General features: G+C 40.4%; 1 protein-coding gene and 1 long non-coding RNA gene across 2 annotated transcripts in view; one reads left to right on the forward strand and one right to left on the reverse strand.

Moving 5' to 3' along the window:
- The window catches only part of LOC137502969 (uncharacterized), an 11,384-nt gene extending 10,528 nt beyond the window's left edge, over positions 1–856 (forward strand). Inside the window, exon 2 of the long non-coding RNA XR_011018970.1 lies at positions 1–856. This exon is cut by the window's left edge and continues 141 nt beyond it. This is a non-coding gene — a long non-coding RNA (uncharacterized lncRNA).
- Positions 857–35,864: 35,008 nt separating this feature from the next.
- On the reverse strand, positions 35,865–120,323 carry LOC136885612 (trypsin-7). The gene is made up of 6 exons (XM_067158302.2): positions 120,300–120,323; positions 86,679–86,813; positions 77,835–78,016; positions 74,024–74,233; positions 62,024–62,177; positions 35,865–36,070 (listed from the first exon to the last, which is right to left on the reverse strand). The coding sequence occupies exons 2-6, from the start codon at positions 86,707–86,709 to the stop codon at positions 35,904–35,906; spliced, it is 744 nt and encodes a 247-aa protein (XP_067014403.1). The 5' UTR covers positions 86,710–86,813; positions 120,300–120,323; the 3' UTR covers positions 35,865–35,903.
- Between the last annotated feature and the right edge of the window lie 23,856 nt (positions 120,324–144,179).

Here is a 144,179-nt window from a genome sequence, read left to right on the forward strand (position 1 = left end):
AAAAGTAAAACCGGGATCTTTCTCTCATTTAGGAACATTTTTAAATATTACAGATAATCATAGAAAATTGAGCAGGAATGTCTTAATGTCACCCACTAACATCTTGCGGCAGAAACGATCCAAGTGTCTTGTAGGTACCTGGTTGGTAGTGGCAACTGGCTTTCAAGCTGGTTGCTGTTTTCAGGAGCTAGGCTAGTGTTCGGAAGAACCTGCCTAGCTCCATGGAAGCAGTAGTTAGTTCACTTCCAACCACAACAAAATAACGAAGAAACAAACTCCCCTTACCCTCGTCAGTGACCACCAACCAACCAGACATCGAGAATATGAGTACGACCCAAATGTTTTGCCTATCCGACCGCATTTAATGCACCACTGGGATGGGTGTCAAGCAAACATCTCTGGCATACCGATCTCTACGTTACTGTGGATTCTAGATCTTTTCCAGGTAGGCAAATCAATATCTGAATGCATTTACAACCCATGTTTTGCCTGTCCGACAAGAATTGGATGCTACATTGGGATGGGTGTCAAGCAAACATCTCTGGCACTTCAATCTCCATCTCGGCTTCTCAATTAGTGTGGCACCTGAATTCTTATGCGGGCAGGCAAACCAGGGTTACCACTCCCCAGCAATATCATCCAATGCGTGTCTCGGGACCTGTACAGACCCCTGACCAACTAGTTGCAGATGACGGGGCTGGATTGTCACGGAAATTAGGGAGTACTCAGAACCGTCTCCACCCTACAAGAGGCAACGATCAAACTTACTGCCTATCTAATACAGCCAATGCTACAAAACCACTGTTGTTATGTTAATATACAACTTTTTACAATAAATTACTGTTATATAATGAAAGTGATTCAATGATAACCTGCCATATCCTACATGTCCAGAAGCTAGATAGTGTGGGTGCTAATAATTACCAAAGATAATTTGATTTTCAACTCATTCTTCTTCTTCTTCTTCTTCTGTCACCCTTGTGCGGGGATCTCCTAGATTGGTCAACGACCTCCAGTCCACCCTCTCCCTCCACAGTTCCACTTTGACGCTTCCTGTAGGCTATTATAACAGCTGGCTCACCATGCCCAAAGGCATTTCATACCAAACTGCAGGTTTCAGTGAAACGGCCTCTAACCTGGAATTCAATTATGTTTCCTCCACTGTGGGTCCAACACTTTACTAATGGAGTTCATCCACCCAAAGCCATTCGCCCCTGACCTCACAAGATTTAACATTGAGTCGCGAGCGAACGGTCTACTCCAACCCGCAGCAGGTAAGTGTGGACAGACATAGGATTTTCAAGCTGTAATTTCGTAAAGTTCATCAAGTCCTGCTCGAGTGGTTGTACTCGATTATGTATCTATAAGGGAACAGCTGGATGTCTAATTCCTTTGTTTGGAACGCTGTTGGAATTTATGTGAAAATGATTTTTCTGTGTGTCGATACTCTAGAAAACTTCTGGAACTTCAAAAATTTGCTTACATTCTTGTATTGCGTAATACTCTTATCTTGAACTTGTTTACGTTTATCTTGTTGGAATAAATGCACCTGTCCTCCATCCAGTGCTTTCTAGAAATTGTTAATTGAAAAAGTGCTTTACTTTCTAGTCAGGTGAATTCTTTTGGCATGCCAGGACTTTGTAATTTAAAATGCTGATCTTTAATTCATTCTCCTATCGTTTATCCTATCTTCCCTAGTGTTTTTTTATTTCTCGTTGTACAGTTGGTTGGGAAACATCTGTTCTGTTTAATTAATGTAATTCTAAATGTTATTCGGATAAAATCCAAGTAGTCCTATCACCGATCTTTGTAATATTCCCTTCATCATTTTTTGTGGAAAGCGTTCCAATCTTTTGATATTTTGGCGCTCTACTGTTCCTAACTTGTTTCTTGTGTTTCAATACATCTATTTTGTTCATCCGAAGTTGCCAATTCTTGTTCATACCCTAGTACAGGGGCGGTGCGTCATTAAGAGTTAAAGAGATATAGCTCCACCATATTTTCGGACATAAAGAGTTTAGAAATGTTATATTATTTATATTTTAGATAACTAATTTAATGCGACACTGGGGCTAATTCGCTCTAAGTTCTCATAGTGAGTATTGGTGACTGTTTTGAAGGTCAGTGAACCTTTGAGGGAGTGAACATTTCAATGCATTTTAAAATGTCAAGCTAGGGGCTAGCTTTGACATGCCCGCAATAAAAAAGGACAATGTAGACGAAGCAGTAGCGGCGGGCGAAGTTATTGCAAACTCACTTATATTCTTCTAACCTCATGTAACATGTTATGGTGACCATTCACAGAGTGAAGCTTCCGACACGTTTCGAATGTTAGTTTACAGTTCGCTTTTAGCAGTTCTGGAGTGAAGAACATAAGTTCTGGATAGTTTTTGTTTAACAGTGATAAAGTGCTTAACCCCTCAGCGTCGCAGCCGTTTAAAGAGCTTCCTATCCCGCGGCCGGATGAGATTTCAACTACGCGCGACTGAAATACATTGATTCACTTAAAGCGTTACTACTAGTATAAGAGTGGCCCGATATTCACGAAATTTGGAATTCCTTATGGTAGAACTATATACATGAAGATAATTACATAATTGTTTCACATTTCCTTAGTAATTTAGTTCCGTGTGATAGAGTTCGAAGCACTCTTCGAGACAGAGACCCAAGGCACACTCCTGGCAGCAGTACACCGATGTCTTCTTTTCACCATGTTTTGAACACGCGATACAACGTCTCTGAGGTTTGGATTTCTCACCCTTGGGTGCTAATTTCCTGATAAAACGTATTTCCTGCAACCTTGGAACTGTATTATCTGATGCGCGCCGGCCTTGAATATTTCGTTTCCCGCCCGAGAAGCGTATTTTGTACTACGTAAACAAACCTTCCATCAGCTGAAACTGATAAGATAACTGCTCAATGTTTGTCCCTGTGACTTGTCTAAATATTATTGGAGAATCTAGGAATCATAATTCACTGTTGAAAGCTTCCCTTTGACCTGTATGCGTATTTATAGCCTCCTACACGAAATTTCCAAGTACTGGTTCCTCCTCATCGTCACTCTCATCATTTACCACTGCTACATCATCTATTTCATTATCACTACTGCTAATACTGCCACTACTACTTCCGACTAAACTTTCATTTGAATTATACAATATTTCAAGCACGCTACACTCAGCAGGAGCTAGCCATTGAGCGCAGTGCGTCACACAAGCTGATGAAGCTGCAGCGGGACCGAAAGCGGCAGGACGAAACTGAATGAGGGGAATAACATTTATGACGAATCAAAACAACTCGATACATATTTCAGATTAAAAGGTCGATACATCATCTTTCAAACGAGATATATACCATGCACAACTGCTTCTCGTGTCGTATGACAGAAAGCAGCACTAACTGATGCCTACACAGAGCACTCGTGGAGAGTTACGAAAAGACTACAAGCTGAGAAATAAAGACAAATATAATAAATAAACCGCACTCTTAATACAAAATTAGAGCAAAGAACATCACACGAAAAGACAAACTTCTCAGATCATCATTTCTTTATTTTATTCTGTGGAAAAGAATGAAGCAAACGGACTATTAAAAAAGCAGGGATTGGTGCTCAGACATAATTGACATATACTTATCCTTGCAAAAGCAGCTACACTTTAACGATTTTCAATACTTATTTAGAACACTGATAAACCCGAAAATGTCTTCTTGGAAACAAAACAATTTGCATATCCATAACACCAAAACTCTTCGCGCTATAGCCGTAAATGCGAAACCATGTATGGGTCTATACCACGTATAGAGGTCGGCGCTGAGGGGTTAAAATAATGAAGAGTTTGCATGGCAGAAGAACCAACGAGCGCAGTTCCTTTATAAATGAGGTAACTTGTAAAGTATTTTATTATTAGCGTGCATTGGAATCAAGCATGCTTAACTGTGCTAATACTGCCAATAAAAATGTAATGACATGGTTGAATATTATTATTAATAATAGTAACCTATAAGAATGTAATAATAATACCCACATTAGCCCCACCTCCCATTTGAGCTACAAGCCGCTACTGCCTTGTATTTTGCTGACTGCTATTTATATCTTCCCTTTGTACCATCCACAGTATACCTCTCGTTGGCCAGCATTTAAATATGTCGCTTCCACGATCCCTGTTTATCTTTCGTCACATTGGTAGAGGAGGTAATCCGAACACTTCAATTTCCAAGGAGAAATTTAAAAGGAAAAGGACAATTTCCACATCTTCACAAACTGCAGTGTTCAGTTAGATAGGTTCTCTCCCCCATCAATCCCAGTTATTCTCAGGCCCCAACGAGCTCGTTTCTAACTCCCAGCTTTACCAGGAAGGCGGCCATCATCCCCTCATTGAGGGGCCATCTTGACACATCTTCAGTCTTCATGCGCGAAGTGTAAGATAAGAAGAGAGGCAGATAAAAACAGGAAAATGCAAGAAACATAAGATGAAGATGAATGCAGGAGGTAAAAGATGAGAAACACAAGACAAACACAACAGGAGAAAATGATCCCAACAGGATAATAATTATAAATACAGTGGAACCCCGATTATTTGAATTTTCAGTATCTCAAAGTAATTTCAATTTGCCAGCAGTTTGTCCTATTCTTCGCGTGTATTTATTTCTCTATTACTCGAAATTCGGTGACACAAATTTCTCGATTTTTCGAAGCAAACATTTCCTCCCTTGAAGCAAAAAAATCTCTGTAACACGAATTTTGTGCAACATTAACTGTGCAATACGGCATTTGTGATTTGTGAGGAACAGTTAACAAGTAAAGAAAGAGTTACGGAGACCATCTCTACCCATTTTTGGCCTTCCAGCGCCCAGACGGTTCTGCGGTGTTTCAAGATGATAACGCGCCGCCACATTGCTCCCTCGTCGCCCGGAAAGGGTTCCAGGATCATGCAGCGGAGGTCCAACGACTGCCATGGCGACCCAGGAGCCCCGATATGAACCCTATCGAGCATATCTGGAATGTCCTGGAACCCAGGCTCCCTGCCATGGATCCTGCACCCACGAACAGACCAGCATTGGCGGCCGCTCTGCAAATTATTTGGTGTCAGTTGCGTCAAGAGGACTACCAGGGACTTGTCGACTCACTTGCACGGCGTCTCACTGCAGTTCGCAGGGCCAGAGGAGGCCCCACACGCTCCCATGACATTTGCTAAGTCAGTGTATATCAACATTGCATTATTATTATTATTTTATTATTTTTTTGCTACAATGAATCAGTATATTAGCGGTTGTTGAGTTACCTTTCTTATTTTCACACTGAGACATAACACCAACTACAGCCAGCTTGGGGAGAGTTGAACAGTCGACTAGAAAAGCCCTGTTACATAAGTAGGACAGATCGTCCGCACAAAGTAAATCGGGGAATTGAAATGTATTACCAGCAGCTGTCTACAAGCCTTTTCCCAAAAATGTAAGATGCTTCAAGAATTCTGTAAATTTCTGTGATTTTTCATATTTTAATGAAACGCTCAATCCACTGTAAATTGTAGTATTAAGTCATCTGAATTATTTAAGGTATGTGTAAATGTGTATATGATGATACTGGATTTAGAATGTGAAAGTAGTAGTATATCTTGTAATATTTTCTTTATATGGAATTGCTTGTTGTACTCGTTGTTGTTGTTGTTGTTGGGTGATCATTGCCACTGAGATATTTTCCAATTGCAATGTATTTGGTATGTTCCGAGCTGTCAGTGGAGAGATGGCGTGGAATGACATTAGTAGACGAAAAAAGTTTAAGTGGTGTCTTTAAAAGTAGGAAAGATCACAATATGAAGATAAAGTTTGAATTCAAGAGGACAAATTGGTGCAAATATTTGTTTATAGGAAGGGGAGTTAGGGAGTGGAATAACTTACCAAGGGAGATGTTCAATAAATTTCCAATTTCATTGCAATCATTTAAGAAAAGGCTAGGAAAACAGTTAGAGAAGCTGACTCCTGGGCCACTGCCCTAAATGCAGATCAGTAGTGATTGATTGATTGATTGATTGATTGATAATATTCCTATATCACTTTTTAACCCGGTGATTATAGATTTTGGATCCTTGAAACATACAGTATGTCAGCTGAGATGTTTACTTCAAATAAAGTTACCGGTACTACAAGAGTAATCAGAAACCTAGGACACTGAAGATTTAAGAAAGTAGGACAGACATCAGAAGTAAGAAACATGCCTATTTTGTATACAAGAATGCCAAACATTGGATGACACACATGATACAATGATACACATGTCGCATACAGAGATCTGACGCTGTACTTTTGTGACGTGCAACACTTAAAATACAATGACACTTGGATGATGCAATTATTTAAAGGTTAGGTTTGGGTTACACTTAGAGATGTCACGATAATTAGTTAAAATACCAAGAGATATACTCAGTTACAGTTAGGTTGATTACAAGTATACGGTGAAGACCAATTAGAAACTCAGACAGTATCCGTAGCACTCCTACACTAAGGCCGACTATAGACACGCAGTGATGGACGGGTTAGGTCAGTACATAAACTAGAACGAGTTTGGTACAACAATATGAAAACACTTTTGGCACAATAAGGAGCTAGGTCACCAAACATAACACTGGAAGCTCAGAGCGACTCACTAGTTAATAATCCTTGGGTACCAAGGTAACTGGTAAGTCTCGAGACACAGTGACGTAGTAGGCGATAGTCAAGTGACATTTAAAGTTAAGAACTTCATTTTGGTCCGTATTGAATTTAGATTTACACTATAAATTGAGGATAGTTATGTCCACCTTTTCAATACCTTTTTGTATTGAAAAGGTGGACATAACTATCCTCAATTTATAGTGTAAGTCAAGTGACAGTTCAGTGGCAGTAAGTACCCCGGTGCACAGCGATTACCGAAGATAATGCACCCAGAAAGTCCAAGTAATTTATCACACAGAGTCACCACATAGAAACAGTTAAAGCAATAAGCAAATGCAAGTTTTTTTTTTTTAAACCAAAACAACAACTCACCTCGAGGATGGTATGTAGAAGGTGTTTTTGGATCTTTGCAACCGTGACCAATAGTATTACCGTATTATAGTAATTTAGTAATTAGTGCACTTTCATAAACGCGAAAGGTAAGCCGAGGTTTTAAGAATATAGAAATTTAATTTAAACACCAAATGAAATACTACACCAGGTTGAACTAAACGAAGATTAACCAAGAGGTTAGCGAAATTAGAGTTTCAAATGGGTGGAGCTAATAATAATTTACATGAATTCACAATCACAAGGAGAGAAATGAATTCTATCCTTACCACGATGTTAATTAGGAAATATCTGCACAAATTAACAGGACACAGAAAACAGGGAAAGCCCAAAAACGCGAAACATGTGAAACCTCACAAACCAGAGGTACAGCACAGGCACAATACAAATGGGTTAATTCGAGAAATAGCAGAATACAGTTTTAAGAAATAAATTCAATGTGTGACACCACAGGGCCAGTGGAGACCAGAAATGGGGAAACACGGTAATACATTTACCAATACTTCAGGAGTTTATCGGCGTGAGCAGGAATAACCGCTCGAAATAATATTTCGTAGGTTAGATCATATGCCCATAATCAGAAGGGCATCACAAGCGCGGAGGAGTAATTACAATAAAATTCCACACCGACTCAACCAGAGCCTTACAGGAAACGGAGCAGTTACTCCCAAAATCAACACTTCACGTACCAAATCACCATAAAGATCGCACGGATCTCACCATAAGAAATCAGTTACCGGGGAGAAATAAAGAAATCAATAATAATAATAATAATAATAATAATAATAATAATAATAATAATAATAATAATAATAATAATTCCCCAAAATTCCAAGTCAAGTTCACAAGAACCAACAGTAAACGTAGCCGTGTCAGTCTCCAGCAAAAACATCAGTCATCTCATTCCATCGAACAATGTCAATCCATCCCAATGACAATAAATGTCACCAAGACAACCGCGAACAAAAATTATAATTAGACGGTCAACGAGTAACAAAACACCGTTGAACGGATTGGAATTAATTTTTCTCAGCTCCGTTAAGAAATAACAATTTACCACCCAAAATGGTTGGTGTTAAAGGTTTAAACTTACAGATCTGTTAGGCATATTTAGCTTGCCAAGTTTGCAATGGGTATAACCCTATACAGAATTACATTCATTCAATAGAACAACTTTGATACCTTGCACAAAGGGAAGGTTAAATAGGCATAGCTGACCACTGAAAAATAAATGCGAGAACCAGAAGAAAATGAGTTTTTGAAAGGGGTCAGTTATGGACTAGCAAGAATGACTGGTCCGAAGGAGAATCAGAACAGAATAATATAACACAAGTTGAATTTACGTAAACCAAAATAAGAATAGTTAAAAATGGTCAGAACCTACCAAAATTACACTCCAAAAGGGGGAAAAAAACCAGGGAAAACCCTGGATTAATATAAACCCTCACATGGCACGTCCGTCCCGTACAAGGACAGGAAACAAAATGCAAAATGGCTTCCACAACACTAGTCAAGGCCCCGCCGTTATCGCTAGTAATAGGGAGCGAGTGGAGGAGGAAGGAGGAGAATAGCCACAATGAGAGCAGCATGATACAGAGGTACACAGACAAAGATATGTATACCTCTGCTAACAATTTAAGGAGGACATATTTGAAGGAGATTAAACATAAGGTATTAACCTTACAACTCTCCCCCCCCCCCCCCCGCCAGGGGGTAGAAAATGAACCAATAATAATAAAATTAATATAACATGAGTAGCGATCATGGATACACAGGCACCAGTATACGTTTACGAATACTAGCGTTCAAAGGCTTTCGAGATTTCACAACGTGGCCTTCCTTTTTTTTTTTTAAACGTGGATAGCAATATATTTGAAGAATCGAGGGAGATGTAGACCTCCATCAAATCAGGGGTATGATGTACCATGGTCCTGGTTTCTGAATATCACGAACATAGAGCTCCAGACCAGCTCTGAAACAAGAGGGGAAGGCCACAGCACCACCAGAACAACCATAATGCGACTAAAACGCAGTAATATTGAAATGTCATATGCCATAACTGAAGGTATCATGTTACAAAATTTTTGCAAGAGTAATTTAGAAGTGGCAAGTAATAGATTTTCATAATTGTAATATGACCACCGAGGAAAGAAAACTTTATCTTTCAGACTTCAAGCAAGGTTACATCTAGTAGACTTAAATGCTTACATTGAATAAAAACCTCCACCCGAGACTGTGTTATTTAAATGAAATTCTCCAAGGGATGAAAACAAATAATAATTCATATGACACAACCACATCATAACAATAAGCCCTATTAAGTGACACAAGGAATACTAATTCGCATTAACTTCATCTCCTTGGAGCAAACAGTCTCAAAATTAAACGTACAACTATATTCCCCGAGGTTAACATATATAAGGGTTAGTGAATAATCAGTACATTCCCCTTAGAAGGTTGCATTCTATAGTATTATTCACCGAGGGTGACCCTAATATGTAACATTTTAAATGAATTACATAACAACATGGAGTACGTTGGGCTGGCATAAAAACAAGGCCAACAATTGCCCAAAAGTCTTTAATTATTACTCAACAACCAAAATGTCTGTGTCTTCGCAACGTCAAATGCACAACGCAACCAATCTAGGAATACTTTACATGCAAGTGCACACTGTATGGATCTCAGCGAGTCATAAACGGATGAGGCACAACAGACAGCCCACACCCGAATAAGGGAACCGGACCAAGGCGCACACTCCATAAAAATAATGGAATATGCAAGGAGGAAATAAGACACGAAAACATAGGCGATGACAGAAAGAGGCATGCACACATACCAAACGACCAGACATGACAATTTGACCCTCAACAAGGCATGTAATTTTAAGAGAACCACAAAATTTCCACCATTAAAACCAATTTAAAAAAAAAAAAAAAAAACGAGATTCAAATTCACATCATGAACACGACGCTTACCCCCAAGAACCCCAAACAGATCAGAGATGGCAAACCGCACCATCCCACATATAACATACCAAAAGCATATCTAGCCTACATATCTACCATGCCTTACCCCCAAAACCAAAACAATCAGAAGAGACGTTGCACCATTGTTTAAAAGGGCATCGAACCCTCAGCACAATTCCCTTAATACATTCAATATCAACTAGGGTAAGGAAACCACCAAAACTCCAATCACACATAAGAACACACAAGAAAAACCCTAGGTTTGGGGCAATCCTAATAAAGGTTAGGGTAATCATGAAGCAAGTAGTACATCAAGAATTAACACAATGGAAAATTTGAAGAATATCACCAGATAACATATGTTAGGTAACCTCATGTAACCCAGAAATGATCAACAGCAGTAGTTTTCCAAAAATATCAGCTATAACCTTCATTGGAACATGCCAGATCCCAAGGTAGGACCAAAAACCCCAACTACATACCACAAGCAATAATACCAGAATGCCAAAATTTGATCAAATTTTACTGGTATAATATCCAAGAGACAATAACATGCAACCACGAGTTTCACAGAGAGAAATTAGTAGCGCAGGGTAAATGAGACGATTAGATCATGAGATAATTCTTACCTATTGGCATGGTTATCTAGAAACCACATTACCATGGCATATTTTCACAGATAATTGTAACTGGTACGTACAAATGGAGATTAGAAGGTGTGCGAGAAGGAAAAAACATTCAAAACGGTAAATTGTTTGAAGAAATGAGGAAGAAAGCAATCTTAAATCCACAGGTAAGCAATGTGTATCCGATTATGTCCAGGAAGGAAAACAGAAGGAGATTATGTGGGGATATTTGGAATTCCATAGGTGTACAAGAGAGCTCAAAGGTTAATCCACACGAAATCTACAACAACTATCACCAATCCAAGGAATAATGATGAAAAACAACCTATTACCTGAATAAGATACCACAGGCAGGCCAGGGTTAAGGAATACAGTAGCTATTGACCCACAGAGAGACAGGACAAGCAGAACCAGCGAAGGGTATAATACAAGGGTACAGATAGAGAATGAAGGCAATGGGTGGGTTGATGTTCTCCTAACTGAATTGAAAGAACCAAGTGACTACATAAGAAACCAGGTGATCCGATACAAATTAAGAAAGAACATAATGTTCCATACCGAAACACACCAAATTCGAAGTAAGTCAGGGGTCGATGCATACCCAAGAACGACAGATTCCCTAAGAGGGACACAGGGGAAACCTTGAACTAAAAATAAAGTGAATAAACTCACATACGAGACGTCCCATACCGTCCGTAACAACCTTACCTAACACTAGGCATCAAGGTTAAATAAAATGTACCAGCCATGACATGGGTAAACGATGACAAAAGGCAAGACGAGGAAAAATATCAGAGTCGATAATGAAGATCCCATAACCGACAATACTAACATGAACCGAATCCTCCCCACCGCCAAGGTACACACCAGATAAAATTAAACCTGTTCAAGAAACATACCTCGTACCATGGTGTTAAATTAAATAAAAATAACCCAACACGAGGTTGGTTAGATCTCAGGATATGAGGCCAGAACAGAAAACTAGGTAGGTAGTACTCTTAAGGAGCACCAGAACATAAGGAGGATAAAATTTAGGACACCATAAGCAATAGAAATTACTACCCACCAAGACAAGGGCTACAGGAAAAATTTTCAAAGATTGTTATAACACATGACCATGTCCAGGCAAGAACAACACTAAATGGAGTATGATAAGGCTGGGTCTATCACCCATAACATTACCACAAACTACCACTAATAGATAACAATAATAAATGTTTAAAATAAAAATTTAGGATAACAGGCCAAGGGAAAAAACCACAACAAAAAATTGCACACAGGCAGGAGCAAATTTACCACTAGAACCAGACCCAAAATGATGATAATAATTCAGGAAATAGTTTACAAGGATAATTTCAGGTTACTGCAAGATTACACACCAATACATGCAACTAATGTAGCAGGTACTTTACCTACATGACACTAAACCATTCACAGTTAAAAGGAGTAATAATCCTCAATACATTCTCTTAACAGGTTTAAAACCAAGATTAACCAACATATGGATGCTGAAGGTAAGGGTAGGTTCAAATCACAACTTCATAACACAAGGCGTAACTTGTAGGACACTGTAAATGGAGTATTTTACATAAGGTATTATGATTCAAGGACAACATTTACAAGGAGAGAAAAGGAATATAATTTACCAAAACCCAAAATAAGCAGGGATCCAAATGCTGAAATAAATGGCATGATAAATAAATTAAATAGGTAACAGCATCTCGACATAATTTCAGGCAGCTGCTAGGGAAACATAATGTAAGATTAGGACAAGATAAAACACTATGATATACTTCAACAGAGGGATATTTCCAAGAAGTTCACAGGACTGCATAGGTGATATACAGATCAAGCTGGTAAAATAGAGGGATAACATTGGTTAGTCCACATAGTGTTTCAATTAGAAAAATACCTAAACAAGGTTAAGAGAACAAGGAGAACAAAAAAAAAAAAAAAAAAAAAAAAAAAAAACTTTAATACCAATAATAAATTAAAATTTAAGACTACAGACTTACATGGTTGTTGAATTCCCAGTCCAGGAGGGAACAAATTTAATATCAAACCCTTAAAGCAATGTGATGTCCACCAAACCACCTCCATAAGAATTAAATCAATGTTGCTCCAACAAAACATCATTCAACCTCCATGCAATGTGTTAGTGGATGGGAAACCCAAGGCAGAACATGAAAACCAAACAAATAGCATTAATAGAATGCACCAGCCAGGATAACGAATATGTAAAATACATAAGCAAGTAAGGAGTTTAGAATTTACAATATACCCATAAATGATGATAGAAATAAATACAGTTACAACAATTAGATAGATACACCACAGTAAACATTTACAATCATGCATTTTTAATTTGAGAAAGGTGAAATCTGCTAATTCGATTGTTCTCGTCGTCCCTGACCAAAACAGATACAGGAGAGAGAAACTCCAAAATGGTACAGGGTCCTCTGTAACGAGGTGATAGCTTAGCAGAAAAATTATTAGTAGCAGAAATTTGGTAGTATGTTTTAACATAGACTTTATCGCCGACAGAGAGCTTGGTGGCTCTTCGTCCTTTATTATACTATTTTTCAACTTTGTCATATGAAACCTTTAATGCTTTCTTAGCTTGCTTCCACACCTTGCGGTTCTCACCAGCATCAATCTTTTCAGGAAGAAGATCATTGATGGACCACAAATTGGTAAGAGGGGTATTAGGAGGAAAGGTAAACATTAATGAAAAGGGGGTCTTCTTGTGGGATTCATGTATAGCAGAATTGAAAGCAAAGGCCAGCCAATGTAAGGAAGTATCCCATTTAGCTTGGTCAGAATGATGATATGCAATCAAGGCCGCTTTAAGGTTCCGATTGACACGTTCAGAAAATGAAGCATTAGGATAATATGGAATGGTAGTAATGTGAGCAATAGATAAGTCAAAACAGAATTTGTGAAAGAACTGACTTTTGAAACATTGGGCATTGTCAGAAACTAAAAACTTACAGGTTCCAAAGGAAGAAAAAATTTGTTGGAGACAGTTAATTGTAGTTTGGGAGTTAGCAACCCGAGTAGTGAAAATCCAGGTAAAACGGGTAAATCCGTCAACACATACAAGTGCAAATCTGGAACCGCGTGAACTACGGGGGAATTGACCCACATAATCAATAAACAACTTTTCCATAGGTCGTTGAGCTTGAGATGATGACAAGAAGCCAATGTGTTTATTCAGGGAAGGTTTGCTAATGGAACAAATTTTACAATTCTTAATCCTTTCTCTAATTTCACTATCCATTTCTTTCCAAATGAAATGTTTTCTGATCCTTTCTCTAGTTTTAAAAACTCCAGAATGAGCATCAAAAACAGATTCATGGTAGTACTTAAATAATGCAGGTACTAAAATAGCAGGGACTACAATTTTGAACTTGTTATCTACTCTAGCCTTACAACACAAGACCTGATCTTTAAGCACATAAGATTTGATGACTTCACCATTATTAATCCTATCAATGAGGATTTTTAATTCCTGGTCTTCTAGTTGAGTCTTAGCAATGTCCTTAAAAAGGAATGGACAATCAGTTAATATGGCGTTGGTTGAATTATTTAAGGATAATCCTAACTTTAGGCTATCTGTAGGAGGCAGATTGACAGGATTAGTTAGTTTAGTGATATTCTCAGAGGAGGATCCTAGATTATGATTTACATTTTTAGAGGAGAACATTCTGCTAAGACCATCTGCAATTACATTGTCAGTGCCTTTAATATGTCTGGCTTGAAATTTAAATGCTAAAATTCTTACAGCCCATCTAGCAATGCGACCAGTTTTCCTAGGTTTACTTAGTACCCAACTAAGAGCTTGATTGTCAGTTTCCAGAATGAAAGGAACATGTTCAAGGTAAAGCCTAAACTTTTCAAGTCCAAATAAAACAGCAAGTGCCTCAAGTTCATAAACAGAAAATTTACATTCAGTATCAGAAAGAGTTCTTGATGCATAACTAATGGCACGTCTACCAAGTTCACTATCTTGCAGTAGTACAGCAGCAATAGCACTATGAGAAGCATCGGTTTGTAAAATGAATTCTTTATTGAAATCTGGCATCGCTAAAACAGGAGCATTACATAATGCTAGTTTCAGATCATCAAAGGCTTCCTGCCGGGGTACACCCCATTGAAATTTTACATTTTTCTTTCTTAGTGAATTTAATGCGGCGGCTCTCTCTGCAAACTTGGGGACAAATTTCCTGAAAAAGTTTACCATGCCAATGAATCGGGCAACGTCTTTGACATCTTTAGGTGGTGGAAATTGCTGAATAGCAAGAGTCCGACTCTGATCAATAGCGACCCCATTACCAGAAATAATATGACCTAAGAAGGGAATTTCAGAAGATGCAAATTTGACCTTAGAGGGTTTAACAGTTAAACCAGCCTTGCGAAGTCTTGTCAATACTTCCTTGAGGTGTATCAAATGATCCTCAAATGATTCGCTATATATGACAAGATCGTCAAGAAAATGGTAGATGTATTTAAATTTAATGTCACTAAAAATGTTGTCTAACAGCCTTGTCAAAACAGCTGCGCCACTGGAGTCGCCAAAGGGCAGGCGATTGAATTCATAGAGGTTCCAGTCAGTGGCGAAGGCAGTAATCTTCTTAGATTCTTCCTCTAAGGGAACTTGGAAATAGGCTTGATTTAAATCGAACGAGGAATAGACCTTAGCATTAATAAACCATGCGAAGCATGAATGAATGTCAGGGAGAGGGATGGACTGAATGCTTATTTTCTGGTTGACGGCTCTGTAATCAATAACAGCTCGAAATCCCCCTTGAGCTTTGGGAACTAAGAAAATACCGGTAGGTGAAGAATAAGGAGAGGTGGATTTTCTGATAACACCTTCCTCTAGCATTTGGTTAACAATTTCCCTTAATGCTTTCATTTTAGGTGGAGATAGACGGTATGGAGGAAATCTCACTGGAGTTGGGTCAGTTAATTCAATCTTGTATTTAATTACATCAGTAACCCCTAACCTATTTGTAAGGACATCTGGAAACCCGTTACACAAATCTCTGATTTTCTTAGCTTGAAGGTCATTGAGATGTTCAAGATTAAATGGAAGAGGATCAGCCTTTTCATCATCATCAAAATAGTCCTCACAGGGCACCTTATTTTGATCAAAATAAATATTTTCAACTTTATGAAAATCAGAAGTTACATGGTCAGGACTAATCAAATTGTTCTCAAGGGGCATCTGACCCTGATAAGTAAAATTCTTAGTAGAAACTGAAGCAGAAATTACATTTTCATGGTTAACAAGGTTGTTTTCATGAGCCAAGTTATACTTAACATGTTGACAAAAGGGAAAATTAAATGAAGGAGAAAATTTAAAAAAGAAATACTGATCTTGGATGTTTAACACTAAACCAGTATGATACAGAAAATTATGACCTAGTATACCATCACAGGATAAGTGACTAGCAACTAAAAAACTGAACTTCTAAGTATATGTTCCTATTCTAACTTTTACTTCAACTGAACCCAAGATTTCCAGAGCAGTAGAATTTGCAGGCCGAAATGAAAATTCAACCTTCTTAATATCAGAAAACTTGCATAGGGATTTAAATTTTAAATACCAAGAATGGCTTAACACAGAAATACAACTGCCAGAATCAAGTAACATACATACAGGAACATCATTGATGTGTGCACATACATAAGGCAAGGTAGGTGATGGTTTAGGAAAATCTTTCAAACATAAGTCATTAACAGAATAATTTGCAGGATAATTTAGATGAATCTTAGAATTATTCATATGCTTGTTAACCATATTACCTTTTAGTCAGAAATGATTCATACTATATTCATTAGTTCTTCTAGGTTGGTTTTTCCTAGGACAATTCTTCCTTAAATGATTATTAGAGCCACAGTTGAAACATTTACGTTGATTATTGCTGGTAAGTTGGACATGGTGGGAGGTAGGTGGTAAGGATTTTAAGGGAGGTGGGGTATTAAATTGTCTAGAATAATCAGCATACTTTACAATCTCAGCCGTTACAGAAATTTCTTGGAGTTCTTTAATAGAATTAGGTTTATTAACAAAACATAGGTACAACCGATATGCAGGTGAGATTCCTTCAATAATATTGCTTACTAGGTTCCTTTCAGAAATATCCAACTGGAACACTTTGGTATACAGTAGTATGTCCTGGATATAATCAGCAAGATTCTCATTCATTCCTTGAACTCGACAGTGATATTTCTGCACTAAGGAAGACAATGCCCTATATGGGATGTAGTTACTTAATATTTCAGAGTGAAAACTCTCGACAGCTTTATTCTTGGACATAGCATCAAGAATCAGGTTTGATAGAATGCCAGTCGAATAGGGGTAAATAATCTGGAATAATTGTTTAGATGAGAAATTGAACACTTTAGCTACATCCCAAAATTCAGTTAAAAATCTCAGAAAGGAAACGATTTCTTCTAAGGAACTAATAGATAACTTAGAAATATTTTTTAGAAGCATCGAGATTGGGTGAGGTAAATTTCTGAATGTCTGTTGACCAATACACAGGTTTTGAAATCCACCTACTAAATCATAGGGAACAGTTTTAGATTTATCAGCAGTCCCCGACGAAGTTGCGCTATGGTCATTGACCTTAGAAAGAGCTCCAGAAAAATCTGGGTGATCAGAATTTACTTGACTGACAGGATTACAAACCAGAGAATCAGGATTAATGTGCTGACTGATACTTCTAGCACTAACATCAGGGGTAGGGTGGTCAGACTTATCTGTGTCATTAGTTGCTCTGTCTAAAAAGTCATTAATATCACACAACAAGGTAATGAACTTGTTTAGAACATGATTACAGCCATCTTTAAGATGGGAAGGGAGATCAAATGTCAAAAGATCTCTGGTTCGATCGACAAAATGTTTCAGGCGGTTATTAATACGTCTAAATTGAATACCAGAAGATTCACCCTGTTTAAGAAAATTAAAAATTGATTGAATCTCATCAACTCTATTTAAAATTACCAGTTTAATATCACCAGCCACTGTACCAGTAGAAGAGTGATTTCTGATGCAAATTTCATACTCAAGCTCCTCTTTACGAAGGAAACTCAAAATTGGTAATCTCCGTGCACTCATGGTAAGGGGAAGAGAACAACAGGATTAGCAATGCAGAAAGGGGTCACAAATCAGTTAACAGAAATAATTAATTAACAAATTAGGTAAAGATGACAAGGTCACGATTGCAATACTCTGCTACCACTGTGACGTGCAACACTTAAAATACAATGACACTTGGACGATGCAATTATTTAAAGGTTAGGTTTGGGTTACACTTAGAGATGTCACGATAATTAGTTAAAATACCAAGAGATATACTCAGTTACAGTTAGGTTGATTACAAGTATACGGTGAGGACCAATTAGAAACTCAGACAGTATCCGTAGCACTCCTACACTAAGGCTGACTATAGACACGCAGTGATGGACGGGTTAGGTCAGTACATAAACTAGAACGAGTTTGGTACAACAATATGAAAACACTTTTAGCACAATAAGGAGCTAGGTCACCAAACATAACACTGGAAGCTCAGAGCGACTCACTAGTTAATAATCCTTGGGTACCAAGGTAACTGGTAAGTCTCGAGACACAGTGACGTAGCAGGCGATAGTCAAGTGACAGTTCAGTGGCAGTAAGTACCCCGGTGCACAGCGATTACCGAAGATAATGCACCCAGAAGGTCCAAGTAATTTATCACACAGAGTCACCACATAGAAACAGTTAAAGCAATAAGCAAATGCAAGTTTTTTCTTTTTTTTAAACCAAAACAACAACTCACCTCGAGGATGGTATGTAGAAGGTGCTTTTGGATCTTTGCAACCGTGACCAATAGTATTACCGTATCATAGTAATTTAGTAATTAGTGCACTTTCATAAACACGAAAGGTAAGCCGAGGTTTTAGGAATATAGAAATTTAATTTAAACACCAAATGAAATACTACACCAGGTTGAACTAAACGAAGATTAACCAAGAGGTTAGCGAAATTAGAGTTTCAAATGGGTGGAGCTAATAATAATTTACATGAATTCACAATCACAAGGAGAGAAATGAATACTATCCTTACCACGATGTTAATTAGGAAATATCTGCACAAATTAACAGGACACAGAAAACAGGGAAAGCCCAAAAACGCGAAACATGTGAAACCTCACAAACCAGAGGTACAGCACAGGCACAATACAAATGGGTTAACTCGAGAAATAGCAGAATACAGTTTTAAGAAATAAATTCAATGTGTGACACCACAGGGCCAGTGGAGACCAGAAATGGGGAAACACGGTAATACATTTACCAATACTTCAGGAGCTTATCGGCGTGAGCAGGAATAACCGCTCGAAATAATATTTCGTAGGTTAGATCATATGCCCATAATCAGAAGGGCATCACAAGCGCGGAGGAGTTATTACAATAAAATTCCACACCGACTCAACCAGAGCCTTACAGGAAACGGAGAAGTTACTCCCAAATTCAACACTTCACGTACCAAATCACCATAAAGATCGCACGGATCTCACCATAAGAAATCAGTTACCGGGGAGAAATAAAGAAATCAATAATAATAATAATAATAATAATAATAATAATAATCATAATAATAATAATAATAATAATAATTCCCCAAAATTCCAAGTCAAGTTCACAAGAACCAACAGTAAACGTAGCCGTGTCAGTCTCCAGCAAAAACATCAGTCATCTCATTCCATCGAACAATGTCAATCTATCCCAGTGACAATAAATGTCACCAAGACAACCGCGAACAAAAATTAAAATTAGACGGTCAACGAGTAACAAAACACCGTTGAACGGATTGGAATTCATTTTTCTCAGCTCCGTTAAGAAATAACAATTTACCACCCAGGATGGTTGGTGTTAAAGGTTTAAACTTACAGATCTGTTAGGCATATTTAGCTTGCCAAGTTTGCAATGGGTATAACCCTATACAGAATTACATTCATTTGTAGTTATTGATGATGATTATGTACTTGAATAACAGAATAGGGATGGTGTATTAATGTGTTTTATTACCACTCCAACTATGTTCTGTTCTGTTCGTGAAGTTTATTTGGGCTCGTTAACCGCACTCCAACTATAGTGGGGACGAAAGTAAAAGCATGAATAATAATCAGAGAGAATAAAGATAATAATAAGAAGCACAGAACATCAATATACAAAAGTCTTCGAAACCCTAACAAAGTTCAAGGAGTTTATGACACATATATGAGTTTATACACATATATTGATACTAGAGGCCGCCACACACTCCCTCCGCAGTGACAGCGTCCATGTATTTTGGAGGGAAGGTGACCCTTCGACCTGATCTGGTGATCCGTGGTGCGGGTGTATTGGATTGAGTGCTGCCTGTCTTCATCTGAAGGTTGACAGTCTTTGGAATGGAACTCGACGGAATGTCCACAGTGGTTTCTCCAGATGTGTCTTCCTTGTTGTCCGATGATTGGTCTGTCAGAAGGAAGGCAGGTTTCAATCTGTCAATGCTAATAGTTTGTTTCCCTGTTGGCATCTCCACCTCGAAGTGTTTGTCACTACGAGACAGGACTGGATATCGCCCGTCATATGGTGATTGAAGAGGTGTTCTGACCGCATCGTGTCGAACGAAAACGAACTTGCTCGTCATCAGCCGTGGGTGAATGAAGATCTTTTTGCGGTCGTGATGTTCTGTTGGGACTGGTCTTAGCTTCCTCAACTGTTCCTTCAATTTGAAAACGAAGTTTGGGATGTCAGTTACTAGTTTCTGTTCGTTGAGAAATGCTCCTGGTAGCCTAATTGTTGAGCCGTAAGTCATTTCCACTGGCGAGGTGTTGACTTGCGGAATTATGTAGGAACGAAGTCCTAACAAGACCAAGGGAAGCTTCGAAACCCAATCATCAGACATCTGTGCCTTCAAAGCAGATTTTAATTGACGGTGCCAGCGTTCAATTTTTCCATTTGCTGCCGGATGATATGCTGTCGTTTTAATGTGGGCGATGCCCAGTGTGCTTGTAAGGCATTTGAAAAGTTGGCAATCAAACTGCCTTCCGCGGTCAGTAGTTATGATATGAGGCACGCCAAAACGAGATATTCATGTTGAGACTATGGCGAATGAAACTGCTTCTGCTGTGATGTCAGCTAATGGAACTGCTTCTGGCCATCGGGAGAAACGATCAATAATTGTTAGTAAATAGCGATATCCTTGTGATGGAGGTAAGGGTCCAACTATGTCCACGTTAATGTGACTGAATCTTGCTGCCGTTGGAGGATACTGTCCCACTGCACTGTTGGTGTGTCTCCAGACTTTACTTCGTTGGCAAGGAATACATGCTGATGTCCAGGTCTTTACGTCCTTTTTTAGTGATGGCCAAATGAAGTGCTTTTTTACTAAATTAATGGTTGCTTGAACACCAGGGTGAGCTAGATTGTGTAGCGAGTTGAAAATTGCCTGTCGTAGTTGTTGAGGTACATATGGGCGAATCATATCTTCAGTCATGTCGCAAACGAGTTCTTTACCATTGGGCAACATTATTGTTCGAAGTGCAAGTGACGTATTCTTAATGTGTGGAAGTTCTTCGTCACATTGTTGGCTTTCTGCTATTTCTTCCATGGTAACAGTTGGAGGTATAGTGATTGAAGCAATTCGTGAACAAGCATCAGCTGCGATGTTCTCCTTTCCAGTAGTGTAACGTATGTCTGTGGTGAACTGTCCGATGAAACTAATGTGTCGTATCTGACGTGGAGAAGCTTTGTCTGAACGTTGCTTGAACATGAAGGTGAGTGGCTTGTGGTCGGTGTAAATCGGAAAATCACGTCCTTCAAGCATGTACTGAAAGTGCTTCACAGCTGAGTAGGCAGCGAGGAGTTCTCTGTCGTAGGTTGAGTAATTCCTCTCTGCATTTGTCAGTTTCTTGGAGAAGAATGCTAATGGTTGCAGATTATTGTCTTTGATTTGTTGCAATGATGCGCCAATAGCATAATCTGAGGCATCTACCATTAAAATTAAGGGTAAATTTGAAGATGGATGAGCTAGAAGTGCTGAATCGGCCAAGCTATTTTTTAGGTCATTAAAGGCTTGTCGAAGGTTTTCTGTCCAATTAATTTTTCTGTTGTCATTTTTCTTAGTCCCGTGGAGAAGGTTCAAAAGCTCTGCTTGTTTACTGGCTGAATTTGGCAGTGCTCTTCGATAAAAGTTAATGAGGCCAAGAAACCGGCGCAGTTCTTTTACTGTTGTGGGTAGCGGATAGTCAACAATGGTTTGTACTCGCTCTGGTAGTGGTCTGATTCCTTCTGCAGATATCACATATCCCAGGAAAGGTACTTCTGTTGAACTGAAAATGCACTTGTTCAGATTGATTCTGATGTTGAACGTACTGAGTCGTTCGAAAAGCATTTGAAGATGCTTCTTGTGCTCTTCTTCATCTTGTGATGCCACTAGGATGTCATCTATATAACAGTACACGAAATCGAGGTCTCTGAGTATACTGTCGATATATCTTTGAAAAGTTTGAGCCGCATTACGGAGTCCAAATGGGGTGCGCAAAAATTCGAACAAACCAAATGGAGTTATCACTGCTGTCTTAGGTACATCGTCCGGATGTACAGGGATGTGATGATAAGCTCTGATCAGATCTATTTTTGAAAATATTCGTTTTCCATGTAGTTGGCTGTTAAAATCTTGAAGGTTAGGAATAGGATACCTGTCAGGCTTGGTGATGTTGTTGAGAGCACGGTAGTCTCCGCAAGGTCTCCAGGATCCGTCTTTCTTGGGAACTAAGTGGAGGGGACTTGCCCAGGCGCTCTTTGATGGCTGGCAGATTTTCATATCGATCATTTGTTGGAACTCTGCTTTAGCTGCTTTGAGTTTATCTGGTGGTAGTTGTCGTGCCTTTGCTGCTACAGGATGTCCTTCTGTGACAATGGTATGATAAACAGAGGTATCTGGGATGTCGAAATGGACGTTTTCGTGGAGCAAGTTGGGGAATTTCTTTAGAATGTCAGCATGGTTTTGATCTGGTGGCATTACATCAACTGTTTCTATGCCCGAGACTTTAATCAATGTGCCAGGTGTCTCTGCTGATGTTAATGGGTCAATGAGTCGCCTGTTCTTTAGATCTACGATAAGGTTGTAAAGGTGAATGAAGTCGGCTCCAATAATCGGTGATTGCACATCTGCAATTACGAATTTCCATGTGAAATTACGCCGTAAACCCAAACTTAGTACTAGTAGACGCTCTCCGTAAATGTTAATACCAGTGCCGTTTGCTGCATAAAGTTTACGATCTGTCTTTTTTGGGCGATCACTATCCGAAGGCGGAATCACAGAAATATCAGCTCCGGTATCGACCAGGAAACGACTTCCGCTCCTTCTGTCTGTGAGAAATAGGCGGCGTGAAAAATGACTCCGATCACCTGCCGCCGCTAGTGTGGAGCGTTTTAGTTTGACTGCATGTTAGAATTCTGAGCGGAAGGTGGTTGATATGAGCATGGGCTTTGACATTTCTTTGCCCTGCTGCGATATTTAAAGTGATACCAACATAGTGCTCTATTAAGATTAAAAGAATGGACTGATCGGGACCTGTCTCGTGACCTGCTTGGTAAGGAACGAGATGATCGTGAGCTACTTCTTGAAGAACGTGACAACGTTTTCAATTCATTGATTTTCAGTGTTAATTCAGCGATCTGCATTTCTAGTCTTGAGATACGATCGTTACTGACATCATTTATTTTATCGACTGCAATGGTGGATGGTGCCTGCGCGGTTTGAGCACAAACATTTAATCCCGGTTGTGAAATTTCAACAATCTTGTCAGCCATAGTGGCTATGGTGTCCAGATCATCTTTACTCGTAGCTAATATAGAACGTGCGGTAACAGGAAGCCGCTGCATAAATATGGTTTTCAAGAAATCGTCCTTGACTTGCGTACCGGCTAAAGTTCGCATCTCACGCAAGAGTTGAGTTGGCTTCTTATCACCTAATTCTAATTCTGTTAATAATTTCGTCACTTTCCTATTCTCTGACTCTTCAAATTCCTGAATTAGTCGTGCTTTAAGCTCTGTGAACGGAGTGGTAGATAGTGGTCGAGATAAAAAGTCGGAAATTAATTCTACAATATCTGCTTCTAATGACGCAATAACATGATTAAATTTCGTGGTTTCGTTAGTGATACCCAACATAGTAAACTGTGTTTCAACTTGAAGAAACCATACCTTTATGTTTTTCTTCCAGATGGGTGGAATCTTCACTGAAATGCGAGCAATACCCGCTTCGTTCCATACTGTTGTTGGCGGTGGATTTGTTTCGTTGCTGGCATCGGTCATTTTCACACTTGACTAACCACAAAATGTGTTCCGCGCCGTATTTTAATATCACGTCGGGAGTCACCAATGTAGTTATTGATGATGATTATGTACTTGAATAACAGAACAGGGATGGTGTATTAATGTGTTTTATTAACACTCCAACTATAGTGGGGACGAAAGTAAAAGCATGAATAATAATCAGAGAGAATAAAGATAATAATAAGAAGCACAGAACATCAATATATAAAAGTCTTCGAAACCCTAACAAAGTTCAAGGAGTTTATAACACATATATGAGTTTATACACATATATTGATACTAGAGGCCGCCACACATTCAATAGAACAACTTTGATACCTTGCACAAAGGGAAGGTTAAATAGGCATAGCTGACCACTGAAAAATAGATGCGAGAACCAGAAGAAAATGAGTTTTTGAAAGGGGTCAGTTATGGACTAGCGAGAATGACGGATCCGAAGGAGAATCAGAACAGAATAATATAACACAAGTTGAATTTACGTAAACCAAAATAAGAATAGTTAAAAATGGTCAGAACCTACCAAAATTACACCCCAAAAGGGGGAAAAACCAGGGAAAACCCTGGATTAATATAAACCCTCACATGGCACGTCCGTCCCGTACAAGGACAGGAAACAAAATGCAAAATGGCTTCCACAACATTAGTCAAGGCCCCGCCGTTATCGCTAGTAATAGGGAGCGAGTGGAGGAGGAAGGATGAAAATAGCCACAATGAGAGCAGCATGATACAGAGGTACACAGACAAAGATATGTATACCTCTGCTAACAATTTAAGGAGGACATGTTTGAAGGAGATTAAACATAAGGTATTAACCTTACACTTTCCTGATCCACCAGTCATAGCCAGATGTTTGCGGTTTGTCAGAATATGTGTAGAAATCGTTACAACTTATTTCCTGAAAATTATACTGTTTCATTTTCAAGTTTGATGTTACTGGTATATCACTATAAATATAAACTACTTAAATGACTCATTTTTCCTTACTGTTTCACATTTTGTATATAAAATTGATATGAGTGAATACTCCAAGATATAGCAGCGATTGGTGAGCTCATTCTAAAAAAAAACTGTAATAAAAATGAGATTTTATGGGCTTCAATCGCTTAAACGTGCAGGTGACGCACATCGAATTCTATAGAAAGATGTTTGATTCTATTATCTTTTGATTTGAGTTTAATTTCCGATATGAATCGACCAGGAGAATATTTTTGATTTTTGCCAATCATTCATTGCTGACTTTCTCTACATCCTTGATTTAAAGAAAACAATTAGCCCACATTTCTAGAAATAATAAATGTATACAATACTGACACTTCTTGAAAAGGTAATTAAGATTTAACCAGATCCCTCCCACCCTCTAAACTTCCAGGGATACCATGGAAATCAGGGCATGCCTGGTAAAATCCAGAAAATAAATCTTAAACAGTTGACGATCTGTTCTCACTTTTAGTAATGTCACAAAGGGTTTCAGAATGAACCTGCAGTACTTTTTCAGAGAGCCACTGACTGCCGTGATAACGGTACAGTACCAAATTCGTTTTTTTAAAATGGAACTACACTGTTTTCTACATCTTTACATTGAGTGATATTAAGGTACGCTGAAACTTGCAGAACACTTTCCTCACATGTAGAAGAAGAAATTACTTTATAACTTATAAATATTAAAGTTTTGATCCCGTATTGGCATTGATTCAACTGAGATTGAAAGAAGAATCCCACCTTCCAATACCTAATGTCTTTAAGGCTAGTTCATGAAAATACAAACATAATCCAGCTTAAAGTCTAACTACTTAATTAACAGGTTAGTACACTACAAGTAATCTCATATTGGTCCGTACTGACTATATAACTTGAGAAAAATATACAGTTTATAGATTAACCACCTCATCAACACACAATATAATCTAAAAAGATTATTTATCCAACAAATGTGGACATCTCTGGGCTCTTGGAGCGATCATCAGCACACAAACACTTAAATAAGATTGATAGCACATAAATAAAAACATTTTAAAGGGAATCATGAATGTAGTAATGACATTATGTCTGGATGATATTCATGATATCCACATTTGTTAGCTAAATAATCTATTTAAATTAAATTGTGTATTGATGAGAAGAAGGTTAGTAGATGTTTCGTTCCTGAAGTATGGAACATCATCAGCTAAAAAATGAAAATGTGAAAATTAACACTTATAATTAAATATACACAAAATACATACAAAATGTGAAGCATTAGGGAAAATTAAGATATTTAACGAGGTTGGAAATGTTTATATGTTATGCTAAAACACATAAAATATGTTAATGTTCATAAGAAAATCTACGTCCGTAAATAAGACGTGTTTGTACAAAGCGGTCTTCTTTCTTCAAAACGTAAGCTGGCCCGGGGTCTCCTTCACAACGCCTTACCAACAAGTTTGCACAAGACCTAACTTCTTTGGTTTCTCAAGGAAATTCACCTGTCCTAGTAATAAAAATAACATTTTCAACTTTTAAGTCCACCAATGTTAATTTTTTTGTTTCTACAACAGACCTTGAATAAGATCAGGTGTAGATGTGCTGGGTAATATAGCAATCTGTTAAGAAGAACTCCGTCGTCTCATTTGTTGGTCATCATCATCAAGAGCTTTCATTCCTCACCCTGAAGGGGTGGGGCGGGCCACCTAGAGGGTTATGCTCGCTCTCTCTCTCTCTAGCCAAGAGATGCGGGCGTGTTGGGTAGATGTGAAGGAAGAAGGAGTTGGGAAAAGGATGTGAAGAAGTAGGAGATTTCTAGCCTGTTGGCTGAGCATTGCACAGTTTTATTTATTTTGTTAGTTACAATTTGGTCCTTTTTCAATATACAGAGTTATTCACCTAACATTTACACGGAAACAACTTTTAAACGATTAAAGATATCGGCATTCTGTTTTCATATTCGTAAATGGTACCCAGGGTCTTGTAAAATAACGTGAAACTTAGTCTCATGGGGTGATTAATAACCGAGATATTGATATTCACTCCATATTTTTAAAATGGAACGGCACAAAGTCATACAGCTGGCCTAAAAGTTCAACTACGTACACGTTCAAATATGCAAGTACTTTCAAAATCGGACAATTACTTTTTGAAATATAAATAAGAACAACATGCGCGGTTTTGCATGCCGCATCTGACGGCGTGAAGTCGGGCAAGGACGTATTGACGCGCAAGCAGTTTCCTGGGAGTGAGATTTGATACCAGGCATGTAAGCACCTCGTACACATGTGATGGGTTTGCAAAGTGTGTATGACAAGCGAACTCACGACAGGACGGGTAGGGTTGATGTGTTTAAAAGGAATAAAGTAAGTACTTTGCCTTGAAAGGAGCCTAACAGAAGCTATCCTACTGTCGGCAGCCCTGAAGATGGTTTTCCGTGGTTTCACATTTTCACGCCAGACAAATGCTGGGGCTGTACCTTAATTAAGGCCACGGCCGCTTCCTTCCAACTCCTAGGCCTTTCCTATCCCATCGTCGGCATAAGACCTATCTGTGTCGGCGCGACGTAAAGAAACAAGAAACTAGCAAAAAAAAATAGTAGCGATTGCATGACAGCATCCACATTTTCAAACACCAAGTTTACTACAGAACAGTAATGCTTATACGGTCGCACTTCCAGCAACGCATCTTATTATTCGGGTTCCTCTCCAGACGTACGTAATTAAGACACTCGAAGGGGTACAGAGAATAGTTGTTGTTATTTCATTTCCGGAGCTTGTACATTGTGGTCGTGTAGCCCCATGTGCTTGACCATGTGTGTGTGTGTGTACTGTATGTTAGAATGTGTCTAATAACCTGTGTTATTGTGGTGTCTGTAGTACTGTACTGCATTTGTAATTCCGGTGAGGAATTAGGACGGAGGCGGCCGTTGTCGTAAGTAAGCAACCATCCCGACATTTGCCTGGAGTAGCGGTGGGAAACCACGGAAACACTTCCAGAATAGCTGAGATGGGTACCGAACCCACCTCTTCCCCATTTTGCCCCACGAGGCTGAGTGTACCCCGTTCCAGGCCTCCAACCAGAATTAAATTGCTTGTCAGAGCCGGGAATTGAACCCGGACCACGGCGGGGACAGCTACGAATGCTAGCCGCTACACGTGATTTAGAAACTCAACAGGCTGCGGAGAAGAGTGGCTGTTCGTTGTTACTTCATTTCCGGGCTTTGACAGTGTGGTCATGTAGCCCCGCGCGCGCGCGCGCGCGCGCGTGTGTGTGTGTGTGTAGCATAGTACAAAGCGCACCTCGTTTTGTGCTGGGTTATTTCAGGCGAAGGAGCTGGATTATTTGGGTTGGGAGAGGTTAGACATTAGGAGACAAACAGCTCGACTTATTCTGTGGGATGTTCAGAGCTGACCGTGTTGAGATGACAGCAACACTATTATTTATTTATTCTACACGCATTAATCTCCGCGGAGCTCAAGGGCGTCTGTAGTAGCGTGCATTCGGGAGAGCGCAGGTTCGAGTCCTGCCTCGCCCAACCTGAAAGTGATTTTCATGGTATCCCATGTTCAACACCAGGCAAATACCGGACAGGTACCAATGGGATAGGCCACGGCCGACGTCCTTTCCAAATCCTTCCCATGACAAAACAAAACAAAACAAAACAAAACAAAACAAAACAAAACAAAACAAAACAAAACAAAACAAAACAAAACAAAACAAAACAAAACAAAACAAAACAAAACAAAACAAAACAAAACACAACAAAACACAACACAACACAACACAACACAACACAACACAACACAACACAACTCAACTCAACTCAACTTTAATCTCCCTTCCCCATTGTGTGTTCGCCAGTCATACAATAACGTTGCACACCCAGGGTATGTTACAGTACATCACATTATGTTTACAGTGCATGCCTGGTATCCGTTCTGTGGCTGAACTCACTCCCAGGAAACTGCTTGCGCGTTAATATGTCCTTGCCCGACTTCACGCCGTCAGATGCGGCATGCAAAACCGCGCATGCTGTTCTTATTTATATATCAAAAAGTAATTGTCTGATTATGAAAATACATATTTGAACTTGTACGCAGTTGAACTTTTAGGCCAGGTGTATGAATTTGTGCCATTCCATTAAAACATATGGAGTTAGTATCAATATCTCGGGTATTGATCACCCCATGAGACTAAGTAGCACGTTATTTTACGAGATCCTGGATATCATTTAAGAATATGAAAACAGAATGCCGATATCATTAATGGTTTAGAAGTTATTTCCGTGTAACATGTGAGGTACATAAATTGTAGTTTCTTTTTTCTATGTCTACAGTTACATAAATTTGTAAGTAAACTCTGCATTTTTACAGTTGTTGATTCTAGGAGCTGATTTGGTTTGTTTATATGTGCTGACCGTTCGTTGGCGTTATCTTGTGACTACAATCTGTTATTAGTGGATATTAGGGTCATATTTTGTTATATTTTTGTGCTCTTGATTTCTTACAATCAATCCATATATAACACCAATTAGAAGGGCAATTTATTATTTTTTGTCGATCGCACTGCCTTAAGCAATGACTTGCATTATACTACATAGATTGGCTGGACGGGCTCATGCAGCTCTCTTAGCTGAGGAAAGTTGCAACACGTCCCGCCATGTTTCCTGGTGGCTCTCGCCAGCTGTTAGCTGTCAAAAATGAAAGATGCGTAAGTCGTGTTTTTGCAATTAATGCACGAATAGAGAGGATGTAAGAAGAAGTATATCGTTTTAAACTGAGTATTTCTACCTTATTCCGGAAATAATTGCCTTATATTCCATATAAAATGATAACTATGTAAATTAATGCAGCGTACCCATGTCCTAACCGTAACGCAGTTTCCTTTGCGTGGTACTTTGCGCGATGAGGAAATAACAGAAAAGTGGGTAGTTAATATGAAGAGAAAAAATTCGAAATTGTTTAAGTACCGGTAATCAATTGATAATCATGTATCTGGCGGTACTCTCTTCACTCTTTTTTGTTTTCCATTCCTTCCACGTTTTCTCCTTTTCCTTTACTTTATCTTCACTGTATCATTCCACCACGTTGTCTCTTTCTCCCTTAACTTTCCTGATGTTCTGCCACATGTTTTCTCTGTACACCATACAAATGTACTTTTAAAATTATTCCATTCCTGTTGAACATGACTAATATCTGTCCTTAGTATAAGTTTTTCTAATTCTTTCCTAAACTCTTCCTGAATCTCCTTTTCTTCAATCTCCAAAGCCTAATCGTATTATTTCCTCTCCGTATTTATAGCACAATTAGACAAACAAGCAATAACTTGACAAATCAACAGAAAATTACTGCGGCTATCCACTTGACACATTGCGTTGCTGCGCCACCTTCTTCTTTTCTGCCCCTAGGAAACATAGCGGAGCGGCTTTCAAACCTCTTCAAATATGACATGTCATCCGCCATCTTCTTTCTGGCTCGTTGATGTCGTTGGCCCGAAGTGTCGGCCATTTTGCATGCTTGAAAACAACAGCCAAGGAAACTATGATACAGATGGGGAGTCTACTCTTCATGTTCTACGGTGCCTAGGCCGCAGAGTTTATATTGTTTATCTACACCTTATGCACTTAATTAGTCAGCCATATTCAGGGCGGGCAAACTGCGTAGGGACCGAATATCTCCTGGTATAAGAAGATCCCCTATGCCAAGTGCCAACAGTTTCCCCGAGTGGATGAGCAGTTTAGGTTAGGGCACTCTATTGTCCTGGGGGCAAGAAATTGTCCATAAAGGCGGAAGAACAAAATTTTTGGTCAACAGCATTAGAATGCAGAAGGCAACGGGAAACCACTGCATTCAAGATTCCAAGAATATCCCTATAAATTCACATAGTAATGGCACAGTACAGTGGCAAAGGTCAGGGCTGGCTACGTTTATTGCCAACCTCAGTATGGAGACAGCGACTTAAGAAGAAGAATGTTAATTTCAAGTTATGTAAATTTTATATATAGAGCCCTTTTACACTTGGCTCAATATTTGCAAAATATATATTTCCTCACCCTTACGTCGTCTTCTGCCTACTATCATTTTTTTTAGCTATAGTTTATCTTGTCTTGTCCATCTCTCTCCCTCTCTCCATATATATATAATAAGAGTTTTTTTCTGTACATTGCTCAGAATTTAAAACGGATGGAATTTCTGTATCAGTCGTGTCCACAGTAACAAGGAAATGCACTTTTTAATTTTCCGTCGTGTCTGTCTGTCTGGTGGTGGTGGTGGTGTTGGTGATTTTTGTTTTAAGAGAAAATACAACTAGGTAGTCGTCCTCCCTGAAGAAATTAAGTGGCAAAGAAATTTAAAATAAAACAAAGTTATTTATTCAACGAAGGAATTTCGAAGCAAAGTACAAAAAAAAGTTTTGTATTAAGCCGAAAAGTTCACTAACGAATCAAAAGGGAACGTGAGTTCCCTGTGTAACAGAACACTTGCAATTTACATACCCTTGAATAATCCACTGTCGCACGTAAAGTGGATGACGAGATCAGCAGTAGCCGCGTCATCGACTAATATACGTTCGAGTGTTTCCTGCAGGCCGAGGCTGCGTCTTAGGTCAGAGAGATCGGCGCACTCTGTGAGGATGAGGACCAAAAGAAGACACTGTGGGGGGTCTTCACTCTTTCGGAGATAAGAGTGCGTGGATCGTCCAGGACCTATCCTCAGCCTACACAATACTATGGCCTCTCTCCGTGAAGGCGGGAAAGAGGACCGCCACACAGTAGTAGTCTTCTTAATTGCTCTCAGCTTTCTGGGAGTTCGGATAGCTAGCCATACCGATTCCCAGGATGCCATCTGTCTGTCTGTATGTACGTACGGGCATCACGAGAAAATAGCAGAATATAATTTATTGAAAATCGGTATGTCAAGTCGGGGAATGATGTACTACAAGCTAGGCTATAAATTATTTTATTCACGATGAGTGAAATGGTAGTTAAGGGGAAGGCTTAAAATGAAATTCTCAAATATTTATGTTATAAATGGTCCAATCGATAAATACTACATAACCAAAGTTATATATAATTTATTTCCAGTCATTTATGTCCTATAGCGTTTTACCGTATCGGCTATGATAACAGATATATTCATGAATTTAGACTTCTGTTGCTAAGTCCATATCAACGCCAAGGATTGTTAACTTGGACATATTGTTTAATCGTGTCAATTGGTGATGGTTTTTGTCATGTTTGTCTTGGGGTGTAAAACCACGTGGTCATCGGTTCGTAACGACAAGGAAAAATTTCAAGATGATCATAAAAAATGAGAAAAAAATAAAGAAACGATCGCTTGAAGAATAAGACAGAGGAAGCCATGAAAGAAGGAAGGGGGTTCCATTACATTAGATGTTCTAATATCCCAGATTTGGAAGACAACTAAATATGAAGGTCTACAACATCGTCAAACTGATCAACGATAACATTACATTGACCGTTGTTGTTATGTGCTTTGACTCTTCTGCTGCAACTCTTCTCCGATAGATAGGATTACTGATGCGTCCCGAGTAAAACAGCCTACCTGAATATTGGCGGGTAATAGCTAGGGAGTTAGGTTAACTTTGCAAATTCTGTATGATTGTCTCGGCTACTGCAGCTGGTCCACGGTAGTAAATATATGTTTCCCACCACAAATCCAGGGTGTATTTTAAGTTAGATTTATTTTCACTGGAGCGCGGACTGAGCACACCTGGGATCCGCTAACTAGCTTGGGGCAGATTACTGATGTAATATAATAAGGAGACAATATACAGCGTTATTCACCTAGGATGTTACACGGGAATAACGTCTAAACCATTAATGATATCGGCATTCTGCTTTCATATTCGTAAATGATACCCAGGGCTCGTAAAATAATGTGCTACTTATTCCCATGGGATGATTAATAACCGAGATATTGATACTAACTCCATATTTTAATATAGAACGGCACAAATTCATACGGCTGGTTTAAAAGTTCAACTGTATAAAAGTTCAAATATGTAAGTATTTTCAAAATCGGACAGTCACTTTCTGAGATATCAATAAGAACATGCGCGGTTTTGGATGCCACATCAGACGGCGTGCAGTCGGGCAATGACATATTGACGCGCAAGCAGTTTCCTGGCTGTGATTCCAGCCACAGAATGGATATCAGGCATGTAAGCATATCGTACACAAGTGACGGGTTCGCAAAATGTGTATGACAGGCGGAGGAGGGTTCAGGGGCGAATGGTGGTCATGAAAGTCAGGCTTGCTCTTCCATTCGTGAAAGTTGGTGGGGTGGGACATGCAATAGTTCTGAATGAATAAAATTTATAATCCCAAAAATCGCTAAATCACATGAACATTTTAATCATGCATTCAAACTGGTTACGTCACACCTTCAAGAATGGCCAAAAGAATAACAATCAGACACATTTTATAATTATTAACAAATCATGACAAGCCAGTGATTATATAATTTAAAGAAGTAAACGTCAAGCTATGTACACAGAAAAACTGCAACTATTTATTAGATCTTCCTACTTGAAAACAAACTCTACTCTGCGACTTCTCTTTACAAAACCATCAATAACTTCACCATAGAAAGAGGACTGTAATCTAATTTTTGCAAGCAATCCTTTTTCAATCGACAACATAGCTGAGATACAGAGAACGAACGTACATATTCTCTGTTTTTCTCCCTGTGCTGTGTCTTTAAATCTAGCAGCGCCGGACAGGGCCTACCATTCTTAATAATGTCTGTTTTCTCTTGGATAGTCCTCCGAGAAAATAGATTTGATAACAAGCTGTCAATAATGCACGGTTCGGAACCCATTGCAGCACGTCAAATCATTCAGAATAGATGATCAGGAACTTACAGTACACTACTCACTGACACAACACACTAGATCTGTAGCTCTCAGACCAGAGCTTCCAACTACACATTACAAACGTGACAGCATGCAACCGGCCTTGGAGAGAAGAAATCTGCGCGCGCATACATTTCTCGCTTTGTCGACAGCTCCGCCGAAGCTCCTAAGATACGAGAAAGACTCGCAGGACTCGCCAAGATATATGCAACATGCGATTTGTATAATGCAGATCTATTACAGATACGGTACACATTGTAATTTTTTTAACTCGCCTGCTTTAGAAAAATATTGCGCTTGCGCAGCAAGCGTAGCATGCTCGGAGAAATCGTCCCTGGGAGGGTTGATGTTTTTATAAGGAATAATATAAATACTTTGGTACCTTTGAGATAAGCCATGGCCAACGTTTTTTCTAAATCCTCCCCATTCCCACCCGTGGGGAAAAACGCTGAACTGAGCGCAACCTATTACACATGAATTTCAAAACAAAACAAAAACTTTAATCTCCCTTCTCCGCTGTGTGTTCGCCAGTCATACAGGGTATGTTACAATACATCACATTATGTGTACGATAATTTACAGTACATGCCTGGTATCCATTCTGTAGCTGCAATCAATGTCAGGAAACAGCTTGCGTGGCAATACGTCCTTGCCCGACTGCACGCTGTCTGATGGGGCACGCAAAAGCCCAAATGCGGTTTTGATTGATATCTCAAAAAGTAACTGTCCGATTTTGAAAATACTTACATATTTGAACTTGTACGCAGTTGGACTTTTAGGCCAGCTGCATGTATTCGTGCCGTTTCATTTTAAAATATGGAGATAGTATGAATACCTCGGTTATTAATCACACCATGGCAATAAGTAGCACATTATTTTACAAGCCGCTGGGTATCATTTACGAATATGAAAACAGAATGCCGATATCATTAATGGTTTCGACGTTATTTCCGTGTAACGTTCTAGCTGAATAACCCTGTATATAAGGGCCATTCAAAAAGAAACAAGATCGAGGCTATAAAATGAAAACCTGTACCGCTATTTCAAAAGTATTGCCTAGCACTGTTGAGGCACTGCGACAAAAGGCGGCGAATGGCCGTCTCGTAAAATTTTCGGGGCTGCGTTATGAACCAATTCCGAACGTACTGCTTGACGTCGTCGTCCGAGTTTACCTCTCAGAGCTTTCTTTAGCTCGCATTGGATTTTTTATGTGGCGGCGAGCATGTTTCCACTCGGGTTCGAAGTGATGACACCATGTCTTGTCTCCAGCGACCACTCGTGATAGGAACTCATCCCCTTCCCTGGCAGCAGATGTTAAAGAGAGAGGTCCATTCGACATGATTCCTGAATACTGAGAGTCACCCATTGGGCGCACTTCTAGCGAAATGTCCATCTGTCCTTAATGATGGCGCGAACACTTCCGACGCTCAATCCGACCTCTGCGAGAATGGCTGCTACCGTAACTTGCCCGTCTTGCACAGTGAGGGCATGCGCCTGCTGGACAACGGCATCGGTGATGCGATGTGGAGTTCCACACCGTGCATCATTAACCAACGACATCCGTCCTTCCCTGAATAGCTTGTTCCATGTCTTGACCCTTGCAACGGATCTGCAGTGCTCTCCGTACATTTGTGCCATTCTTCAATGAATTTTCGTTCCCTTCACTCCTTCTGCTGTCAGGAAACGCTCTACACCCTTTTGCTCTTCTTTTGAAGCCTAAATTTCACTCTTTTCGGCACGACTGGGTGCGATGGACGATCAATGTGTGAGTGCGCGTGGTCGTTCTGTCGTCACGTGGTCTGCACCCATGTCCCTCCAGCGGCGAGTTCAGGACCTCAGCGCTCATATAAGACCGCACCTTCTTGCGAAGACAATTGCATGACGATCCTTTCAGCGGTTTTAATTTTATAGCCTCAGCCTCATTTGTTTTTGAATGCCCTCATACATTTCATTCACAGTTCACAGATTTACTACCGAAAACAATATATTTGCATGTAAATGTGTTCGTTACAATGATCGTAGTGAGACAAATGAGCACATACTGATATGGTTATATTCCGGTTTTCTCCTTGATCCAGTCTCGAAATGATGCAACCTTGATGTAAACTCCTGGACGATTAGCCCGCGCACAGCCTTCTCCAAAAGCTATCAATCCTACGAGAGTGTGGTCGATGATCATCGGGCCTCCGGAGTCTGCTTGACATGCATCTATTTTCCCTTGGATCAAAAGGAGAAATCATTAATATTACTAAAACACTAGTATTTATTAATTATAAGACTTCAGTTGCCAAGTGTAGGCCATCTAAGCTGTTTGCACGCCAATTTCAACATTCCGTCATACTCTGCGAGACGGTAGAGTGACAGTTTATGAATTATAGTGCTATTAAAGCAATGTGCGTGTTCTGACAGTTCGCAGCACGTGGCGCCGAACAAAGGAGTGGGAGCGCTGTGTTGCCACATGATCCAGCAGGAGTTACTACATCACAGTCAACATCTCTCGTTCTGCGCTAGGCTCTGCGGAAAATAATATCCATTAACGGCGATCATGAAAGAGTTAGAAAAACGTTAAATATCGTTGCTATTATTCCAAGGTGGCTCAGCAGTAATTTTATTAGCTCAAATATCGTAAGACAAACTCCTCATTCCCCTTCCTCATAGGCTTTAATGAGTCGGGTTTTGCCCGGTGTTAATAACCTGTTATGAGATGGTCCAGATACACCCACTCCCTCTCTTTCCCCTTCACCTTCTCCCCAAGGCTCCTTTTCTTTCTTTTCTTTTTCTTTCCCTATTCTAATAGTAGTATAATGGGACAGTTCGGGCGCCTCCTCCTCCTCCCGCGGCGCGGGAAATTTGAATTTTGGCGGGAGATTTGAATTTTGGCGGGAGATTTGAATTTGTAAACAAAGCCACGTGCTTTTGACAGCTGTCATCGACAACAACGCATCGCTAACCTCACTGCTGCCATCTTGACGGGCCTAAACCTCAGTAGTGCCAACTTAACCTAACTAGCATGAGGTAAACAAAGCCACGTGCTTTTTGACAGCCACGTGCTTTTTGACAGACAACAACGCATCGCTAACCTCAGTACTGCCATCTTGACGGGCCTAAACCTCAGTAGTGCCAACTTAACCTAACTAGCGCGAGGTAAACAAAGCCACGTGCTTTTTGACAGCCACGTGCTTTTTTGACAGCTGTCACTTAACCTAACTAGTGCGAGGTAAACAAAGCCACGTGTTTTTCGACAGCCACGTGCTTTTTGACAGACAACAACGCATCGCTAACCTCAGTACTGCCACCTTGACAGGCCTAAACCTTAATGGTACCAACTTAACCTAACTAGCGCGTGGTAAACAAAGCCACGTGCTTTTTGACAGCTGTCATCCGCCATCTTTAAACACTGTGCTGCCCTCTTTAGATGTAAAATTCGTCACCTGTCATCGGCAGTGCTGCCATCTTGACGGGCCTAAACCTTAGTGCTACCAACTTAACCTCACTAGCGTGAGATAAACAAATCCACGTGCAGCTGTCATCCGCCATCTTTAATCACAGTGCTGCCCTCTTTGTGGTGGCGGATAATTTGAAAAATGCTTTTTGATAGCAGCCATCTTTGAGCACCGTGCTGCCCTCTATGTGGTGGCGGTAAATTCCACGTGCTTTACAAACCTATATGCTTTTCTGACAGCTGTCATCCGCCATCTTTAATCACAGTGCTGCCCGGTGGCGGCAAATTCCACGTGCTCTTGTTTGGAAACAAAGCCATGTGCAGCTGTCATCCGCCATCTTTATTCACCGTGCTGCCCTCTTTAGCTACTTACCTTTGACAGCTGTCATCCGCCATCTTTAATCCAGAGAGAACAGTGCTGCCCGGTGGTGGCAAATTCCACGTGCTTTACAAACCTATATGCTTTTCTGACAGCTGTCATCCGCCATCTTTAATCCAGAGAGAACAGTGCTGCAATCTATGTGGCGGCGGTAAATTCCACGTGCTCTTGTTTGGAAACAAATCAACATGCTTTTTTTTGACAGCTGTCAACCGCCATCTTTAATCACCGTGCTGCCCTCTATGTGGTGGTGGTAAATTCTACGTGCTTTACAAACCTATATGCTTTTCTGACAGCTGTCATCCGCCATCTTTAAGCTGTAAATCACCGATTCTCAAGTTGTAAAACAGATTCTTAATCCGAGTTCTTTGACGTCAGGAAGGGCAACCGGTCGAAAACAATAGTGTATGATGTAAGAGGCTAGATACTGCCAGTTTTGCGTCAGGAACGGCAACTCAACAAATTCTTACGATTTAAAATCTTAGTTTTGCCTCAGGAAGGGCATCCGGCTGTAAAACAATAGTTCGTGATACAGTGATTTAAAATCTAAAAAGACCATCTAGCTGTAAATCCCCGATTCTCAAGTTGTAAAACAGATTCTTAATCCGAGTTCTTTGACGCCAGGAAGGGCAACCGGTTGAAAACAATAGTGTATGATGTATGAGGCTAGATACTGCTAGTTTTGCGTTAGGAAGGGCAACTCAACAAATTCTTGCGATTTAAAATCTTAGTCAGGAAGGGCATCCGGCTGTAAAACAATAGTTCGTGATACAGCGATTTAAAATCTAAGAAGTGCATCTAGCTGTAAAACCCCGATTCTCAAGTTGTAAAACAGATTCTTAATCCGAGTTCTATGACGTCAGGAAGGGCAACCGGTCGAAAACAATAGCGTATGATGTAAGAGGCTAGATACTACTAGTTTTGCGTTAGGAAGGGCAACTCAACAAATTCTTCTGATTTAAAATCTTAGTTTTGCGTCAGGAAGGGCATCCGACTGTAAAACAATAGTTCGTGATACAGCGATTTAAAATCTAAGAAGAGCATCTAGCTGTAAATCCCCGATTCTCAAGTTGTAAAACAGATTCTTAATCCGAGTTCTTTGACGTCAGGAAGGGCAACCGGTCGAAAACAATAGTGTATGATGTAAGAGGCTAGATACTCCCAGTTTTGCATCAGGAAGGGCAATCGATCGTAAAACAAAACAGATTCTTAATCCTAGTTCTTTGACGTCAGGAAGGGCAACCGGCCGAAAACCATAGAGTATGATGTAAGAGGCTAGATACTGCTAGTTTTACGTCAGGAAGGGCAACTCAACAAATTCTTGCGATTTAAACTCTGTAAAACATATTTTAACTCCAAGAGAATCGAACCCGAGACTACCGGGTGAGAGGCATGCATACTAAACTAAACTGTAGGCTATGGGTTTGTTCTACAGTCTTTGAAGTTGTATCGACGCAGCCATTCTGAGCGAACCGCGGAATGCATGTGTTAGCTGAAATTGTACACGTATCTTCCGGCTTGTGTAACCTTGAACGAAGACACGGTGTGCTGATAAGCGACTTGTAACTCACGAACGTCTTCTTAGCTGAGTAGCATTCAGCCCATGTAAGCTCCTAACATATTATGATTGTACGGAGAGGTTACAACACAGTACCAATTAAGGTTGTAAAATATTTTGTTCTGTAAAACTGAAATAATCCTCCTCTGTGGTGTAGTAGTTAGTGTGATTAGCTGCTACCCCCGGAGGTCCGAGTTCGATTCCCGGCTCTGCCACGGAATGTGTAGCATTTAGCCTATGTATGACGTCAGGAAGGGCAACCGGTCGAAAACAATACTGTATGATGTAAGAGGCTAGATACTGCCAGTTTTGCGTCAGGAAGGGCAACTAGTCTTAAAACAAATTCTTGCGATTTAAAATCTTAGTTTTGCGTCAGGAAGGGCATCCGGCTGTAAAACAATAGTTCGTGATACAGCGATTTAAAATCTAAGAAGAGCATCTAGCTGTAAACCCCGATTCTCGTGTTAGAAGTTGTCAAACAGATTCTTAATCCGAGTTCTTTGACGTCAGGAAGGGCAACCGGTCGAAAACAATAGTGTATGATATAAGAGCTTAGATACTATCAGTTCTGCGTCAGGAAGGGCAACTCAACAAATTCTTGCGATTTAAAATCTTAGTTTTGCGTCAGGAAGGGCATCCGGCTGTAAAACAATAGTTCGTGATACAGCGAGAAATCGCAGTATACGCGATAAATTTGTTGTAGCGGGTTTTATAACTAGATGTACCGGTACCGGCACATAGCCTACTCCTACCGAAGAAGCCAGCACAAGGCTTATTGCCTCCATCCGACGGATGAATCACCATCAACGTCTTGTACTCAAAATCATTTTTCGAAGGAGTCAGCACAAGGTTTAACACCCCCTATCAACAGCCCTTACTTATTGCTGGCTTTTTGCACACCCCGCCTCTTAGATCATACACCATAGTTTTACGACCGGTTGCCCTTCCTGACTAGGATTTTAAATCGATAACTAGATATCCCGGTACCGGCACATAGCCTACTCCTACCGAAGAAGCCTGCACAAGGCTTATTGCCTCCATCCGACAGATGAATCACCCTCAACGTCTTGTACTCAAAATCATTTTCGAAGGAGTCTGCACAAGGTTTAACGCCCCCATCAACAACCCTTACTTAATGCTGGCTTTTTTTTTGCACACCTCGCCTCTTAGATCATACACCATAGTTTTACGACCGGTTACCCTTCCTGACTAGGATTTTAAATCGATAACTAGATGTCCCGGTACCGGCACATAGCCTTCTCCTACCGAAGAAGCCTGCACATAGCTTAACGCCTCCATCCGACAAATGAATCACACTCAACACTCTTCAATCATTCTCACTACTTCGGATGATAGCGGGTTCGAACTAGAGGCTGTAAAAAATAGCAAATGCTAGGCGAGGAGCCTGCGCGATCGTCATAACGTGATCTAGCTCAATGTAGTTTTAGCTCAATACCTTTAAGTGCCTACAGGTAAGGAATACCGCGGATGTAGCTTAGTACCCTCCCGTTTAAGTCGAGAAGTCGAGGATCGCGCGCTAACTTTCGAAGGCTCGATCCGCTGCAGAACTCTTAAATTCTGACACCTCGACATCAAGAGGAGGTTCGATTCCGGCTTAAATACATCAGCCTGCGGGACTTCAGGAGAGCTCTTGTTGCATAAACACTTCGTTCCGACTGTACTGCAGTTGTCAGCGATTTTCACATCCGCTTGGTAACAAGCAGCATATTTACTCGCTGCAGTCTGCGTGAAGTGCTCACAGTTCTCTGTATGCGTTTATTACGTACACACACATCTCCCGTCTGCTGTGAATATTATTCTTCAGCCTTTATCTTAAGGTAAGGTAGAACTGTTAGTTACTTTTTGCAAAGCAACTTCTACGCTAGACATCTACATTCATATATGTTTGTTCTTTTTAGGTACCGTTCGAAAGTACGCATTTTATTCATCTGAGTAACAGTCTGTAGCACGTGCATTTTTTTAAAGGTATGTTTTCGAACTTTGAGTTGTAAAGATAACTAGGCTAGCTGATACACCCTACACTACATTCATATATGTTTGCTCTTTTCTTTTTAGATTCGACCAGAATATTATCATTCGAGTTTCAGACTTGAACGTACGCATTTTATTTATCCGAGTAACAGTCTGCAGCACATTCATTTTTAAGGTATGTTTTCGAACTTTGAGTTGTAAAGATAACTAGGCTAGCTGATACACCCTACACTACATTCATATATGTTTGTTCTTTTCTTTTAGGTACGACCAGAATATTATCATTCGAGTTTCAGGCTTGAACGCACGCATTTTATTCATCCGAGTAACAGTTTGCAGCGCGAAGATTTTAAGGTATGTCTGACCTCTATTCGTTGAAACTTGGTTTCTTCTAAAACATCGTAACTTTAGTCTATTGATAAATAGTCATTTTCTTTAATCCTCATGCTATAGACGAGGTTAAATTTATAATTTCAAACACGCACATAGCTATGTCTGACCTCAGCAGGCTGAAACTTGGTTTCTTCTAAAACATCGTAACTTTAGTCGTTCTCTTCAATCCTCATGCTATAGAGAGGTTAATTTTATAATTTCAAACACACACATAGCTATGTCTGACCTCAGCAGGCTGAAACTTGGTTTCTTCTAAAACATCGTAACTTTAGTCTATTGACAAATAGTTATTTTTTAATCTGCATGTCATAGAAGAGGTTAATCTTATAATTTCAAACTCACAGCAATGTCCGACCTCAGTAGGTTGAAACTTGGTTTCTTCCGAACATTGCAACTTTAGTCTATTGATAAATAGTTGTTCTCTTCAATCCTTATGCTATAGAAGAGGTTAAATTTATAATTTCAAACACGCACATAGCTATGTCTGACCTCAGCAGGCTGAAACTTGGTTTCTTCTAAAACATCGTAACTTTAGTCGTTCTCTTCAATCCTCATGCTATAGACGAGGTTAATTTTATAATTTCAAACACACACATAGCTATGTCTGACCTCAGCAGGCTGAAACTTGGTTTCTTCTAAAACATCGTAACTTTAGTCTATTGACAATTAGTTATTTTCTTTAATCTGCATGTCATAGAAGAGGTTAATCTTATAATTTCAAACTCACAGCAATGTCTGACCTCTATTCGTTGAAACTTGGTTTCTTCTAAAACATCGTAACTTTGGTCTATTGATAAATAGTCATTTTCTTTAATCCTCATGCTATAGACGAGGTTAAATTTATAATTTCAAACACGCACACATAGCTATGTCTGCCCTCAACAGGTTGAAACTTGGTTTCTTCTAAAACATCGTAACTTTAGTCTATTGATAAATAGTCGTTCTGTTCAATCTTCATGCTATAGACGAGGTTAATTTTATAATTTCAAACACACACATAGCTATGTCTGTCCTCAACAGGCCGAAACTTGGTTTCTTCCGAACATCGTAACTTTAAGCTAATCATAAATAGTTGTTCTCTTCAATCCTCATACTATAGACGAGGTTAATTTTATAATTTCAAACTTACAGCAATGTCTGACCTCAACAGGCTGAAACTTGGTTTCTTCTAAAACATCTTAACTTTAGAGTATTGATAAATAGTCGTTCTCTTCAATCCTGATGCTATAGACGAGGTTAATCTTATAATTTCAAACACGCACACATAGCTATGTCTGTCCTCAACAGGCTGAAACTTGGTTTCTTCCGAACATCGTAACTTTAAGCTAATCATAAATAGTTGTTCTCTTCAATCCTCATGCTATAGACGAAGTTAATCTTATAATTTCAAACACGCACACATAGCTATGTCTGTTCTCAACAGGCTGAAACTTGGTTTCTTCTAAAACATCGCAACTTTAAGCTAATCATAAATAGTTGTTCTCTTCAATCCTCATGCTATAGACGAGGTTAATTTTATAATTTCAAACACGCACACATAGCTATGTCTGCCCTCAACAGGTTGAAACTTGGTTTCTTCCGAACATCGTAACTTTAAGCTAATCATAAATAGTTGTTCTCTTCAATCCTCATGCTATAGACAAGGTTAATTTATTAATTTCAAACACGCACACTTAGCTATGTCTGACTTCATCAGGCTGAAACTTGGTTTCTTCTAAAACATCGTAACTTTAGTCTATTGATAAATAGTTATTTTCTTTAATCTGCATGTCATAGAAGAGGTTAATCTTATAATTTCAAACTCACAGCAATGTCCGACCTCAACAGGCTGAAACTTGGTTTCTTCCGAACATATTAACTTTAAGCTAATCATAAATAGTTGTTCTCTTCAATCCTCATGCTATAGACGAGGTTAATCTTATAATCTCAAACTCACAGCAATGTCCGACCTCTATACATTGAAACTTGGTTTCTTCCGAACATCGTAACTTTAGTCTATTGATAAATAGTCGTTCTCTTCAATCCTCATGCTATAGACGAGGTTAAATTTATAATTTCAAACACGCACATAGCTATGTCTAACCTCAACAGGCTGAAACTTGGTTTCTTCTAAAACATCGTAACTTTAGTCGTTCTCTTCAATCCTCATGCTATAGAAGAGGTTAATCTTATAATTTCAAACTCACAGCCATGTCCAACCTCTATACGTTGAAACTTGGTTTCTTCCGCAACTTTCACCTAATCTCTATCGGTCGTTCTCTTTTCAGATGTTCCCCTGCTGCGAGGAATGTAATGTAACGTTTACAAGGCGTGATAACTTCATGCGCCATATGAAATCAAAACACCCTAGCATAACATCTGCTTTATGTAAAGTTTGTAGTGTGTATTTCGCTAACGTAGAGCGATACGAGGCTCACTTAGCAGAGGTACATCAAATATCTACTTGCCCTCAGGTAGTAGTAGGGAAAAAGCGTGCAGCTACTGATGTAGCTGTAGAAAGTACTAGTAGTAAAAAACCTAGGAAAAATGAACTTCAAACTATTCACTGCGAGCACTGTAACACTGATGTACCATCTTCGCATTTTCAGGGACACTTACGGAGTAATGCGCATAAAAATAATGCGTGTAGAAGTGGTAGTAACGCAAACATCGAGGAAATTAATACAGCATTTAAAAGTAGGATTGCTAGTTACCGAATTCGCACCAGTCAAAAGTTTCAGAGCACTTCAAACTGTTTAAATTGCGTTCAACCGGATGTACAACAGCTTCTTGCTAAATCTTTGTCCAATCATAGTTTATTTAAAGTTAATTTTGAACTTTTCGCCTTGTACATTAAAAGTACGGATGAATCCGAAATAACGGACATTAAATCATTTAATACGAAGAATTTTGTCATAAGTGAGTCGACTAATTTTGGTGATGTACTTAGGGATGTCTCTAACATTATTTCAACTAAGAGCGAGGAATTTCAGGAAAAGGAATCAGGGTGGGCTTTAGTTGAAATAATGTATCTAGAAGTTAACATCAATAAGTACAATCCCATGCGAGGTTCATCGTACATCGAGCTGCCGACATGGATTCAGCGAAAAGAAGCTGTTGTAAACATCCAAAACAATGACGAAGCATGTTTTGCATGGGCGGTGATGTCAGCTTTAAATCCTGTGAAACGGAATGTAGCGAATAGAACATCATCGTATCCACACTATTCAACGCAGCTAAATTTCGATAGTATAGAATTTCCTGTACAGTTAAAAGATATTAAGCGCTTTGAGGAACTAAATAACATTAGCATTAATGTGTATGGTGTAGAGAAAAAGTCTGTAGTAGGTCCTCTGTATTATACATGTCATAAGAAGAGTACTCATGTTAATTTACTCTATATTGACAACAGTATGAAAAGCCACTTTTGCTGGATTAAAAATCTGAGTAGACTTGTTAGCAGTCAGTTGTCAAAACATGATGGTAAGAAGTGGCTATGTGATGGATGCTTGCAGTATTTTAGAACTGAAGATCAGTTAACGGAGCATTCCAAGAATGACTGCAATCATGTACGTACAGAGATACCTACTACAGGCAATAATGTTTTAAAATTTACAAATTTTCACAAGCAGATGTGGGTACCGTTCGTGATTTATGCAGACTTTGAAGCCATCCTCACGCCATGCAACACATGCTCACCTAATCCTGACAACTCTTTCACTAATACTACGCACATGCATGTCCCGTATAGCTTCGCGTATTACATCAAGTGTAGTTACGATAGTACACTTAACAAGTTAGAGCTGTATCGAGGACATGATGCTGCTAAAGTATTTTTAGAAAGACTTGAAAGTGATGCAGTTCGTCTCGGTCGTATTCTGAATAGTAATATTCCTATGAAGCCACTCACCGAAATTCAGTTAAATGATCATGAACGTGCTACAAAGTGTAGCATTTGTGATGGGGAATTTTCCGAAAATGACCCTAAAGTTTTTGATCATGATCATTTAACTGGTTTCTACAGATGTGCCGCTCATTATAGCCGTAATCTTAAGTATAGAGTTCCTAAATTTATCCCTGTAATTTTTCATAACTTATCTGGTTACGACTCTCATTTCATCATTTCACAATTTGGAGCTTCAGATGAAAAAGTAGATATAATCCCTCAGAATAAAGAGCGGTACATTGCGTTTGCAAAGTCTGTAAAAGTAGATGCTGAGCATTCTATAAAACTGAGATTCCTTGACTCGTTTCGCTTTATGGCGAGTAGCCTCGATAAACTTTCTAGTCATTTACAGCCTGAACAATTTACGGAAATTCGACGCGTTTTTCTCGAAGAAGCGCAGTTTAATTTACTTCGGCGTAAGGGTGTTTTTTGTTATGAATATCTCGACTGCTTAGACCGCCTCGAAGAACGTGCCTTACCATCGAAACAATCCTTTTACAGCTCGCTGAATTCAGCAGATATTAGTGATGATGACTATTTACATGCACAACATATCTGGGAGCAGTTCCACATTCAAACGCTGGGTGAATACTCCGATTTATATTTAAAGACAGATGTACTTTTGTTAGCTGATGTTTTTGAAAATTTTCGCTGTGTTTGCAAGAAAACCTACAGCCTTGACCCATGTCAGTATTTTACTGCGCCTGGGTTAAGTTGGGACGCGATGTTAAAACACACGCAGGTGAATTTGGAACTGCTAACTGATATTGATATGGTGCACTTTATAAAATCATCTATTCGAGGTGGTCTAAGTCAATGCAGCGGGCGGTATTCGAAGGCGAATAATAAGTACATGCCGAGTTTCGATTCTAGTCAGGAATCTCGGTATATCGTTTACCTCGATGCTAATAATCAGTATGGGTGGGCGATGAGTCAGCGTCTACCGGTGAGTGGTTTCCGCTGGCTGACGCAGTGCGAAATTGATGCTTTACAGCTACACGCCCTAGGTGATGAAGCTGATAAAGGCTATTTCCTCGAAGTTGACTTACAGTATCCTAAAGAGTTACACACTTCTCATAATGACCTACCGTTCTGCCCTGAAAATATGAAGCCCCCGTACATCGCATCAACGACGAAAATGCTCATTGCTAATTTGTGCGATAAATCTAAGTATATCATTCATTACCGAAATTTAAAACAGTGTTTGCAGCATGGTTTGAAGTTATCCAAAATTCATCGCGTACTAGAATTTAATCAGTCACCGTGGCTAAAGCCATATATCGATCTGAACAATAATTTAAGAACGAATGCGGTTAACGAGTTTGAAAAAGATTTCTACAAGCTCATGAATAACAGTGTGTTTGGTAAGACTATGGAAAATGTTGACAAACGCGTTGATGTAAAACTGATTACAAACTGGGATAATATTAAGAAAAGGTATGGTGCTAACTATTTAATAAGTAAACCAAATTTCCACAGCTGCACCATCATACATGAGAATTTAGTTATTATACAGATGAATCGTGTTAAGGTTAAGTATGACAAACCTACCTACGTCGGCTTTGCAGTACTTGAATTGGCTAAAACATTCATTTATGAATTCCATTACGATTATATGATGAAGAAGTACGCGCATAATGCGCAATTGCTCTACACAGATACCGATTCGTTTATTTATCAAATCAAAACTGATGACTATTACAATGATATAAAGCCGGACTTGGGTAGGTTTGATACAAGTAACTATCCTGCAAATAATCAATATCATCTACCGCTAGTGAACAAAAAGGTTCTAGGTAAAATGAAAGATGAATGTGCTGGGAATATTATCGATTCATTTGTAGGTACTAAATCCAAGTCATATTGCATAAAACTCTTGAATGAATTACAAATAAAGAGATTGAAGGGGGTTAAAAAGAATGTCGTTCAGAATCAGCTAAGTTTTGAAAACTATAACAATTGCATTAAAAGTAATCCATCTGTTTTGCATAAGCAAATGTCTGTCATTAGAAGCAAGAAGCACCAGTTGTACACTCATTTAATTAGTAAGGTAGCCCTTAATAATGTTGATTGTAAACGGTTTGTCATTCCAAATTCTACCAACACGCTAGCCTGGGGGCATAGTAGTATTGATAGGTACTACTTTACATAAAGCAGATGTAAACATTATGCTAGAGGTGTGTACTTACGTTACGCTGTCTTACATCACATTTCACTGTACATATTGTAGGGAGAGGTACGCTGAGAGCGTAGTACGGCAAGTTTAAACTTGTACATTCAAGAATTGCATCGAGAAGTACGCAAACATCACTAGGGTAAAATGATTCGAGATAAAACTTGTACATACAAGATGTAAATAAATAATGTAGAATTAGGATATTCTTTTATTTTAGGTTAGGTATTACCTTCCTCCCGCTCCTTATTTGCAAGATAGAGTTTTTGTTTATTACTCAAAGAAGAAAAGCAAGAAAGAAGGCGATGAGCAGATTCGTAAGTATAGTATCATCTAGTTCGGTAAGTATCTCGAGAGCAGAATTTTTTGTCAAAAAAGCACATAGCTTTGTTTCCAAACAAGAGCACGTGGAATTTACCGCCGCCACATAGATTGCAGCACTGTTCTCTCTGGATTAAAGATGGCGGATGACAGCTGTCAGAAAAGCATATAGGTTTGTAAAGCACGTGGAATTTGCCACCACCGGGCAGCACTGTTCTCTCTGGATTAAAGATGGCGGATGACAGCTGTCAAAGGTAAGTAGCTAAAGAGGGCAGCACGGTGAATAAAGATGGCGGATGACAGCTGCACATGGCTTTGTTTCCAAACAAGAGCACGTGGAATTTGCCGCCACCGGGCAGCACTGTGATTAAAGATGGCGGATGACAGCTGTCAGAAAAGCATATAGGTTTGTAAAGCACGTGGAATTTACCGCCACCACATAGAGGGCAGCACGGTGCTCAAAGATGGCTGCTATCAAAAAGCATTTTTCAAATTATCCGCCACCACAAAGAGGGCAGCACTGTGATTAAAGATGGCGGATGACAGCTGCACGTGGATTTGTTTATCTCACGCTAGTGAGGTTAAGTTGGTAGCACTAAGGTTTAGGCCCGTCAAGATGGCAGCACTGCCGATGACAGGTGACGAATTTTACATCTAAAGAGGGCAGCACAGTGTTTAAAGATGGCGGATGACAGCTGTCAAAAAGCACGTGGCTTTGTTTACCACGCGCTAGTTAGGTTAAGTTGGTACCACTAAGGTTTAGGCCCGTCAAGATGGCAGTACTGAGGTTAGCGATGCGTTGTTGTCTGTCAAAAAGCACGTGGCTGTCGAAAAACACGTGGCTTTGTTTACCTCGCACTAGTTAGGTTAAGTGACAGCTGTCAAAAAAGCACGTGGCTGTCAAAAAGCACGTGGCTTTGTTTACCTCGCGCTAGTTAGGTTAAGTTGGCACTACTGAGGTTTAGGCCCGTCAAGATGGCAGTACTGAGGTTAGCGATGCGTTGTTGTCTGTCAAAAAGCACGTGGCTGTCAAAAAGCACGTGGCTTTGTTTACCTCATGCTAGTTAGGTTAAGTTGGCACTACTGAGGTTTAGGCCCGTCAAGATGGCAGCAGTGAGGTTAGCGATGCGTTGTTGTCGATGACAGCTGTCAAAAAGCACGTGGCTTTGTTTACAAATTCAAATCTCCCGCCAAAATTCAAATCTCCCGCCAAAATTCAAATTTCCCGCGCCGCGGGAGGAGGAGGAGGCGCCCGAACTGTCCCATTATACTACTTCTAATTACTGTAGCTTCAGAAATTTTAAAGTTGCTGCTGTTCTTTCTACAACTTTGTTAACGTCTATCACTGGGCCTCCATTTTTCCCTTCAGCCTCAAAATATTCCCGTAAGGCACATACCATATCGCGAGCTTGACCACAAATAGCGTAAGGCACATACCATATCGCGAGCTTGACCACAAATAGCGAAGCCATGCCTCCCCATTACGCTTGCCTTTTTTCTAGGTGAATGAATTCTAGGTCGCCCTCGTTGTCGTTTAGCGGCGCTCTGAACGGGTTGCAACATTTTGAGTTCAGTAAATGAGACGGTGTTAAAATTACACAATACTATAATTTACACTACACTAGAATGCCAGCCTCGATAACGATACACTTATTAACACGAACACAATAGCACTATAATATTTAGTTGATTTAAAAAACACACTATACAGACAATGATATCACTCAAAGTAGACATTGTTAGCCCAGCCACATGTGCTACGGTATACTATATTGGCAACGTGGAACTCGGACCGACCGCCTCTCGAAGCTTTAAGACAGCGGGGGTAGGAAATGGGAGAGTGCATGCCGAGCTGGGATTGGCTGAAACGGGAGGCGTGTACTGGTTGCCATAGTAACTGCCACCTCCTACTACCACGCTGAGAGCTGTCAGAACACGCACATTGTTTTAATAGCACTATACATTGTGGTGATCCGTATTGACTTAGATTCAACTATTATTTAGAGGTAGTTTTCCCCTTTCAGTACTTTATTATTATTATTCTACAGTTACATGCAATTAACACTTAGCTTAACGTCTATTTTAGGACAGGTTTCACCTCACATGCGAGACATCTTCAGCTAAAAATGGATACAAAAAGACACAGACAATTAAAATGCATTGAAGCAATTTGGGATATGTGAAAGTAATTCAAAAATGCATTGTAAGAACTTTAAAATCCTTTAAAAAGTATATTACACACTGTTAAAATGCTTGATTATATGTTAACTTCTAACTAGGAAGTGTTATTTTCTTTATCACTGCGCGGTAATATGATAAGATGTTCAATTTAATTGGATGATAATAATGTAGAAGTTATTTATTTATTTATTTATTTACTGCGCACTACAGAATTTCTAATCCCAATTACAGTGGCAAATGTTTACACGTGTTTTTTTAATGTTTCAATCAGTCTAATATCATAATATCTAAACTATTCTAATATTATATTTACGTTGAGAAATAAATAATATTACATATCTAATCCTTACAAGAAACAAGTAGATAAAACATAATTTCGTATCCAAACTAGTCTAATAACCCAATACCTAAACTATTCTAATATTATATTTACAATGAGAAAGGAACAGTATTCCACATCTAATCTAATTTAATCTTTACATGAAAGAGGAAAAAAGTCGTAATTTCATATCTAAACTATTCTTTTTTTTCTAGTTCTAACACTTATAATTACATTTATGGGATAAGGCTTAATGTAGAATGTTTATAATACATTTTTTGGTTCAAATAAGCATTGCATAGTTTTCACAGTGATTGTGAATTGTTGTAAAAACAGGCCTAGAGGTACACAGAAGTCTAAAGAATTATTTTGCTGAACTGCACTGTTGTAGACATTGCATAGCCTGTAGAGTGGGGAATTTTTGTGAGCGATTGTTCTGACTTTTTTATTATGAAAATTTACATTTGTCCTCGCATTAAAGCGGGGCATAAAAGTCAGGGTTGTCAATAATAGAGTTTACAGTTTTGTATGGAAACTTCATGTCATCCTTCTGTCTCCTCAGTTCCAAGCTTTCAATTTCAAAATTTAGGAGAAGTTCTTTGTATGCTATGTGTGGATAATTACCGGTTTTATGAAATGTAAGTATTTTAAATATCTCTTTTGGATTTTTTCGATCTGTGTAATATATATTTTGTTTGCTGGATTCCATATAACGCTTGCGTATTCTACTTTGGGCCTGACGAATCTGAGTTCTGATGGAGGAGCTTGGATTCTATTGAGCTGGCGAACTCCTCTATAACTTGGCCTAAGTTTGGTAAAGTGCGTTGTATTAATCTATCGATAAGAAATGTGCGTGTTAGCAGGTAGTTCACGTGTAAAAAGAGCCAACGGGACCAGCAGGAAGACTCCTAATAATACATTTATTATTCTCAGATAATACAAACAACGCACTTTATCACACTTCAACCAAGGTATAGGGGAGTTTCTCCTCCTCAACAGAATCCAACCTGCTTCACTAGAACTCAAAACAATAGCAATAAATTCTACACATAAGCGTCCAATTAAACTGAACATCTTATTATTTTAATGCGCAGTGTTCAAGAAAAAAACACTTCATTCTCCAGAAGAAGAAGAAAACTAAAACGTAACCAAGCATTTTATTAGTGTATAATATACTAGTATATAAGCCTGTCTGCCACTCAAAATTCCTATCAGTAAAGGAATTGGAAATTATACATTCATTATTAATATATCTTATGAATAAAAGCTACACTTTCCAGGTTTATACGGCATTCGAATGGAATCAGAACAGGTATTATACGAGGGGGGATCAAATATAAACGGAATTTAATTTTTTATTTAAATTCACTTAATGAAGAACACAAGGCAATTACAATTTATTTTTCCACCTAGTTTCCTGTTTTTGGAAATGCATTTGTCCCAGCGTGTGGGCAGCTTTTTGATGCCCTCAATGTAAAAAGAACAGGGTCGTGTCACCAGCCAGTTGCGCACGAAGTCTTCCACACTCTGGTCATCCTCAAATCGTTGCCCTCCCAGAGCTTCTTTAAGCGGACCGAACAAATGGAAATCGCAGCGCGATAAGTCCGGGCTGTAAGGAGGATGATCAAGTGTAGTCCAGTGCATTTTCTTTAGCTTGAAGACAGTTAGAACTGCAGTAAGGGAATCGGTTGGTCTCGTCTTTTGAGGCGATATGCAACCCTCGCCTTGTTCAACAGCTCGCAGTAGTAAGCAGCATTGGCTGTGTGTCGCTCATGCAAAAAATTCAATCAGCAATAATGTATTTAACCGCACGAATATTTTCGTCTGTAAAGCTGGTCCGAGGACGGCGATCGTGTTGCTGATTTTCCACACGTTCTCGTCCATCCTTGAATTGTTTATGCCAGGCAAACGCATGCGTCCTTGACGATGTTTGGTCACCGAACTGTGCAGTCAATCTCTGGCAAATTTTCGCCGCTGTAACTCCTTCACGAGCAAGAAATTTTAGAAGTATGCGTTGCGCAGTGGAGGGGTGGACCTCTTGCTCCGACATCGTGAGCGCTACTGACGAAACGGTGGGAAACATCTAACAGCATGCTCTACCCACTCTTAAGGTAATCGCCCACTACACCGCGCCGCGCCGCGCAGCGCAGCCGAGAAGAAATTTCCGTGGTCTGCTTCTTGTGAAATGAAATGGCTTAACGCCCACTGCAGGGAGCCGCGCCGCGCCACGCGGAACAAGCTTGTGGAATTTCCGCACCAGAAGCCCCCAGGTTTCTGGAACGGAACTTTTTCCTTTCGGCGCGCTTGTATGGGCGAGGGTAGAAGGAAGCAATAACGGAAAGAATGTGGTTTCGTGGCGTTTCGGCAGTCTTCGTGAGTCCTCGACTAGTGCCAGCACGCTCGTACCTTCACGCGGTTAGTGGTATTGTGCACTGTACGCCTTTCTCGGCGAAAGGTGATATTATTTTCTCGCTCTACACACGGCTTTTTTATTTGCTAGTTGCTTCACGTCGCACCGACACAGATAGGTCTTATGGCGACGATGGGACAGGAAAGGGCTAGGAGTGGGAAGGAAGCGGCCGTGGCCTTAATTAAGGTACAGCCCCAGCATTTGCCTGGTGTGAAAATGGGAAACCACGGAAAATCATTTTCAGGGCTGCCGACAGTGGGGTTCGAACCTACTATCTGCCGAACACTAGATACTGGCCGCACTTAAGCGACTGCAGCTGTCGAACTCGGTACACACGGCTTAACTAGGTTCAATAGTTCATAGAATTTTTCTTGGGACATACGAAAGCAGTGGGAAAATTTACTTCGGTCCTTTAGTAGATCAGGAAATAAATGGTGAAACTCTCCGTACGTTTCCCTTTTCTCATAAATGTTGTGGACCCAAACTTTTCTTTCGCGTTTTTCTTCTTCCTCATTTGCAAATATCGCAACCGCAAATAATACGTCCTCCTCGGAACTGGAACTCATATTTCTGTGTGAGCTGCACTTCCCCAACTGGAGAGAGGCGGCGCGGTGAGGTGTGCTGTATGGGCGAAGTCTCGGAAAATGGCCCGTGGAATGTTCCACAAGCTTGTTCCGCGCGGCGCGGCGCGGTTCCCTACAGTAGGCGATTACCTTATACAGGTACCGCCTAAGGCTACGGACACACTTGCGTGTTTTCCCGCAGCGGGACTGCGTGTTTTTCACGCAGGTGGACGACCTGCGAGGGGGGGGGGGTGGCCACACTTGCGTGTTTGTACGGCGTGATTATATTAGTGTGTTGTATACTTTCATGCCGGCCCTGTGGTGTAGGAGTAGCGTGCCTGCCTCTTACCTGGAGGCCCCGGGTTCGATTCCCGGCCAGGTCAGGGATTTTTACCTGGACCTGAGGGCTGGTTCGAGGTCCAGTCAGCCTACGTGATTAGAATTGAGGAGCTATCTGACGGTGAGATAGCGGCCCCGGTCTAGAAAGCCAAGAATAACGGCCGAGGGGATTCGTCGTGTTGACCACACGACACCTCGTAATCTGCAGGCCTTCGGGCTGAGCAGCGGTCTCTTGGCAGGCCAAGGCACTTCAAGGGCTGTAGTGCAATGGGGTTTGGTTTTGGTTGTATATTGTGAGCAGCAAAACATCGCCATTGCTCTTCATATGGAAGGCATTCCATTTTTAAATAATAATTCCGTTGTTGTGTTATGTGCTTGGTTGTTCTTCGTCGTCGTCAGCGTCAAAGAAAACATTCGATCCATTCTGTATTAAGTGACAGGTCATCAAATGGACAATTTGTGCTCCTACACAATAAACTAAGACAACCCAGATATATATATTTAGTATTACAGAATGTCCGTGACCTCATTTGAAATGTTTTTCTGTATGTTGAAAAATGCTACCAGCAAAAAAGACACACGGCTGCGGGAATGTATTCCTGAGGAAGAAAAACTCGCATTGACATTACGGTGTCGTAAAGGCATGGGGACTTTTGTACCTCCAAAATTATCAGTTCTCTGTCTAACATTCTCCCAAGTAAACACGAACAAGAGCACAATAAAACCGCAGCGTCTTCTTCCCGCAAGTGTGGCCAGGCACTGCTGAGCGGGAGAGCGGGAAACATGCAAAGAAAATGGACCCCGGCCCATTCTCGAGCGGGCGACCTTGAAGACGCGCCTTGTCCGTTGTCCCGCAGCGTCTTCTTCCCGCAAGTGTGCCCAGTCCCATTAAAGTCAGTGTTGCAGTGGCGGTGGGCTGTCAGGAGCACATGAGCACGTGAACACTCGGTTTTAATACATCTTTACGCATTCATGGATTATTTAAAACTTTCCTTTCGTTCGACCTGATTTCAACAATAGATCGAAAGCATTCGACTTATATCGAAGCTCCGTTACACCGACAGTTGTTCGTTTTGACTGACACTGCAGCGAGCACACTGGATAATGCGCTATTGTGCTGAAGACTATACGCATGCGCAAAGCAGATGACGTCATGCTTTATGCACTGATATTCCCATTAGCGAGGAGCACGGTAAGGTACGTGCCTTGCCGTCTAGAGCCACTCTCAAACCAGTGGCAGTATTATTGACCACAAGGGTTCGCCACCTCCCCTATTACGGTTAGCCACAGCCTCCCAGGACCTACTATTGCATTTACATTACCGGCAGATTTCGCTAGTAATTCTGATTAGGCATTTTCTGGCTCTTTGTGAACAGGTGTTCGTAATCACGGGAAGAAGTTTGCTTTACCTTATGACTGGAAAATCCTTTTAAGTGAAATTAATTTGAGTGTTGTGTTTGGTTCTCTGTTTGTTTGGTTTGTAACCATGGTATTCTTTGTATAAGAAGAAATGAATTCAGTTCAGGTAATTTTAAACAGCGAGATATTAACCTATCAGGACAAGTTAGAAATTAAAACGCTTGGACCGTACAGACCAGATCTGATTATCGAAAAACTTACAAAAACTGACAAACGCGAGTATAGGCGTAAGTTTAAGAGAGAAGTGTACGAAACACGCATGTGGCTCTGTAGATGTAGATCTAGGAATGCGGCTTTTTGTTTGCCCTGCTTATTGTTCAACAAAGAAAGAAGTGTATGGAATTCAGCTGGGTGCAAAGACCTTGCTCATTTGAGTGAAAAATAAATAAACATGAAAATTTTCTTGCACACAAAAACGTGAGTATATTGAATTCTCTATGCTAATGTTGTCTATAATTTCCAAGATGAGAATAATTAACACGTGATACAGTAGATCCCTGATTAACCAAGAAATTATGGAGACTATTGGGGTCAATTCGGAAACAATTTTTAAAAAAATCGACCGGTAAATGCGGTACACATTATTTCTGTTTCTTGTCATACCCAGGTGAACTTCGTGCTATTTAAAAACCAAGAATAGTGCTCCTTCAATGTTCGCAGTGCAGTAAAATTATTATGAATTTTACTTTTGTTCTACACTAACATTGCCGGCCCCGCGGTGTAGGAGTAGCTCGTTTGCCTCTTACCCGCATGCCCCGGGTTCGATTCCCGGCCAGGCCAGGGATTTTTACCTGGATTTGAGGGCTTGTTCGAGGTCCACTCAACCTACGCGATTACAATTGAGGAGCTATCTGACGGTAGATGGTGGCCCCGGTCTAGAAAGCTAATAATAACGGCCGAGAGGATTCGTCGTGCTGACCACACGACACCTCATTATTTTCAGGCCACCGGGCTGACCAGCGGTCGCTTGGTAGGCCATGGGGTTTGGTTTCGTCCTGCACTAACACCCAGGTGAACTTCGTGCTATTTAAAAACCAGGAATAGTGTTCGCATCCTTCAATATTCGCAGTGCAATCAAGTTATTATGAATTTTTTATTTGTGTTCTACACTAAGAGATTAGGCTAGTGTAAAATCTATCCTCGGTTACAGGGGTTCTAGCATATTATTTGTGAAAAAGGAACCATGCAAGGAGCTTTTAGTGAAATGATTTATGTACCTATGTTAATTTTTTTGCTGATTTGAGACATGAACAAAAATGTTGTTGTGAACCCCCTGAATATGATGTCACGAGCCGCCACTGCAGTGTTGTGCATTTTTAGCGCGTGATTTCCCGCAGTCACGCTGCGGGAAAACACGCAAGTGTGGCCGTACACTAAGCATAACAGAAGCGCGGGGCCAGTCCTACCAACTGTTGATATTCAGGAACAAAAATCCCGTTTATATTTGATCGACCTTCGTAGTGTTTCCTTACAAACCATTCCGACTGCAATTGTAGCTCGGAATTGTACTCTGACGTCTATGGATCTGCGTACTCTTGAAAAAACTAAAAAAAAAAAAAACGTCCAAAACGAATCACCAACAGCGACATCCCTCACTCCATATGAGCACTGTGGAGAGGTTTGAAATTTTATCCAGACTTTTGGCACACATTCTAATGATTAGAAATTCTACAAAACCACGCCCCCTAACGTGCCGGCCAACATTCTGATGGTAAAAATTTTTCAACGAATGTTGCCTGACCACATTGTCACCACCGTGGCCACCAGGTACACTGTATATCTTGTGCTTAATTTTATTTTTTTTAATTTTTTTTTATTTTTTTATTTTTTGTAGTATGTGGCCCTCTACTTTGTTTGCTAAGAAATGTTTTCAACATTGAAAACTATTGAAAGGTGAAAACTACCTCTAAGTCAAAACTGACGGTAGAACCGGATCGCTCTTGGACGATCTATAGCCATGTTTTTAAGTAATTTTGTAGGGTAAACACCAAGGTACAGTTTATTCAACTACAGTTAACATTTAAAACAGATAAAAATCGATCTTTTGGTCAGTTTGGTGAATATTTTTAATGACTGTAATTGAAAGGATTGTGTTTCTTTTTTCTTCTCACGAAGTTATTCCGTTGAATTCAAACAATTTATCACAGTAATAATGCTTTGTTTTCCAATTGTAATTTTACATTTAAATCCAATTTTCTCCCATAATATTCTGCCAAATGTAACAAAATTTGTATGGTATATGCATCACAGCTATAACAAGAAACCTCCGTATGACATGTTTGATTGCAGCATTTTTGCAAGTAGTAGGGATTTTTAAGTCCAAAATTTTAGAACGTAAAAAATACACAAACTTTATTACGATATATCTCCTTATATAAATTATATACAGAAAAATCGATACGTAATGCTTTTAAAAGGAGTATTATCAATCTAATTAATTAAACTTCATGAGAAAATGGAATTAAAAATTTCAAAACATATTTTGGAAAAAATTATTAATTTTATATGAAAGAAATGTTCTTGATAATTCTACGTTTATGTAGGTCACATTCCCACAAAGTTTCGTGAAAATCCATGCATTAGGTAAAAATCTTTTTATCTCCGGAGTGTCACCAGTGGGTCAAGTTTTAAAAAATTCATTAGAATGGTGTAATTTATAGATCCTTATAATGAGAATTTTAGACGTTTCCTGCTATTTGTTTAAAAAAAGAAATTGGTGTTAATTTTTGCACAAAACTTCAAACAAGACTTCCTCTGTGGTGTACTGGTTAGTGTGATTAACTGCCACCCTCGGAGGCCCGGGTTCGATTGCCGGCTCTGCCACAAAATTTGAAAAGTAGTACGAGGGCTGGTACGGGGTCCATTCAGCCTTGGGAGGTCAACTGAGTAGAGGTGGGTTTGATTCCCACCTCAGCCATCCTCGAAGTGGCCTTCCGTGGTTTCCCACTTCTCCTCCAGGCAAATGCCGGGATTGTACCTAACATAAGGTCACGGCCGCTTCCTTCCCTCCTCCTTGCCTATCCCAACAAGGCCGCTGTTCAGCATACCAGATGAGGCCCTCCTGGGTGGGGTACTGGTCCTCCTTCCCAGTTGTATCCCCGACCCAAAGTCTCACGCTCCAGGCTGCCCTTGAGGCGGTAGAGGTGGGATCCCTCGCTGAGTCCGAGGAAAAAACCAATCCTGGAGGGTAAACAGGTTAAGAAAGAAAGAAGAAAGAACTTCAAAGAAGATATCTCAGCATCCAAGTAAGTTAGAACCACAGACGTTTCACTGTTTTGAAGTTAAAATAACGTCTAGTGCCTGACATCAATATATTTTGATTTTGCCATTATTTAAGAATTGTTTGCATTGATGTAATATTTATTAATTTTTGTTACATCTTAATAAACAAATTTCAGAATATAATATAGTAATATACTTATCTATCTGTTCTCTATGTTACGCAATCGTCAATGGACATAAGTAGATAAATGAAACCCAAAACAAAAAATGAGATTCGAACACGGGGCGCAAAAGTGTAAAGCCGCTGCACCAGCGCCTCATTTACAACTGTTACACTGTAAAAGGTGGATAAAGCACGGTCGGAAACTTCGGCTGTCATTTTCTTCGAAAAGGTCGAGTGTCTACGGATAAGCCAAACCATATGTTCGCTAATTTTGACCTCCTCTTTCGCTGAGCGAAGTTAACTAGAATTGCCGGGTTCCCCTCGGAGTTTAAATAAAACAAACCAAAACCCCATGGCGCAAGAGCCCCGAAGGGCCTTGGCCTACCAAGCGACCGCTGCTCAGCCTTAAGTTCGGCAGATTATCAGGTGTCGTGTGGTCAGCACGACGAATCCTCTCGCCCGTTTCTCTAGGCTTTCTAGACCGGGAGTTTGAATATCAGGTGTAAGCCACGGCCGACTGGATCCCTCTCTGCGCTCCAGCTAGCTAGAGCGACGCATCAAGTCGGCCGTGTGTAAGCATAGGTTTTTTTTCGCTTTGAGTAAGAGAGGGCGCCAGCGAACACGTAATTTTCATGGGAAATTCATTTTTTGTTTATTCAAAATATTGGCCATCGGCTTCTAAACACTTCGGCCATTTTTCAGGTAAGTTATGAATAGCATGGCAGAAAAACTAATTGTCTTTTGCGGCAAAACATTCGTCGAACCATTTTCCAACTTCCTCGAAATTGCTGAAGTGCTGCTCTGCGAGCGCGTGCCCCATTGATGCCAAGGTGCCAGGTCGGGGAAGTACGGCGGGTGCAAAAGGATGTCCCATCCAATTGATTTCAAGGTGTCTTTCACTGGTTTTGCTGTGTGAGACGGCGCATTGTCGTGTAACATAATCACTTTGCCATGTCTTCTGGCCCATTCCGGTCTTTTTTTTGATCTATGCACGATTTAAATTAATCATTTGTTGGGGATAACGTTGTACATTAATGGTTTCGCCTGCAATTGCTTGTTTTCGCACTTTTGTGGTCTAACCGAGCGCGCACTGTATTTCACAATGAAATCACTAAGTTTAAATAGTCGACAGCATGTCTCACATGTTTTAATCGATGGAGCGTTTTCACCATATGTTTCTACCAGCAAACGATGACTTTCCATAGCCTTTTACTTTTGATTAAATAAGAAAAGCAATGCGTGCCGCAAATGCTTTTTTAGATACAAACGTCGACATGATCATTGAACGATACAACACAAACACTTGTGTTTGGCGGACTCAACTTGTGTGTGTTGGTAGGTTAGGCCTAATGTCAGACGAACAAACTGACGTATGTGTCAAATTCATACGCTGCATACTGTTCGCTGGCGCCATCTCTTAGTGAAACCGGAAAAGACTTATGCATACACCTGGTGAAATGAAATGAAATGGCGTATGGCTTTTAGTGCCAGGAGTGTCCGAAGACAAGTTCGGCTCGCCACGTGCAGTTCTTTTGAATTGACACCGCTAGGCGACCTGCGCGTCGTGATGAGGATGAAATGATGATGAAGACGACACATACACCCAGCCCTATTGCCAGCGAAATTAACCAATATATGGTTTAAAATCCTGACCCCGCCGGGAATCGAACCCGCGACCCCAGTGACCAAAGGCCAGCACGCTAACCATTTAGCTATGGAGCATACACCTGGTATAAGATGAAGTTCTATAATATTATATTTGTACGTGAATTGCTTAATTTCTTTTGTCATTTAACTTTGTATGGATTTTTTTTCACCTTATAAACATAAGGCTCTTTAGTTTTCAGAAAAAATACTCTGATATTTTATATTAATATTGTAGGAGATTAGGTAGGATAAATTGTGGAATATAATTTAGATATAAGTACCACCGTGTTAACTGTAGTTTATATAACGTAGTTATTAATATAAATATTACTATAAAATATCAAAGTAATTTCTGAAAACTAAAGTGCCTTATGTTTAAAAGGTGAAAAAACACATACAAAGTAAAATGACAAAAGAAATTAAGCAATTCACGTATAAACATAATATTATAGAACTTCATCTTATACCAGATGTATGCTCCATACTTGGGACACTAAGTCCCGTAGTCCGCAATAAATTATTAACTAAAAATATAAAAATAAATAAGAATGGACACGAAAAGGATAAATAAAAGAATATTCCACAATTTTCGCAATAAGAGAACCAAGCCGAACTAGTTTAAGGAAACTGAGAAGGACCTACGAGAGTTCCAAATTACAGAAGAGATGCTTGTAGATGGATCCGCGAAGAAAATAACCAAAGAGGTTTCAGGAGAGGGTGAAGCCCAAACGACTGTACAGAATTTCTGAAGAAGAGGGGAAGGCAAGATCTGAAAGGATGGAAAAGTACTGGGAGGATGGGAAAATGCGACTCGCTAACCACTGATTGATCTATCGTACCCCAAAGTGGGTGGAACGGACAAGAAGGAGAAGAAATAAATAAATAATCAGAGATGCTCTTCGTGTTATATAAAGAACGATGGTGTAATTGGATTGGCAGGAGAAAATGTTTACTTTCGAGAAAATAAGGTTACATTGTTACTTCCGGGGGAGGGAGGGGAAGTGCGGTGTATGGTGAAGACAGAGATAATGCTCCGCGCGTATGCACAAGTTTCCTCGTTTGACTTGCACATTCCACTGTGGCAGCACTGAAGATGGTTTTCACACCAGGCAAATGTTGGGGCTGTTCCTTCATTAAGGCCATGGTCGCTTTCTTCCCTTTCCTAGCCTTTTCCTATCCCATTGCCTCCATAAGACCTATTTGTGTCTGTGCGACGTAAATCAAATTTTTAAAAAATAGCCATTGCATCCACAGGGAATCTCTACTAAAATTTCTAAGACACCTCAGACTACACTGCAAATTAATAAATATGATAAAATTGACCCTCACAAACACCAAGTTCAAGGGCGAATTATCGGAACCATTTAAGATCAAAACAGGATTGCACCAGGGTGATGAACTCTTGCCACTATTGTTCAACTGCGCTCTGGAAACGGTAACAAGGGAGTGGTTTAAGAAATGTCCCCCAAAATTTAAAATAGGCAGGAAAATTTAAACAAATTGCTTTACTTTCGCCGACAACTTGGCATTACTAGCAACTAACTTCGACGAAACTAAAACAGATATCAGAACTTTAAAATACTGCAAAAATATTGGCCTTAAAATATAATTCGAAAAGACAGAAATTAAGTTCCAGAAACCAACATCATTAAAAGATATAAGCCTCGGTAACATATTATGCCTTCTTCACTGTGTTCTACTGCTAGGAGTAGACCTACACTTACCTTCAGGATATCCAGCACACAGCATATGGGGCATAATTAGACGTCCATACACATTTCGGCAGGTTGAAATATCCACTATTGGAATCTGTATCTCTTGTAGATCACTCGCCATATCTCCTTTCTCCGCAGTTTTGCCCCAGCCCATTACAGTTGTCTGCAAATAAAGACTAGAATATTAACATCAAGGTTATCGGAGTATTCGTTTACGTTAATAAAATAGACAGCAGGTCGGGTTCTCATTTTTAGATGAAAAAAGTCCGGGTTTCATAGTTTTCCACAAATTCTAAACATGTATAATGTTAAAAATAGAAAAAATAATAAGTAGCCGATGTAAATACCCAGCCACTACATGCCACGGTGGATTGATTACGAGTGCGATCATCAATAAAATGATACTCATAAACAAGGCTCGGAAGTTAAAGACTTACTAATTACCTAGAAAAGACATATAAAAAGAACTAAAAATATCCAAAATGGCAAAATGACGTAAATATGCGATTCAATTTCATTCATAATTTTAGTTTTAATTACAAATTTAACGAAGGAATAGAATGTTTAAAAATGCAAAATTCTGGAGGTATGCAACATACATGCAAAAATATATAAGTGAAATACTACTTATTTCAAAAATTATATATATATCAACATAATTTAAAAAAATAATTTTCTGTTTGTTAAAAATGTACTTGTAGAATTTATAATATTTTTCCCCAGCTAGAATGAATTCAGAGAACCCGCAATGGAGATATTGGAAACATAAATTGAGAGGAGGTGGACGACATTATGGGGGAAACTGACATAAAAATAGGTATTTGCAATATAACTTCAAAACTCTCAGAACATGTAAACTTGTATTTATTCTTAACTGTTAGCATCCTGAAAGTTTTCAGTGTTACTAAAAAATAGTGTTATTCTATATTTTTTAAATATGGTACAATTTAATTTTTAATATGCATCTCAAATTTCAGGTACACTTTTCTACGTAATGGCTGTACTTCAGGAAGTAAAATTTCAAAATCGTGCCTAATAGGCTTGGTGTGTGATAATAAACTTCGGTTATAACAAAAATAGTACTTAGTCTTTATTTTCAGACACTTTACTGATCATGAAAATGAAAACAATACTTTTTTCAAAAATTAGGGCCTGTGGGTCACTAAGGAATAAATTTGTAGTTTTTAAAAATATGTCTTACAGATGACAGTATACATACTGTAAATAGAACTTTTTTAATTTCAGCTCTATATATTTAATGGTTCCGTTGTAAAGTGTACCTGAAATTTGAGATGAATTCTAATAATTATATTGCACTATACTTAAAAAGTATTGAATAACTCAGTTTCCTAGTAATATTAAAAACCTTTATGATGCTATCAGTTACGAAAAAAGTACTAAATAACCTGTTCTGTGAGTTGTTAATTTATATTGCAAAAATGGAGTAAGATATTTGTAGTGATTACTTGGACTTGATTATTTGGACTTGGAAGACGGCGAGGAATTGTATATGTTTGTGTTAATTTGGTATGTAATGTATTTATTATGGCTTCAAGATTGTTTCTTTGTCGTGGGTAAGATCAAAGTAAGATGTATTAGGAAACACCCTGTAGTGTACACGCGCCAGATCGGCAGGGGATATTTCCGGTTTCAGCATATTGCATCAATTTCGTAACTTCTCGATGCTTCTCCGTGTTCTTTATCAGCACTAATTTCTGGGCCCTAATTTGAGAAAATAAACGTAAATGTGATTGGTAGGTGAAGGAAAAAGATCGGACGGTCATTGGTTGTTGTAACGTTTCCTAATTTCCGAAGAGAAGCGTATCACCAGAGCCTTGCTCTTCCAAGGCGTCTTTTCTGTTTGACAAGTGAAGGGAAAGGTTACCTTCTACAAGGTGTCGGGTCTTCTTGGCCCCTCCACCAGGTAAGCACTTACTTGTTTTTCATTTTCTGGTATTTATTTTCAAGTGTAGTGTTTTATTTAATTTCTCTCGCTGCAGCTTACCCGTGTTTTCCTTCAGCTTCCAAATTTTATTAAAATGACTTAGCCTTTTCGGTAAGTCGCGTCACATTTGTAAAGAGACAGTTCCTGTTTTGTTGTTTTCGTAAATTGTGTGTTCAACGCCTTTCGCCGTAATTATAATCCATTAATTTCCCCTTGGGGCTGTCTCTCAGTTCTGCGTAATCCTAGATGTATTCACTTTTAGGACAGGCACCTTCCTCAGAAGTGTTTTTGAGGAGGCTGCCTATTAACGGTGCGCTGCACTAGGATAATTATTTTAAATGTATTTTCCGTATTTTCTATGAATAGTCTTCTATGTAATTTAAACGTTACGCCATGTGTGAAATATTCCGACCTAAAGTTGTAAGAAGTAGAATCACTGCATTGGAACCTTCTGGGTAATCATTGTAATTATTGTTATTTCCGATTTTTAAAAGCTGTACTTTTGTGGATCATTTGAGCTTTCATTTCAATCTAATTTTAAGTAAACTGAATATTAATTTTGAATCATCACTGACTTCGCTTCTTCAGCAATGCCAATACCTTCCACCGCCTGGATATGGTTCCCAGCCACCTTCCACACTATCCTTTCTTAGCCGTCATGTTTGTTAACCTGTTTGTTATGATTTTATTTTCGTGCGACTTATTATCATTCCTCCTTGCGTCAAAATGTATTTCTGTGTAACGATGTGTTCGCACAGTGGTAGCAAATATTATTATTATTATTATTATTATTATTATTATTATTATTATTATTATTATTATTATTATATTATTATTATTATCAACTATTACTTGTAACCTTACTTATTAGGAAATTACAATATTAAAGTTCAAATCTTACCTATTATTATGTCACTTTTCCCTGTAATGTCGCCCGCTCCCTTAAACACACTAGGGTTACTGAAACTGGAATTCGGAAACCCTACTTCAATTGGCTTTGCAGTATATCACAATAATCATCTGCAGGATTTTAGGTGTAAAGGATCGTCCGTTTTCAGACAGAACGTTACAAAAATCCAGAAACTTGTGTCCACATCAAGGGATGTTAAGGGTTCATACTTGAAGCAAGTGAGATCTTCCTCTTCAAACACACATCAACATTTTCTCCTTTCAATATTTCACTTATCTGATACTCCTGGGTTTTTTCAAGCACTGGTTTCAAATTTTAATTTCATTTCATTTTCTTCATATTCTCTCTTTCCAGGTATGGTACAAATATATGTAATTTACCAGACAAAAGATGTTAAAGAGGTAATGGATGAACTGATGATAATTCGAATTGAGAATGAGCAGTAAAAATGTAGCTGAAAAATGTGAAGTTGCAAAAAAACGTTAAGAATTAGGATGTGCTAAAAAAGGCCGAAAAAGGCATAAAAGGACAAATAAAATCCACCATTTTCTGGTCTACAATGGCCCAAAATGAACATATATTATTTTAGATCTCATCTTCGGATATTGGAGAAAAAAGAGGGATTTTCCTCAACTTCCGAGACTTACTCATAAACTATTGATAGTGATTCATCGATGTCATATAAAATAGTCGAAAAATCTCATCACTCATCACAATGCTATTAATCATCCTGAATTATTTAAAATAATCCACTTTATGTTCCTATTCTAACTCATTATGGCAATGTTAAGGGAGCATTTTCTTTAATGCACGCACACAGTGGACCAAAGAAAGAAAGAAAGAAAGAAAGCTTATTTTGCTGACCCTGAAAAAGATATCAGGCGCCGTATTGAGATTTCCAAATCATCTTTCCAAAAGATGAGATCATTCTTTTGTGATGATACCGTAATCTAAACCTCAAACTCAGACAAAAGGTGTTGAGATGTTGCCCCTTCATGGAATAGAGACCTCAACTGGCAAAGCTCCCTCCGTGAATAGATTAGGGGTCTTTGAAATGTGGTAACATTACTTCTACTGGTGTCTGTGACAGACTGATCAGCTACGCTGCAGCTAGCCGCAACACTCAGGGGTCATACAAAGCACATTTTCTATTGGGACACTGCTTCCTGTGACTTTAGACCACTCAGTGTTTTTCACAGCAATAATTGTCGTCGAAAAGTATATGGAAGAAAAAAAGGTTAACAGTAGAAAACAGAAGAAACTAACCGATTTTCCTCAGCTGTTAACGGAGGTATATTTCCGGTTCTTGTTTCACTACTCTACGTATTCTACGTTTGTGGTAGGTTTCAGCGATAGCAGATCAGTACAGCTTGAACTGTTGCGACGTAAAGACGGCCGCACTAATCTCTATTTGCACCACGGAAGAACAGTGTTCCGTAATCTGAGGGTGTAACAGGAGCGGAAATTCATAGAAAACTTTCAGCACAATACGGGGACAATCTTTTGCCACAGCAAAGTGTTCAGCAGTGGATTGATTATTGTTAAAACATTACTTTATGGAGTAGAAAACTGCACTGTCAAAGCTTCCTACATGAATAGATTAGGGGTCTTTGAAATGTGGTTACATAGAAGAATGTTCAAATAGCCTGGACAGATTTTGTAACAAATAGTGAAGTGTTACGCAGAGCCAGAGATGAGCGTAACCTGGTGAACATAATCAAAGTCAGGAAAACAGTTTATTTAGCTCATGTTGTACCCAGTACGAGCTTCTACACTTGATATTACTAGGAAAGATAGAAGACAAGCGAGAAGGTGTTAGACCACCGATGTCATGGCTTCATGGCACGGGAAGACCACGCGTGTTTAATGAACGGACATCACGTCGCCTCCGCAGAATCACACTGGGCGCTCGACGGGCTACTGTTAAGTCAGATCACCGCCCAGTTGAATGTTGGGAGTCAGGAATCCATTTCTACCAGGACTGTAAGGAGGCAACTGCGCGGCATAGGCCAACGTCTGGGGGGTTCGGATATGGCACTTGAAGAAGAAATTCTGTTTGGTTCCTCCTCTATCGTAATCTACCTATCAGAGGTTTGTAAATAGGCTATCTAGCCTATCAAAACCGGGGGGGGGGGGGGTGTATAGGAATCCAGCCTCTAAGCTAAGTGTTTTTGAAGCTTCCTCTTATAGAATTATGAAAGCAGGGCTCTTTAATGCCATCTTGTCTGAATTGCTCCAGCGGTTGGGAGTGCGAATTGGCACGAGCCCAGGAGGCAGGGGCGTGACAAGATGGAGAAAGACAAGATGGCCCTAAAGTGTCCTACTTCTATAGTTCCTTAAGAGAAAGCTTCAAGAACACTTAGCTGATAGGCTGCGTTTGATAGGCTAGAGAACTATTTACAAGCCTCCGATACATGGGCGCCCATATGACAGTTTTTAGTGGAGTGGAGGGGGGAGACCTGGGGGTATGTAGTATTTTTAATATTTTAGAAGATGAATAGCGACTTGTATTCCGCGGTAGAATAACACCCACGGTATCCCCTGCCTGTTGGTGGAGGGCGGTACTACCATTTCTACGTAACACCGATTTTAAATCATTTTCTTGAAAGAAAAAACACCTGACTACATTAGATGTTTTCCTTTCCCTGAGAGCTAGGGGGGAGGGGTATGAGGGCAGTGGCCCCCCTTTGCTCCCGGATATGGGCGCCCATGCTCCGATAAGTAGATGACAATAGAGGAGGAACCAGCTGAAGTCTTACCAACTTCGGCACATTAAAGAAACAATCCTCAGTAAAAGGTTTACCAAAAGACATGAAAGTTCCCAAGCTCAAGGTTAGTATTTAGTCCGTGAGAGTGCACTAATAAATCGATGGTAGAGCCATCTAACAGTAGAAGATGACATTTCGTGTGAGTGTACAATTTCCAGTTCGTTGACATAGATGGCTGTAAAGAAGGCGCGCGGTTTTGAATCACCTTGGGAGCTAAATTTTATTTCAAGTTATCAAAATTTTAGGTATAGAGAAATTCCGTTTTTGAGCAGGTTTAGCACAGTACCTATTGAATCATGTTTATCTACAGGCTGGTACTGAATAGAGTACTTAACAATGATTTATAACAGTATTAAATTATTTTTAGAAACTCAAATTTGACAGCATAACTTTAATTATAACACTTATTACAGTAACTTTTTTGAAGACAGAATACATAGAGTAGTGAAAAAAGAACCGGAATTATACCTCCGTTAACGCCTTAAGAAAATATCGGCCATCTTTAAGTCGCAACAGCGTAAGCTGTACTGATCTGATAACGCTGAAATCTACCACAGACGTAGACAACTGCGCCATCTAGCGTCCGGTGAGCATACAACGCCATAGAGCCAACCTAAAGACAATATTAGAGCAAAATTGCAGGTACTTATTAACTTGCCCTTGTATATGCGATGTGTGTCATATTTTTATTTTGTTTGTCTATATATAAAATAAGAGTTTTGTCTGGACATTGCTCAGAATTTAAAAAAGGATAATATTTCTGTATCAGTCGTGTCCACAGTAACAAGGAAATAGGAAATGCACTTTTTAATTTTCCGTAATTTCTGTCTGTCTGTCTGTCTGTCTGTCTGTCTGTCTGTCTGTACACGCATCACGAGAAAACGGCTGAAGAGAATTTAATGAAAATCGATATGCAAAGTCGAGGAATAAGCCGCTACAACATAGGTCATAAATAATTGTATTCAGGCTGACTAAAATGGTAGTTTAGGGTAAGGCCTAAAATTTATTTTTCAAATATTTATGTTATTGGTGGTCCTATCTTAATGAAAATCCGTATGAAAAGTCGGGGAATAAGTCGCTATAATGTAGGCTATAAATAATTTTATTCACGCTGAGTAAAATGGTTCATGTTTGTGGGTTACTGTAGTCACGTCCTAGTTCGTGAACCATGGGCAACGGCTGAGTGGCCTAGTAAGTGTTCCTGAGAGTCGGGATACCAGTTGCTATGGAATGGGAGTGGCCATCTCGGACATATTCTGAGTCGTGGCCCTCCTTGTGCTCAGGCGGCTAGGACTACACAATTCACCGGTGGTCCATAACCCGTTAGAGGAGAGATCCTCACTTGGACTATGTGCAAGTAGGGCAGCATCCTGCTTCATGAATTTACCGAGCTCAGAACACTTTAAGTAAGCCTCGGACCTATGGGAGTAATGGAGTCCCACTCCCATTTGACAGGCGAGGGACTCCTTGGAAACAACTTGGCGAACGAAATGGAATTCGATGGGGAGCTATCAATATTAATGGGGCTAATGGAAGAAAGAAGGTAGAACTTGCTGAGTCAGCAAAGAGGATGCATCTGGATGTGCTAGGAGTAAGTGATATTCGGGTAAGGGGAGATAAGGAGGAAGAGATAGGAGATTATAAAGTGTACTTGACGGGTGTTAGAAAGGGAAGGGCAGAGTGTGGGGTAGGGCTCTTTATCAGGAATACCATTGCACGCAACATAGTTTCTGTTAGGCACGTAAGTGAGCGAATGATGTGGGTAGATTTGTCAGTGGGAGGAATTAGGACAAGAATTGTGTCCGTGTATTCACCATGTGAGGGTGCAGATGAGGATGAAGTTGACAAGTTTTATGAAGCATTGAGTGACATCGTGGTCAGGGTAACAGCAAGGATAGAATAGTGCTAATGGGCGATTTCAATGCGAGAGTTGGGAATAGAACTGAAGGATACGAAAGGGTGATTGGTAAATGTGGGGAAGATATGGAAGCTAATGGGAATGGGAAGCGTTTGCTGGACTTCTGTGCTAGTATGGGTTTAGCTGTTACGAATACATTCTTCAAGCATAAGGCTATTCACCGCTACACATGGGAGGCTAGGGGTACCAGATCCATAATAGACTATATCTTAACAGACTTTGAATTCAGGAAATCTTTTAGGAATGTACGAGTTTTTCGGGGATTTTTCGATGATACAGACCATTATCTGATCTGTAGTGAACTAAGTATCTCTAGGCCTAGGGTAGAGAAAGTGAAATCTGTCTGCAAACGAATAAGGGTAGAAAATCTCCAGGACGAGGAAATTAGACAGAAGTACATGGATATGATTAGTGAGAAGTTTCGAACAGTAGACAGTAAGCAGGTTCAGGATATAGAAAGTGAATGGGTGGTATACAGGGATGCTGTAGTAGAAACAGCAAGGGAATGCCTAGGAACAACTGTGTGTAAAGATGGGAAAAGGCGAACATCTTGGTGGAATGATGAAGTGAGAGCAGCCTGTAAACGTAAAAAGAAGGCTTATCAGAAATGGCTCCAAACAAGGGCCGAGGCAGACAGGGATTTGTACGTAGGTGAAAGAAACAGAGCGAAACAAATAGTTGTTGAATCCAAAAAGAAGTCATGGGAAGATTTTGGTAATAACCTGGAAAGGCTAGGTCAAGCAGCAGGGAAACCTTTCTGGACAGTAATAAAGAATCTTAGGAAGGGAGGGAAAAAAGAAATGAACAGTGTTTTGAGTAATTCAGCTGAACTCATAATAGATCCCAGGGAATCACTGGAGAGGTGGAGGGAATATTTTGAACATCTTCTCAATGTAAAAGGAAATCATCATGGTGGTGTTGCAAACAGTCAAGCTCATGGGGAGGAGGAAAATGATGTTGGTGAAATTATGCTTGAGGAAGTGGAAAGGATAGTAAATAAACTCCATTGTCATAAGGCAGCAGGAATAGATGAAATTAGACCTGAAATGGTGAAGTATAGTGGGAAGGCAGGGATGAAATGGCTTCATAGAGTAGTCAAATTAGCGTGGAGTGTTGGTAAGGTACCTTCAGATTGGACAAAAGCAGTAATTGCACCTATCTATAAGCAAGGGAACAGGAAGGATTGCAACAACTATCGAGGTATCTCATTGATTAGTATACCAGGCAAAGTATTCACAGGCATCTTGGAAGGGAGGGATCAGTCGTTGAGAGGAAGTTCGATGAAAACCAGTGTGGTTTCAGACCACAGAGAGGCTGTCAGGATCAGATTTTCAGTATGCGCCAGGTAATTGAAAAATGCTACGAGAGGAATAGGCAGTTGTGTTTATGTTTCGTAGATCTAGAGAAAGCATATGACAGGGTACCGAGGGAAAAGATGTTCGCTATACTGGGGGACTATGGAATTAAAGGTAGATTATTAAAATCAATCAAAGGCATTTATGTTGATAATTGGGCTTCAGTGAGAATTGATGGTAGAATGAGTTCTTGGTTCATGGTACTTACAGGAGTTAGACAAGGCTGTAATCTTTCACCTTTGCTGTTTGTAGTTTACATGGATCATATGCTGAAAGGTATAAAATGGCAGGGAGGGATTCAATTAGGTGGAAATGTAGTAAGCAGCCTGGCCTATGCTGACGACTTGGTCTTAATGGCAGACTGTGCCGAAAGCCTGCAGTCTAACATCTTGGAACTTGAAAATAGGTGCAATGAGTATGGTATGAAAATTAGCCTCTCGAAGACTAAATTGATGTCAGTAGGTAAGAAATCCAACAGAATTGAATGTCAGATTGGTGATACAAAGCTAGAACAGGTCGATAATTTCAAGTATTTAGGTTGTGTGTTTTCCCGGGATGGTAATATAGTAAGTGAGATTGAATCAAGGTGTAGTAAAGCTAATGCAGTGAGCTCGCAGTTGCGATCAGCAGTATTCTGTAAGAAGGAAGTCAGCTCCCAGACGAAACTATCTTTACATCGGTCTGTTTTCAGACCAACTTTGCTTTATGGGAGCGAAAGCTGGGTGGACTCAGGATATCTTATTCATAAGTTAGAAGTAACAGACATGAAAGTAGCAAGAATGATTGCTGGTACAAACAGGTGGGAACAATGGCAGGAGGGAACTCGGAATGAGGAGATAAAGGCTAATTTAGGAATGAACTCGATGTATGAAGCTGTACGCATAAACCTGCTTCGGTGGTGGGGTCATGTGAGGCGAATGGAGGAGGATAGGTTACCTAGGAGAATAATGGACTCTGTTATGGAGGGTAAGAGAAGTAGAGGGAGACCAAGACGACGATGGTTAGACTCTGTTTCTAACGATTTAAAGATAAGAGGTATAGAACTAAATGAAGCCACAACACTAGTTGCAAATCGAGGATTGTGGCGACGTTTAGTAAATTCTCAGAGGCTTGCAGACTGAACGCTGAAAGGCATAACAGTCTATAATGATAATGTATGTATGTATGTATGTATGAGTAAAATGGTAGTTTAGGGGCCTAAAATTTAATTCTCATTTCTTATTAGAGGTGTAATAGATAAATACTACATAATTAAGGTTATTTAGTATTAAATTTCCTATCATTCATGTCTTATACATTGTTACCGTACTGGTTCTGATCACAAAGATATTCATGAATTTGAATTTGTGTTGCCGAAACCATATCAGCGCCGAGTCACGAGAAAATGGGTAAACAGAATGTAATGAAAATCGGTATGTAAAGTCGGAGAATAAGGAACTAAAATCTATGGTATAAAATATTTTACAAATCACAGAGTCGAAAAAAATTGAATGTGAAGGCCTACAATATAGAAAGCTCACAACATTGATCAACAATAACGTTACATTGACAACTGTTTATTGTATGCGCTTTGTGTATTCTGTTGCCACTCATCTCCGGTAGATAGGATTACTGCTGCGTATCGAGTATTTCTTTATTTGGTTTACGTCGCACCGACACAGTTAGGTCTTATGGCGACGATGGGATAGGAAAGGGCTTTGAGTGTGAAGGAAGCGGCCATGGCCTTAATTAAGGTGCAGCCCCAGCATTTGACTGGTGTGCAAGTGGGAAACCACGGAATATCATCTTCAGTGCTGCCGACAGTGGAGTTCGATTCCACTATCTCCCGGATGCAAGCTCACAGCTACGCACCCCTAATCACACGGCCAACTCGCCCAGTCGTACAGAGTGTAACAGCTTGCCTGAATATTGGTGGGAAGTAGCTGGGGAGTTAGATAGTTTTCTTCTTTAGCATGCCTTTCCCCTGGTTCATAAATTTTCTGATAGGCTACTATAGGTACGTAACACACTGTTCATCATAGCATTCGAGCTATTCAATCTCTACTCTGAGGCACTGACTGGAATGAACAGTGTGAATATTTAACGTAATAATGGCAGAGGAGTGTTCACGGCAGTCTGCGGCCTGGTCATTCCAGCTCTGGAACTTTGGACTATTAGATTGGCAGCGTAGTATCTGTTCGTTAAAAGTGATCAAATGTGCGGTTCTCCATTTGATCGAGTTTTTTTTATATAATAGCATTGCTTTTGATCGCTACATTCCTATCGACGTTTTTTTAATGACCTATGTTGACTCCAATTAGGAAAACCACAAATTCAGTCTTTCTGAGAATCCCGTAGCGAAGCACGGGTACAGCAGCTAGTTTCTTACGTAAATATAGCTATTTGACAACATAAAATCTATAATACCAATATAAATGGTCCGTTATTGGACATTATAAATTTTCCAGCTAGCTCATTCTTGGTTGCCAGCGTTTCGCCCTCGTGTGCTAGGGTGGGCTCGTCAGTTGGTACCTAGCACACCTACCAATACGCTGGCTAGTGCATACCGTGGAGGCCACTGCGTAGGCTAACTGGAGCCACCGGCAGTGCCAATGCACTAAGAGACTTTGTCTCATCACTAAAAATTGATGCCTGCTTGGCCATCAGATGATATAGATGTTGATTCCCATAGGGAATCTGAAATATTTGTCCTGAATGAGCAAATTTATAATACCAATTTAAATGGTCCGTTATTGGACATTATAAATTCTCCAGCTAGCTCATTCTTGGTTGCCAGCGTTTCGCCCTCGTGTGCTAGGGTGGGCTCGTCAGTTGGTACCTAGCACACCTACCAATACGCTGGCTAGTGCATACCGTGGAGGCCACTGCGTAGGCTAACTGGAGCCACCGGCAGTGCCAATGCACTAAGAGACTTTGTCTCATCACTAAACATTGATGCCTGCTTGGCCATCAGATGATATAGATGTTGATTCCCAATAAAGGACCATTTATATTGGTATTATAAATTTGCTCATTCAGGACAAATATTTCAGATTCCCTATGGGAATCAACATCTATATCAACATAAAATCTACCATAGATGTAACTATCAAGTATATGGTTTAAGGACTTACCATTGTACCAGCAGGTATGTCGGAATCCGTTTCTGGTAGATTCGCTGCGATGAGAGTACTACTGACATCTCTGAAAGGTTTGTTGACTTTGACAACTGCCAGATCATAAGCGTGGTTCTTGAGCACCTCGTTGTAACTTTCATGAACGTGGACTGTAACCACATCCAAGAGGAAACCTTCCTTCTCCAGTTTGGAAGTGCCAGCTCGTATCTGCATCCACAGAGGGCAACAACGTATATGAGAGTAGAGTCTAAACTCTCCTTCCTCCGGTTTCAATGGTCCCTGCCTATCTATTGAAGAAGACAGTGTATTAAAATGTGGATATTGTTTCCATGTTTGTGCTTGTCACATCTTTCTACTGTTCCCTCTTCCCACAATGAGCTCTCATTGTGTCAGGAACTGAAGTTAAACTACAGGTTTTATTCTTTCCACACAATGTTTCATTCTAATTTTACAAACTTGAAGCGTACTTTAATTTTCTAAACTGTAAAAAGGAGTTAGACAAGGCTGTAATCTTTCACCTTTGCTGTTCGTAGTTTACATGGATCATCTGCTGAAAAGTATAAAATGGCAGGGAGGGATTCAGTTAGGTGGAAATGTACTAAGCAGTCTGGCCTATGCTGACGACTTGGTCTTAATGGTAGATTGTGCCGAAAGCCTGCAGTCTAATATCTTGGAACTTGAAAATAGGTGCAATGAGTATGGTATGAAAATTAGCCTCTCGAAGACTAAATTGATGTCAGTAGGTAAGAAATTCAACAGAATTGAATGTCAGATTGGTGATACAAAGCTAGAACAGGTCGATAATTTCAAGTATTTAGGTTGTATTTTTTCCCAGGATGGTAATATAGTAAGCGAGATTGAATCAACGTGTAGTAAAGCTAATGCAGTGAGTTCGCAGTTGCGATCAACAGTATTCTGTAAGAAGGAAGTCAGCTCCCAGACGAAACTATCCTTACATCGGTCTGTTTTCAGACCAACTTTGCTTTACGGGAGCGAAAGCTAGGTGGACTCAGGTTATCTTATTCATAAGTTAGAAGTAACAGACATGAAAGTAGCAAGAATGATTGCTGGTACAAACAGGTGGGAACAATGGCAGGAGGGTACTCGGAATGAGGAGATAAAGGCTAATTTAGGAATGAACTCGATGGATGAATCTGTACGCATAAACCGGCTTCGGTGGTCGGGTCATGTGAGGCGAATGGAGGAGGGTAGGTTACCGAGGAGAATAATGGACTCTGTTATGGAGGGTAAGAGAAGTAGAGGGAGACCAAGACGACGATGGTTAGACTCTGTTTCTAACGATTTAAAGATAAGAGGTATAGAACTAAATGAGGCCACAACACTAGTTGCAAATCGAGGATGGTGGCGACGTTTAGTAAATTCTCAGAGGCTTGCAGACTGAACGCTGAAAGGCATAACAGTCTAATAATGATAATGTATGTATGTATGTATGTAAAAACACACTTACCTAGACCTAAACAATGACATTAATACGGTCTCACACTGACACATAGTAAACAAATCGCATGGAGCAACAAACCCAAAAGAATATACACTGCCTCAGAATACAATAAACATCATTTAGAATCTAGCACACTCCTGCTTTTTGATTGTAACAGTTACACTGTTAAATCAAAACGAAACATAATATTACAAATAAAGTGAACACAATAACGAAGAGTTTATTCGGAAAACTACAGTGGGAGTTTAATTCTTCTTCCACTTCTTGTAATCAACTCTTCTCTCGGAGTCGATCCTTCTGCTCTTCACACTCAGGAGGCACTGTTATCTCGAGGGGGAAGACGCGCTGTACAGGTCTCATTATCTCTCCTTTTCAGCTTCACAACCCTGAGGTCTCACCCTGACATGGTCATCTTTACCAGGGTAAACTTCAATGATCTGTGTCATGGACTAAAATGTTCTCTGCTTTCCTTCATTTTCCACAAGAACTGCATCTCCAACTCGCCTAGCGACAATCTGTCCATCGAGGTCGATTAAATTTGGTGCGGCTTTGTAGAAGTATTTTATCTTGAAAATAAATATATTTCCCTTGACTTTTCAAGAAACGAAATATTTTTCCTGTACTACTGAGACGATTTAGAAGAGTTTGGTACAGACCACACCTTTTAACTCCTTCTGGTTTAAGAGCTTGAGTTTCGTATATATGAATAAGGCGTGATCAAAAAGTTTCCGTTTGAGGGCGTTACTGCAATGGACATGCAACGTAGCGCGACTCCGATGCGGGTATATAAGCACGGACATATAGGCAAAGAGATTAGTGTAGCAGTCGTGTCGTGCCGAGGTGCGGCCACGTGAACTATGGTGACGATATTACCTAATGCGTCCAAACAGGACCAACGTGCTGTTATTTTAGTCTAGGCTGCCGAACGACAAACACCTGTGGACAACCATCGGAGAATGAAGATTGTGTATGGGGCAGCATGTCTGTCGAAAACCACCGTTGTGGAGTTGTGCAGCAAGATCCGTACGGGTCGCGTTTCGACACAAGACACCGGTCGATCTGGGAAGCTATCCTCATCCATGACACCAACTCAAGTGGGAGACACTCGGGCACCAACCCTATAATCCTGATCTCTCCCCATGCGATTATTACACCTCTGATCCCATCAAAAAGGCCTTGAATGGACACTTCCTGTCGGACGAGGATGTGGACTTCTTCACGCAGCAGGACACGGTGTTTTAACACACGGGGATCTTCAACCTGCTGCGTCGGTGAGATGAATGCCCCAATGCTCACGGTGATTTTGCCTGATTGGCATCCCAATTCAGGACTGTACGGAAACATTTCATCGCCCCCCTTTTTTTACAGAAGACATTTGACAGGGTGAAGTGTGATAAGTTCATTAAAATACTTAAAAAGCACAGGCTTGAACGGAGAGAGAAAGAAGACTGATCATGGAATTATATTACAAGCCAACTGCAAGAATGAGATAGGAGGAGAAATAACAGAATAAATTAGACTACAGAGAGGAGTAGGACGGGGTTACTGCTTATTCCCAACTCTGTTTGACCCTCACTTGGAGGAAATCATACGTGATAGTTTGTATGGAAGGAGATGAGTCAACCTTGGGGGTGGTGGTGATTATTGTTTTAAGAGAAAGTACAACTAGGCAACCATCCTCTATATAACACTTATCAGAGGGAAAAATGGACGGGATCCGACATTTCGAAAAATTAAGATATCGGCCAAAAGAAGACAAGGGCCACGAAGGACGTGAAAATGAAAGTGTTATGTGACCCTGATTCTGATGATTCCATCAGCTTCCACTTCGAACGCCAGCGCTGTACCGCGTCCGGGGAGCCATCTGGTGACGAATGAACGCACCACGTTCACTTGTATTATAAAATCTAAATTCAAACCTCATTGTTTGAGAAGCCTTTCTCGTGGACAGTCAAGATTTTTCTTTGAAGACTCAGAGCAAAGTTCTCTGCGAAACGTAAAGAATTTCACCTTATTTTCTTGACACGACATAAGCCCAAAAGCCTATATCATGTCTATAAATTCGGGCCGTAAAAGCATCACTGGCAACGAATATGAAATCTGCCACCTGGGCGTCTGCCCTAAATGCAGATCGTTGGTGATTGAGGATGGAGAAAGCCGGCTGCGCGGTCAAGGGGTAAGGAGTTTGGCGCTTACCCAGAGGTCTCGTGATTGATTGCCTGACAGGTTAGGGATTTATACCTCTTTTTGAGGACTGGTTCAGAGGTCAACTCAGCTTACATAACTGTAATCGAGTCCAATTACTTTTTTTCTTAAACCTAGGAGTTCTGTTGATTGACCATGTACCTTACATTCCATCGTCGGAATACATGCGCAATCGGCAACAGAGCTGTCGAAGCAGTGTGCAGCTGTGATGATCCAGTCACTGCCTATGATGGTACCTCCACACCAAAGTAAGCCATTTTTTTCAAATCCCACCATATATGGATGTTCAGAGATAGACCCTGCGTGTCCTCCAACAATACGACCTGTAACATACCAGACGTTCATTAAATATGGGAAATAAACTGTGGCGTATACTGAGGCGACTGGTGGTGCCCAAACCTCAAAAGAGAAGGGAGGAAATCAAAACGAAATTACAATACAAGCATCTCACACATTGTTCCATTTGAAAGCTTTGAGAAAAAAACGTTGCACGTATTCCTGAGAGCAAGACATCGGAGACTGATCTTGCAGCACAGACTCTGCGCCCCTCTCCCCTCAACTCACCTTACGCGGCTTGCTGTTGTATATCCGAAAGTAGCGGGGACCGAGGGGGTAGGTGTGCTAAGGCTTCGCTCCATCAGATCGCCACTACTAACAAACAACCATGCGTTCCTCATCGTATATACTTCCTCACCTCATACTCATAGATCACAGAGTGTTGGTATTTCACTCTCATTTACTTCCACATCCTTGTACGAAGACACTCCAGGGATGCTGTTATAGGAGTAATATAGTTTTCTTTTTATAGGTAGATCTGCTCAAATAAAAAGCCATCATTCAGGTTCAGTGTTCTCTTTTGTTGGCAGGAATCGAACCCGTGATCATATGTCGGGTACCAATACTGATCTCCTGATGTAACTAATAAACCAGTGAATGATGAGTACGACCACTGGTAATGCTGTAACATCCAAAATTTTAATTTAATAATAATAATAATAATAATAATAATAACAATAATAATGGTGCATGGCATCTGTATAGGCTTGGTGGTAACCTAATGAGGATGAAATGAATGATGAAGACGTCATAAACACCCAGTCCCCAAGGCAGGGTATATAAGAGTGTGAGGGGTTTAGCTCTGAGAACTGAAGTCTAGTCTTGATCCCAGCATACACCGTTGTAAACAAACAATGATCTTGGGAAGTGCCCATGTTAGAAAGCGACCAAGAGTGAAATATGAGGGTGGATCATAGTCTTCTTCAACTTAGCAGTTTCCTGCATGTGTCTGCTCTTTGGATTGACGAATGCCATTTTAAGCGATCAAAGGCAACGTTCAGTTTCAGCTGAGCAATCTTCCTGTCTGCAGGTAGAGTGTCTCGGCCTTCCACGTGAGCGTTCATTAACGACAGTGAAGTAGTAATTCCAATTATTAATGGTGCGTTATTGAAAATTATAAACATGCCATCCAACTCATTCTTGGTTGCCAGCACTTCGACCCAATGTACAAAGGGCATTAGGAAAGTTTTGCAATGTGAGTGAACGCTTTAGACTTTTTCAAAATAATTTCCACCACACTTAATACACTTCCCCATACGTCGAAGCCAGTCTCTGAACCAACCTTGCCACTTTTCTTCGGTTACATTTTCACACTCTTGATCCCATGCTGCCAGAAGCTCCTCGTTGGATGCAAAACGCCGCCCTTTCAGCTTCATCTTCACTTCTGGGAAGAGTGCGAAGTCACATGGGGACTGTATGGAGGGTGATCAAGCACAGCCAACCTTGATCTGGCAAGAAAACCCATTGTTACATTAGCACGATGTGCTGGAGTATTGTCGTGATGCAAGAGCCTAGTGTTGAGCCGTGACCTTGGACGGAGCTGCTTGAGAGCCTAGATGACCTGAGGCAGACAAATCTCACTGTACCACTTCGCAGTAACTGTCCCTTGTGTTTATAGCACAACCCGAGTCAGGATGCCCCGTTTAGTGAAGAATACTGCAATCATCCTTTTCTTCACTGACCTTGACTTTCGCAAAGTCACAGGAGTACCCTCACCTTCAAACAGACACACCTTGTTTTGGGATTTTGTTGGGACATCGTAATAATAAAGCCAAGTTTTGTCACCTATAATGATGCTATTGACGTTACGCGAAGTCCCATTTTCAAACTGTTTTAGCATTTTTCGGCACCATTTCATTCGATGTGCCCTTTGTTCCTCTGAAAGTGAATGGGGCACACAAAGGTAACAAACCTTTCTAACATGGAGATGGTCGTGCAGACTTAAATGAATAGCTGGTGCAGGGATGTGGAGGGTCTCTTCTACCTGCCGATATGTCAACCGCCTCTCTTGCTGCAACATTTTGCTCACATCTTCAATGTTTTCTCAGTCACTGATTCAGACGGTCGCTCAGAACGAGGATCTTCTTCAACCCCAAAAATTCCCCTCTGGAACTCTTTGTACCAGCGGAAAATTGTTGTCCGATGTGGACAGTCTTTCCCCAGCACAGGAGTCATTTCCTCCAGGCACTGGTCAACAGGTAATCCACGAGCAAAATTGTAGCGGATAATTGCGCGATATTCACCTTTAGACCACACTGGCATCTTAAATTGTTCTCACTCCCACTGCTTGGTAACAACTGGTGTGAAGGTCGCGCTTTGCTGTCTTCTAGACCAGTTTTCACCCCTCTTTTCATCCCTCACCATAACAGGGGTGTCCAGCCAACCGTTTTCGTGCATTGCAAAACTTTCCTAGTGCTCTTTGTATATACCTCAAGACTCAATAGCAAGAAGCCCACAATCCATCTCCCGACTCTATCACCTCTATTTACCCTCTCCCACATCAAGGACATCACTTTTAACCCCCCACGACTCTCTTGGCTAGAGAGTAGGTATTCCCTACTCCGCTTCAGGGGAAGAATGCAAGTTTTCTTTTTAAACAAGTTGCTTTACGTCGCGCCGACGCAGATAGGTCTTATGGCGACGATGGGATAGGAAAGGGCTAGAAGTAGGAAGGAAGCGGCCGTGGCCTTAATTACGGCACAGTCCCAGGATTTGCCTGGTGTGAAAATGGGAAACCACGGAAAACCATCTTCAGGACTGCCGAACACACTATCTCCCAGATGCAAGCTCACAGCTGCGTACCCCTAACCACACGGCCAACTCGCCCGGTGTGTAACAAAGTGGTAAAATTAGAATGCGCTTAAGGAAGAACAGCTGAATAACAAAAACAAGCACAAGTAAAACACATGGCAAATTTTCTATCACTACAAGGTATGCCATGACGTATCGCTGCACACCACAACACCAAAATCTTCAGTAACAACTTCTGTAGAGTAATAGAACACACACAAATACTATGCAATATACACAAGATAAGTACTCCCTGATTTAAAGCCTGAAAGCACACATGCAACAAATAAATACTGTAGATGACTTCACTGTAGAAGTAAGCTGCCGGCGGTTCACACAGTGAGGGACTACACGAGCAACACAGACGAAGGAAAATGAAGGAAGGCAACGAAGCGATGGCTGTTCCCGCCATTGAGCTTCCTCCCTACGAATATATTTATGGATAAGAAAATGTTATGTAGTTATTTTAATAACTCGGGGCAAAAATGCCTCATCCTTTTCATATGTCTTTCATAATGTATAAGTACAGTATAATATCCCTTAATCACGAGGAATCATGGGTGTCTCAGAGGGGGTGTGTTCACTCCTTGTTGGTCCATAAGAGCAGTACTGTTTTCTTAACGTGGAATGATTGGCCTGTAATTTTCAGCTTTATGTCTACCACCCTTTCTTTTGTATACACAGGGGCTACTAGAGCAACTCTCCATTCATTTGGAATAGCTCCTTCATGCAAACAATAATCAAATAGGTACTTCAGATATGGTACTATATCCCAACCCATTGTCTTTAGTACATTCCCCGAAACCTTATCAATTCCAGCTGCTTTTCTAGATTTCAACTTTTGTATTATATTGTAAATGCCATTGTCATCATATGTAAATTTTAATACTTCGTTAGCATTAGTCACCTCCTCTATCTGGAAGTTATCCCTGTAATCAACAATCTTTACATACTGCTGACTGAATACTCCTGCCTTTTAAAGATGCACACACACACGCACATTATAATGAAAATATTAAAATCTAATGGTACATGTTGTGTTAAAACATTATACGGATCATGAGTAATAATGATATTCTTCCGTATTAAAATTACGTCCATGTGACGTCTCATAATATGTTAAAATTGTAATGAATATTGTGATTCATCCCATCAGGTAACATTTTAGTTGAATCTTGAGAAATATACTTTATTAAAGCTGTTTTTGTTCACGTTTCGGAGCTTGTTCAGCAACTGAGTGCATTCACTCTCACTAAGACAGTTGTGATTCATGTTAGAGCAATGGTTACGTCTGTTGTTTGTGTTCTATATGAGGCGGAATTTGAAAAGTAAAACAAATATTATTTTAGTAAAGAAAAAGGATGACGGATTATCACCTCTTCTTTTTAACTATGCACTAGAGTACGTTATGAGGGAATGGTACACGAACAACTCTAAAAATATAAAAATTGGAACTCATAAGGATAACATACATTTGAACTGTCTAGGATTTGCTGATGATCTAGCTCTTCTGGCCAATGATATTCAGGAAACAAATCAACAAATAAAATCTTTACAGAAAATTGCTCAAAATATTGGTTTGAAAATTTCATTTAAAAAAAACAGAAATTACGCTAACTCAACTTCAACTTGCAAACAAATTTAAGCTGGGAGACCAAAAAAATAAAAATTGTAGAACAATTTAAATATTTAGGTGAAATAATCACATATAACCTGAACGAGAAACCAGCATGGCAAAATAGAGTATATGAACTGGTTACAGCACAACATGTTACCAAGAGTACATATAATAAAAAGTGTCTCTCAATAGCAACCAAATTGGAGCACTACAAAACAGTCACCCAGCCACAAATTACACACGCATGTGAAACATTATTCAAAACAACAAACACAGTTGCAATAGGCAGAGTACTCAGGTTAGAGAGGAGAATAGTCAGAACCTGTTTAAATAAAAATTATCAAGTAAATGGAGTCTGTAGACTAGCTTCCAATAAAAACAGTTTATAAAGAAATAGAACCTGTGACTAGCACAATGAAAAAAGAAATAAATATCATTTTTAGGGCATCTAATACGCTCACCAGAAAATAGAATCAGTAGAAAAATTATGGAAGGGTAAGAGTAAGAATAATATTAGATAGATCACAGAACTTAAACTTGGAAAAGGTCATTAGAGAATGGGAAGGACAACTAAGAGCCTTAGAGGGAGAGAAAGAACAATTCAGGATTGCCTTTGCTTGATGACCTGGCTCTTTGCGAAAAGTGTCGAATCAGCAAGTAGAAGAATCAGTATTATTTGTGAAACTGCTATGAAGACGGGCTTGCAGATCTCTTTTGAAAAAACAAAATTTATGACACACATCAAAATAGCTCCAAAAATCATGAACACAAGAGGAGGGAAGGTAGAAAATGTCAAGAGCTTCAAATGTCTTGGTGAGGTGATCCAGTCTAATGAATTAGAACAGGAGGCAATCAAGACAAGGATCGGAAATATGGAATTAGCGTACCAGTTGGGGAAAGATGTGTACAACAAGAAATAATTAAGTCTGAGAACAAAACTAAGGCACTATAATACCGTGATTAAACTAGAAGGACTATACGTTGCTGAGACCTTGGATTTAACAAGCAGAGGATTGTTGAAACAACTGGAGATGAAAGAAAGGAAGATCCTAAGGAAGATTCTGAGACCTGTAGGCCTATATGTTGGTGGACAATGAAGATTAATACCTAACAAAGAGCTATAAAAAGGGACTAATGAAATTGTAGAGTCGATGAAGAAGAGACGAATACAATTTTATGGACATCTCCTACGTATGAATCAAGAAAGGCTGACTCGAAAACTCGTTACACATTTCGAAGGAAAAAATGTTCCCAGGTGGTTTATGGAGATACGTGCTGATATGGAGAGAATGGGCATTAGTCATGAAGACATCCAAAACAGGAACCACTTTCGAAAATTAATTTTGAGATAAGAAGAAGAAGAAGAAATCTTCAAAAGTGATTTTTTTTTTTTTTTCAGAAGAAAGAAGGAAGCAGACAAGCCAACGAATGAAGCTATATTGGCAGAAGATCAAAGCCAGGGGAGGAAAAAGATGATCCAGGATACCGTAGTTGTTACGCCATGGTCCATAGTCCATAGAATGATGCATTTTTGCCAGCGACTTATTAAAATAACTGCATAACATTTTATTTTTCAAAAATACATTTGCAGGGAGGAAGCACAATGGCAGGAACAGCCATCGCTTCGTTGCCTTCCTTCATTTTCCTTCTTCTGTGTTCCTCATGCAGTCCCTCACTCTGCGAACCGCCGGCAACTCACTTGTATAGTGAAGTCATCTACAGTGTTTATTTGTTGCGTGTGTGTTTTTAGGCTTTAAATCGGTGCGTAATTGTTTTGTGTTGAGTGAGTGTTATGCGATAAGCCTACGTGTGTGATTTTTCTTTAATATTAATACTTTGATCTTTTGTAGAGTCATCTACAGTTTTTATTTGTTGCGTCTGTTCTCTAGCCTTTATTGCCTGAAGAAATTAATTAAATACAATTAAATGCATCCTTCAAGCCCATCAAAATATAATTTTTCTACTTTATCCCCCAGTTTGCCTTACACTTAAATGGTGAGGTTTTTTATGTGCAGTTGTTTGCCTCTAATTCTGTACAAATCAAAAATTGACCCTGTAAACCCCCTGTCCAATTTAGTTCAAAAAAATTGTAGCTTATATTCTTCCGCTTTTTGTCTTGAACTTACATACTGAATTTCACAAATTTACGTGCAACTGTTTTCCTGTGATTGTGTTAATCAGAGCTCTTCGATATGATAACCTTGTTGTTTCCTTAACATCGGATGAGCTATAGCTCTTTTCTATCCCATCCTTGCCTATCTGTGTCAGTGCGACGTAAAGAAGATTGTCTGCTTTCCATCTCACAAAATTCTCGAGGTCTCTTTGGCAGCCGCTCACAATTTTGTAAAATTATTTGATTATTTTACACAATCTTTGCATCACACTCACTGACGTGCCCGGCTCTCTCCAAAGGCAATGCGGAAATATCCTTGATGTGTCTGCGTTGTTGCCAAACTTACAATCGGATAACCGCAGATGCGGACTCACAGAACGCGCCCGTGTGTTTGAAGTTTAAGAGGCTACGGTGGGTTGGAGGTTGGAGGCATTCTTCATGAACGGTAATATCATTACATTGTAGTATTAAGGCATCTGAATTATTTAAGGTATGTGTGAATTTGTATTTGACGGTGTTGTAATGTTAAGCTCAACCTATATTATTGTACACCATAGTGTTTAGCAGTGGCGAAGCGTGAACTAAGTAAGGGGGTAGACAGTGATTTCTTTTATTTAAACTGTTTTAATCATATTATTATATGGAATTTTGTTTTCGACGCATACATCTGTATTCAGTATTATATTAATGACTCTGATAAGACAAACCCAATAACAACCTATAACCCTACGTGCACTTGCTTTATTTTTAAATATAGACGAAATAGGCCGCGGGAGTTGTCAAATAACAACATACTTTTAGATTAAAAATAGCAATATATGTAGATTTAATAAGAGAAATAACAAATAAATATTTGTTCGTACAAGTCACCATAAACAATATTCTTGTAAATTAGTTTAATCCGCCTGTCCTTCATTTCGGCAAATATATCTATTACTCTCGTCTTGAAGTCAGGCGTCTTGCTAAGATTCCACAGAAATTTCTTCTCTATAGCTAGAGTTCCCAACTTAGACAGTCTCTGGTTGGTCATCCAATTCCTTAAATATGTTTTAATTCATTTGAATGCACTCATAGCGCGTTCACTAGAAACTGACTTTAACGGAATATACAGCATCAATTTAAGCAGTTTTTTCCGCATGCGTACTCTGGAGTACCTTATTAAGACTGGAAGCCAATAGTTGTTGGGGTTATAATACCGCAACTAATATTGGCGGGCAAGAAAATGCACGTACTTGAAGGGTTTTGATGCTGTCATTCATTTATTAGGTGTAAGTTTACTATGCTTCGTATTTAAATATTATTAATTTATTTTAAACGTGTCTTATAATAAAGTAAATTCAAATTAATAACATTAAAAGCATGTCTAAGATGGTAGCCAATAAGAGCACCTTTATAAGAGAGATCCAAATACTAGCCAATGAGAGCAAGAAGAGACGCCGGTGAGTCTGTCTACTGAGCGGAGACATCTCGCCATAGGAAAGTCATAGTTCCACAGTCAGCACCTACAGATAGCGTTAGTGTTGCTCTATCTGAAAGCTTTGAAAATCAAAGGGAAAATACACAGAATGGACAGCGTCTACTTTCGCCTACGTGCTTCGTGTAACTAACGCGAGCCTTAGCATTGCCGAAGTGAGACGAAAATGAGTAAAGCGGGGAATACAATAATGTCACGAATCTGGAAATATTTAATGTTCTAAAAAGTAATTGAATTAACTAGACAATATTTCTTTCACAAAATGTTAAGGGTACATGCTGTCTACCCTGTCTCCCCTGACGCTTCGCCCCTGGTGTTTAGCACTGGAAATAGGCTACTTCAGTGTTGTGTGAATTTGTATGTGATAATGCTGAATTTAGAATGTTAAACTAGTAGTATTTCTTTTAGTATCTTCTTTCTATCGAATTGCTTGTTGTACTCATGTTTTTGTTGCTGTTGTTGGGTAATTTCATTTTAACTTTACTTTATTATAACACTACTGTAAGTGACCATTGCCAACGGCGTATTTCCCAATTATGATGTATTTGATGATAATAAAAATTCATGGGAAAAGTATCTCTCAGATACACTGTGCTTGACAGAGTGTTAAGAACATAGTCAATATAAACAAGTACATAAAGAAAAAAATGTTACCTATTTTTTTCTGCGTCGATTCATTCCTCATTTCAAAGGGACCTGCACAGAGGTCTATGAAGCCACGTGCGTTACAAAAGCACCTACCATCAGGTAGCAGGATCTCCGAATCAGGAATACACGCCTCACCATAATCTGAAATTTTTTAAAAAGTTAATAATTTTGATGTTTATAATAGCAGTGCTCGTGAACAGACTTAAATCTCTTAGTCTATGAAAATCTTCTAGTGAAGCTCAACTTGTAGGATTCAGTAAGCTATAGCATATATTTTAGATTCAGGAGGTCAAATGAACTGTATCTCTATTGACCTACCCAAGGCTTTTGATAGGGTAGATCATGGCAGATTACTGAAAAAAAAGTTAGGGTTATTGGACTAGAAAATAGAGTGACAGAATGGGTGGCATTTATGGACCTTTATGGACCTATATTTTTTCTTATATATATAAATGATATGAGTAAAGAAATGGAATCAGAGGTAAGGCCTTTTGCAGATGATGTTATTCTGTATAGAGTAATTAATAAGTTACAAGATTGTGAGCAACTGCAAAATGACCTCGATAATGTTGTGAGATGGACAGCAGGCAATGGTATGTTGCTAAACGGGGTTAAAAAGTCAGGTTGTGAGTTTCACAAATAGGAAAAGTCCTCTCAGTTTTAATTACTGCGTTGATGGGGTGAAAGTTCCTTTTGGGGATCATTGTAAGTATCTGGGTGTTAATATAAGGAAAGATCTTCATTTGGGTAATCACATAAATGGGATGGTAAATAACGGGTACAGATCTCTGCATATGGTTATGAGGGTGTTTAGGGGTTGTAGTAAGGATGTAAAGGAGAGGGCATATAAGTCTCTGGTAAGACCCCAACTAGAGAATGGTTCCAGTGTATGGGACCCTCACTAGGATTACCTGATTCAAGAACTGGAAAAAGCAGCTCGATTTGTTCTGGATGATTTCCGACAAAAGAGTAGCCTTACAAAAAAATCGCTAAGTTTGGGCTGGGAAGAATTAGGAGAAAGAAGACGAGCTGCTCGACTGAGTGGTATGTTCCGAGCTGTCAGCGAAGAGATGGCGTGGAATGACACTAGTAGACGAATAAGTTTGAGTGGCGTCTTTAAAAGTAGGAAAGATCACAATATGAAGAGAAAGTTGGAATTCAGGAGGACAAATTGGGGCAAATATTCGTTTATAGGAAGGGGAGTTAGGGACTGGAATAACTTACCAAGGGAGTATGTTGGGTATTCAGCCCGAAGGCTGGTTTGCCCAAAGGCTGGTTTGATCCTCTTCAGCTCTGCCAACAGCTGTCATAAATAGCCTAGGCGTTACTGAAGAGGCGTACTAGGGAAATGAGGAGTGAGGTAGTTTCCCGTTGCTTTCCTCACTGAGCCAGCCGTTGCTATTACATATCAGTCTGCCAAGCCCACTGAAATGCATGCACCAACCGACGCTATGAGCGATATTTTCACACCATTCATAGCAGGGACTGGCTGCATAAGGAATGGTATTACTAGCATCACTCATACCTCAGTCACTTTCATATTGTCAAAGCCAAGGATGAGACTGAGACAGGTCAATGAAAGTAACAAATTTGATGTAGCCCATACCAGAAGACATAGTGCACTGTAAACACTACATCTCGCCAGCAAAGGCATACCAAGGGAGATGTTCAATAAATTTCCAGTTTTTTTGAAATCATTCAGGAAAAGGCTAGGGAAACAACTGGTAGGGAATCTGCTACCTGGGCGATTGCCCTAAATGTAGATCAGTAGTGATTGATTGATTTCTAGAAAATGGAAATCAGAGAAATAAATTAGGTGGAGCGTTATCTGATCCAGTCATGATTAAGAGGGAAGTCCCACATGGCAGTAATATCGGACCTTTAAGAGGAATCTGGGAAGGGAATCACAACCCAAGGAGGGGACATCAAAACCCTGAGATATGGTGATGATATTGTCATTTTATCTAAGGCTGCAGAAGATCTGGAGAAGTTGCTGAACGGTATCGATGGAATCTTGCGCAAGGAGTACAAGATGAAAATAATTTATTTATTTTTTTATTTTTTTTTGCTAGGGGCTTTACGTCGCACCGACACAGATAGGTCTTAAGGCAACGATAGGATAGGATAGGCTAGGGGTTGGAAGGAAACAGCCCCAGCATTTTCCTGGTGTGAACATGGAAAACCACGGAATGAAAATGAATAAATCCAAAAACAAAAGGAATGGAGTGGAGTCGAACGAATTCAGGGGATGAAGGAAATATTAGGTTAGAAAATGAAGTCTTAAGGGGAAGTGGTGCACCAATTAGGGATATTTTTTTATGAATTTTAGTTATTTGAAATATAATAAATAAGATTTCAGTTGTTACACCGATGAAAGTCGTTTCTGAGGGCTCATATCGCCCTTAATCAAGTTGACACTTGAGGTTACGCCCACCTATTCGACGAGGTACACATATTTTGAAATAAAGTCCGTAATTTCAAACTTCGCGGTATAGGAGTGCAATCTGATGGCACATCCTTTGTTTATACAGAGCGTAGCAACTGTTTCCCTTCGTCAGTTGCTTTTCGGCCATGTTGGGAGTTGCTTACCGAAACCACTTGTGTTAGTTTGTTATGGTAGTGAATCAAATCTACTTTTAGAATGCCTCGTGCTAATGGAACTTTTAAGAAACGTACTGGAACGTGGGTCAACATTGTGAAATTGTTAGTAATCAGGAGGCCGGTTGTGAAAATGATGCAGTTTTGACATACAATGAGGGGTGTGCAGGGCGAATGAGGTTTCTGAGAGCTTTAGGCATTGGACCAGGTCAAAACATACAAAAGATTTACAATGAAATTGATAATCTAAGGATTAAAAAAATCAGACATACAGGCCCAGATGGTAACCATAAAACAACAGAGAAAGGTGAAAATTATTATTATTATTATTATTATTATTATTATTATTATTATTATTATTATTATTATTTATTTATTTATTTATTTATTTTCCACCAATTGTAGGTACAATTTATGGATGGTGAATGGAGAAAGGGCATAGCCCCACATACACGAAAGTGCCTCCATCACCACTTACAATTATAATATTCAAATATACAATTACAGTCTAAATAGTGTGCTTATATACAGTTACCGTATTTACAGGCATATTTACATACTACTCACAAGACATGGTCAACATTCAAGTAATTCGACACACACACACACTCTCCCTCTCTCTCTCTCTCTCTCTCTCTCTCTCTCTCTCTCTCTCTCTTGAATCCCCACATATACTTTAGCTAGGCCGGCTCACTCATACCCACATACAGTACAGTCTTACTCACTCAGGATCACATAAACTTTCATCCGTCCTCTCACTCATACTGAAAATTCACACAGTAGAAAAATTATATTATGTACGGAAGGTTTCATTATATATACATCCTTTTTACCTCTTTAAAAATTTATCTGGAGGTAGTTCTTTCATCTGTGGTGGGAGTTCATTCCACAGCCGAGCAGAACGATTAAAGAAGCCACTTTGATATGATATTGTTCTTGCAAATGGAGGGAAAAGGGACACACCTCGACCTCTTTGAGCGGAACGATAGTTCAGCTGTAAGCGGTTGAAAGGGTTTATATGAATGTTACCTGCGAGGGATTTTCTCAGGAAAGCAATATCTATTTGTTTACAGAGGGATGTTATGGAAGGCAGTGACCTGGCTGTATTTAAATAACCGTGTTGAGTAATTAGTCGCTGCTCGGCGTTGAACTCTCTCTAGTTTCGTCATGTTCTCCACAGTAGTAGGGTGCCAGGAAGGAAGCCCGTACAACAGTATTGGACGTACTGATCATATGAAGATGCTAAAATTGACCCAGATCCAGATTATGGACCAGGAATGCACTGAGGTATCGTTCATCTTCCTTTCAATTTATCTCAAATCACATATTTTAAGATTTATGTTCCTTTTTTCTTTATAACCACTAGAGTTAGGAACATTAAACTTGCACCACATCACCTTCTTGGAGTTTTAAAGTATACTGAGTTCATATAATTCTTCTGTCTTTTATATTTTCAAAATTGTGGCTATTCAAATGATTACTTTTTAAAAATAAAAATTGACCTCTAAGGAAATAACCTTCAAAAATTATTTGTGAGTTAATATATATAACCAAACTTAATGTGTGCACAACGCTTCATTCTTTAAGTGTGGTAAATACTATGAAGTTCTATGCAATGGTCTTTGAGAAAAAGGAACATGAATTTGGAAAATTTAACATTGTGAAGATAGGGTGTACCAACTCCCCTTAAAGGAAGTAGATGCATATTGTTATTTGGGTAGTAAAATAACTAACGATGGCAGAAGTAATAAGAACTTAAAATGCAAACTAGCACAAGCAGAGAAGGCCTTTCTTTTGCTTACTTCGAACATTGATATAGGTATTAGAAAGATGTTTTTCAAGACTTTCGTCAGGAGCCTGGTATTGCATGGAAGTGAAACATGAACGATAGCTAGTTAATAAAGAAATAGAATAGAATTTGTTGAAATGTGGTGTTACAGAAGAATGCTGAAGGTGAGATGGATATATCGAATCACGAATCAAGAGATGTTGAATCGAATTGGTTAGTGGGAATCGATTTGACTAAATTTGACCAGAAGAAGATATAGAATGATAGGACACATCTAAAGATACCCAGGACTTGTTCAGTTGGTTTTTGAGGGAAGTGTAGGTGGTAAGAACGGTAGGAGAAGACCAAAGTATGAATATGACAAGAAGTTTTAGAGCAGATGTAGGATACAACAGTTACATAGAAATGAAACGGTTAGCACAGGATAGGGTAGCATGGAAGTTGCACCAGACCAGTCTATGTACTGATGACACAAACAACAACATGTTTTCTTATATATAAAATTATATGGGTAATGAATTGTAATTGCAGATAAGGATATTTGCAGATGATGTTGTATTGTATAGAGTAACAAATGAGTTGCAGGTTTGTGAATGACTGCAGGGGGGCATAGACAATGTAGTGAAGGTGGACAGCAGTCAATGGTATGAATGTAAATGGGATGAAAAGTCAAGTTGTAAGTTTTACCAAGAGGAAATGTCCTAATTATTGTGTTGATGGGGTGACAGTATTTCACGGGGAACACTGTAAGTACCTGGGTGTTAATAAAAGGAATTATCGTCGTTGGGGTAATCATTTTTTTAAATTTCATACCACCAATAGAGATGTTTCTCCAATTACAGGTGGCTTAGTCACTCACTATACATTAATTATTAAAAATAACAAATGTCAAAATTAACTTAACATCTCAAAATAAAAATATACAACATTATTAACAAGTAAAACAGCAAACGGAATTTGCAGCACGTTAATACTTTTTCAAGTTCGAAGTGGACTTAAGATCTAAAAAAAACTTAATATCTAAAAATGAATAAAATAAAAGTAGAAATACAGAAACACAAAATAAATTAAGAATTAGAATTTACAATAGAAATAACTCTAGTCTTAAATAGATACCAGTTAAAGCAACTGACATATAAAAAAGGAAATCATGGAAAGTAAGGCATGGAATATATATGTTTGTTAAGAGATGAATTGTGGCAATCAGTATGAACAGCACATTAAATCTTAAGTACAAGTAGACGCTAGTAATGACAGTTTGTTTGCATTTTTTCCTACATTTTGTTTATCTATATTCAAATTAAATACTAAAATGAAACACAAACTAACCACGAAATAAGTATAAATATAGTACATATACACACCTATAGGTATACTTTCAAAAATATTGTTTTAACTGAACTCAAAGTGCCCAGCATAGTGTGCCATCTTCAATAATTTTACATAATAATTGTATCTAACAGCAAAGTCTAGATCAAGATCAGGAAATGTATGAACGGAGACGTTATAGGTAGTGCACATTCTAAACAGTGGTGAGCTTCTACAAAGTACTGTTTAAGAAATCGGAAGAAACAAGAGATGTATGTGTCATAAACTTCCTTTCCGGGTATTGAACGAGAATTGTTGTAGAAAGTAACTGTTATCTACCACATTATTGATAAATCTATGAAGGTATTTTTGATTATGTATTATACGACTATTTAATAATGAAGTGAAGTTAAATTATTTCAGGAGATCTTTATAGTGAATTATTCCGCTAGGAACAAACCTGTTATATTTCTTAAAGTAAAGGTAACGTTAGAAACGTTCTTGGACTTTCTCCGCATGATTTAGATAAAATACCAAATTACCGACGCGAACTCAAGTTTAAACCTCACAAGTGTATTGATCAAACGTTTGACGGCTTGGATATTAATCAGGTCTCTGGTGTAACGGATTAAAAAGCCCAGTTTTTTGTAGGCATCATTAATTGTGTCATAAATGTGTGGGTTAAACGACAAATTGTTTGTGATGCGCATTCCTAGATCATTAATTGAATTAAACTGCGTCACTAATTCATTGTTGATACAGTACACGTGTCCCTTAGGAGATTTTTAAGAAGTAACATTTCTTTATATTGAACTATAAATAATTTTCTATACTCCATTCGTATAATTGATTTAAGTCGCTTCATAATTGGTCTATGTCTCCATAACATTTTATTTCTTTATAAAGCTTTGCACAATCCTCATATAAAAAGCAGTTTGAAATCTTAACCTTTGATGGGAGATTGTTGATGTAAAGGTTAAATAGCAACGGACCCAGGTTTGAACCCTGTGGAACACCAGAATATACAGAAAAATTTCTGAATTACAATTGCGATATGCTGCAAACTGCTTTCTGTCGCTAAGGTAGGATTAAGTCATTGTTAGCATTGGCGAAGTCATTCCAGATTCAGAGAGCTTTTTCAATAAAATGTCATGATCAATTTTGTCAAAGGCTTTCGAAAAATCCAAGTAAATCACATCAATATTTCCTTGCCTATATAGCACATTAAAAGAATACTGCGTAAAATTAATGAGACTGCTAATTGTCGATCTACCAGGCATAAAGCCATGATGATATTCACTTATAGCCCTCTTTACATGAGCAAAATACGACAATATAAAATCTGTTCCAGGATTGTGCACGGAGTGCATAAAATACCGACAGGTCGGTAATTCTCAATCGTCTTATTGTCCCCAGATTTAAAGATTGGACAAACTCTCGATATTCTTCAGGCTTTGGGAAATGTCTGCTTCTTAGGTATCAAATTATTCACTCTCATAAAAGGAACGAGTAACACTTCAGAACACGCTTTTAGGATGTAGGGAGGTATCCCATCAGGGCCATATGATTTTTTTGGAATTTAATTTCGTAGTAGCTGCTCTATATTCACTTGTGGTTATAAATTCTACTCCTAGGGAATCGTTTACCAGTAATCGCGGTGTATCCGGAATAGCGTAAGAAGGTGGGGAAGAAGAGTATACAGATTCAAAGAACGTTGCATAACCATTGGAAATAATATGACTATTATCTAACGCAATATTATTAAGCTTCATACTCTGTAAGGGTGGATCTTTTTGAGTTCGCTTATTTCTTATAAAATTACAGAATGATTTAGTATCTTTCATGATGTTGTTTTAAATTTCACAGATATAACAATTGTACGCTCTGTTGATTAAGATTTTATCATCTTTCCTGAGTTGTTTATATAATCAGAAAATGTTTGACGTCTTGTATGCAATTCTTTCAACTTAATATTATGGATTATATCCGAAATAAACCAAACCGGGTAGGTCAGTTCTCGAAAAAAATGCCCTTTTGGGGACCGTGGCTTCAAAGACAGAATTTACTTTTACGTAAAATGTTCTACTGCTTCATCTACATCTTCAATTTTTCCCAAGTCAGGCCAGTCCATTTCTCGAAACATGTTACATATACCAAGAAAATTTGCTTTCTGAAAATCATACGCTATAGTACGAATTTGCTGTATTCGATCACGTTCACCTTTTGGTTCTAGAAGAATTAAGAGTGCAGGGTGGTGTGCATCTTCTGGGACGAATGGATATTGCTCTCTGCTCACAGTTACACCATTTACATGAGTTAAAACGAGATCAAGAGTTCTATCATTAACGTTCAAAGCATTACGGAGAGTTTTCAATTGATACAGAGACATAAAGTTAGCTACGGACTCGTATGCGATTGCACCATTTAACATATCATAATCTGAACTAACTATTAATGGAAGGTTGAAATCGCCTACAAGTATGAAGTCCTGGATTTGAAGTTTTTCATTAGTTTCAAATATATTATAAAATGTTAAGTATGCTTCCAGATCACTGGCAGGTGGAAAGTATACAGATACAAGGTAGTATGTATGATGATGTAACACTATTTTAACTCATACTGTCTCAATATCCTTAAATTTTAAATCTAGTTGCTGTGACATAATCTCCTGATTGACAGCAATAAGTACCCCTCCTACCCTCTTGGTACCCATTCTATCTCTACGATATACATTATACCTATTTTCTAAGAGTTCACTATTGCTGACGTCACTCCTTAACCATGTCTCGGAAATTGACAGTGCATCATGTTCTGAATCGGACCTATTTACGTAAAATTATATTAGTTTGGTACTAGGTCCTCTCACAATCTGATAATAAACAGAAATTATATTATAATCCATTACGAGTTTGAAAGATAAGTCGTTTAACTTACGACATCTTCAAACGTTTCTAGGTTATACACGTACTGGTCCTCTTTCCACTTTCGAAGCTTTATGTAGCCTGAAAAATCAACCCACAAATACGCGTAGTTCTTTGCATTCTTCAATCTGCGCGCATGCCCAAGAATCTTCTTACGATAAGGAGGTAAGTTCTGGTTTATGTAGATTATTCTATTACTTGGAAAGCCAAGCTGGGGTGCGTTCAGATTCCTCTCCACTTTATGTCTCCGCATGAAGTTTTCTTTATCTGTTCTCTGCACAAACTTCACAATGATTCCCGCTGAAGACTGATGGGGTTGTTTCTTTAGTCAGTGGTAGGTTTCGATCAATTCGTTGTTCACGTCAATGTCCATTGCTCGACCTAACACCTTCACTAATTCCAGCGTGTCTTCTGTTTTCGTTTCAGGAATTCCGTGAATTTCGGTGGAATTCCTCCTACCATACTGGTCTAAATCGTCAAGCCGCAATGTTACATCGTTAAGCTGGGTTTAAAGTTGGTGGTGGTGGTAGTGGTGGTGATTATTGTTTTAAGAGGTATTACAACTAGGCAACCATCCTCTATATAACACTAATCCGAGAGAAAAAATGGAAGGGGTCTGACTCTTCGAAATATGAAGGCATTGGCCAATGGAAGACAAGGGTCACGAAGGGTGGTACAATGAAAGATTCCCTAGGCCTCCATACGTAATACCGTCGGCGTCTGAAAAGAACAAGAATTGACCAAGGTAGGTCGGATATGATAGATGAAAGTGAGGAGCCTAGCACAAGTAAGTGGAAGCAATACCAGGACTTAGCTAAGGCCCCCGTGGTCGCCAACCCACGCTCTGATGTTCAGAGCCCCGGGGGCCGCTTTCAGTCGCCTCTTACGACAGGCAGGAGATACCGTGGGTGTTATTCTACCGCCCCCCACCCACTGGGGGATTAAGTTGAAGGTTCTCCTCTTTCAATCGAAACAGACTTTCAACGTATTAGGTCGTGTTACGTACATGTAGTACGTGTTGAAGGGATGTTAAGTACAGAACAAAAATGGCCAGCCGGACACCAGTGGGATCCGAACCCACAACGGGCGACTTAAACGCACTCTACAGTGTGCTAGCAGCAGTGCCAGACCTGTAGCTCAGATCCTTTCAAACAGAACAACATAGCTCAATTGGTAGAGCAACCGACGCGAAATCGGGAGGTTGTGGGTTCGGATCCCACTGGTGTCCGGCTGGCCATTTTTGTTCTGTACTTAACATCTCTTTAACACGTACTACATGTACGTAACACGACCTAATACGTTGAAAGTCTGTTTCGATTACAATGCGGTCGTGAAAATTCAATATTCATTCTCCTCTTTCAGTTTGTCAATGTTTTCTAAGCATAGCGTTATTTCTTTTGATTGCAGCTTAATTAGCTCCGCGGCGGTGTCAAGTTTCTCATCAGTTACTTCTCAACTTTTGCCCACTTCCTGTTCTGTTTCCATGTTCTTTATTTTCACGTTCTCTACTTCAGTCTGCTTTAAATTTCGCTACCACTCCATTCTTCAACTCAGTTAGTAGTTGGTAGATATTACTGACTGAAAGGTTTCAGATCTCTTCACATGTTTATGAGAATATTTAGGGGTTGTATTAAAGATGTAAAGGAGAGGACATACAAGTCTTTGGCAAGACCGTAGTTAGAGTATGGGATCCACATGAGGACTACTTAATACAAGAACTGGAAATAATTCAAAATAAAGCAACACGGTTTATTCTGGACGATTTCCGACAAAGTAGTACTGTTACGAAAATGTTGCAGATTTTGGACTGGGAAGACTTAGGAGTAAGGAGACGAGATGCTCGACTATGCGGTATGTTTCGAGCTGTTAGTGGAGAGTTGGCGTAAAATGACACAAGTAGACAAACAAGCTTGAGAGGAGCTTTTAAATGTAGGGAAGATAATTTATACTGAAACCATTCATACCATGCTAATAGATATGTCATGGAGCCCAGTAGTTCATATGTGCTGTTTTCCACATCATTTTATGAAATATTTGGCTGTAACAGCATTTTATGCCAGGTCCGGGATACGAACGACGCCACGCGAGTTTGGATGCAGGAGCTCTCGTTGCGCGAGGGTGAACTCTAAGTACAGCGTGGCCTTAGTATCGCGCTCTCTATCGTGGAAGGGAGAGCGAGAGAGTACACTATACTCAGCTGCTGCCTGTGTCAGAAGGCGTGGTTATGTTTACAGGGTTTTAACTTGAAAGCTGAATATTCCCACCGGTTTCCCTGCCTATTCTTGGATACCAACCCACAAATCTCACGGCCTAAGTAATAATAATAAGGAAAATCCGTCACAGGCCCAAGAAATTTACAAGTAAGGAATCAATAAACTTGGCATAATTTGTAGTACACTGACTGACAGAGCAAATGCAACACCAAGAAGGAGTGGTCAGAACTTTATGCCAATTGCAGGGTAGACTGACGTCACTGAGGTATGCTCATGATGTGAAATGCGCCCCTGTGCTGCGCACGTAGCGAACGATAAATGGGACACGGCGTTGGCGAATGGCCCACTTCGTACCGTGATTTCTCAGCCGACAGTCATTGTAGAACGTGTTGTCGTGTGCCACAGGACACGTGTATAGCTAAGAATGCCAGGCCGCCGTCAACGGAGGCATTTCCAGCAGACAGACGACTTTACGAGGGGTATGGTGATCGGGCTGAGAAGGGCAGGTTGGTCGCTTCGTCAAATCGCAGCCGATACCCATAGGGATGTGTCCACGGTGCAGCGCCTGTGGCGAAGATGGTTGGCGCAGGGACATGTGGCACGTGCGAGGGGTCCAGGCGCAGCCCGAGTGACGTCAGCACGCGAGGATCGGCGCATCCGCCGCCAAGCGGTGAAGCGGTGGCAGCCCCGCACGCCACGTCAACCGCCATTCTTCAGCATGTGCAAGACACCCTGGCTGTTCCAATATCGACCAGAACAATTTCCCGTCGATTGGTTGAAGGAGGCCTGCACTCCCGGCGTCCGCTCAGAAGACTACCATTGACTCCACAGCATAGACGTGCACGCCTGGCATGGTGCCGGGCTAGAGCGACTTGGATGAGGGAATGGCGGAACGTCGTGTTCTCCGATGAGTCACGCTTCTGTTCTGTCAGTGATAGTCACCGCAGATGAGTGTGGCGTCGGCGTGGAGAAAGGTCAAATCCGGCAGTAACTGTGGAGCGCCCTACCGCTAGACAACGCGGCATCATGGTTTGGGGCGCTATTGCGTATGATTCCACGTCACCTCTAGTGCGTATTCAAGGCACGTTAAATGCCCACCGCTACGTGCAGCATGTGCTGCGGCCGGTGGCACTCCCGTACCTTCAGGGGCTGCCCAATGCTCTGTTTCAGCAGGATAATGCCCGCCCACACACTGCTCGCATCTCCCAACAGGCTCTACGAGGTGTACAGATGCTTCCGTGGCCAGCGTACTCTCCGGATCTCTCACCAATCGAACACGTGTGGGATCTCATTGGACGCCGTTTGCAAACTCTGCCCCAGCCTCGTACGGACGACCAACTGTGGCAAATGGTTGACAGAGAATGGAGAACCATCCCTCAGGACACCATCCGCACTCTTATTGACTCTGTACCTCGACGTGTTTCTGCGTGCATCGCCGCTCGCGGTGGTCCTACATCCTACTGAGTCGATGCCGTGCGCATTGTGTAACCTGCATATCGGTTTGAAATAAACATCAATTATTCGTCCGTGCCGTCTCTGTTTTTCCCCAACTTTCATCCCTTTCGAACCACTCCTTCTTGATGTTGCATTTGCTCTGTCAGTCAGTGTATTTGATAATGTAAGAAGATGAACTACTTATCGAGCACATTCCTAACGACGCACTTAAGATAGCCGTGCAGTGATGGAGGCCAGCTAGTACTTATCTCAACGCAGAAAGGGGACTCCCCATACCCCCTCCTTCGCGCGCTAAAATGAAAGAAAATGCTTTAGAAATTCTGTGATGCGATTTAAACGAAAATAGATCAGTAAATAAAGGATGTAAAGACCTATCAGTTGAATACCCATTCGACTTTGAAAGACGATTATTAGTGGACCGATTTTTTCAATGTGGGAGAAGTTTCCCTCTCCATATCAGACTACCCCATCATCCATAAAAGGAACCCAACGAGGTCCATCGAGACTCAGTATACTCAGTATTGTTCCAGCCAGAGGCTTACTCTATGTTAGTCCGATACACAGTCTTTTTCACAGTGCAGCTACAGTTTCTTTGTGTGAACTTAAGCCGTTGCGTGTAGGTGTGTGAAATGCCAATATCAAAGCTAAATAAGGGAGTGCAGACAAGTAATATTATTTCAGGCTAAATTAATATGTTTCATTTAAGAGCGGTCGCACTATCGGCAATCATCATGACGTAGTGAGTTATTGAATATAGAGAACCAGTAGTTATTGTACCAAAATTAACGCATGTGCAGTTATCAGGGGCACAGCGGTACAGCGCTCAGTACCAGTCTAAGAGAGTCACATCCGCGCCCGGGGAGCCATCTGGTGACGAACGAAAGTACCATTTCCACTTCTGTTATAACGTCTAAATTCAAAAGCTAATTGTTCAAGAAGCCTTTATCGTGGACAGTCGAGATTTTCTTCTGATGATGCAGAGCAAAGTTCTCTGCGAAACGTAAAGAATTTCACCTTATTATCTTGACACGGTATAAGCCCAAAAGCCTATATCATGTCTATAGTGCATTTCGTTGTTACTGTGGACATGACCGATACAGAAATACCACTGAGCAACGTACAGACAAAACTCTTATTTTATATGTATAGATTAAATTTCCGATCATTTATGTCTTATGCATCGGCTATAACAGAGATATTCCTGAATTTGTATTTTTGTTGCTAAGTCCATATAAGCGCTGAGTCACGAGAAAATGGGTAAATAGAATGTAATGAAAGTCGGTACGTAAAGTCGGGAGATAAGGAACTACAATCTACGCTATAATGTATTTTATTCACCATGGTTGAAATGGTAGTTGAGGGGAAGGAACCTAAAATTTAATTTTACTTCAATGTTATTGGTCCTACCGAAAAGTACTGCATAACAAAAGTTATAAGGAATACAAGTTCCAATCATTTATGGCTTATTTAGATGTACTGCACCGACTATGGTAATAGAATTCATGAATTTAGACTTTAGTTGCTTAGTCCATATCAACACCGAGCATTGCTAGCATGAAAATATGGTTTAGTCACGGTAACTGACAATGGCTTTTGTCTGACTGTCCTAAGGTGTAAATCCGCATGCTCGTCGATCCGTATCGACAAGGAAAATTGTGAAGATGATAATTTAAAAATGAGAAAATACAGTATATGAAAGTTCGCTTGAAGAATAAGAGAAAAGGGATTCATGAAAGTGCGATAATCAGTCACTACTGATCTGCATTTAGGGCAGTCGCCCAGGTGGCAGATTCCCTATCTCTTGTTTCCCTAGCCTTTTCTTAAATGATTTCAATGACATTGGAAATTTATTGAACATCTCCCTTGGTAAGTTATTCCAATCTCTAACTCTTGTATTCCTCTTGTATTCCAACTTTATCTTCATATTGTCATCTTTCCTCCTTTTAAAGACGCCACTCAAATTTATTCGTCTACTAATGTCATCCACGCCATTTCTCCACTGACAGCTCGGAACATACCACTCAGTCGAGCAGCTCGTCTCCTTTCTCCCAGTTCTTACCAGCCCAAACTTTGCAATATTCTTGTAAGGCTACTCTTTTGTCGGAAATCACCCAAAACAAATCGAGCTGCTTTTCTTAGGACTTTTTTCGGTTTTTGAATCAAGTAATCCTGGTGAGGGTCCCATAACTGAACCATACTCTAGTTGGCGTCTTACCAGAGACTTATAAGCCCTCTCCTTTACATCCTTACTACAACCCCTAAACACCCTCATAACCATGTGCAGAGATCTGTATCCTTTATTTACAATCCCATTTATGTGATTACCCCAATGAAAATCTTTCCTTATATTAACACCCAGATACTTACAATGATCACCAAAAGGAACTTTCACCCCATCAACACAATAATTAAATCTCAGAGGACTTTTCCTATTTGTGAAACAAACAAGCTGACTTTTAACCCCGTTTATCATCTACTGTCCATCTCACAACATTAGCTAGGACATTTTTGCAGTTGCTAACAATCTTGTAACTTATTTATTACTCTATGGGCCGGTTGCATAAAAGTTAATCTGAGTTCAACCACCCGAAACTGATCTCCAGTCAAGCTGAACTTAGAATTTTGGTTGTGTAAACATTAATCCAAGATCATGTCTTCTTGATGGAAGATCAAATCGACTGGTGAATTTTCTCAGGCGACGTTTAGTAAATTCTCAGAGGCTTGCAGACTGAACGCTGAAAGGCATAACAGTCTATAATGATAATGTATTTATGTATGTAACCTGGTTGAACTAAGTTCAGCAGATGGAATATAATTATTATTTTTGTGAGAAATAAATCTGTTTAGGTGTCTATGACATAATTACAAAGAAAAATAATAAATAGGCCTACTGTTGATTAAAGTAAAATGATAAGTAAGCCTAATGCTAATTGTAATTATTTGAACAATAATCCTACTATTAACAAGTTGTTGGTTCTCCACTGTTTTATGCTTAGGGCCTATAGGTTATGATATTTTCAGATTTCAGATTACTCTGACGTTTCATCCGAGAATGGAGAGTTTGAACTCCAAAGAGCTTCTCGCGTGTTTCAACATAGAAGGAATCCCTTGTTAGAACTAAATGATCGACAATTTAAAATACGGTTTCGATTAGGAAAACGTGTAGTTGAAGAACTAGAACAAAGATTACATCTACAATTAAGGACACAAACTAAACGAAATCATGCACTGAACCCAATGTTCATGATCCTTCTCACACCAAAGATTTTACGCAACTGGAAGCTTCCAAATAGGCTAGTAATTGGAGATGTATTCAATGTAAATAAAGGAACTGCAAGTAGGACTATACACAAAGTCACTAGAGAGACTGCAGCTCTAAAACCTCAATTCATCAAGATGCCTGCTGAGGAGGGTGAAGTAAGAAGGACATATCTTTTTCCTCTTTCTTAAAATTTGCAGTACGCGTCTTCTTGTTACTCATCTTTCTTCTCCATTTTGCGGCTTTGTTTACGTATCGCAGACAAATGAATGTCGAATGGCGTCGAGAATTGTCGATCGTTTCTATCTAAATCGCATGTTCGATACAACTCGATTCGATACAATCGCAATTATCTCTCTTGTTTAGCGATGTTGTCAACTCTGTTTCGTCGACCTTAGATCAAAACTGAACTTGGTTCAGTGATCTCAGATTAGTGTTATACAACTCACACAGAGAAAAGACCGAAGTTCATTTCCGATCTTCGATCAAAACTGAACTACAGTTAGCGATTTTTATGCAACCGGCCCTATAGAGAATAACATCATACGCAAAAATCCTTACCTCTGATTCCATTCCTTTACTCAAATCATTTATATATATTATAAAACATAAAGGTCCGATAATACTGCCTTGAAGAATTCCCTCTTAATTATTACAGCGTCAGATAAAGCTTCGCCTACTCTAATTCTCTGAGATCTATTTTCTAGAAATATAGCAACCCATTCAGTCACTCTTTTGCCTAGTCCAATTGCACTCATTTTTGCCAGTAGTCTCCCATGATCCACCCTATCAAATGCTTTAGACAGGTCAATCGCGATAGAGTCCATTTGACCTTCAGAATCCAAAATATCTGCTATATCTTGCTGGAATCCTACAAGTTGAGCTTCAGTGGAATAACCTTTCCTAAAACCGAGTTGCCTTCTATCGAACCAGTTATTAATTTCGCAAACATGTCTCATGTAATCAGAAAGGATGCCTTCCCAAAGCTTACATGCAACGCATGTCAAACTGACTGGCTTCTAATTTTCAGCTTTATCTCTATCACCCTTTCTCTTTATATACAGGGGCTACTATAGCAACTCTCCATTCATTTCGTATAGCTCCTTCAACCAAACAATAATCAAATAAGTACTTCAGATATGGTACTATATCCCAACCCATTATCTTTAGTACATCCCCAGTAATCTTATAAATTCCAGCTGATTTTCTAGTTTTCAACTTTTGTATCTTATTGCAAATATCATTGTTATCATATGTAAATTTTAATACTGTCTTCTTTAGCATTTGTCACCTCCTCTATCTGGACATTTTCCTTGTAACCGACAATCTTTACATACTGCTGATTCAATACTTCTGCCTTTTGAAGATCCTCACATACACACTCTCCTTGTTCATTAATTATTCCTGGAATGTCCTTCTTTGGATCCTGTTTCTGCCTTAAAATACCTATACATTCCCTTCCATTTTTCACTAAAATTTGTATGACTGCCAATTATGCTTGCCATCATGTTATCCTGCCTTGAAGAATTTCCCTCTTAATTATTACAGCAACTGGAAGCTTCCAAATAAGCAAGTTCCTTCAATTTCTCCTCACTTCCACAGCCATTTCTAACTCTATTTCTTTCCAATTTGCAACTCCTTCTTAGTCTCTTTATTTCTCTATTATAAAAGGTGGGTCTTTACCAATCCTTACCACCTTTAAAGGTACAAACCCGTTTTCACATTCCTCAAAAATTGCATTAAACCCATCTCAGAGTCTGTTTATATTCTTATTTACCGCTTTCCACCGATCATAATTACTTTTTAAAAACTGCCTCATGCCTGCTTTATCAGCCATATGGTACTGCCTAATAGTCCTACTTTTAAAACCTTATTTTCTATCACATTTATTTCTAACCACGACAAAAACAGCTTCGTCATTACTAATACCATCTCTTACTTCGGTTTTTCTATAGAGCTCGTCTGGTTTTATCAGCACCACGTCCAGGATACTTTTCCCTCTAGTTGGTTCCGTCACTTTCTGAATCAGCTGTCCTTCCCATATTAGCTTATTTGCTATTTGTTGGTCATGCTTCCTGTCGTTCGGATTTCCTTCCCAATTGACATTTGGTAAATTCAGATCTCCCGCTACAATCACATTCTTTTCCATGTCGTTTCCCACATAGCCTGATTATCTTATCAAATAATTCTGAATCCGTGTCAGCATTACCGTTTCCCGGTCTGTACACTCCAAAGACATCAAGTTGCCTATTATCTTTAGAAATGAGCCTTAGACCTAGAATTTCATGTTTCTCATCTTTAACTTTTTCGTAGCTTATAAATTCTTCTTTCACCATAATGAATACTCCCCCTTTACATTAGATGCTCTAATATCCCACAGTTGGAAGAATACTAAATGTGAAGGCTTACAATGTCGAAAGCTCATAAAACTGATCAACAATAACATTACATTGACCATTGTTTGTTGTGGTGTGATCTTCAATAGATGGAATTACTGCTGCGTCCCGCGTAAAACTGCCTGCTTTAATAATGACGGAAAGTACAGGGTTATTCTAAATGATTGTCGGGGTTACAAAAATTCATAATTCACAGTGCAATTGACATAGGAATATGAATCTTGTTTTATTGTGTACTGTAACTCATAAAGTTATTTTGATATACATAGTACATTACATATGCTCGATTTGTGAGCCTTGTGTCACTCTACACACATCTACTCGATAGTCCATTTCTTCCCACACTTAGTCAACATGGCAGCGGTGATGCTTTCGAAGGCGGTTTGGATGCGCTGCTTGACTTCCTGAATATCCACCAGTAGAGGAGGAACAAATACCTGATCTTTAACGTATCCCCACGGGAAGAAATCGGATGGTGTAAGATCTGGTGAACGTGGTGGAAAGGGTAAGAGCTTCAGATCACCTTCCGTTCCGCATCCCATCCATCGTCGTGGAAGTTCTTTTGTTTTAAAAATGCTCCAACCTCCATGTGGAAATGAGGTGGTGCACCATCCTGTTGCAGCACGTAATGAACCCTGTCGTCACTCAACTGGGGTAACAGCCATTCTGTGAGCATGTCCAGGTAAGTCAGCCCTGTTACTGTCTGTTCGTTGAAGAAGAACTGGCCATAGCCCTTCGTGTTTGAAACGGCCTATAACAATTCATCTTAGGAGAGTCTCACACATGTTCCACATAACAGTGGGGGTACGTTGCACCCCAAATGAGAACGTTTTGTTTGTTTACCTTTCCACTTACATAAAAAAAAAAAAAGCTTCGTCACTGAAAACTACTCTGTCAAGAAAACAGTCATCTTCAATCCGTTCCTGCAGTGCCATGGAAAAGTTGAAACGTAGGGCTTTGTATTAGCTGTTAGAGCTTGACGCAATTGTAGGCGATATGGCTTTACCTATAGGCGCCTTCGTAACACACGCAAAACTGTAATTTGAGGAACTTGCAGTTCCCTGCTACATCTCGTAGTTGATTTCTTAGGACTACAGAGATAAACGCCCCTAATCCGATTCACATCCGCTTCTGATACAGCGGGACGCCCACTGCTTTTCCCTTTGCACAAACAACCTATATCCACAAATTGTGCGTACCATCTGCGAATGCAGTTGTCGGAAGGAGGCTCCTTTCCGTATTTTGTCCGAAAATGGCGCTGGACTCTGGTAACGGATCAGTGTTGATAAAATTCAAGAGTACAAAAGCTTTCTCCTTATCGCTAACTGCCATTTTGTTAAACACTGCTATTACTGCCATCTGGTGGTAACTAATGTACTACAGCTGATGCAAAACAAAACTTTGAGAGTCTGTCTAACAGTTACTGCAACAATAAAAAATTCACGAAAGCCCGACAATCATTTAGAATAACCCAGTATTCGGGGAGTTGGAGAACTCTGCACATATACTCCTTTTACCCACCTCCTTACTCTATCACTTCTCCAAAACCCCATCACCTCTCCTGGCCAGAGAGAGCGCGTCACTCTCTAAGTGGCCCACTTGCAGTTCCCTGCTACATCTCGGGAATAAAATGAAAATAACATTATTTATAGCCTAGATTGTAGTGCTTCACTCCCCGACTTAATATACTGATTTTCATTAATTTTTTTCAGACACTTTCTCGTGATGCGCAGGCAGACAGAGATGATGGAAAATTAAAAAAATTAATTAAAATTAAATTAAAATTACAATTAAAAATTAAACAAGTGCATTTCCTTGTTACTGTGGATACGACCGATAGAGATATACCATTCTATTTTTTGATTCTGAGCAATGCACAGACGAAACTCTTATTCTATATAGATAGATAGACGATGACAATAATAATAATAATAATAATAATAATAATAATACCCTCATCAAAGCTCTTCACGAAAATCAGATATCCATAATGGCCCTACAGGAAACAAGGTACCCAGATGAAGAGATTTTTGAATCCGAAGGCTACCGATTTTTCAAGAGCAAAGCGCAGAGAGGAATCCTCAATGGAGCTGTGATGCTTGGAACCGCGTTTGCTGTTAGAACCAAGATCCGTAAATCGGCTGCAAATTTCGAACCTGTGAATGACAGATTGTCTATACTCACAATTAAATGCGCGAACAAAACCTACGCCCTAGTTAACGCACATGCTCCTACAAACGATAAGAACAAGTCTGATCCAGACGAAGTTGATAATTTCTGGGACCTAACCTACTGGATGAAAAATAAAACAAAATCCCTAAACACCATGTCAAGCTTCATTTGGGTGACTTCAATACCCAACTAGGTCGTGAACAGAAGTACAAGAAAGTTATAGGAAATTACCCTGCTCACAAAAGAACCAATCCCAACGGCAAAAGACTGGTGTCCATTTGCGAAAATCACAACCTGCAGATCATGTCGACCCACTTTTGCCATCTACCCAGAAAGCAAATGACTTGGCGTTCTCCCGTCCAAGCTCTCGGAGAGTTCCAAATTGATCATGTTGTAATCTCCAGGAGAAACAGCCCTGAGATTATGAATGTCAAGGTAAAGAAAGGCATCAATGTGGCCTCAGATCATTATATGTCTCTTATCAAATTCAAACCAATTCCCGCAAACACAAGGAAGACAACCAAACAGATCACACGCTTCGACAATGATAAACTTCGGCAAAGGGTCGAGGAGTTCCAGGAGAAGGCTAGACCAAATGACTGTGACTTTAACAACGCCCAAAGTCTCCTTGTTGAGGCCGCCAAAGACGTTGCAGAAATCAAGAGAAGCAAAAAGCATGCCTGGTGGAATGGTACCTGCGAATCAGTCCTCCAAGAAAGACTCAATGCGTGGAAACAGTACTACTCTACGAAATAAGAAAATGATTGGGAAACCTACAAAACCCAACGTGCCCAAGCAGCTAGGGTGTTCAGAACTGAGAAACGTAAATACGAAAAATCTCTCATTGAAAAGATAGAACAAAGCTTTAGGAAGAATGAAAGCAGAGAGTACTACAGAGCCTTCAAACGCAAACTCACTGGCTATAAACCACTATCTCTATGCTTTGAGCGAAAGGACGGCACACTGGCAACGTCAAATGAAGAAAATTGCAGCATTCTGGTAGATTACTTCAAGAATTTACTTAATTGCTCTAAACCGCAAAGCGCCATTGAGACCAAGGAACCCTTACTCAGGTACCCAGATTCCAGACCACCCGACAGAGATGAAATCAAGCGCCACATTGCCCGTCTTAAAAATAACAAAGCGCCGGAGGAAGACTCAGTAGTAGCAGAACTATGGAAATATGCCACAGAGGAATCACTTGATATCTTGCAAAAGCAAATAGAAGAAATTTGGAACAAGGAGACCCTACCCGAAGATTGGAAGATAGCTTTGATCCATCCATTACACAAAAAAGGCAGCATGAAGAACATCAACAACTACAGAGGAATATCTTTGCTACCCGTGACTTACAAAATTCTATCACTTGCCATCCTGGAGCGTTTGGAAGCACAAGTCGAACATCAAATAGGTGAATACCAAGGAGGGTTCAGAAAAGGTCGCTCAACAGCTGAACAGATCCAAAATCTCAAAACGATCATCAGATATTGTACAGTAAGGTCCAAGCAGTATGTGTCTGTCTTTGTGGACTTTAAGAAAGCGTACGACTCCATTGACCGGGAAGTCCTGCTAAACATCTTAAGTGAATTTGGAGTTGATTTGTACCTGCTGGCATTAATTAGAGCCACTCTGACCGATACAAAATCCAAGGTGAAGTTCCACGGATGTCTCTCGCATTCCTTTGACATCAAAACAGGAGTCCGACAAGGTGATGGGCTATCCCCGATACTCTTCAACTGTGTTCTTGAAAAGATCATCAGAACCTGGCGGGTGAGATTACAGGAAACCAATTACAGTCCACTGAGAATAGGAACCAAATCCAAGGGGATCGCAACAGACTACTTAGCATTTGCCGATGATGTTGCTGTTCTCTCAAACGATATAGAAACCGCTAGAGCTCAAATTGAAATTTTAAAGGAAATTGCCGAACAAACTGGTTTGCAGATATCGTTTGAGAAAACAGAAGTAATGACTAACATCAAATAGGCCCCACCAAAACTCCATACAAAATACGGGGACATCACCCGAGTAGACAAATTCAAATACCTGGGTGAGATCATCATGAAAAATGGACTGGACAAAGAAGCACTTCAGGAGCGAGTACGCAAACTGGAAATAGAATACCAAACATCCCGCACAATCTACAACAAAAATGCCTTTCCCAAAACACTACGTCACTATGAAACAGTTCTGAAGCCAGTAGTTCTATATGCAGCCGAAACTCTGTCTCTAAATGCCAACAAAGGACTCCTTGAAGAACTGGAGAAAAGAGAACGCAAAATTGTGAGAGGAATCTTGGGATCAAAGTACAGAAATGGAATCCATCAAAAGAGATCCAACGAGGAAGTCTACAGCAAAATAGAGAAAATTACCGACACAATCAGAAAAAGACGGGCACGATTTCACGGTCATCTGAAAAGAATGGACGGAAGAAAGTTAACTAAAGAAATCATTCACTTTTTTTATTCAAACCCCAAAACCACAATTCCCTGGTTTAGAAATACCAAAGAAGACCTGCAAATGCTACATATCTCAGCTGAAGACGCCCTTAACAGAGATCTCTTCCGCAAGAAAATATTGACGAACGGGCTAAACCGAGACGAGCAACCGAAGAGAAGACACGGTGCCCCTTGGACAGAGGAGCGTAAGCAGGCCCACTCACAAAGAATGAGGGAAATTTGGGCTCTAAAGAAGGCCAAGTTCAGTGTCAAATGCAACAAGACTTAACGTGGTCCTTGATGGCCCCAGCGAATTATATATAATAATAAAATAATAATAATAATAATAATAATAATAATAATAATAATAATAATAATAATAATAATAATAGACAAATCACACCACAACAAACAATGGTAACTTTATTGTTAGTCCAGTATAGGCTTTCAAATAGCTGCTCAGGTGGTGATGGTGGTGATTATTGTTTTAAGAGGAAGTACAACTGGGCAACCATCCCCTATATAACACTAATCAGAGAGAAAAAATGGAAGGGGTCCGACACTTCGAAAAAGAAAGGTATCAGCCAAAGGAAGACAAGGGCCGCGAAGGGCATGAAAATGAAAGACTCCCTAGGCCTTTACATGTAATACCGTCGTGGTCGGAAAAGAACAAGAGTTGACCAAGGAAGGTCGGATATACAGATGAAAGTGAGGTGGTGGTGGTGATTATTGTTTTAAGACGAAGTACAACTGGGCAACCATCCTCTATATAACACCAATCAGAGAGAAAAAATGGAACGGGTCCGACACTTCGAAAGATGAAGGTATCGGCCAAAGGAAGACAAGGGCCACGAAGGGCGTGAAAATGAAAGACTCCCTAGGCCTACATACGTAATACCGTCGGGATCAGAAAAGAACAAGAGTTGACCAAGGGGGGTCGGATAGGATAGATGAAAGAGAGGAGCCTGGCACAAGTCAGTGGAAGCAATGCCAGTACTCAACTGAGGGCCCCACGGTTGCCAACCCGCGCTCCAAAGTGCAGAGCCCCTGAGGTCTCAAAGTGAGGAGCCTGGCACAAGTAAGTGGAAGCAATGCCAGAACTCATCAAAGGGCGCCGTGGTCACAACCCACCCTCAAAAGTTCAGACACCATTGGGCCCCTATTAGTCACCTCTTTCGACAGACAGGGAATACCGTGGGTCTTACTCTACCGCCCCCACCCAAAGGGCGAATAGCTGCTGAGTTCTTTCAGGCTGAACTCTGGGCCATAAAGAATGCAGTGCTGTGGTGTAAAAGATGATAACAAGAATGTGAAGATACTCAGTAATTAGCAAGCAGCGTTGAGCTCCATTAACAAGTACAGGTGTGATAAATCAGATCCAATTAATTACAGAGGTATTTCGCTAGTACCAGTTATGTAAACAAATTTTCTCTAAGGTGCTATCAAACAAGCTAGGTCGACAAGCAGATCCACCAATAGGGAAATACCAATCAGGCTTCATGAAATGGAGATCATTAATCGAACAGATCTGGAACATGAGAACACTTTTGAAAATCAGACAAAAAATAAACAATGTAGTGTGCCATATCACATACGCCCCAAGAGTAAGATACATAATATTGTGTAATGCTGGGGATTTATTAGAAGAAAGAAGTCCTGGTATGATGAGGAAGTTGCGCAATGCAAGATCTTGGCAGCGCGTGGCATCAGAAATAACTTGTTATCTTCCATAGCAACAGCAATCAGTTCGTATATTTCACATGAGTCAATCGGGGAATTTACGAGATTGTTTGAGAGCGGCAGATTTGGAAAGAGACCAATCACAAGCTTGGAAGCGAAATTGCGGAATGAAGGGATATACCGAACAAGCGAATGCAGACCTACCAACTTCGAATTTACAGTGCTGCACCATCAATGATTTAACTAGGCAATCTGTATTAAAGCCATACTCCACGTTTTTGATATGAAATAGAAGTTAATGATGTGTTTAAAACTACCTGTAGACAGAAAAAGTACTTAATTATGATTTAATTAATGAATATATTTTCATTGGGTCAGCGTTTTCTATCAAGGAAGCGGCTGAGCAATTGCTTCATCTATCAGTGGAAATCCCCGAAGTATTACAAATACAGGATGTTTGGTGAACACGTGCAGTTTGAGGAAGTAGGACAGGCACTCTGCTCTGAATGCGTGTAGCGCGCGGATCGGTATTTCTTAAGGCGCGTCCAGACTTGCAACAGAACATCGTAATGCAACCGCGTCGCGCTCCTGTCTGGACGGCACTGCGTAACTTCGTCGCGCAACCTTAGCCCGCAACATGAACGATACGGAACGAGGTTCGCTGCGTTCCACTGCTTGTCGCTTTTTCTGCGTCACATCAAAGAGCTGCGCGCGCGGAAGTTACAGCAAGCTTGGACGACCTCGGCGCGTAACACGCATTCGCCTCTGTCTGCTTGATCAGTAAAACATGGAGTGGACCGAGCAAAACACACTGCATTTTATTGAAATATACAGAGCTAAGGACATTTTGTGGCTAGCTATCCGAGGCATTTCAACAAAATTTCAAGGAATGATGCATGGAAGGAGCTGGCGACGGAACTTGATTAGACTTACAAAGTAGTGATTCTGTGTTGAATAAACTATTGAAATAGATAATGTTTGAAGTATGTAACATAGAATATCCCAGCAATAAATTCCTTACTTAAATTCCTATTTTATTTCAGTGCTTCAATCAGAGCTTGACACCGGTACGATAACACTAATCGACTGTTTGGATATTTTGAAAAGATACTGCAGACTAGTGTATGAATCACCGGTTGCTAGAAATTGTACTGTCACTGCCAGTCTCTCTTGCACCGAGATAGCCTCTCTGGATGTGGTATCCTTCTTAGAACTTTAGGCCCTATCAAATTGATGAGGTATTCAAAGTCTGTAGGTGACATTCCAGTAAAATTCTTATAATGCCCACTAACTGTGAAACTTCATGTCAGCCAGCAAATTTGAACCACCATGTGTAGTTCTACGTGAATATAGCTGAGTTTGCCACCATCGCCTATGTTTCCGTTTCTGTTTGGTTGCATAATGCAAATAAATATAGGCTGCTGCAGCTGTGTCCATCTTTCAAAGCTGCACTGTCTCAACTGGCGGAACGCTGGTAGGTTACGCGTTACGACCTGCGGCGCGGGATAGAAAAGTTTACCTTGCAACCGCGGTGCGTATCATTGCCCCGTTTAACCTTGGCACGCGACGTGGTTACGTTACAGAGTTAGGCGCGCATGTCTGTACCCGCCTTTATACTAAGCCTATGTCGAATGGTAATAACATTAACTGTGACGATTTTCATCAACCGAGTAGACATATTTGTCTCATGAAATCTGAGACGTTAGTTAACGAGTTATAAGCATTATCTAAGTGCAAGTGACACAATTTAAACACGGGAGTGTACAGTACAATTTACAAAGCAATTACCTTTGCTACATATAAAATAATGTTTTACATTGCAGTATGCCAGAGTGCGGTTTTGGCACGGGATTGCTAATAACTAAGACGGTATTTATTATCGAAATCTCCAAACCCGTGTATACAGTTGCAGTCGCGTAGTGCAAAAGCTGTGATCGGTACGCGTTATCGCGAAGACCGTGTGCGTATCGTCGTTTGTCGTTCGGAATAAATTAATGGTGTGTGCGGAGCACCATATTTCAAAGACGGCGATGGAAGAAGCAAAGACCAGCAGTGTATGTTGTAACACTAGCATGTGTGTTGCAATGATGGCGTAATTTACGCAGACGCAGTGGCCTGGGGACCATGAAGAAAGCTGAGACGACACCAGTTAAGTTTATCTTAAATCATAGGCATGTTTAGATGGAGGAATTAGGCTAGTTCGATCCTGATGTAGTTTAATTTGTAAATGTCAGTCTCTTTGTGGCTGAGCTGTGTTTTATTATTGTAAAGTAATGGTATGTTTCAGGGGAAATGCATGCTCACACACTGAAGTCTTCCTATTATTATTTTTCCTTTTTATTAGACGGAAAAGAGGGAAGTTAGTAGGTGTAGATAAGGAAAGATATATGTCATGAGGTTAGTGTGTATTCCAATTTATGGTATGGGATGTAGACTCTTTCATTATGGAGGCTGCGGAGCCTTAAGTTTGTTTGGGAATAAATTTTAGCAGGGAATAGTTTGTTTTAAAGCATGTAGCATGCTTACAGGTGTTTGCATGGCAGATGTAACCAGCTCGAAAGTCCATCGTTGAATTAGTGTCATTTAGATAGGCAAAGAGAATCAGCTAATTGTGACTGTGTTGTGATACTATGAGTCAATGCCTGCTAATTAATAAGAGGAAAATATAATGGTGTTAACTGCGTTGTGAGAGAAAGGCTTGATTTGCCTAGAGTGTTCATTAATATTACGAGAGTCGAACTCTTGTATTCCGAGGTGTTAGGCCAGATGTGCCGTGTGTCATATATAGTAGCCGTGTTAAATTGAAATGTGTATTTACGGCCGTAGTAATGCGTATTGAAAAGCATTGAGTTCGAGGCCTGTTGTTTGTATAATGAACAGAGCAGTGATTTGTGGCGTTAATATGTGTCTCCTATATATATTACAATCTCACAGGCAGGAATTAAGAATCCAATTAGCTGATATCTTCTCTTGCGAAGTAGGCTGTCTCATAGCTGGAGAATTAGTAGTGTCAGGAGATTTATGATACGACGTGAAGGTGACCATCAACATGTGTAGCTGAGCCAGGATTCCCTTGGTTAATAATTAGAAGGAGTTTAGCATCTCATAAATTGTATTTTAGATATGAGGATACACAGTGATAATTTTTGTTTATTTTATTGCATGATATTTACAGGTTTCTTTGAAGTGTGTCATTTATTGATTTGTGTTAATATGTTCTTGATGTTCATGTCATTGTCATCGTTGGTAAAGACTTATCTTTTGCGTATGAGTCCATAGCTCATTTTATTGGGAAGTGGCTTTCCAGACGTCTAACTTGTAACAGAACGGTCCCCCTTGGGACAATGAGGTGTTTATTATTAATGTTGTAAATATAACTTGTAATATGGATCGGATCTAGTATAATTCTATTCTATCGCGTTATGTCCTGTGAACTTTAATTGAATGATATCCGTCAGGATTTCTTAAGATAAATTTAACTGCGTCGACTCGAAGCGAAGTGTGTATTTCTTCCTCAGATTTATTTTGTAAATATATTGTATTAATAAGGGGTATTGCCCGTATTTTCATGTCAAGTGTTAATTATTTGTCAATAATGTGCATGGCACATTTTTACTTATTATTTGGTTTATTTTACGGATTTTCAATAATGTTCTTAGAAAATAAATTTATCTTACGCCCTATTTTGGATTTTATTTTCGGAATTATGTTACTGTTTCCCGTTCACATACCCATGGTATATTTTATCCTGAGATATTTGATTTATTTTAGCCCTGATCGTATTTTTATGAACCGAACACGCAGCTCTCCAACGGCGCCGGAAGACTATTTTAAGACGGGAACGGTACAATAGTTACCTTTGTGGACTTTAAGAAAAAGCGTACGATTCCATAGGCAGACAGACGCTCTTTGACGTACTGGAAGAACATGGCATTGACAGAAAAACCACAGCACTTATACAACAGACGCTTACAGACACCACCTCCAAGATCAAGTTCATTGGAGAAATTTCGGAAGCCTTCCAGATACACACAGGTGTCCGACAAGGAGACGGGCTCTCACAAATCTTGTTCAACATGGAGTTAGACAAAATTATCAAGCAGTGGGAGGAAAAAGTTAAAGGAATACAGCTGAGAAGAACACGTGAATCATAAACAATCATAAAATGTCTGGCATTTGCAGATGACATAGCCATACTCAGCAATAATACACAGGAGGCAAAGGGAGCACTGGAAAGCTTGCATGAAATAGCTACCAAAACAGGTCTACAGATATCTTACGAGATGTCCCAATACATGGAACGACAGAACAACAATGTGCACGCCATACATGCGGTATATAGATCCGTGAAAAGAGTCGAAAAACTCAAATATTTAGGAGAATACATACAAATAGGAGGATCAAACAAGGCGTCTAACATAGAACGAACGGAAAACTCCAGAAAGCATACAAACTCACATGGTCACATTATAATAAGAAACGCATATCAAGACAGGCCAAATTTAGACACTATAGCATAGTCGTATTACCATAAGCATTGTATGTGTCAGAAACGACCCTAATTGGAGCATCAGGCATCATAAAGACAGAAAAAATAGAACGTACAATTCTCAGAAAAATATTTGGACCAATACACAGAGATGACATATGGATGAAACCACCTACCGAAGAGCTGTATCAGCACACTAACAGACTCACAGACATGATCAGGAAATGCAGACTAACTTTCTATAGGCACGTACAGAGAATGGACAACAACAGGCTTGCAAAGAAATTCTTTGATGTAGTAAACAGTTCAAGCAAGAAAACAAATTGGTATCATGAAATAGAGGAAGACTTAAAGCAGGTGGAGATCAACAGGCAAATGATAGCAGACAGAAAAGAATTCAGAAACAAAATTAGGAATGCAAAATGTATAGTAAATGAGAAGAAGAAGACAGGAACATTGTGGAGAGAACAAATGTAACAGGAGCACAGCCAAAGGATGAAGAGATTTTGGGAAGAGAGAAGAAGAAGGGGAAGAAGTGAAAATTGTGTCACCATGAGATATTCGAGTTCAAACACTGCCATAAGGGCAAAAGTGATATGAATGAAAAATGAATAATAATAATAATCGTATGGCCTCAGCTACCGTATGCAGACATTTCAATTTGACGCTATCTGGCTGTCTGCTCGTCAATTTCGACGTTCCGTTTTACTCTAGGCTCACTAGATGGCAGACCGAGTAAACTGAAACTCTCTTGGGCGTCTATGGCTGAGATTTAATTAATTTTGTTAGTTAAACACCAAATGCATCACCAGAGATCTTTTACATGCCGACACCGTATGGCATGAGGTCCGCCCTTCAAAAATCCAACTACCTCTGCCGGGTTTGAACGAGCTATGTTGGGATCCAGAGGCCGACACTCTACCACTGATCCACAGAGACAGCCTAGATAGATAGATAGATAGATAGGGCACAGTAGTACATACACTTAAGAGCGCTCATCTCGTCCAAGAGAGGAAGGACACACAGAAGAAGGACAAGCACTACCATGATGCTTCTGCAACGAACAGCAGCTTCACCCGTACTGATGACGCAAGACTGGCTGCTTTGAAACATTAGGTATCGTGTCATTATACGTGCGTTTTAGCGTGAGTCTGTCCATTAATAAATGTGTTGATTCTTCACGTCAGGGGTGTACGAACTACGTATTTCTGGCTCGATAAAAAATTGACGACTGAACGTGAAGAGTGGTCGGAGGCGGGGCTTTAGTCGGGCCGATATTCACCGGCGCCCAGTACCGGAAGTTCTAAAACCTACAAATCTACGGTGGTATGAACCGGCTCTTAAAATACCTGTACCTTAATTAAGGCCAAGGCCGCTTCCTTCCAACTCCTAGGCCTTTCCTATCCCATCGTCGGCATAAGACCTATCTGTGTCGGTGCGACGTAAAGCCACTAGCAAACAAAAAAAGGAAAAAGTAAATGAATAAATAAATTAAATTAAAATACCAATCCTATGGTTGTTTAAAAATTCTATCAATTTACTGCAGCAGTACGCATAAACCGGCTTCGGTGGTGGGGACATGTGAGGCGAATGGAGGAGGAAAGTTTAGTGGTGGTGGTGATTATTGTTTTAAGATGAAGTACAACTAGGCAACTATCCTCTATGTAACACTAATCAGAGGGAAAAATGGAAGAGATCAGATAGTTCGAAAACTGAAGGTATCGGTCAAAGAAAGACAAGGGCCACGAAGGGCGTGAAAATGAAAGACTCCCTAGGCCTCGGAAACCTAATAGCGTCGGGGTCGGAAAAGAACAAGAGTTGGCCAAGGGAGGTCGGATAGGATAGGTGAAAATGAGAAGCCTGGCACAAGTAAGTGGAAGCAATGCCAGGACTCAGCTGAGGGCCCCATGGTTGCCAACCCACGCTCCAAAGTTCAGAGCCCTTGGGGCCGCTTTTAGTCGACTCTTACGACAGGCAGGGAATTCCGTGGGTGTTATTCTGTCACCCCCACCCACAGGGGGAGAGGATAGGTTACCTAGGAGAACAACGGACTCTGTTATGGAGGATAAGAGAAGTAGCGGGAGACCAAGACGACGATGATTAGACTGAGGTAATGGTGGTGGTGATTACTGTTTTAAGAGGAAGTAGGCTACAACTAGGCAACCATCCTCTATATATCACTAATCAGAGAGAGAAAATGTAAGGTATCCGACACTTCGAAAAATGAAGGTATCGGCCAAAGGAAGACAAGGGCCACGAAAGGCGTGAAAAGACTCCCTAGCCCTCGCAAACCTAATACCGCCGGGGTCGGAAAAGAACAAGAGTTGACCAAGAGAGGTCGGATACGGGAAATGAAAGTGAGGAGTCTGGCACAAGTAAGTGGAAGCAATGCCAGGACTCAGCTAAGGCCCCCGTGGTCACTGACCCACGCTCCAAACTTCAGAGCACGTGGGGCCCCTTTTAGGCGCCTCTTACGACAGGCAGGGAATTCCGTGGGTGTTATTCTGCGACCCCCACCCATAGGGGGATGTCTGTCTGTCTGTCTGTCTGCGCATCACGAAAAAATGACTGATGATAATTTATTGAAAATCAAGGAATGAGGCACTACAATCTACGCTATAAATAATTTAATTCACACTGAGTAAAATGGTAGTTTAGGGGAACGTCTAAAATTTAATTCTCAAATATCTATGTTATTAGTGTTCCTATCGATGAATTGTACATAACTACAGTTATATACAATTATAATTCCGATCATTTGTGTCCTATACATTTTTACTATACCGGCTATAATAACAGACACATTCATGAATGTCGCTTTTTTTTAGCCAGGAGAAAATGGGAGAACAGAATTTCATGAAAATCGGCATGTACGGTCGGGGAATAAAGCACTACATTTTAGGCTGTAAATAACTTTATTAACGTTGGATGAAATGGTAGTTTAGTAGAGGAAGTGGGACCTATTATTATGCAATGTAATACGAGTAAAATCATATTCACAGCGTGTACACGACTACATCTACAATTCTGTATGGAATGTAGAATTCCGTTGCGAAGCAGCTAATCTATATCTATATAATTATTATAAAGAGGAAAAAAATTTATATTTGTTTGTAACGGATAAATTCAAAAACTACTGAACCGATTTTAAAAATTACTTCACCTATAGAAAGCTACATTACCAGTGAGTAACATGGCCTGTATTTTATTTTCAAAATAATTCCAGGGGCCAGGGGGCGACGGGGGAAGATATAAAAATATAAAAATAATAGGCTAATATGGGCGAAATCGAATTTGTCGTACAAGGACGAGACAAAGCTCGTTTTAAACCCCTTGACGGAAAGAACAAAACTCGGTAAGCCCTTCGCGCCCGGAAACCGTGTTTTAAGGCCCTAAAATCAACCGTTATGGAGATATTGGCACCACACTACCCCTGCTCTAGGAATCGGATAAAGAAATGAACTGCCGTAACCATGGTAACGTCAGCTCCAGTATTCCTACAGCAGCGAGATTATCTACAACATATCACAAAAACCTAACATGTTACAGACATGGAAATTGGTATTTGGAATTTCCTTTAAAAATAAATGAACACACTTTTTTTTTGGAAAATTCACTTAAGGGGGTTAAATAATAAAAAAAGGCGCGTGAATTTTTAAAATGAGTATCATCTTCTTCTACCGCTTTCCCACACCTGTGGGGTCGCGGGTGCGAACTGTGTCGCACATGTAGAATTTGACCCTGTTTTACGGCTGGATGCCCTTCTTGACGCCAACCCCGTGTGTTGGGATGTAATTACTATTGCGTGTTCCTGTTGTGGTTGGTAATGCTGTGGTGTTGAGTGAATATGAAGAGGAGAGTGTTGGCAGAAACACAAACAATCTGTCCTCGAGCCAGATGAATTAATCACACGCGATTAAAATCCCCGGAATCGAACCCGGAACCCTGTGAACCGAAGGCCTCAACGCTGACCACTCAGCCAAGGAGTGGAGCAATTTTTAAAATGAGTAGTATATCTACAGTATATCTCATAAACTTAACATGTTACAGACGTGAAAATTGGCATTCGTAATCCCCTTAAAATATAAACACGTACTTTTTTGTTTTCGGAAAATCAACTTAAGCTGGAGATCGAAAAATAAGTGAAGAAGGAGTTGAATTCTCTTTATGAGGATACTTATATTTAAAAAACTAAGATGTTACAGACATGAAAATCGGTGTTTGAAATCTCCTTTAGAAATAAAGAAACTTCTTTTTGTTTTTCGACTTAAAAGAGGACTATTTCTCACATATAGAGTTCCATGTCGCATGTTCGATTTAGCTCTGCCAGTAGCCTGGTCATCTTAGCCCCGAAAGGCAATGCCCAGACGTGGTTTACAAAGAGGTTCTGGGGTAAATGAAATCCAATTTTTCGGCGAGTTTTTGTACCTTAGGGTTTTTCAGATAATGTCTTATTGTTAGTGCAGTACCGAGGAACAATTAATTTTTATCAACTTAACAACTCCTCGCGAGCGAAGCCGTGGGTAACACAGCTAGTAGAAAATAATTTCGTACGATACACTTAACAACGGGTGGGATGATAATATTCAAGAAAGATATTTCTCCCCGCCGCAAGTTACAAGAGTACTATACTCCGCACGACTTCACTTCTAAACTGGCGTTTCGCAAAACAAATCAGCATCGCCTTACCTCTGTTTACAGCGTGCTACTGCCGCGTGAACAGCTGATGTAATACGACCGCGGTAAACAGCCCTCGTAAAATGTAATACCGTACTCAGAAAAAGCTAATGAATCGGGATTGGAAACAAATTCATAAGAACTACACATAGGCCTACTAACAACACCCGATACTAAAAAATGAAAACAGGAAAAAGAATAAAAGAGAATGAGGGAATAACACTTCACTCACCGCTAATGGCTGGCAAAGGAAGGAGGTTATGGCCTACAAAAGGAACACTCCACTACACTGAGACATTCCAAACACGCCCGAACGAAATACACTAACCAATACACGGAGGTAAATAAAATTACAGCTATATTTAGATACTGAACTACTAGAACTGTCTTTTACTATAGCTCATTCCGTGTTAAAAAAACAAAAAAAAAAACAGTATTGCTCTTACGACAACAGGGTTGCCATATCGAACAGTTCTGCTCAACACCATTACGGGAAAACGACGGCACATACATTTTTGAAGTTCAGTATTGAAGTTCAAGACAAAAAGAGGAAGAAACTAAGCTACACATTTCTTTTATGAACTAAAGGGGACGGGGTGTTTACAGGAGGTATTTTTGGTATGCACAGAATCAGAGGTAAACTAACCACATAAAAAACCTCAGCATTGACGTGTAAGGCAAATTGGGGGAGAAAAGTGACAAATAATTCTATAGGCTCGAGGGGTGAGCGATCCATTTTAATTGCATTTAATAAAATTATCCAGCCAATAAAGGCTAGAAAACAGACACAACAAATAAATACTGTAGATGACTTTATAAAAGATCACAGTATTGATGTTAAAGAAACAAATCACACAGTGAACGCAAGACAAATTACGCACTGATTTAAAGCCTAAAAGTACACGCGCAACAAATAAATACTATAGACGACTTCACTACAGAAGTGAACTGCCGGCAGTTCACAGAGTGAGGGACTACACGAGGCTTGTACCAGAGCAGCACAGAAGAAGGTAAATGAAGGAAGGCAACGAAGCGATGGCTGTTCCCGCCATTGAGCTTCCTCCCTACGAACGTATTTTTGAAAAAGGAAATTTTATGTAGTTATTTTAATAACTCACGGGCAAAATGCGCCATCCTTTTCATCTATCTTTCATAATACATTACAAAGTACAGTATAAAATCCATTAACCGCGAGGAATTGTGGGTGTCTCAGAGGGGGTGTGTTCACTCCTCGTAGGTCCATAAGAGCAATACTGTTTTCTTAACGTGGAATGAGCTACAACTTATGCAGAAGTAAAGCAGTGCGGAGTAAATTAGGAAAAATGTGGTTAAAAAATGAGTGAGTTAGTTCTTCTGACGTTAACCATGTCCGCTTGCACCAAACCACGTTAAATGTTTATCGGTAATAGTTCATACAATGCCTTACTTTTTAGCAGTAAAACAAAGATTTAATTTGTGCCATATGTTAACGAGACTCGTTGTATCTAGAATTAGGTTACATTTGAAATAGAATGTCGATTGCAATAACAGTAGGTTCTGTGACGGTTTAGGAATCAGTGGTGGTGGTGATTACTGTTGTAAGAGGAAGTACGACTAGGCAACCATCCTCTATATAACACTAATCCGAGAGAAAAAGGAAGGGATCAGACACTTCGAAAAATGTAGATATCTGCCAAAGGAAGACAAGGGCCACGAAGGGCGTGAAAATGAAAGGCTCCCTAGACCTCGCAAACCTAATAGCGTCGGGGTTGGAAAAGAACAAGAGTTGACCAAGGGAGGTCGTGGGTTGGTTGGTGATTATTGTTTTACGAGAAAGTACAACTAGGCAACCATACTCTATATAACACTAATCAGAGGGAAAAAATTGAAGGGATCCGACACTTCGAAAAACGAAGGTATCGGCCAAAGGAAGACAAGGGCCACGAAGGGCGTGAAAATGAAAGACTCCCTAGGCCTCGCAGACCTAATAGCGTCGGGTTCGGAAAAGAACAAGAGTTGACGAAGGAAGGTCGGATAGGATGGATGAAAGTGAGAAGCCTGGCACAAGTAAGTGGAAGCAATGCCAGGACTCACCTAAGGGCCCCATGGTCGCCAACCCACGGTCCAAAGTTCAGAGCCTCTGGGACCCCTTTTAGTCACCTTATACGACAGGCAGGGGATACCGTGGGTGTTTCTCTACCACCCTCACCCATAGGGGCATATCCTCTTTGCGAACTGGCTCACATCACTAACTGAAGGCGTGTTTATGGTGTGAACAGCGGCGAGAAAGATCATGGGTGACACTTCAAGAATTCTGTAGGCCAGGACGGCAACTTCATCTAATAGAATCTCACTTTGCGTTTGTAAAAATGCCTGCACTTGTGACGGTAGACTCTGTATCCTGTACTCTGTCTGAGTAGATTGTCCTGTACTTGTGTGCTGCCCGCGAGAGATCTAAGGTATTGTAAGAGCTGGGGTGGCTTGCGGTTGTCGAGCTCATCTTCCATGAGCAGTTGACGGACATGTTGCTCTTTCGATAGGGAAAGACGCCGAATCAGTTCGGTACGCAAGTATGCGTATGTTTTTTGTGCCGGAGGGTTGATTATGATATCTCCAACTTCCGCGGCATAGCGACTATCTACCTGGGAAACAACGTACGCATATTTTGTTGCATTTTGTGTGATACCTGATATAATGAACTGTGCTTCCTCCTGAGCGAAACATAGCGCCGGCTTGTCTCGCCAGAAAACAGAATATGATAACTCCAACACGGTTCACTTAAGTACTAACTTGTGAGGGTGAAAATTGCGGCATTTGCTGCTGGAGTTATTGTATGAGGCGATTTTGCTCTTGTAATAGCTGCTTTAGACAAAAGAGTGTCTGAATGGGTGGCTATACTTCTAGAAAATAGAAGTCACAGAATTAGAGTAGGCGAAACTTTAACTGACCCCGTAATAATTAAGAGGGGAATTACTCAAGGCAGTATTATGGGACCTTTATGTTTTCTTATATATATCAATGATATATGTAAAGAAGTGGAATCAGAGATTAGGCTTTTTGCAGACGATGTTATTCTGTATAGAGTAATAAACAAGTCACAAGATTGTGAAAAACTGCAACGTGACCTCGATAATGTCGTGAGATGGACAGCAGGCAATGGTATGTTGCTAAACGGGGTTAAAAAGTCAAGTTGTGAGTTTCACAAACAGGAAAAGTCCTCTCAGTTTTTATTACTGCGTTAATGGGGTGAAAGTACCTTTTGGGGGTCATTTTAAGTACCTAGGTGTTAATACAAGGAAAGAATCATTGGGGTAAACACATAAATAGGATTGGAAGAAAAAAAGGGTACAGATCGCTGCACATGGTTATGAAGGTATTTACGGGTTGCAATAGGGATGTAAAGGAGAGGGCATATAAATCTCTAATAAGACCCCAACTAGAGTATGGTTCCAGTGTATGGGACCCTCACCAGTTTTACTTGATTCAAGAACTGGAAGAATCCAAAGAAAAGCAGCTCGATTTGTTCTGGGTGATTTCCGACAAAAGAGTAGCGTTATAAAAAATGTTGCAAATTCTGGGCTGAGAATACTTAGGAGAAAGGAGACGAGCTGCTCGAATACGTGTCATGTTCCGAACTGTTAGTGGAGAGATGGCGTGGAATGACATCAGTAGAAGAATAAGTTTGAGTGGTGTTTTTAAAAGTAGGGAAGATCACAATATGAAGATAAAGTTGGAATTCAAGAGGACAAATTGGGGCAAATATTCGTTTATGGGAAGCGGAGTTAGGGATTGGAATAACTTACCAAGGGGGATGTTCAATAAATTTCCAATTTCTTTGCAAAGAAAAGGCTAGGAAAAGAACAGATAGGAAATCTACTACCTGGGCGACTGCCCTAAATGCAGATCAGTGGTGAATGATGATACTTGTTCATGTGGAAAAACTCCAGCCCTATTTGAATTGCGTCTCAGAGGAGAGAGGTGTTCATTGCGATGTCCAGGAACACACCGTCCCGCCCTACAAACCACATTTACTTTTATAACCTTCATTGCTGAAGTAGCTACTTGCATTCCTATTGGCCAACGTAAAGTGGCACGTGATCTCATTCCCGTCAATTATGATAATCATAATCCGTTACCAACCCCAGCACAATAAAAGCGCCCCTTTTCTTGTTCCTATATCACTGGTCTTGTCCTGGTTCTATCCTAACCGTCCAGAGGACAAGAACCAGTCCAGAACAATGGTGCAACAATAATCACCCCCACCACCACGTATTGAGCACCACTCACTCATTAGTTTCTAATTAGAGGGGTTGGCAGCACTGAGCACCGCTTGACAACATCCTTCCCGAGAAGACCGTGAGCGTGTAAACAAACGACAGTCGTTCCGCGCGTGTGGAAGTCTTGACTCCAGGGCTAAAATATTGATGATCTTGTAATTGCTCCATAACAAAGGTGGTCACCATCGTGTGAAAAACACTGACTTTATAGTGGATGTCAGATGAAGTCGGCGTCACCAGTGTTCATAGCTAATTAATGATCGCTTACTAACACGTACACACATTTAATGCAACGTTAATTTTGTACAAGATTTACTGCTTTATTATTCGGAGTACAGGAATGTGCAGTTTGTTTACCCTTCTGAATCTTGTTGTCAGTCTTTAATAAAGTTATCAAAACAAATAAAAAAAATCCCTTTATTTGCAAATGAGGTGTCTACCTCGGTGGCAAAACAGCTCATCCTTAATAAATTTATATTGTTTACAAAATTCTACTTATAATATCTCCTGTACTTACAAACATAGTCAACTCATATACAGTATGTGAAATTTCTTCAATTAATAATACTATGCAACTGGCATAAGATTAAAATTTACATTGCATTTATTTACTTTTTGTTACCCATTTTGGAACCTAAGTAGCATAACGACCTGCTGTGTCTTTACCAGAGCCCCTTTTGCCACCACCTTTCAGAGTTCCCGAAGGGCCTTCACACCTACCGTAGCGGTCCCAGGGCCCTCGAAGTCCCCACTGTACTTCACCCCTACTTCGGCTGTCCAAACTCCATAGACCAGGGGATGGAATTAATTTATTCACACGCATTTTTTATTTACAATAACCTGCACTGGTCGAATGCCCTCTAACTTTTGATTTATTTTCTCTGTTGCTGTTTATTCTCTTCTTGAATATCTATACAGATTTTGGAAAAGGATCAAACACTACCCCTGGTAAACTGTTCCACTCCTTCACACCCTTCCCAATGAATGAAAAATTACCCAAATCGCGTCTGCTAAAATTCCTTCTAATTTTATACTTGTGGTCAGTTCTACCGATATAATTATTTTCCAACTGAAGCCTCTCACGGATTTCTTCCCATGCTTCTTCTCATGTATAGGCTCTATATAATACTATAAGTCTAGTTTTCTCCCTTCTCTTACTTGAAGTTTCCCACCCAAGTTCCTTTAACAGTCCTAATACACTACTTTTTCTCCTGAAATCCCCCGTTACAAATCTTGCTGCTTTCCTCTGCACACTATCTATTTCTTTAATTAGGTATTCTTGGTGAGGGTCCCAAACACTGTTTGCATATTCCAATAATGGACGAACCATACTTAAGTAACTTTTTCTTTTAATTCTTTGTTGCATCCTTTAAGTAGCCTATTGATGACATGTAACTATCTGTATGATTTCCTAATAATATCATCAACATGACCCTTCTAGTGCAAATTACTTTCATATCTCACACCTAAGTACATTGACTGACAGAGCAAATGCAACACCAAGAAGGAGTGGTCAGAACTTTATGCCAATTGCAGGGTAGACTGACGTCACTGAGGTATACTCATGATGTGAAATGCGCCGCTGTGCTGCGCACGTAGCGAACGATAAATGGGACACGGCGTTGGCGAATGGCCCACTTCGTACCGTGATTTCTCAGCCGACAGTCATTGTAGAAGTAGAACGTGTTGTCGTGTGCCACAGGACACGTGTATAGCTAAGAATGCCAGGCCGCCGTCAACGGAGGCATTTCCAGCAGACAGACGACTTTACGAGGGGTATGGTGATCGGGCTGAGAAGGGCAGGTTGGTCGCTTCGTCAAATCGCAGCCGATACCCATAGGGATGTGTCCACGGTGCAGCGCCTGTGGCGAAGATGGTTGGCGCAGGGACATGTGGCACGTGCGAGGGGTCCAGGCGCAGCCCGAGTGACGTCAGCACGCGAGGATCGGCGCATCCGCCGCCAAGCGGTGAAGCGGTGGCAGCCCCGCACGCCACGTCAACCGCCATTCTTCAGCATGTGCAAGACACCCTGGCTGTTCCAATATCGACCAGAACAATTTCCCGTCGATTGGTTGAAGGAGGCCTGCACTCCCGGCGTCCGCTCAGAAGACTACCATTGACTCCACAGCATAGACGTGCACGCCTGGCATGGTGCCGGGCTAGAGCGACTTGGATGAGGGAATGGCGGAACGTCGTGTTCTCCGATGAGTCACGCTTCTGTTCTGTCAGTGATAGTCACCGCAGACGAGTGTGGCGTCGGCGTGGAGAAAGGTCAAATCCGGCAGTAACTGTGGAGCGCCCTACCGCTAGACAACGCGGCATCATGGTTTGGGGCGCTATTGCGTATGATTCCACGTCACCTCTAGTGCGTATTCAAGGCACGTTAAATGCCCACCGCTACGTGCAGCATGTGCTGCGGCCGGTGGCACTCCCGTACCTTCAGGGGCTTCCCAATGCTCTGTTTCAGCAGGATAATGCCCGCCCACACACTGCTCTCATCTCCCAACAGGCTCTACGAGGTGTACAGATGCTTCCGTGGCCAGCGTACTCTCCGGATCTCTCACCAATCGAACACGTGTGGGATCTCATTGGACGCCGTTTGCAAACTCTGCCCCAGCCTCGTACGGACGACCAACTGTGGCAAATGGTTGACAGAGAATGGAGAACCATCCCTCAGGACACCATCCGCACTCTTATTGACTCTGTACCTCGACGTGTTTCTGCGTGCATTGCCGCTCGCGGTGGTCCTACATCCTACTGAGTCGATGCCGTGCGCATTGTGTAACCTGCATATCGGTTTGAAATAAACATCAATTATTCGTCCGTGCCGTCTCTGTTTTTTCCCAACTTTCATCCCTTTCGAACCACTCCTTCTTGGTGTTGCATTTGCTCTGTCAGTCAGTGTACATTAATTATGAACTGGTAAATCACTAGAGCCCGGCCTTTTTTAAAATGCATATGCTCATATGCAAATGCATATTTTGAATGTTAGTGCATATTTTGAACGTTAGTGCATATACAGACATATTTTTCCCTTATGTGTGATCGATTATCTAAGATTTCTCAACGAAATGAAAATTTTTATGAAATCTGTATGTTGCACATCACTTGGCAACATGCGAAACCTTCCCTGATCAAGGAAAGTGCTTTCGGTGTGGCAATACAAGTAAGTAAATGGATAATGACGTTTTTCACAACAGCAATTTCCTTTTTTCTGACATTCCTTCCTCCTTCTCCTTACAGTAGCCTCCCAAGGTTTGCTTAAACAAGTGCGTTCATCTGTTAACTTGGTCTTCTTCTATTGCAGTGTTTTACCAGATTGAACTGCAAAAATGCCTAAAGTATTTGCCAGAAGAATGTTCCTAGCAGTCAGTGCCGGTGTACAAGTATTGCCCCGTTACGTCCGTCGACGTAGAACGATCATTTTCAGCGTATAAATTACTTCTGTCCAACAACAATGTCATTGACTCCTAAAAACATTGAAAAACTGTTGAAAACTACTGCCACGCATTTTTTGTGGATCCGTGGTAGAGTGTCGGCCTCCGGGTCCCAAGATAGCGGGTTCAAACCCGGCAGAGGTAGTCGGATTTTTGTAGGGAGGAAAAAAGTCCCTTCGACACTCCATGTCGTACGCTGTCGGCATGTAAAAGATATCTGGTGATACATTTGGTATTTATCCGACAAAATTAATTAAATCTCAGCCATAGACGCCCAAGAGAGATCCGGTTTACTCTGTCTGTCATCTAGCGTATCTAGAGTAAAACGGAACGTCGAAATTGACGAGCAGACAGCCAGATGGCGTCAAATCGAAATGTCTGCAAACGGTAGCTGAGGCCATACGATTATTATTATTATTATTATTATTATTACTGAGTTAAAATTAAATAACTTGTTTGGTAATTACAATATGTTTTATTAGTGCATATTTTCGTGCATATTTTCAACATTTTTAGTGCATATGAATCCGGGCCCTATAAATCACAGAGTCCGTAATCCCACCTAACTCCTACAATTATCCCTCTTCCTACGCAACATGGTCGATGCACGCCTGCCCCCTCTCAACTGTTACATGAGTAAGTCCTTAATTAACTGCGGAATGCAAGTCCATAAAACTATGTTGTCCTCATTACCACCACTTGCTGACACCTATCTAAAGATGCAATAATAATAATAATAATAATAATAATAATAATAATAATAATAATAATAATAATAATAATATGAGTAAAATAAAGAAAATTGGTCTAAATCTGTTTAAAAGGTTGTTATTTTAAAGCAGTGACTTGATAAAGAACAGACTTCATATCCGCAATTAGCACACTCAATCAATCAATCAATCAATCAATTACTTAGTCACCACTCATCTGCATTTAGGGTAGTCGCCCAGGTGGCAGAATCCCTCTGTGTTATTTACCTAGCTTTTTCTTAAATAACTGCAAATAATTTGAAAATGTTTCGAACTCCAACCTTGTTTAATTATACCAGTCCCTAACTCCTTTTCCTATAAATGAATATTTTCCCCAATTTGTCCTCTAGAATTCCAATTTTATCTTCTTTCCTACTTTTAAAAACACCAATCAAACTCATTCGTCTACTAATGTTATTCCACACCAGTAGGTAGAAAAGGAGAGAGCCGGCACAGGGGATAGTGTGCAAAATGGCAGCTATACACGGGTTCTTATGGGACTAACTCTGGGGAGATGGCACCGGGGCAAGTGGGCAAGATAATCGCCACGCCCAATCCACCTCTAGCCACACGCCATGGCCTATGACACCCTGAGACAATAGGATGTCATCATCTTATGGAATACTGTAGAAAGAGCCTATTACAAGGGACACCTTACTTGAGAGAGCATGGGTTAACGAACTTGGGGTCTTTAGCTGAGTCGAGGCATTATGTGTTCTAAGCTGTAGTCTATCTAACCTCCTTTGGCCAACTCTTGTAGGACGCTTCATTCCGAGGTGGTGGGGTCGAGCAGAGTAAAGCTCCTCCAGGGACACCCTTGCCTTAGGTAGGAGCCGAGCAACCTGTGGTGTTGTTGTGTCTGTACTGGCAAATTCGGAGTCTTTATAATGACTTTGTGAGCTAAGCTGTATTTTCCGATCTGGTGTAGTTGTGTTATGATGCAAGACACCTGACTTGAGAAAACTACGGGTCTGTAGCTACATGTCAAAGCTTGTTAGCGGTGATGTTACTACAGCTCTCGCTACTATGATGACGTCACTCCGCTCAGATCCTCATTTCATGAGGTAGGGTGGAGGGGTAGGATTGCACCACTCGAGAACTGAGACATGGGCTACAATGCAAGATGGCTGCTATACTCTATTCGTATAGACCTAACTAGAGGGCTCCCTCAGGGGCTCACAACTTGTAATTTATGACCTATTAGTTTTATCACCTCACTTTTGGGAATGCACGTGATAAATTCCATATTTGAACCCGTATTGTCAAAAGTATCAACTTGTGAAAATTTAAATTTACAATCCCACCTTTACAATACTGTAATCGTCTTTATTAATAAGACTATTAAAGTATATATTGGTGATACATGTTTCGTTGAATGACGCAAGTTGAACTTGGTTGTGTTGTTGACAATATAAGCCTCCTTGCATGTCCCACGCAGTCCACTTCACATGAAGTGTTGAAGCTAACTTTTGGGGAACTGAGGCAGGAGCTACTAGGCAAGATAGTCTCTGTACATTGGTTGTATTAGACTAAATTTAAGGAGCTGGGCTATCGCTCATTCTTCTAACCAGCTGCCCTTCATAACTTTAGTCTAGCACAGGAGCTAATGGTGATACATGAGCTTTTATTGCACTAACTTGGGGAGAGCTTTGCTGGCAAAAGCGTCAAAGGGCAAAAGGGCTAAAGTGAAAAAGCCAAAAGAGCTAACATTTTTTCTAATATTTAGGGTGGCTGTCACTATCATCATCAAAATCTTCATCTTACTTTTCTTTATCTCGAAATGTGTGCTTAATAACAGAACTTGTAGCAGGTCTAGACAATAAGGGATAATTAAAAATCTCTCGTATAGGTGTACTTTTTAAAAATAAATAAGTATTTGCTTGAATATTTTCTTTTCGATGAATCTACATTACGCGCGGCTTCGTGACGTTGAGCCTTGTAAGCGTTCTTGATGACGATAATGCTTGTTGTTTAAAGGAGCCTAACATCGAGGTCACCCTAATGGTACGAAGTGACATGACAAAGTAAAAGTTCAAAATCATCCACTGACCAAAATAAAAAATGCCATGAAGAATGAATGAATGGATGGACATGAATTTTAAACAATCAGTGGATCCGACTAAAAAAACTATCATAAATAATAGTATTACTGACCAAGGGACCACTTCTAAAGCACAATCCTGAATCGAGGATGCTTGATGTCTAAAGGGCTCCAAAATCCAGGCCAAAGGCCCCTCAGAATGGTACGTATCGCTAGTAAAGTAGAACCATGGTATGTGTCATGTTGGGGTACTAATCAAAAGGACTCATTGTTTACACACATAATGGTACTACTCACAAGTATTGGACGTCGTACAGGTAACGCAGACCTATGGTGTTCATCACATAATGGCGCCACACATAGGCAACGCAAACCGATGGTGTTCCTCACCTAGGTGTACTAATCACGGGCGAGGGTAATTCCGTAGTGATCCTCACATAGTGGATACTAAGCGCAGGCAACGCAGACCCACGGTGTCGCTCATATAGTGGTACTAATCACAGGCAACGCCCAGACCCGTGGTGTTGCTCACAAGGATACGACTCACGGGTACTGGAAACCCACAGTGACACACTCTCTGCTGCTACTAATCAAAACCTATTTTGTACCTAATATAGTGGTACTACTCGCAAGTACAGGCAACTCATGGTGTTCCCCGCGTGATGGTACTAATCAAAAGTAGTTTCATGGTTCTAATTCAATCATCCCTTGGTCGCCCCTTTTAGTCACCTCTTACGACAGGCAGGAGATACCGTGGGTGTATTCTTCGTCTGCATCCTCCACCCACAGGGGGTAGACAAAGGGAAAAGAGAAGAAAAATCCATCACTTCGAAAAATGAAGTAATGGACAAAGAAAGGCAAGCGCCACGAAGGGCCTGAAAATGAAAGACTCCCTAGGCCTCGAATGCTCTAATACGTCGAGGTCGGAAAAGAACAAGAGTTGACCAAGGGAGGTCGGACAGGATAGATGAAAGTGAGGAGCCTGGCACAAGTAAGTGGAAGCAATGCCATGACTCAGCTAAGGGCCCCGTGGTCGCCAACCCACGCTCCGAAGTCAAGAGCCCTTGGGGCCCCTTTTAGTCGCCTCTTACGACAGGCAGGCGATACCGTGGGTGTATTCTTCGTCTGCGTCCCCCACCCACAGGGGGTAGTGTGTTTGGTCCGCGAGAGATATTTTATTTCCCTCAAGTCCGCCGGCAAACTGGTTAGGATCCCCTACCCGCCACCTGGGACGCGCCACGTGGGAGTATCACCTCTCCCCCTGCTACGCCAGCGTAGTAGATTCGTGGGTAAGCATTCTTGAACTCTCTTCTACAATGTTTCATTGAAAAATTGTCCTACAAGATATCTCATGACGTCTCTTGTGACAGCCTCGGGGGAATGTTTTTCCACACTCTTTGCAAATGTATCTAGAAATGATTTGTTCTTTATCTTTTGCTAACAATTCTTTAAAAAACTAAATCTACTAGACACCTGCTACTTATATAACGTAATACAAAGCTGTGTAGATTAGAAAAGTGCGCTATTGTAGCTTTAGGACGAGAGGAATTACCACAGCTTGACTGTTAACAGCAAACTAACACTAAAAGCGTATAACCTGTCTTATATACACTGACTTAGCAAATGTCATGGAATAGTCACCTAATAGCGTGTGGGGCCTCCTCTGACCCTGAGACTGCAGTGAGACGCCGTGGAAATGAGTCGACAAGTCCCTGGTAGTCCTCGGGACGCAGCTGACACCAAATCGTTTGCAGAGCGGCCGCCAATGCTGGTCTGTTCGTGGGTGCAGGATCCATGACGCGGAGCCTGCATTCCAGGACATCCCAGATATGCTCGATAGGGTTCATATCGGGGCTCCTGGGTGGCCATGGCAGTCGTTGGACCTCCGCTGCATGTTCCTGGAACCATTCCCGGGCGACGTGGAAACGATGTGGCGGCGCGTTATCGTCTTATAACACCGCAGAACCGTCAGGGCGCTGGAAGGCCAAAAATGGGTGGAGATGGTCTCCGAGCAGCTCAACATACCACGTACCATTCAATGTATCTTCCAGAACAACTACGGGGCCCACTCCATACCAGGAAATTGCACCCCAGACCATAACAGAAACACCAGCGCCCTGGACCACACCTTCGAGGCAGGCGGGTCCATCACTTCATGTGGTCTGCGCCATACACGGTGCCTCCCATCGGCATGGTGCAGTTGAAATCGTGATTCGTCCGACCATATCACGTTATGCCATTGTTCCAGTGTCCATCCCTGGTGACTGGCAACAAATGCGCGTCGTTGTCCCCGATGACGTTGGGTTAACAGTGGCACCCGTGTGCGGTGCCGGGTCCCTTACCCCATAGAACCCATGTTCCTACGGATTGTCCACTGGGAGACGTGTCTAGCACGGCCTGTATTGAATTGAGCCGTGATTTGTTGCACGGTTGCCCGTCTGTCACTATTGACAATCCGTCTCAGATGTCGCCGGTCACGGTAATCGAGGGTGGCTGGACGGCCGGTCGTTCGTCTGTTGTGGACGGTGACACCCGCATTCAATCGTTCGCGATACACCCTGGACAAGGTTGATCGTGTGAAGGCGAATTCCCGCACCACTTCCGAAATCGCACTTCCCATCCGCCGGGTAACGACCACCATACCCCGTTCGAACGGTGTCAGCTCACGACGACGTTCCATGTTACACCTGTCACATGCACAACCACTGCTCACAAGGTCTACTATACAACTGCCGCTGGCACAGGGGGCGTGTCGTGCGCAGACAACACACCTGCGCATCAGTGCTCCGCTATCCCATGCCATTTGCTCAGTCAGTGTACATCATACAGGTTAGGTGGGGAGAATAAAAGTGGTAGTCAAGGAAGAGCGAAGGAAGCGGCCGAGGCTTGGTTCACAAGGACAATATATATTTCCAATGAAATCGAGCCTCCGATCCTCATGCCAAAGGGCCTAAGCAGCAACCGAACCGTTTTACCTATCACTTTATAACTTACGCCATAGTGATCTAGATAGCGAGATCAGATTGGGGTGCTTCACGATTAGGGGCCACGGAAAGTATCCGTTTTGTTCTAGGACGCACCGTTTCCGAGATATTTGACTCCTTGGCATTTAAGCCCTCAAATTTGACGAGTTTAAGGAAGGGTGGCGGGTAAGGAGGTGGAGATGTCAATCGACGAGTAACGTCACCGCTAACAAGCTTTGACCTGTAGCTAAAGACCCGTAGTTCTCTCAAGTCAGATGTCTTGCATCCTAACCACTGATCTCTATACATGGATCGCTGATGGCAGCTCTCCGCTGCAGGAGAAAGTACGCCAAGTTGAGCGCGCTCTCCTTATGTGGAAGCAATGATAATATAACCAACTTTAAATCGCAATCAATGGCGCATTGGAATAATTAAAAATACAGGGACATGTTCACTCAAAGCATAAGGACATTGGGAATACCGACACGTCATTCCAAGTTCAGTGAAAATCTAAATGAGCTAGAAAGCAAGATCCAAGAATTAAAAACTGCTTCTGCTAAGATTGGTTTGGAAATGAACATTAATAAAACGAAAATACTAAGCCCAGACAGTCGACCACTTAAAATGGAAAACCAATATATAGAAGCTGTCGATGAATACATTTATCTTGGACACAAGATAAAACTTGGAAAAGACAACCAACGTGCAGAAATTCCTCGCAGAATTGGTATGAGTTGGACTGCATTCCGAAAATTAAGATTCATCCTCACCAACAAGGATGTTCCGATTAACCTGAAGACCAAGGTTCATAATACGTGCGTGCTGCCAGTTACTACTTACGGTCCGGAAACGATGACTCTGACGAAGGAAAGTTCTCGTAAGCTTCAGCGAACACAACGAGCCATGGAGCGACAGATGCTAGGGATCAGCCTTAGGGATAAGATCCGTTCAGAGGACATCAGGAGAACGAATGTAACAGACATCCTAGAGAGAGAGTAGCAAGGCTAAAATGGCAATGGGTAGGACACGTAGTTCGACAAGACTGCAACAGGTGGACCTCTAGGATTGTTCACTGGAGACCATGGGAACACAAGAGAAGCATTGGAAGACCCCAGAAGAGATGGCTCGACGACATAAAGCTGTTGGCTGGAACACGCTGGTTCCAAGTGGCTCAAGACCGAAGACGATGGAAGCATATGGAAGAGGCGTATATCCAGCAGTGGATTGAAATAGGCTAGAAAAGAAGAAAGAAGAATAATTCCAACTTTATCTTCATATTGTGATCTTTCCTACTTTTAAAGACACCACTCAACCTTATTCGTCTACTGATGTCCTCCCACGCCATCTCTCCACTGACAGTTCAGTTTTGAGTTTATGTCAACTCCGCGTTCGAATCCTTAGGAGTGGCATTTACTCTGCTCTTCCACACCTCGGAACGAAATGCGCCCTCCCCCAGAAGAGTTGGCCAAGGAGGTTAGATAGACGAGAGCTTAGCACATAACACGTCTAAACTCAGCTAAAGACCCCGAGTTCGGCAATGCAGACACAAGAGCAGCACAGGTTGCTTTGCTCCTACCTAAGGCAAGGTTGCCCCTGAAGGAGCTTTACTCTGCTCGACCCCACCATCTCGGAATGAAGCGTCCTACGAGAGTTGGCCAAGGGAGATTAGATAGACAACAGCTTAGAACACATAATGCCTTGACTCGTCTAAAGACCCAGAGTTCGCTAACCTATGCTCTCTCAAGTCAGGTGTCCATTTTAGTAGCCTTTTTCGACAGTATTGTCTCAGGGTGTCAGAGGTCGTAGCGCATGGCTGCCATCTTGCCCACTGCCCCTGTGCCAGCTCTCTCATCTTATGCCTACCACGCCATCTCTCCACTGACAGCTCGAAACATACCACATAGTCGAGCAGCTCGTCTCCTTTCTCTCAAATCTTCCCAGCCCAAACTTTGCAACATTTTTGTAACGCTACTGTTTTGTCGGAAATCGCCCAGAACAAATCGAGCTGCTTTTCTTTGGATTTTTTCCAGTTCCTGAATCAAGTAATCCTGGTGAGGGTCCCATACACTGGAACCATACTCTAGTTGGGGTCTCACCAGAGACAAATATGCTCTCTCCTTTACATCCTTACTACAACCCCTAAATACCCTCATAACCACGTGCAGAGATCTATACCCTTTATTTATAATCATATTTATGTGATTACCCCTATGAAGATCTTTCCTTATATTAATACCTGGGTATTTACAATGATCCCCAAAGGGAACTTTCACCCCATCAACGCAGTAATGAAAACTGTGGCTATGACGAGTGCATTCATTGGCCCCTGTGCGTGTGCTGCTACCAAACGGCGGAACAAGACACTAGCTACACGTGATCACCTTCAAAAGTGAAATGTGAACCATACCCGGACGTACAAAAGTAAAAGTGTAAAACAATATAGTATGCCCCTCGTACATACATGACTATCATATAGCAGGAAAACGCCTATGAGAAAAATGCTTATCACTTCTAGGGTTTGGACACTCCTGAACCGAGCCATCAGAATCCAATAAAAGTGCAATTAAAGAACAGTTTAAGTCATATCCCCTCGCAGAAACAATAGTTTTACAAATTAAATTGCAGGTTCTAAGTTACTGTTGTCTCTACATGAAATGATATTGATTTGCTTATAGCACTGAGTACAGTTTTATGAACACATTAGTCTTATACTATTGCAATTTCGCATGTTGCTGTTCCTTAATGGGTGTTGTATCTTTACATCTGTCTGTTTGCACATGTGAGAGACAAACTGTAGCTTCTGCTAAAATCTCAGTCTCATTAATGGCTATAACCACGGCCAAATTTAACTACTGCAACAACGCCTCTACGCCTAATTAATTTCGCGCTCTACTTCTCCTCCCTTAAAATTGACAAGAAAAAATGACATACATACATTATCATTATAGACTGTTATGCCTTTCAGCGTTTAGTCTGCAAGCCTCTGTGAATTTACTAAACGTCACCACAATCCTCTATTTCCAACTAGTGCTGTGGCCTCATTTACTTCTATACCTCTTATCTTTAAATCGTTAGAAACTGAGTCTAACCATCGTCGTCTTGGTCCACCTCTACTTCTCTTACCCTCCGTAACAGAGGCCATTATTCTCCTAGGTAACTTATCCTCCTCTATTCGCCTCACATGAACCCACCACCAAAGCCAATTTATGCGTACAGCTTCATCGATCGAGTTCATTGCTAAATTAGCCTTTATCTCCCCATTCCGAGTACCCTCCTGCCATTGTTCCCACCTGTTTGCCAGAAACCATTCTCGCTACTTTCATGTCTGTTACTTCTAACTTATGAATAAGATATCCTGAGTCCACCCAGCTTTCGCTCCCGTAAAGCAAAGTCGATGTAAAGATAGTTTAGTCTGGGAGAAGACTTCCTTCTTGCAGAATACTGTTGATCGCAACTGCGAGCTCACTGCATTAGCTTTACGACACCTTGATTCAATCTCACTTGCTATATTACCATCCTGGGAGAACACACAGTCTACATACTTGAAATTATCTACCAGTTCTAATTTTGTATCACCAATCTGACATTCAGTTCTGTTGAATTTCTCACCCACTGACATCAATTTAGTCTTCGAAAGGCTAATTTTCAAGTTCCAGGATATTAGCTTGCAGGCTTTAGGCACAATCTGCCATTAAGACCAAATCATCAGCATAGGCTAGACTGCTTACTACAATTCCACCTAACTGAATTCCTCCCTGCTATGTTATACCTTTCAGCAGATGATCCATGTAAACTACGAACAGCAAAGGTGAAAGATTACAGCCTTGTCTAACCCCCTGTAAGTACCCTGAACCAAGAACTCATTCTACCATCAATTCTCACTCAAGCCCAATTGTCAACATAAATGCCTTTGATTTATTTTAATAATCTGCCTTTAATTCCATAGTCCCCCAATATGGCGAACAATTTATCCCTCGGTAACCTGTCATATGCTTTCTCTAGATCTACGAAACATAAACACAACTGCCTATTCCTCTCGTAGCATTTTTCAATTACCTGGCGCATACTGAAAATCTGATCCGGACAGCCTCTCTGTGGTCTGACCACACTGGTTTTCATCCAACTTCCTCTCAACCATTGATCGCACCCTCCCTTCCAAGATGCCAGTGAATACTTTGCCTGGTACACTAATCAATGAGATACCTCGATAGTTGCTGCAATCCTTCCTGTTCCCCTGCTTATAGATAGGTGCAATTACTGCTTTTGTCCACTCTGAAGGTACCTTACCAACACTCCACGCTACTCTTACTACTCTATGAAGCCATTTCATCCCTACCTTCCCACTATACTTCACCATTCCAGGTCTAATTTCATCTATTCCTGCTGCTTTATGACAATGGAGTTTATTTACTATCCTTTCCACCTCCTCAAGCATAATTTCACCAATATCATTTTACTCCTCCCCATGAGCTTGGCTGTTCGCAACACCACGAGGAAGATTTCCTTTTACGTTGAGAAGATGTTCAAAATATTCCTTCCACCTCTCCAGTGATTCCCTGGATCTATTATGAGTTCACCCGAATTACTCAAAACACTGTTCATTTCCTTTTTCCCTCCCTTCCCAAGATCCTTTATTACTGTCCAGAAAGGTTTCCCTGCTGATTGACCTAGCCTTTCCAGGTTATTACCAAAATCTTCCCACAACTTCTTTTTGGAATCAATAACTATTTGTTTCGCTCTGTTTCTTTCATCTACGTACAAACCTTGTTTGCCTCGGCCCTTGTTTGGAGCCATATCTCATAAGCCTTCTTTTTACGTTTACAAGCTGCTCTCACTTCATCATTCCACCAAGATGTTCGCCTTTTCCCATCTTTACAAAGAGTTGTTCCTAGGCATTCCCTTGCTGTTTCTATTACAGCATCCCTGTATGCAACCCATTCTATTTCTATATCCTGAACCTGCTTACTGTCTACTGTTCGAAACTTCTCACTAATCATATCCATGTACTTCTGTCTAATTTCCTCGTCCTGGAGATTTCCTACCCTTATTCGTTTGCAAACAGATTTCAGTTTCCCTATCCTAGGCCTACAGATACTTCATTCACTACAGATCAGATAGTGGTCCTTTTCATCAAAAAATCCCCCCAAAAAACCAGTACATTCCTAACAGATTTCCTGAATTCGAAGTCGGTTAAGATATAGTCTATTATGGATCTGGTACCCCTAGCCTCCCATGTGTAGCGGTGAATAGCCTTTTGCTTGAAGAATGTACTTGTAACTGCCAAACCCGTACTAGCACAGAAGTCCAGCAAACGCTTCCCATTCCCATTAGCTTCCATATCTTCCCCACATTTACCAATCACCCTTTCGTATCCTTCAGTTCCATTTCCAACTCTCGCGTTGAAATCGCCCATTAGCGCTATTCTATCCTTGCTGTTGACCCTGACCACGATGTCACTCAATGCTTCATAAAACTTGTCAACTTCATCCTCATCTGCACCCTCATATGGTGAATACACTGGGACAATTCTCGTCCTAATTCCTCCAACTGCCAAATCTACCCACATCATTCGCTCATTTACGTGTCTAACAAAAACTATGTTGCTTGCAATGGTATTCCTGATAAAGAGCCCTACCCCATACTCTGCCCTTCCCTTTCTAACACCCGTCAAGTACACTTTATAATCTCCTATCTCTTCCTCATTAACTCCCCTTACCCGAATATCACTTACTCCTAACACATCCAGATGCATCCTCTTTGCTGACTCCCCAGTTCTATTTTATTTCTTCCATAAGCCCCATTAAAATATTGATAGTATTCCCATCGTATTCCAATTCGTTTGCCGAGTTGTTTCCAAGGAGTCTCTCGCCTGTCGAATAGGGCAAAATTACAACTGAATTTGTTTTTATGTAATAAATTAAGTAACGCAGTAGAATGTCCCCAAGATAAAATATCAAAAATTAGTACCATTAAATAATATTAAAAATAAGAAATCTCAAAAACAAAATTCACCCTTCTTGCCTCGGATTTACAGATGACTTGGTAATCCTCTCCAATAACAAACAAGAAGCACTCCAGTATGTAGAAAAACTTAATACAATTGCGGCAAGAACAGGTCTGCAAATTTCATATGAAAATACAAAGTGTATGGAAGGTACAAAATCAGGATTTAACAACCATCCTCTAATCACTAGATATGGGAAAATCTCCCAAGCTGATAAATTCAAATATCTAGGCATAATTATACAACCTAACGGGATAAATGAAATGAAATGGCGTATGCCTTTTAGTGCCGGGAGTGCCCAAGGACAAGTTCGGCTCGCCATATGCTGGTCTTTTGATTTGACTCCCGCGCGTCGTGATGAGGATGAAATGATGATGAAGACGACACATACACCCAGCCCCAGTGCCAACTGAATTAACCAATGATGGTTAAAATTCTCGACCCTGCCGGGAATCGAACCCGGGACCCCTGTGGCTAAAGGCCAGCACGCTAACCATTTAGCCATGGAGCCGGACCCTAACGGGATAAATCTGCAAGCAAACAAAGAAAGAATTACAAAATTACAAAAATCATACAAAAATTCTATATCCCAAAACGCAAAATTACGACACTACAACACAGTTGTCAAACCAGAAGCCCTTTATGCATCAGAAACTCGGATAATTGGTGGGAGTCATAAATAAAAAACATAGAAAAACAAGAGAGGATTTAAATGCGAAAATGGTATTTGGATGAAAAGGAAAACAAGGAAATCTATCAAGTAAGATTAAAAAAAAATTCACAGACAACATTAGAAAAAGAAGATTAAAATTCTATGGTCACCTGATCAGAATGGATAACAATAGGCTAACAAAGAAAATACTAAATCTCGCAGTATCTCTAAAAAATCACAATAACTGGCTTACAAAAATAAACAAAGATCTTTAGGAAGTTGGTATAAATGAAGAAATCTTGCAAGACAGAAAACAATTCAGAAATCTCATAAATAAACGCAAATTTGCAGATCAACCTAAAAGACAAGCTACAGGATGGACGGAAGAACACAAAAAGAAGCACCGCGAAAGGATGAAGAGATTTTGGGAAGACAAGAAGAAACATTGTGCTAAATAAGTTCACACGCGTTCCTTGGTTGGAAATAATAATAATAATAATAATAATAATAATAATAATAATAATAATTTTTTGCGAGGGAGTGTGGAAAATCTTTCGTAAGACGCTTGTGAGGGTCCGCACCCAACAAGTGTGTGGAGATTCATACCCACCAAAAACCACACTCCCTTTTCCCACGACGTTTATCTTCGCCCCGGAAACCGCTCTCGCATTACTTCAGGACGGATGTCGTGCTTAATGCATCTTGTGCTTCATCTTCCTTCTTCTGCTTTACTGTCTGTCGTAATCTTCCAGGTCCTTCTTCTTCTGACACAGAATATTTTCTACGTAGACTGCCACCTGATCCCAAGATTCTTGACTTCGTAGCATTACTGACACGATCCCTTCTGGCTTCAATTCTCCCTGCATAACTTCTAAGCATCTTCTTTGTGGCAGCCAATGAACACATACAAAGAAAGTATGCAATACGTCATCGATATCACCGCAGTATATACACATCGGACTAATTCCTAGCCCTAGTCTATGAAGAAATTTTCGGAAGTATCCATGACCTGACAAGAACTGTGTGAGATAGCAGTTCACTTCACCATGATTTCGGCCAACCCATACGCCCAGAGAAGGTATCAGTCTTTTCATCCATTTCCCTCTAGAATCATCTTCCCATCTTGTTTGCCATCATTGCATTCTGCGACTAAGAGCCAAAGCCCTTTTCCTTCCTAGCTCTTCTTGTGTGAGCCAAATTTCTTGTCTTTCGAAAGCCAACAAGTCAATAGGAGCTACTGCTGCTACTACTAGAATCGCAGGTTCTGATACTGTACGATATGCGCAAGCAATTCGTAAAGCTGCTCTCCGTTGTACAGCCGCAATTCTTGTCCGATATTTCGCAATTTTTAACGATTCAGCCCAAATTTCCGAACCGTTTAGCAATATCGATTGGACAGTCGACATGAGAAGCCGCCTTTTACTAGATTTCGGCCCCTTGATATTTTCCATGAGTCTACTCAGTGCAGTCATGGTTTTCGCTGCCTTATCTGTTACCCGTTGGACGTGGTCCCAATATGTAAGCTTAGTATCAAGCGTTACACCAAGATATTTTGTGCTCCTAGTTGTTTCGATGGCTATCTGCCCGATCTGCATCGGTACAACAGTATTAATCCTTTTTCTCCTCAGGAGGACAATTTCTGTTTTATGATCTGCGAGTTCTAACTTGTGATTTATCATCTATTCTTTAACACGTCGCATCACCTGATTCAATTTACATTGAGTCAGCTCTAGGTTACGGGTTACTATCAGAGCAGCCACATCATCAGCATAACCCACAAGTTTTACATCTTCTGGCATCTCCAGCCATAACAAACCATCATACATGATATTCCAAAGGCGTGGTCCAAGAATTGAGCCTTGCGCTGCACCAGCTGTGAGCCGTTTTCTTCTCTGACCATCCTCCGCGTCGTATAACAATGTACGGTCTTTCAAATAGTCTCGCAGTATATACATGAGATATTCTGGTAGCTTGAAAGTTTCTTGTAGAGCTTCCAAAATATCACTCCATCTTGCCGAGTGGAAAGCATTTTTAACATCTAGAGTCACAAGAAGCGTCAGCTTTCTAGAGCAATGATTACCCATTTGAGCTCGTTCTCCTGTTTTCACCACTTCTTTTACAGCATCTAGCGTTGAGTGACCTCTGCGAAATCCATGTTGTTGATCAGATAGGTCGCCAGCTAATCGGACTGCTGCTAGCATTCTTGGCTGTAGTAGCTTCTCTAAACCTTTCCCGGCAGCGTCCAGCATACATAGAGGTCTGTAACCCCCAGTTTTCCCTTTACTGATCAGAACCAATCTAGCTATCTTCCAACGAAAGCTAAAAATTCCCGCTTTCAAACAATGATTGTACATTCTCAACAGCAGTTGAGGACATAATTCGACTGCCACCTTTAATACTTCTGCTGGAATACCATCTGGTCCAGGGGCTTTCTTATTTCTAAGGGAATTAACTGCTGTTATCAATTCTTCAGTTGTAAAAGGTGATACATTATCTAGTTCTTTCTCAGCCTCAACATCAATCCTCTCTGCATGATCACGGAATAGTGTGTGTACTATTTCTTCCACGGTGCGTGGATCCATGATAGGGCTTGATAGCATCCCGAATTTCTTCATAACGATTTTATATCCTAATCCCCATGGATTTTCATCCACTTCCTTAGACATTTCCCACCACTTGTAGGCTTCACTCTTTTTAATTGTATTTCGCAGTCTTTTCTTTATAGTCTTATACTCCACTGAGAGAGCTTCATCGTTATGTTTCCTCAGCTCAGCAATTTCTTCATTCCACGAATATGCTGGACGTTTGCCCCTCCGTTGTTTGATTCTGGTCACTGATGCGTCACATGCTTGCTGAAGGAGTCTCATGGTGTGTTCCACGCATCTCCGTGACATGTATCCCTCATACAGTCCATTCCATTCTGTATTACTTCATAAAATTTTTCTCTATCCATAGTGGCTATGTTCCATCTTTCTGGCTTGCGAGTGGTAATCCTTAGATGCGGAGTCTCTTGAAGTACACGAAGAGTGATATACTGATGATCGCTTCCAGTATATTCTTCAATTACTCGCCATTCAGTTATCCTAGACGCAATGTCTTCAGAAGCAAAGGTTACATCTGGTATAGTTCCCTGACATCCTGGTCGCCGAAAGGTCGTCACATTACCAACGTTGATAACCATTAATCCCAATCCGGCGGCCATCTCCATTGTATGCCGCCCTCTAAATAATAATAATAATAATAATAATAATAATAATAATAATAATAATAATAATAATAATAATAATAATTGTACCGGGAGGTACACCTCAACGCCGCGCATTTTCAAAGCTAGCGCCTAAATGAACTCCCCTATTGGTGAAACAGTGAAACTGAATCTAGACCAACTTGGAACTTTTTTTTGCTAGGGGCATTACGTCGCGCCGACACAGATAGATCTTATGGCGACGATGGGATAGGAAAGGCCCAGGAGTTAGAAGGAAGTGGCCGTGGCCTTAATTAAGGTACAACCCCAGCATTTGCCTGGTGTGAAAATGGGAAACCACGGAAAACCATTTTCAGGGCTGCCGATAGTGGGATTCGAACCTACTATCTCCCGGATGCAAGCTCACAGCCGCGCGCCTCTACGCGCACGGCCAACTCGCCCGGTACTTGGAACTTTAATCAGAAGATGTCACCACCTAAATATTGAGTAATTTTGTTATTGTGCTGTTTCCTAACCTGAGTAAATTTCTACTTGTTTTGTTTGACATTCATCAAGAAGTTTGGACATTCTTCCACCGATAACACCACTAAAAACTATGATCATGCACCCTGGTGCGAAGTGAAAGAACTTGTAGTTTAAAGAAGTTTTGTATTTCTAGTTTTTTAACTAATTGATGTTCATTTATTTTTGGGTTGGCAATGTTTCCTTTTTATTTCCGCCAGTTTTGAATCTAGCCAATCACTAATTAATTTTCACCCTATCACAGGCTTCTTCTCCGATTCTGAGTGTTACTTCTGAAACCTAC

Source organism: Anabrus simplex, chromosome 14 (assembly GCF_040414725.1).
Source record: "Anabrus simplex isolate iqAnaSimp1 chromosome 14, ASM4041472v1, whole genome shotgun sequence".
NCBI classification, from domain to species: domain Eukaryota; kingdom Metazoa; phylum Arthropoda; class Insecta; order Orthoptera; family Tettigoniidae; genus Anabrus; species Anabrus simplex.

What these genes read in the sequence shown, in the direction of transcription:
- LOC136885612 (XM_067158302.2), bottom strand. Translation starts at nt 86,709, where the DNA reads ATGAGGAATGAATCGACGCAGAAAAAAATAG. An exon ending in TTCCGACGATGGAATGTAAG is followed by an intron (nt 74,234 to 77,834) that starts GTACATGGTCAA and finishes CTGTGGATGCAG; the next exon opens with ATACGAGCTGGCACTTCCAA. An exon ending in GTGTGCTGGATATCCTGAAG is followed by an intron (nt 36,071 to 62,023) that starts GTAAGTGTAGGT and finishes TTTTGATCCAAG; the next exon opens with GGAAAATAGATGCATGTCAA.